Source organism: Myiozetetes cayanensis, unplaced genomic scaffold, assembly GCF_022539395.1.
Source record: "Myiozetetes cayanensis isolate MyiCay16 unplaced genomic scaffold, myiCay2020 scf32, whole genome shotgun sequence".
Taxonomy (NCBI): Eukaryota; Metazoa; Chordata; class Aves; order Passeriformes; family Tyrannidae; genus Myiozetetes; species Myiozetetes cayanensis.
In genome coordinates, this window is record NW_026087544.1 from 4,023,156 (window position 1) to 4,136,070 (window position 112,915).

The 112,915-nt window shown below is 47.9% G+C and overlaps 7 protein-coding genes across 11 annotated transcripts; all 7 read right to left on the reverse strand.

The window, feature by feature from the left end:
- Positions 1-1,873: 1,873 nt before the first annotated feature.
- Positions 1,874-34,553, reverse strand: TRIM33 (tripartite motif containing 33). Its single transcript, XM_050326784.1, has 20 exons — positions 34,127-34,553; positions 24,947-25,065; positions 24,710-24,857; positions 22,488-22,620; positions 21,040-21,156; positions 20,034-20,148; positions 18,775-18,921; positions 17,748-17,865; positions 17,129-17,373; positions 16,731-16,895; positions 15,738-15,938; positions 13,951-14,083; positions 12,781-12,844; positions 12,322-12,481; positions 11,292-11,638; positions 10,706-10,829; positions 9,648-9,722; positions 8,655-8,807; positions 6,925-6,975; positions 1,874-6,842 (listed from the first exon to the last, which is right to left on the reverse strand). Exons 1-20 carry the CDS (start codon positions 34,551-34,553, stop codon positions 6,630-6,632), a joined length of 3,255 nt encoding a protein of 1,084 aa, XP_050182741.1. The 3' UTR covers positions 1,874-6,629.
- Positions 34,554-35,412: 859 nt separating this feature from the next.
- BCAS2 (BCAS2 pre-mRNA processing factor) lies at positions 35,413-37,842 on the reverse strand. The gene is made up of 7 exons (XM_050326778.1): positions 37,714-37,842; positions 37,540-37,632; positions 37,198-37,268; positions 36,936-37,097; positions 36,381-36,431; positions 35,991-36,071; positions 35,413-35,854 (listed from the first exon to the last, which is right to left on the reverse strand). The coding sequence occupies exons 1-7, from the start codon at positions 37,804-37,806 to the stop codon at positions 35,725-35,727; spliced, it is 681 nt and encodes a 226-aa protein (XP_050182735.1). The 5' UTR covers positions 37,807-37,842; the 3' UTR covers positions 35,413-35,724.
- Positions 37,843-38,087: 245 nt separating this feature from the next.
- Positions 38,088-61,367, reverse strand: DENND2C (DENN domain containing 2C). Of its 3 annotated transcripts, XM_050326769.1 has the most exons (19): positions 61,338-61,364; positions 53,765-54,698; positions 52,055-52,203; positions 51,382-51,494; positions 50,856-51,023; positions 48,613-48,709; positions 47,884-47,928; positions 45,594-45,781; positions 44,233-44,342; positions 43,698-43,767; positions 43,273-43,350; positions 42,401-42,541; positions 41,624-41,772; positions 41,047-41,224; positions 40,876-40,917; positions 39,798-39,903; positions 39,221-39,460; positions 38,856-38,942; positions 38,088-38,281 (listed from the first exon to the last, which is right to left on the reverse strand). In XM_050326769.1, the coding sequence occupies exons 2-19, from the start codon at positions 54,550-54,552 to the stop codon at positions 38,250-38,252; spliced, it is 2,781 nt and encodes a 926-aa protein (XP_050182726.1). In that variant the 5' UTR covers positions 54,553-54,698; positions 61,338-61,364; the 3' UTR covers positions 38,088-38,249. The 3 variants fall into 3 exon arrangements, 2 of the variants coding, with proteins under 2 accessions (XP_050182726.1, XP_050182727.1); XM_050326770.1 differs by lacking the exons at positions 38,088-38,281; positions 38,856-38,942 and adding an exon at positions 40,300-40,316 and having other exon boundaries at positions 39,312-39,460; positions 61,338-61,366; XR_007630181.1 differs by lacking the exons at positions 38,088-38,281; positions 38,856-38,942; positions 39,221-39,460 and adding an exon at positions 40,300-40,495 and having other exon boundaries at positions 39,796-39,903; positions 61,338-61,367.
- Positions 61,368-61,798: 431 nt separating this feature from the next.
- Positions 61,799-71,553, reverse strand: AMPD1 (adenosine monophosphate deaminase 1). Of its 3 annotated transcripts, none has more exons than XM_050326772.1 (16): positions 71,532-71,553; positions 70,072-70,083; positions 68,883-69,057; positions 68,236-68,401; positions 66,922-67,051; positions 66,466-66,718; positions 65,984-66,113; positions 65,519-65,713; positions 65,152-65,283; positions 64,908-65,071; positions 64,660-64,786; positions 64,107-64,270; positions 63,644-63,764; positions 62,779-62,952; positions 62,280-62,390; positions 61,799-61,954 (listed from the first exon to the last, which is right to left on the reverse strand). In XM_050326772.1, the coding sequence occupies exons 1-16, from the start codon at positions 71,551-71,553 to the stop codon at positions 61,799-61,801; spliced, it is 2,232 nt and encodes a 743-aa protein (XP_050182729.1). The 3 variants fall into 3 exon arrangements, with proteins under 3 accessions (XP_050182729.1, XP_050182730.1, XP_050182728.1); XM_050326773.1 differs by having other exon boundaries at positions 66,466-66,709; positions 66,916-67,051; XM_050326771.1 differs by lacking the exons at positions 70,072-70,083; positions 71,532-71,553 and having other exon boundaries at positions 66,466-66,709; positions 66,910-67,051; positions 68,236-68,418; positions 68,900-69,055.
- A 5,687-nt stretch (positions 71,554-77,240) lies between these two features.
- On the reverse strand, positions 77,241-82,050 carry NRAS (NRAS proto-oncogene, GTPase). Its single transcript, XM_050326774.1, has 5 exons — positions 81,886-82,050; positions 80,982-81,160; positions 79,887-80,046; positions 79,011-79,134; positions 77,241-78,292 (listed from the first exon to the last, which is right to left on the reverse strand). Exons 1-4 carry the CDS (start codon positions 81,994-81,996, stop codon positions 79,015-79,017), a joined length of 570 nt encoding a protein of 189 aa, XP_050182731.1. The 5' UTR covers positions 81,997-82,050; the 3' UTR covers positions 77,241-78,292; positions 79,011-79,014.
- A 1,744-nt stretch (positions 82,051-83,794) lies between these two features.
- Positions 83,795-103,379, reverse strand: CSDE1 (cold shock domain containing E1). Its single transcript, XM_050326779.1, has 20 exons — positions 103,286-103,379; positions 99,801-100,243; positions 96,446-96,644; positions 95,653-95,762; positions 95,225-95,317; positions 94,611-94,708; positions 94,377-94,458; positions 93,913-94,041; positions 93,634-93,759; positions 92,810-93,022; positions 91,082-91,222; positions 90,835-90,993; positions 90,169-90,276; positions 89,377-89,552; positions 88,921-89,033; positions 88,231-88,350; positions 87,866-88,044; positions 87,045-87,208; positions 85,798-85,930; positions 83,795-85,177 (listed from the first exon to the last, which is right to left on the reverse strand). The coding sequence occupies exons 3-20, from the start codon at positions 96,642-96,644 to the stop codon at positions 85,130-85,132; spliced, it is 2,391 nt and encodes a 796-aa protein (XP_050182736.1). The 5' UTR covers positions 99,801-100,243; positions 103,286-103,379; the 3' UTR covers positions 83,795-85,129.
- A 1,071-nt stretch (positions 103,380-104,450) lies between these two features.
- SIKE1 (suppressor of IKBKE 1) lies at positions 104,451-108,618 on the reverse strand. Its single transcript, XM_050327084.1, has 5 exons — positions 108,336-108,618; positions 108,147-108,255; positions 107,724-107,866; positions 106,226-106,339; positions 104,451-105,851 (listed from the first exon to the last, which is right to left on the reverse strand). The coding sequence occupies exons 1-5, from the start codon at positions 108,495-108,497 to the stop codon at positions 105,762-105,764; spliced, it is 618 nt and encodes a 205-aa protein (XP_050183041.1). The 5' UTR covers positions 108,498-108,618; the 3' UTR covers positions 104,451-105,761.
- Between the last annotated feature and the right edge of the window lie 4,297 nt (positions 108,619-112,915).

Here is a 112,915-nt window from a genome sequence, read left to right on the forward strand (position 1 = left end):
ACACATGTCCACAGAGATATCCACATCCCTGGAAGTGTCCAAGGCCAGGTTGGACAGGGCTTGGAGCAACCTGGGATATCAGAAGGTGTCCCTGCCCATGGCAGGGGGTGGAATGAGATGATCTTTAAGGTCCCTTCCCACCCCAAACCACTCTGGGATTCTACACTAGATGTCAATTCTACAATGGCAGCAAGGGGCTGAACAGTTTAGCAGCAGTTTCTAACCCTTGGTAGAATTTTGGGATGGGAAGAGGAAATTCAGATACGCTCCCCTGGAGGGGAAATAAAAATTGGCAACTGCATTGCAGCACTGAGTGAAGGGGTGAACAGCTCAGTGTCACTGGAGCAGGGCAGGAGAATTAAAGCCAGGAAAGGAAGGGAAAAAAATCCAGGCAAGCCTACGGAGTGAAACCAGGGACTGAGTGGAGTCAAAGTGAGGAGCTGAAAGCAACAGATGCCAGTCCAGCCACAAAGGCCAACACCAACCCACCGAAAGAGCCAGAGCAGATGGGCTGGCAGAGCTGCAGCAGATGGGCTGGCAGAGCTGGGAGTGCTCTGGACACAGCGAGGCAGCAGCTGGCAAAGAGAAACAAAACACCCCTCTGAGAGCTCCCCCACTGCTCCCCCTCTGCCAGCAGAGCCTCTGGGGTTGGGAGGGTGAGCAGAGCATCCCATCAGCCACCCCTTCACGTCCAGCAGAGCCAGCCCCACCTCGTGCTGGCAGCAAAACCCATCTCAAGAGCAAGGGTTTCGTTTCAAACCTCCTGCTCCTTTGCTGGTGGTTGCAGAGGCTGGAGAGGCCGCCCCAGTGCTCGGTGGGAACGTGGGTGTCGTTTGGTTTAGCAGGAACAGATCTGTGCTTTGGTGAAGGCAACTGAACCTCTTCTGGAAGGCAGCTCTGTCATCGTGGAGCTCCTGTGACACTGAGCCACCACAGGCACCTAAAGAATAAACAGATAATGAGAGAAAAACGCAAGTTAGTTGTGAGCTCCAGCCTGGAGGTAAATGCTGACACACAACAAACCTGCTTGGATCAGAGCCTTCACCAGCTGCACAGGTTATGGAAGCACAGACACACTTCCAAGCTGGTTGGCATTCCAGGTTACCAGGCCTGTCACTGACTGCAAAAAAATCTTTCAGAGGTAATTTCAGCTTAGCTGAAGCTCACACTGCTTTCTTCTTGCAGCTCTTGCAGCTGGAGCACAACTGATGCTGGTGCCTGGGGGAGCTGCAGTCATTTCATGGCTCCTTAAACCAGACAGGTTCCTAATTCCAATTGCTGAGCTGCAGATGAACTGGGCCATAGCCCAGGATCTGTGGGCTCAATTCTGCTTTTAGTTCTGCCTTCACCACAGACCCATTTCCAACGGGGAGAACAATGAGCCACATGCAGAGCAGGGTGTGACAGGGAGGGCAGGCGAGGTGTCACCCTCAGGGGTCACACAGCAATCCAGTTCAGCTCCCTCTTCATTCTCCCAGTGTTTACTGGGGCAGGAGCATGGGCAACAACCCCTCAAAACCACCCCCAGCAGCGCTGTCAGCTCTGTTGGGAAGCATCCCATCCCATCCCATCCCATCCCATCCCACCCCCAGAACTGCAGCCCTGGGAGCTGCCCACCTTCAGATGTCCCTTCCAGTTTCAGGATGAAAAGCAGCACTAAAAAAAAAACCAACCTGAGAAACCTTCAAATCCCTTCATTTCACACCAAGGTGCCAAATCATTTTCTGTCTGGAACCCGCAGCCCCAGCTGGGCACATCTGAACTCCTGCAGCCCCATTTTCACCCAATTGCCACACTGCAGGTGTCAGAACAGTCTTCTGCCAGATGTGAGTCTCTATCTAATGATGTGCCAAAACAATAAAGAAGACTCAAATTGAAAGAGTGATTTTCGGATTTAATAGAAATAACCAAACCAAAATAGGTTTCAAACAATGCTTTAAACTGAGCTAATACAACTTCTACAGCACATTCCAGAGCACTTAACAAGAGATATTTACAGGCAGCCAAAGTATTAAATAACCAGGGAAAGAAAAATTTCGGGTTTTTTAATTACACACCAGCAAAAACCACAGGAACAGAACAATTAGAAACGATAACTTTTTTTAAAAAAAAGTTAAACATGATGATTCAGATAATACAATATCACAGAAACAGCACTTGGTTTTTTTGAAGAATCATATCAAAAGATGAGCCAGGTCTACAATGTGCAAAAAAGAACCAGTTCCAATACTGGAAGCATTGAAGAATCCAAGAATGCCATGAATTTCACCCTTCCAGGAGTACGTTTACATGGAAAACAAGCTTTGAACTGCACAGATCTGTATAGGATTATATACATGTGTCATGGTGTTCTGAACCTAAAAATCCCCCCTCCCCTCTGCAGGCCAGCAGAGGTGTCAGGGCAGGTCACTCCAGGCTGAATCCTGCAACAAGTCCAGCTTGCAAAATATTTCAGTACCTCTCTCCTTGTAGAAATTCCATAAATTCTAAAGACAGCAGCCTCAGCTGGGAGATCACCCGGTAGAAAAGGCCAAAACTGCATTTCAGGCATTTTATAGTTCACTTATAACAAAGATTCCCAAATGAACTGCGATTTTGGAAAGATAATTCAATCCTGATACGTTAGAAAGCTTAGAAAGTAGGATCCCCATAAGCAAGCTGGAAGTAGATGGAAGAGTTTCTGTACACACAGCTTGAGAAGATAAAATAAATCACCATACCCAAAGACACAATCTGTATCCCCCATCTGAAATATGTCTCTGCAAACTGTGGCATAAACACATTTATTTTAAAAAAGTACCTCCATTATTTGCTCAAACACCTACTCCTTAAAAAAATATGGAACTTCCCCCAGTTTTTAAAATAAAATGCCACGCTATGTTGTCAATAACTGCTGCACGCTCTGGTTTTAAAAGCTTGGTGATATGCACACAAACTTCCCTATAAAATCACTACCCCAAAGGAAAGGATTCCTGTCATGCTGACAGGCAGCAGACAAAGCACTTTTATTGCTTTTTCCAAGGAAGAGATTAAGAAAAACAATGACAGGCCAAGTGGAAAAGCCAACAACATACGTGGAGCTTCAAAATACTGCTGCCATAACCCAACCTTTCGAGGTCAGACAAGAGACCAGGTGACGACAAAGAAATTTGGGCTCGTTTTAAGGACTTGTGCTCCAGTGATTTGCAGAAATGTTTATAAAACATCTCCCTGTTTATAAAACATTCCACTGATGCAGCACAAAGCGTGTGACAGGCAAGTGTCACAAGGACCAGCAGTGGTGACGTCCCACACAGAGGAACCACCTCTCCACACTGAACTGAGCATTTCTCTTTGCAGAAGTTGGGAGAATATCCTCTTTTTTTTGGATAATAACTCTGCTTTCTTATGCTCCAGGCCACTTAGTTCCAGGGCATATTTAAATAAAACCCCTGAACCCATTCAGCCGGTGGAATCAGCACTAATCACCAGGAATTACCTCTGAGGCAACTGAGAAGCCCACACTGTGCACTTCTCACTCCCGTTTCAAAAGCAAGTTGCATTTTACTTCTTTGGATTAACTTAAACTTCAGGGACATTCACAACAGAAACTGAGCCACGAATTTTTACGAGTGTTTTAAACCAGAGCAGAGTTTAAGCCAAGAGCCAGACTCCTCCTGCCACCCCCTTGGAGCGCTGGGATCACACCAAGGGGCTGGCACTGTCTTTTCCAAGTTTTCCCGATGTTAAATCCCCAGGTAAAATGACTCCCACAGGTTGCACACACAGCACCTGGCACGGAGCAGCCTCTCATTAACGAGAATCAGCGCCTCATTAACACAAACCCCTTAATTTGCTCCTGAACAAGTTCCACATGGTGAGGCACCAAAAACTGCTTTCACTGAGCAAACCTTTCCCAGTTCTGGGATGAACACCCAGCCTGCAGGATCAGGAAATGGATTAGCAGAGCTTATCTACCCTCTCCAGCCTTTTTAAACAGAACTTGGCTAATTCAAAACCACCATTGAATTGTTGCTTTGGGAGTTCCAAAGTGAAGGGGAGGGAGGGAGGGAAAAAAGATTTATAAACAAAAGATACACTTGAGATTTCTTGCATACATTCAAAATTCCACATCAGCTGTGGATCTCCACTCAGGGGGGATGGATGGGAGGAGCAGTTCCAGAGGGCTCAGTGGGGTCTGTGCAGAAGGGCTCAGACTCAGTGAGGCCAAGCTCAGCTTCACTCCTGAAGGGCAGAAATGCTGACCTAGAGCTGGACAAATTTCCTGCCTGTTGTAGGGAGTGAATGATTGGAGAGCCCCAAAAGAGAGGCTGTCCCAAAACAAGGAGCTCTGGGGTCTGGGTGGGAGGCAGAGGGTGCTGTTCCTGCAGCACCTCCTTCCCCACTCTGCTCCCAGGGGATCCCACCGTGCCCATCCCACGCTCTGGCTCAGGCTGGGGGGCTCTGCAGGATTCAATCCATGGCTGGTGCCCAGGGAACAGTTCAAAAGCTGAGGCCTGGAGGTCCAGAAAACCCACAGAGTGTAAGCACTGTAAAAACAGGGACCCCCGATTGAAGAGAATTCACAAAAATCTTATTTTCATGATGATTTTAATAATATTCCTTTTGCAAAATGAAAAGCTGAGAAACTAGAAATGCATAAATAGGCAATACACAGAGCCATGAAATGATCCCTTGTCACTACCAGTGTCCTATTCACACACGTCAGCCTTTCTATGGGCAAAGCTTTTGCTCTTTTGTCAGTTTAAGGTGTTGAAATGGAATTCCTTTTTCCTCTTCTTTTCACATACAAGCTGCTAAAAATTAAATTGGAACCATCACTGTTGTTAATATCTGAGAAATGGAAAAAAAACCCAACCAGAAGTGAGCTGGAAGTCACAAATACCTTCAGTCCCCTCACATTTTTGTGACAGAGGGGGAGTCCCAATGTGCAGACTCGGTTCTTACAAAAAGCAACCAAATCTGCAGTGACCTCAGATCTGATATTGTGCTCAAACATTTCTCTTTACCATTATGGTAAAGTGTGAACAACGTCACAGGAGCTGCTGAGGACACCAAAGCCCCAGGGATTTACCACAGGAATTGTTGTATTCGCACCAAATTACGGCAAATTTAGAGTCTGTCAACTCGAGCTCATCTGATCACATGAGTTCTTCAGCTTACTTCAGCAAGAGCGAGATGAAGGCCAGAAATGACATTCATTATTTCTAGTATTGGCTTCTGTCAGGAAAGAAAACAACCACTCAAACTCAAACTATAAATCCTTGTGCTGACCCTGATTGCACAGGGAGGAAGGCAGTGTCCAAGGGGAAGGCACTGCAGAGGTGCCTCAAGGGGGATTTGGGAGATTGTTCTGTTTTCCCTGCTTGACCAGAAACCCACTCCAAGCCAAATCCTGGTCTGTGCAAGTGCTTTGTTCGGTGGAGGGACAGGTAACCCAAACTCAGACTGATTCCACTCTTTCTGGACATTTCGCTCACAAGCTGCTTCTGAAGAAAGTTCTGAGAAGTAACTCTTAAGAAAAATAAGACAGAACCTCAAAATGAATGCAATGTTAGAAATAGCATATATTACAAATCTTTTCTTGATAGGAACAATCAATAAGAATACATATTAGCTTAAAAACAGTTCAGCAAATGTTGCTGAGCTGCAAGAAATCTCAATTCACTATTTACAAATAAGACAAAGTGAATACAGGAAATTTTACACATTTGGTAGTTAATATGTTATTGTTTGCCGAGTGGTCTATTAGAAACTGATATTTAGGAAGACTGGAAAAACACCCCAACCAGTTATTACCTCTTCAGTCTATATCTTAAGTACAGAAAACTAGAGAATGAATACTGGGAAGAACATTCTGCCTCATCAGGGGGATCAGGGACAGATGACAACGCTGAGGCTTCTGCCACAAACTCCATTAAAATGTTCTGGGCACAGGATTTGTAATAAATACACCTCATCCTACTGAAGGATGTTGTTGCCACCAGCTTAGCTCTTCCCACCTGTCAAAACCTCACATTCCTGCACTTGCCAATTCAGAACAGTTTAATGATATTTTTCTTTTTCCTTTTGCTACACATAAAATGGAGTAAAGAAAGTAAAATGCCAACAATCGATCGACACAGAAGACCAGTTATTCACAATTCTGCTCCAATGAGGTGACCAAAGCAATGACCAGCACACACTTGAGTTCACACAGAGAGGGGATTTCAGGGACTTTGCTCACAGTTTACACTGCAGTGGAATGCAAGACACAGTCATTGTATTGGTCCAGTCCTGCAGAACGTTCTCCTACAAAGTCTCATCTGCACATGGAACACCTCTTATCAAATCTGCTTCTCTTCAACATTTCCTCCACCTCTTATCTGTGAGACCAGGATGAGTGTGTCCCCTCCATCAGGAAAAGAAAGGATCAAGGAAAAAAAAAAAAAATACAAACCACTAAAAATTTACAACGCAGTTTTTTTCCCCTTTTGATGCGAATGTTTTTCTGTACAAGTGTTTTTTTGTAATCTAATACTGTTTAAAAAGCTATCAGCTTCTTCAAGGTGGCCACTGTAGGCATGATAATATTCCAGGAACACTTAAATAACAGTTTTTACAATAAATTTCAGGTCCATATCATTAGATTACTTTATATGCACTGGTCTCTCATCTGATTTTAGGCGTTTTCTACGTGGTTGTATAAAATCTTCATCGGAGTCCTCAGTTATTTCACCATCATCCTCTTCCTGCTCAAATTCAGGCAAAGGCTGGAAGGTCCTGTCTGGGTAGATCTCTGAAAGTTTATCTTCAAAGTATAATGCAACTGCCTTCCCTGCCTGTGCTACTTCTGAATCAGCCTGTGAATGAAAGAAGACAGGAATATTCACCTGTTGGAAATGCACATCCCTTCACCAAGTGTGCATGGTCTGAAAAGCTTACCTTCAAATTAATCTCTTGTGTTTCTGCATAAACTTGAACAACTTTCATCATCTAAAAAGGATACCAGAGTCAAAAAAAATGAAATTATAATCCTTCCTAAAGTTACCAGCTTGCATAGGATTGGATGACTAAAGTCAGCCATAACAAACACCACGTTTAGTTTGTTATGGGCTGAGCTCTTTAGTTCCCAAACTTAGAGGCAGCAGGTTTAAGACAGTCTTAGGTTGGTAAATAAACCTTCAACAAAACACACAACTCTTGCACAAGTAAGGGGCTCTCAGTCATTTTCTGCTCATGACTGCTTTCTTGGTTCTCAATTTTAGTTGCCTGGAGATTTTGGTGGAAAGTCTCTCTCTCTCTGGAGGGAAGTGCTCCAGGAAAACTGCTTTCCAGGGGTCTGAGCCCACTTGGATTTCTGGTTTCTTAAAAGCATTTGGCTTAGAGGCACTAGATATGATGCCACTGTGAGAGGTCAGGGGGACTCAACATCTGCCAGAAGCCAGACAAGCTGAAACACCTTTTTTTGTTTAAAAAAAAAAAAAAGAAAAATAAGAAAAAAATCACCACATCCCTCAGTCCTTCCTCCCTTCTTTTACTCTGGTCCCTGAGAGATGCAGCTTGTTTTACCCTACAGTAGCTGCTTCATTAATTCCCTTGATTGAGAAGTTCACATAATTGCAACTTCTTCCCCAGTGCTCATGAACCTCCATCTAATGCAGAGACATAAAGAAGTCAGGGCTGTCAAAGTCCCAAATGCTTGTGAGCATTTACAGCATCACATCATTAACCATGATTTTCACTAGTGGGATTTTAATTGCAGCTCTGTGCAGTCCCTTCAATTTACTCCTGCACAGAGCCAGAAGTGCAGCCCAAACATTGCAAATTCAGGTTACATTGTGCAGAGAAATATTGGCCTGTTTATGCATTTCTAAGGTCAGAACAAAGCCACTCCCTGTGATGCCTTTGGTCAGAAATTAGGAACTCTCTGAGCTCCCGCTCTGTCTCACCATTTTTTGGTAATATTCACATCATTTCTCCATTGCCCCATTAGCAGTGACACTCAGGTAGTTCATCTCCCCATCACACTTCACATTTAAGGTACAAATATTTCATTCTGAGATGGGATCATTGCAAAGTTAGTAAAAGATACGACTCCATACCCAACATATCCACTGAAAACAGGTTTTTGTGAGAGCCCAACTACCCAGGAGCTAAAGCAGTAAGGTCAATACTGGCAATAACAACCTTAAAGCTTTTCTGTATTCAGCCTCTGTGAGGTACTAGAACCAGAATATTCTTCAGCACTCTTCAGCAGAGGAAGCACCCCAATAGAATTTCCCACATTTCACGAGTGTAAAACAATTATCTGTAGAGCTTGAAACAGCTTTGAGGACTTTGTTTGTCTTTATTCCCACACTTCCTAAGCATTTCACACAGCAACGAGGTCACCCTGCCCCTCAGTCAGAGATTTATACCAGTGAAAGCATTTTAAGAGCTCCCTCTGTGAAAGGCTGAACTAAATTTAACTAAAAATGAGAAGTATTCCTGCAGCTGCCTTGGTTTGGTTTGGTTTTTACGTGTCTTGATTCGGCATCTGCTCCAAAAGCAGAAGTTAAGACTGGAAGCAGAGCCTTTAAACTGGAGGAGCTGCACAACCACGTGGAAATAAATCTAAGTGAAATAAATCTTAATCTGAAAGAGCAGTGTGCTGGGATTGGAAGTTAACATACTTCATTAAACCGTTCACAGTTCTTGAAGATCAACCGGACGTCCGCCACGAAATCCTCGGGAGTCTGGTAGTGCTGGGAATGCTTCTTCTGCAGCTTCTTCTTCACCGTGGATAAATCCATGGGTTTCTTTATAATTTTATAGTAGTTTGGTATCTGTGAAACACAAACATTTATCACTAAAATCACCACAGAGCTCAAGGAAGGAGTTAAGGTATCAACGTCACACACTTTGTGCATGTTCAGCAAATAAAACCAATTTCCTTCCCTCAAACTGTTTAAAAAGTTCTTTATAAAGGTATGGAGGGACAGTACAAGAGGGAATGGCTTCCCAGTGCCAGAGGGCAGGGTTAGATGGGATTATTGGGAAGGAATCCCTCCCTGTGAGGGCTGGGGAGGCCCTGGCACAGGTTGCCCAGAGAAGCTGTGGCTGCCCCATCCCTGGAAGTGTCCAAGGCCAGGTTGGATGGGGCTTGGAGCAACCTGGGACAGTGGAAGGTGTCCCTGCCCATGGCAGGGGGTGGGATGAGATGAGCTTTAAGGTCCCTTCCAACCCAAATTATTCCATTATTCTACATCTATCACAGCACAGAAAGGCTTCCCATCACAATTACTTCTTTTACAGCTGAAAACAGAAGAGTCAAAGCAGTTTCTTTCCTCTTTTTCATTCAAAAGCTTGTCCAGAAAGAAAAAAAGAGCTCTCCCAAAGAAAGCATTTTGAATTTCATGGGTATCCTGAGACATCCTCTTCCAAGTCAATAACTGCTAATTGAAAGTATTTTTAAATATCTGGTTTTGAGACTGGCAGTGAAGCATCTGCATGGGGAAGCTACAGAATCAGCTTCTTTCAGTATCCCAAAACACTGGAGGACTGCCAGAACTTTCAGATTGATCAAGGGAGACGTGCTTCTAGTGCAGTCATCTCCTTCAACTCCAGGCTTTCAGGGATGTTATATATCAGAAATAAATCACAAAGTTGTTTTCCAGGACACTCACCGAGGCTGGGACTGGCTCTTGAAACTCAATGCTCAGCTCGTGGCAATACAGGTAAAGCAGGAGTCGTTCACATTTCTATAAAGAAAGAAACAGCTTCAGATTAATACTCTTGATTTCTCCTTAGCACAGAAATTCACACCTCCCTATTTTAAATAGGTTTGTTACTTCAACAGCTTAGTACTAGAAAATTTAGATGCAACCCCCGAAAGCTTAATGAGGAAAGTTATAATTTTCAGGAGGGCAGAGTTGAGAGGCAGAACACCATTTTAATGTTCACAAACTTCCTCTTTGCTTTCTTCTTCCTAAACAAAAGCCAAAGGCTAAAAATAAACATGGAGAGGGCATGCTAATCTACTGCAAATTAAAAAAAAATCCAACAAACAAAGTACCACCACTTTTACTGCTTTTGTCCAATCACAACCACATGTAACAGGACAGGACTGAGCTACAGACTTCTCTCTTTTCCCCACAAGACAAAATTAAACAATCTGAAACCAAACCCAGAGGTTTCTATAATCTCTCTGCTGAAATATTTTTCTTCCTTTTGCTTGTAATACCTTTGGAGGGATTTGATTTGAGAACACTTTACACACAGGCTGATTGATAAAGCTAAAATTAATTCTGACTGTCAAGGCCATTACACCTTTCCCAAAAATGCACCTGCAGCACCTCTCACAGCATGGTCTTAACACACCAAGCTCCCAGAACTATTTTATGAAGGTTATATCCATGCTAAATGCCAAGAACTTTTTACTCAGAACATGTTAAATGATGCATTTAAATACAGAATATGTGTTTACATAAAATTTTAGCTACTAAGTGATTACAGTCCAAATGTATTAGAACATTCCCACAGTCACCAACACCTGGAGATGTGGCCAGATCTCACAGCAAGAAAAATCCCATTATAATCATTCTGGGTTGGTTTGCAAAAGCCACATCTAGATTTAATTTGCTGCAGCCACAGCAAAATCATCTCCAAACAGTGGGGCAGGGGGGAGCTAATCTGAGAAAGTACTTTTTCCTAGGAAGCAGATTCCTGCAGATTTGAGACCTACCCTTTGGTCCACAGGACTCAGGCCTTGTGCTGTTTTCCCCTTCTTGCTGTGCTGTGAATTGTCACAATCATATTCTACTTCAGGTTTGCTCAGATCTCTGCAGAATGTACATATCCACTCTCCACTAAAGAGAAAAACCACAATTATTACAGATATCCAGGGGCAAATTCTCATCAGTGACTACAAAGATTTTTCACTCTTACAGATTCACACTCTACTGCAGTAAAGACTTGAATTTCCAAAGCTAAGGAATAACCCTTAATGCTCACAGTAATCCATGCCAGTCAAGGCCACTTTTCCTGCCCTCATATTCCTGTCCCAATGATGTTTTAATACTTTACACCACCACTCTTATGTAAAGTTTATTTTAAGGCAAGATGAGAGTGAGAGATCACGTGTTTATAACCTAACATTGCCCAGGTACAAACAATTCAGGCAGGCATTGGAAAAGTTACTACAAGCCTTACTGAGAGTTTTACCACAAGAAATCACCCAGAACCAGCTGGTGCTGGGTGACAAACCAGTCGTGGCACTGAGGACAACCTCCCCCGTGAACGAGCCCGGCCGGCAGCGACCACTCCCGTACCTGGGGAAGCTGAGGAGGGTTGGTACGTGACAGGTGAGGTGAAACACCTTGGGGCACTTCTCACAGCACAGCAGGTCCCCCCCGTTCTGGCAGACAGCACACCAGTCCTCGTTGGGGTCGTCGTCCTTGTTGTTGCCCTCCCCTCCCGCGCGCGCCGAGCGGTGCATGAGGCTGCGCACGGGGGACTTGCCGTTCACCAGCCCGTGCCCAGGCTGCTTGCAGCTCTCGCTCAGGTCCCCTGGCTCCGTCTTCACGTGGTTTTCCAGGCTTCCCAAGGCTTCCAATTCGCTTTCCAGGTGCAAGGTGGTGGAGAGTGGGGGCGTCAAGCTGCTCTCGGGGCTGCTGAGCTGAAATGGGAAGCGGAGAGAGGCGGTTTTAGAAGGGCATCTTCCTTCAGGTGCTGGAATTCAAAAGCCATCCACTGTTTAAAGGGACTACACTCACACCCCAAAATAAGTGGGGAATCATTATGAAGAGCTGAGCTGCTTTTTCACAGGTCCTTCCTATCAAGAACACACTCATTTCCCCCGATATACAACATGATAAGCTTTCAGGCCAAACACACTGATCCTTCATTAAAAACTAAACTTTCATTGTCATGAGGAAAAATCCTCCAATCCACCACCCTGCTCCCAATACACAATCCCATTAAATCAAGCATAGCTGGGAAACACTGAAAAATATTCTCTTGCATGAATATTTTATTCATGCTCTGGCATAAGAACTTGTGACTGATTGGGAGATTTCTGACTGCAATTACACATGGGTGAATATCCAGGAACTACCATTAGCAGGTGACTTACAGCTTTTATTAATTAGGGATTAAAAGCAGCAAACCCACTACACTGTGGGTATTTAATTTTAATAGCTAAAGATAAAATTTACATGACAGACTACCCTGTGCCTGGCAGAGAGAAAGCACCTCTGAGAATGAGGGTTATGAATAAAATTCCCTTTTTTTCTTGATTTCCAAATCCTTAAACATGCTGCTAGGACAACCACAACATATTGTTGCATAACCTAACTTTACCATGCAAGCACTCCTTCTGCCATCCTCTGTTTTTTCCTGTTTTACTGTTCCTGAGAAGCTGCAGATCTCTTCCTCTGTGCCTGGCTCTTGTTTTACTTTCACTTGGTCAGCCTTGAAGTTCACACCAGTTTTCTCAGCAGTTCTGCCCGAGGAGCCACAGCTAGAAAGACACCAGCACATAAATAAGGGGAGAAACCATCAGGGCAAAGAAATTTAGGTAACTGTTTGCCAAATGAAAGGCAGAGCATGTCAGAACATTTACAAAAGTTCGAGTTTACAACAGAGAACCAAAGTGAAGGGAGAAAAAAATAATAAATATAAATCTTCATGTAAGCATTCTTCTGGTTTTGAGCCATAATTATTTCAAAGCCCTATTAATCCACTGCCAATTCTTTTTTTTTTTAATTCTTCACGTCTGAATTTGCAGCCTGGCAGTGTTAATGTGACACATTCACTCACCTTCCTCTGCTGCCTGTGCTGGAGGTGCTGGGTGGCCTCACTGGAGTGTGGGAGTTGGATAAACCTGCAAAGAAGCAGCACAGAAGTTGACTTGGTACAAATTTACATTCTGCAGTACAGTGACTACTGTTGAGTAACACCAGAAATGCTGCTAAAATAGCCTAATTTAATAAGTCACCTAAATCAGCTGTTCTTTGTCATTTGATTGGATCAAATTAAATAAATTAAAAAAAAGACAACACATGGTTGATGAGAGACTCAATAATTATTTCAGCTAATCCAAACAGTGCTAAAGCCTTCAGCCCACCATGCCATCAAATTTTATGCACTGACAGCCACCAATAAAGTCAAAAAAGCAAATTCTGAATGGTTTGCATGCAGGTTTTGAGAAACACAGGAAGTCTCACTGCTGACCCATTCATCCACAGCATCTTGGAGAGAAGACCAAGAGAAACACATATGAAATCCCAGAATGGTTTGGGAACTTAAAAGTCATCCAGTTCCATCCCCTGCCACAGGCAGGGACACCTTCCACTAGCCCAGGGTGCTCCAAGTCCTATCCAACCTGGCCTTGGACACTTCCAGGGATGGGGCAGCCACAGCTTCTCTGGGCAACCTGTGCCAGGGCCTCCCCAACCTCACAAGGAAAAACTTCTTCCTAGTGACTGAAACCATCTTCTTACTAATAAAAATGGACATTTTCAATATTTAAATAACTCAGCCTTAGGTACTGGTGACCTAATTTGTTCACGTCCATACTGAAATCTCTATCATTAGCTGGTTATACTCAGAATGACCCCACTCAAACGATTGGTGGGTGTATTTCTGTGACTAAGCCATTCTATGAACTTACTTCTCATACCTCAGAATGGTCCACTCAGTCATCATTTGGGGACAATAACTGAACTATGTCCTCTGATGCACAAAAAAAAAAAGGATTGTGGTAACACAGGACAAAAATATTCTCTCTACGTGTCTCTGGAATACTTCAGTCGTGGGCTGGCACTTTGTTACTATAAAAACTTTTCTGAAGGAGGGTAAAAATTTAAATTTCCAGAAGAATCTATTTCTGAGCAAAATAAACTTTAAATAAAACATCGTTTTCCTTTTGGTAGAAAATGGTAAGGAATTGTTTTCAACTTCAATGCCACAAATACCAAGCATATTTACCTGATGACCCTGGAGACAGAGCTGAAGGTCCTGGGGAGGGATTCATGGTACTGGTGGGCTGTGGGGGGAGGTGGCTGCCTGTGATGTATCTGCTTAGCAGGTTATCTAAACTATTGGAACCAGCATCTTCAAGCTAAGAAATAAAAACAAAAATCTGAATCAGAGAAGTCTAATTCAAATTCCATAATAGTTGCACATCTTTAAACTGTGATCATAACCTTCACTTGAATTGCTGATTCTCCCTTCAAGGATTCAGGACACTCAGCAAACATTTTTATCAGTTTTATACAGAGATCAGGCTTTCAAACAAGAAATTTAAAGTAAGATTTTTTCAAAGGTTCCTAAATCAGAGTTCTTCCAGTATGGTCCCAGGCTGCTCTTACTCCAGGTCATCCCAAACTTTCTGGTTCCCAGATGCTCAGTGTTAGTCATGAACTACCAGATTACTGATGTTGCAAGAGTTATTCTGCAGTTAAGGGAAGCCATGAACTTGTTTGTCCTTACTGCTGTAACTGCTTAAAGCCATTAACTGCCAGACAGCATAACTGCAAATAAGATGTTTGAAACACACTGTATTCAAGTTTTAATGCTGCAAGCAGCTTGAAGGACTAAACAGCTCCCTATCCACAAAATCCAACTAAAATCCACCACAGCTATTGCATGAACAGCTATAAAAAAAAGAGCATCTTAACAGAATTCTGCATGTTCAGTGCACCTGGAAGCTGCATGGTAATGTTCTGGACTATCCCACTAAGAACTACTTCTAACTTGGTGTCCCACGAACTTCAGACACGGACAGATGAATCAGGCACAGCCACTCACACTTGTGTTTTGTTCTAGTGAGTAAGCAAAGCCTAATGAGCACTACAGATTGCTCAGACTGAGATGTGATCCTTTTTTTCCCTACTATTCTCACACTCTACAGATTAGGAGTTAGAGAGCTGCTGTTGGTATTACAGCAGACCATCTGCTCGGGTGGAATTTAGGTTTTGTTGCCTGTATAACGACCACATCTCCTGTGCTTTATATGGGCATTTCAATGGAAACATCTCGAGATGAAGACTCTTCTCCCTGGCCTCCCAAACACTCCTGCAGAAAACACGGTACTTTTACTTTCTTTGCCTCCACATGTGCATTAAACTGTTCTTTTGACCTCTCCAAATGAGCTCCACTTCAAAATCTACCTCAGCTCATGTCCCCTCTCTGTGGGGCAGTGGGACACCTTCCCTCTGTGCTTCCTGCCTCTGCTACCTTTAGGAGTATCACAGAGAAGCTCCAGGCAATTTTAACCCTGAATAAATCACCATTCAGGGTACTCAAAATATGTAACTATCCAACTATTCTAGTGATATCTTAACTATCCAACTATTCTAGTGATATCTTAACTATCCAACTATTCTAGTGATATCTTAACTATCCAACTATTCTAGTGATATCTTAACTATCCAACTATTCTAGTGATATCTTAACTATCCAACTATTCTAGTGATATCTTCCCACAGGACGGCCTTGTGGAACAAAGGAAAGTAACACAGTACTTGGGATCATTTAAAGTCTCAATTTTACTATCTGACAAACATTAAATACCGATTAATCTACAAGTTAACAGGTGGAGCAGGTCAACCCTATATGGACAAAACAGTCCAAGCGTGAAAGGCTGAAGATTCTGATTTAAATTTTAAATGACAATTTTATCATTCCACAGACAAACTGGTAACCAAATAAACAAAATACATGGAAAGGGAAGCAGATCACCCCAGTGTAAGTGCCTGATGACCCCCACTGACCTGGATGGGGGGGATATCCGGCAGGGAGGGCAGGTTCTCCGGGTTTGTTACGGAGGGGATGAGCTCGATGGCTGTGACGGACGGACTCGTGGGCCCCCTGTTTGCACTGGCCATGGTTGCTGTGGTGGGGCTGGTGGGGTTTATTGTGGTGTTGTGCACAGAAACCACTGGAAAAGGCCCAGCATGCCCAGGGTTCGAGTGCTGCAGGGAGAGAGCAGAGAGCAGGGCTGTGTCACAGGCAGGGCAGGCGCTGCAGGGACACCGCAACACGTGCGCTGCGTGACAGACCTCAACCAAAACCACACCAACTCACATCTACCCACGTCACCTGACAGCACTGAATGCAAAGCAACTGCTATTTCCCTTCACTTGGAAAGAGAAAAACACTTTATGTGGCTAAATATTTAAATGTACAGCACATCTTCCACCAAAATATTTTCACATATATTATTTTTAAAGCAATTACTTCCTCCAAAGACAACTTTAGAGTTCATATATCTCTCTATAAATTTTAAGAAAAAAGTGACTGTTTCGAGTAATATAAACTTTTGATTTTTTTTACTCACATTAACATTCATTATCAATAATTTTTATTCTTAATAAAAGACTACAGAGCTCTGCATCATGCTTCAGGTTCGAATTTAAAAACACTTCAGAATTTGGTTGAACTAAAACCCCTCAACTACATCACTTCGAACTTTGCTATTCCTCAGCATTCTCTAAGGCAACCCAAAAGCTGAACGTCACTGCAAGAGTGCAGAAGGAAATGTTTTGCTTCCCAGAACCAAAACACAACACAAAGATCACGTTTCACTTTTAAGGTTTCATCACCGAATGTCACCGCACAATCTGCAACAGGGCAGAGCATCTACATGTGGGCGGCTGTGAGTTTACAGGGGTGACAGATAAAACACATTTACAGCTGGAGGTACCATCTACTGGCAATGAAAGTCTGGCACAATGGCACAAATGAAGCGTGTACACAGGATATACTTGTCTTTGAAGGTGAGGTTGCATCATGGAGTATTGAGGTCCATTGTGGCGTGGTATTCCTGGTATACGAGCAGCATTCTGAGCCATTCTCATCTGATGTGCTTGGAAAGCCCCACAGTTCATGTTACCCCTCTGCATGGTCTGCATGCTGATCAACCTGGGAGGCTGCAAGGGTTTGTGTTTTTTAAAATTTTTGCTTTCAACACGGAGAAAAGAAGCCAATCTCTTCCCACAGTAGTAGGATTACTACTAACATAACATCAAGCAAAGCCAAGAGCCATCACATTAAAGGATGCCAAATTCCAAAAGATTTTAGTTTATAAAACTGCTTTCTAGGTTTATATTTGACAGAGCAATTTTAAAAGTCTGAGTCAAATAACAACACACAAGATGCTTACCTGCTGCTGGAGGACTTGTGGGCTGCTCTGCCTGGGCACGGAGGCAGATGGCTGTGCCATCCTCATCTGCTGCAGCTGCTGGTGTTTTTGGGCATAAACTTGCTGCTGCATGTGCTGGAGTCGAAGCTGTGCAAGATTGATCTGTCCTGGAGCTTTGTTGATGTGGTTTGTTGCTGGAGGGGTTTGCCCAACCACTACGTTAGGAGTGTAACTAGGGGCTGGTTTATTTTCAATGACAAGGTTACCTAAACAAAACAAACAAACAAACAAAAGTAAACAGTTAAATCTCCATCATCATCCAAAGGTTGATAACTGTAGAATAGTCACATGTTTCTACTGCAGTTTCCTCAGTGGCAGTAAAAAAAGCAATTTAAGCTTGAAATTTCCTTTTTAAGTCTCTGTAACCATATGTGACAGAAACAAAAGGAGAACTCAGATTACAAGAAGAAATTGCAAAATTAAAAAACGTGATTTCTGAGGAAAGAGCGAAAGAACTGGAACTGCACAGTCTTAAAAGCCAAGACAGACGGAGATGACTCTCTTCAATACAGATGTATTGCACCCCCAACTCAGCTGAGTTCCTCAAGTGACACAGAACAAACACCCCCAGTTTTCTCACCTAAATTGACCACATTCTTGGCCCAGAAGGTGGGGTCACAGTGGAAGCGGATTGCTCCGTTGGCAGCCGGGACGGGATCACAACGCGCCTTCAAAATGTGCCGCAGCTGGAAAGTTATCTGATGGGAAGCAAAACCAGACTGTTGGTGACAAAGGAATGCAGGAAGAGAAATAAGGAGGGTGCATTTGCCCAGAGAGTTCAGGCTGGGAAACACCAAGGACTGGTTTGGTTCACAGCCTGGAAAGTTTTCAGTTCACCAGGAAAATCATCCACTGTACAACTCATTTTTTTACTCTGAGGATTACAGAGCAGCACTGTTACATCATAATAGTAATGCAGTGACTCAAATGAAACACTGAGGTGTCTTTACAGAGCTTGACCCCATTCCTTCTACAGTAATAACCCTAAATCCTTAACTTAGAATTGAAAAGTGGTGTTCAAGTTGGGAAATCTATCCCATTGTTACAGAAGGGGGATTTTAGTTTATTAAATGACACACGAATAACTCATTGTCTCTTCCTTGGATATGATCTAGTGAAGCTGCAACAATACTTAGAAATTTTTTTGACTAATCATTCTCTGAACTGTACAGCTCAGTCTGTACAGCCATACAAGGAGTGCCTGAGGTCACTTGGTCTGCTGAGGTCACTCCTCTTCAGCTGGAGAAGAGGAGCCCGAGGTCAGAGCTCATCAGGGTCTGCAGCTTCCTTGTGAGGGACAGCTCCAATCTCTGCTCTCTGTGACTATTGACAAGACTCAAGGGAATGGCTGGAGCTGTGTCAGGGGAGGGTCAGGTTGGATCTCAGGGAAAGGTTCCTCCCCCAGAGGGTGGTTGGCACTGAACAGGCTCCCCAGGGCAGTGGGCACAGCCCCAAGGCTGCCAGAGCTCCAGGAGGGTCGGGACAACGCTCTCAGCAACAGGGTGGGATTTTGGGGTGTCTGTGCAGGGCCAGGGGTGGACTGGATGATCCTGTGATCCCTTCCAGCTCAGCAGAGTCCAGGCTGACAGTCAGAGGGTGCCCCTCACCAGCCGTTTGCTGTAGAGCAGAGCGGTGCTGCTGCCACTCGCGATCGCCCAGTTCGTGAAGTTCATCACGTGCTTCACTTGTCGTGACAGACCAGTGATGTCATTCTGCTGCTGTATTAACTTCATCTGCCTCTCCTTTGTTACATTCTACAAAGAAACAAAAACTTTTATCACAACCGGGTGGTTTCAGGTTCAGGAGGAAAATGCAAACTGCTATCCCAGTTCTTGGAGCAAAAGGAAAATGTGCCAAGCGACGCAGCTTTTACTGATGCTCACTCTCAGGGTGCCAGAACGATCAATCCTTCTCTAATATTCCCTTCCACCATTCCTCTCAGAGGTATCAAAGTGCAGGGATGACTGTGGGCTCAGAGAAGAGCTTTATCCCAGAAAATTATCAGCTTTATCCCAGAAAATTATCAGCAACTAAAACAAGGCCAGTTTCTCCCTCAATTTCTTCCAAGGCCCAGCAGCACAACAAAGAACTGGGGGAGCAATTTTCCAGCTTGTAACAAACACTAGGTAATCAAGAAAAGCCAAAATTCATGTAATTTTAAATTATTTCTTTTACTCATGATCCAATTATTTTTTTCTTCCAGGAATGTTCCATTTCCTTGCCACGTAATTGTTCCTTAACCAGAAAAAATCTATTGTAATTCACTTGATCTTAAATTTTTCAGTCCCATCATGGCAGACTGGCCATATGCAATTAACTACCTTCTTATGATGGATTTCCTCTCAGATAAAGGAAGTAATAATAAGTCACATTTTCATGGATTTTAATAAAAGTCAGGATGTAAATATTATTCAGGATGTGCTATCTGGAAAGGATGCTTGAAGTCTTTGTCTCCTTTACTGCCATCTCTGTAACTTTAAATACCAGCTTTACACCTTTCATGTAAAAATACATAAGACTGCTGTGTCTGTTCTTACATGAACCTTAGAAAAAGCTATTTGAGGAAAAGATTACATTACACACACCTTAGAGCTACATTATTATACAGAAACGTGGCAAACAGAACATGAAAAGGAGATTTTCACACACTCCTTTACAATCAGCCTGATTCTGAATACGAGGCACGGACATTAAAGGAGCCACAGGCTCTTATGAAAGGATAAACAAGAGATTTAACTCCAACACACTACTCAGAGGCAATATTAGCATTACAACACCTGCAGTCACAGCACACAAACTGTTTTCAAACGTGTGGGTTCTTGAGAGGGGACTGGAAACTGAACACTCCTCGTTCCCTGAACTGTACCTCGAGGTGCTGTAAGAGAGATTTTCCCTTTTTATTGATTTCATTGATGAGGGTGAATATTGCCACTTTGATTTCCTGTTCCACTCGTTTGTTAGTTTCATTTACTTCTTTTATCCTAAAAATAAGAAGAGAGAGAGAGAGAGAGAGAGAGAGAGAGCAGTGTGCTGTCAGACAGTGCAAAGACTTCCATGGAAATCAGCACATAAAAATTTTGACTTTCACTGCTTCCACCTTCACACATTTGCCTCTGTCATACGTTCTCCTTCCCTTACAGTTGTTTTTTTAATGTACATGGTACCACAAGGAGTTAAAAATTTGCACCAGAACTTCTCCTCATACCTGTGGTGCACATCCGTACTTTCCACCTCCAGATGATGTGTCATTTTGCAAATGACCTGAAAGTTGCCAAGAGGGCTCATAAAAGCCCCGAGAATCACAGGGGAATTCCCTGAGCTGCAGCACAACCACGTCACCCAAGTGGGTGAAAAGCCAGCAGAGATCACGTGCTCTGTCTCTACACTCAGTACTGAACATGACGTTGAATTTGAGCAAACCCTGGGAATCTAAAGTTCAGCTGCCCTAAAAAAACCCCAAACAAAACCCCACAACCAACCACAATTCCCAGTCAAAGTCAAACCAAGCTTTTGTTGTGCAGTTATCAGAGGCATTCATCTGAAACATAAAAGTATTTCAGTATTTCAACCCTCCTGTCACCTAGAGCTGAATGAAGCAGAAATCATCAGATGGGTTTCCTTGCCTTTTTTATTCTCCCTCCTCCCCAAAGTGCAATAAATGTGTCACATCTTTGCTTCTACTCAACCTTTGATCTTTGATATTTAACAACTTCCAACTGTCTTGTAGAGGATACAAAAACCATTATGAAAATTAAGTCCAATACCACTAAAGGTACAGAATCAACTCAAATGTGTTATTCCAATCCCATCACTCATCTTGCTGTGATTCAGTAAAGAGGCAAAGTAATAGTTAATCCTTTTGGGGAACTTACCTGTTCTGAACTTGGGCAGCTGCAAAATTTACGTAATTCTTCTTCTCAAGAAGTTTGGCCAAAAGATTCTCAATTGCACCCTTCTGGTTCTGAAAAGCTTCTTCCAGGAACTGGTACCTTTTGAACAACAGGCAAGAGAAGACACCAATTACCCAGGGTTCCCAACTCAGGGGTAAAACTGTAACATTTTGAAAAAAATATGACAAAACACGCAGAAAAATCAGACTCTGCATCTGCTGATCAGTGTGAAAAATGTTTGAAGTGTTGATAAAATCCTTTTCTAGCATCCATAAAACTGAACCTCTGTGGGAAACAACAACTCCAACCACACAGGGATGCACTGCATCATTTCCAAGGATAGCAAGCTATGGAATAGCAGCTCAAGGAGATACAGGAACCTCAGATTTTGTTGAGGAAAATGCACTGATCACTTAAATACAAAATAAAGGATCCCATAAAGGATCCTCTTCTCTTTCTGGAAGAGCACAGGTAAGAAGAACAAGATCCATCTGTTAATCCATTAGCAACATGCACAAAACAGATGCAAAGAAACCAACTAGAACAAGTTAGTGAACATATCCCAGAAAATCACACTTTGTGACAAGGGTGTCTTCCAGGATATTTAGGATCAAGCCTGTGAAAGAACAGAGCAGGAATATTTGAGGTTGTTAATATTTTAATAATATTAATTTCAAAACCAAAAGTTCTCCACAGGCTGCTGGAGCAGTCTGGGAATAATCAACTACTCTGGGAAAAACACTAAATTCAATGTTGCACCTTTACAGGGAAGACTCACTTGTAGCCTGACTAGAAAATGCAGTGGTGCTGTGGCTGATAAATAAGTATTTATCTCCAGAGTCTCTATTATAACACCGAAAAACACTTGTTCACACATTCAATTATAGGATAGAGCTCCTAAAGAGCAGGAAGTTTTAATGTATCTTAAGAGATTCCAACTTTTTCGGGCAGCAGGGCCAGACTCAGCATTTCTTTTCATCTGTAATGAGGCAATAACTTTCGACCAACTGAAACCAACCCATTTTCCCCCTCTGTAATAAGGGGGGAATATTCATCTGTGAGGAAAAATTTAGACTTTCCTTTACAAAATTCCCCTGCACTGAAAGACTATTGCACAATAAAATATGCCCTTTCAAAAAAATGACCTCAGCCGTGACTCACTGTATCACTTTTGCTCCTTTTTACAGCACCAGCTGCTCAGGGCTGCAGGAATTTCCATTCAAGTCCTGAGCAGAGTGACAGCACTGGGAAAGTTCACACCTTAACCACACCAAATCTCCTCAGCTCATGTTGTTTTGAATATGATCTTTAAAGAGGCTTGACAAAGCTCAACCAACTGATCACTTCAAGTCACAGTCCACGCGTTTTTCCTTTGTGAGTGATCGTTTCGGTCCAACAAGGAGTAAATTAAGAGATGGGAATATCTGTACCTGTGTTCTTTGTGCTCCAGTAACTGACAGTCTCTGCACGTCAGCCTGTCACAGGTTTCACAGAAAAGCTTTAACTGCTCTTGTTTGTGCACAGGACAGAAAACAGGACGTTGACCAGATGCTCCCACGGCCTCTGTTTTTAAAAATAAACCATTTGTGTGTTTTAAAATAAAAGCTGGACAATCTGAAGGGCAAAACAACTAAATCCCAAGCTGAGTAACAACCACGAACTTACAAAGACAACTCCAGACCTGTCCTCAACCTAAAGGTCCTGTGAATACATTAGGTCAGTGCTTGGACTGGATGACCTTTGAGGTCTTTTGCAACCTTAAGGATTTCCTGATTTACAGTGCCAGCTGTTTCCACTTTATTCAAGGAGCAGAAGGAATTCCTCTCCCAAGCACCCAAAAGGCACTGACACCTGTAAGAATGCAGAACTGCACCCAAACACCAGGTGTGCACGTGGTTAAAGATTTCACTCCATAGGATTTCAGCTCTGGCACAATCAAGGATGGATCCAACCCTCAAACCTTTATACCCATAGGTGTTCTAAGTTATCCCTTCAAAACCTTTACACACCCCATTAAGTCAAACACAACCAAGAGGTAACTGCAGAGCAAACACTCTCTGTCAGGAGTTACTTAAACCCCACCTAAACTGCTTCAATTTTCCACTTGAGCAAATAACAGTGTCCAAAAATAGCTCTGAGTTTACTAAAAGGTGCTGCAGGGTTTTCTAAAGATATTTTGAGCTTAGCAAAGAGGAAAGCAGCCCTGGGAAGATACAGCAGGTAGGGTTTAAAACATGGATGGTCTTCCTCAGTCTCCAGTGTTTCTGAAGCTTGTTATATCATGCAAATTATTGCGAAGAAAGAGAGCTGATGAATCTGCAGTTGGCACTCATTAAGAAAAATTTAAAGTCTCCAGGGCACATCTTTGAGTCCAAGAAGAATAAAAAATAATGACCAGCCCTTCCTCATAACTATGATAAATAAAACTTCTGATGGAAAGTTTATTTTATTGGAAGTCATTTTTCAGCACCTTCCCAGTCAGGTTATCAAAGGGAGAGCTGAGCTATAATATCACCTTAGTCACAATTTAGCACTCCTTGGAAAAACATCAGTAATTCTTTGTCAGGCCCTGTAATTTGATTTAAGGGTTTCTCATCTAGAGATTTAATAAATTAGATGGGTAATATTTCCTTTAAAAAGATATTCATTGAGACATACAGAGAAGCCTCTCCAAAAGTGAAGTTTGTTTGCTAAAGCAAGGGAAAAAAATCCTTGTCTAAAAGAACTAAGCTCAACAGCAAAGTTTTTGACATTAATATGATTTTGACAAGTGCTGGCAGAAAGAAAAGCAGTGTTTGCTCCTTTGAAAGGATACAAAAAATAATCATGAAGATCTTAATTAATTTTAAATGGAGAGAGAGAGCAAAGTCAAGGTCTCTCTTCCTCAATATGATCATTCTTCATATACATCCAGATTGTGGAGAACCTACAGAACTTTTAACCCATTTACAAATCCAATTTTCTAAGCTAAAATCCATATTCCCTGGACCTGTTTTGAGAACATTTTCTATAGGCTACAAATCATATATAACAAAACAACAGTTTAAGAATTAACTTCTAATAAAGTCTGAACAAACCCTACACACACTTCTCACGTTCAATTTTCCCAACTGAGAGATTAAACCTAAAATAAACTCGAATTCCACATTTGCTCAGCAATATCAATACAACAGGATCATAATGAACATGTCTCTAAGCTTATCTGTATATACTTGTCCACTGGGAGAGCTGTAATTGCTCCTTAGAACAAAATACAGCAAAACATGTAATTTAATTTCCTTGCCAATGGATAGGATTATCGATATGTCAGTGCCCTCCAGATTCCAACCCCTTCATTTAGTTACTTGTTCTGCTAAACAGGATTATTAAGAATGGATCTAAATCCTTTCCAGAGGCTGCACTCGGCTTCTACACCTCAAAGCATTTTTTCCACTGGACATGAAACTGTGCAAAGTATGAACTGATAACTCAGCTAATAATTTAGGGTTTAGACCTACTAATTTTGCACTGGTAACTTTTTACTAAACTTTTTCCCAAATCCTTGGGAAAAGCCACACACAGCTGGTTGTTACCTAAACCCTCCTCTCTCTTCCTCTTTTCACATTCAGTGGCGTTAATAGGGGGCAGGGCAAAGCGAAACCCAAACACTCACCTGAAGACACATCCTCTTTTTTCCTGATCATGTGGTCTTTAGTGAACTTGACTCTCTGGTGAGCCTCTATGCAGGTCTTGCACAGCCACTCCCCACACTCCACGCAGAATCCCACGGCGCTGGCGTTGTCCTCGCAGCTCGTGCACACCTGCCAAGGGACACACACTCGCTGTGCTGGGGAAGCACCACCAGGCACAGAAATAAAACGTGAAATCTGAGGCCAGGCCAAGCCCATACCTGCTCGGATTTCTCATCAGAGCTGCTGGGCGTCTCCGAGGTGTCCTTCACAAAGTAGTTGTCCACCAGGTCTATCTGGCGGCACTCCTGGCGGCAGATCGGGCACCGGATCACCCCCACTGCAACACAGGGCGAGCCACAGCGCTCAGAACGGGGGCAGCCACAGGCAAAGGTGACAAGAGCGAACACAAAACCCCTCAGACTGAGCCTTTCACAACAGATTTCACAGCTGACATTACTCTTAACCACCAGGTCATGGTTTCACTCCCAAATAAACACCCCTTAAGGAAACCCACCCCGCTCTCCAGGAAAGGATCCCTCACTCAGAATGAAGCTGTGATGATTTCAACATCATACGCAGTTTTTCCTGTTTATTTCTTCCCCTCCTCCCCCCCCCCAAAAAAAGCATATTTTTAGCCATTTGTTCTCCCCATGCAAATATTTAATTTTGATTGCAAAGCTAACACTTGTTAATTATTTATTATGACAGTCTGTGGTCTGGCCTGTCTCAAGACAAGCATTAAGAGGGGTGTGCCCAGAGATTTGGGGTGACTTAGTGATGTTCCTGGAATTGCCATGGCAGTCCCAGTGTTCTTCCAGAGGAAGATTTCTAATATAACCTATTTCCATGAGGTCAGGGAGGCAGATGCACTAATAAAATTCCACTACCTTGCTCCGTCATCCTCTGTGATCACTAAATTAGTTTTATGTCCTCAGCAGAGCTGCAAAAAAGTTACTACATGAAGCAAACTGATATTTAAAGATGTCTATGAACAACCTACATGAAGGTTTGAAAACCTATCTATCACCAAGGTAATGGTTCATACTTTCTTCAGAGAAGTGTCATTTGATCTTAAATCAAATTCCTGTACAATTTATTGAGAACATAATTCTCAAGGAGAAGCTTTCCAAGCCATTGGAAATATTTTTATACACTGAAACACCCGAAACAACTTTGAGAAGTGTAATTAAGTGATGCTCAACTCCTTTGTGGATATTCAATTAGGACAGCAGGACTTATTTCTGAGAGATTAATTACATTAGGAGTGAAGTAGCATTCATTTTGTCAAGTGCTGAAATTAATGATGGCTTCAGAACACAGGAGATTCACTGCAGAGCAACAATAATGCAACTAAAAATTCCCTGTCTCATCAAACTGAACACATCTCAAGAGCAGGATGTGAAAAATAACCAGTACTGCAGCATCTAAGTGTACAAAAGCTTTCACACACACAGTGAAGCCTTCCCTGTATGAAGAAATTTGAGGTTTTCTTACTACTGAGAGACAAAATCCTTTAGGAATTCCTGGATGAAAGCCATCTAGGAGCTGATGTACATATTCTTACAGAGCAAAAATCTCAGATATTTACCATTAAAACTGCTCCACCTAAACCAGACCACAACTAAACCTTATTTTAGTGCTGCCTGGGGTCAAAGACATGAAATATCGTAAGAAAACAACCAAACAGAACAAGCCCAAGATCTCCAATCTTCACACAGCAACAAGTCCAATTCCACAGGTGCAAAGCCCTTCCTGCAAGGCAAGTTTGGGGTTGGTTTTCAAGCAGACAAATGAAAAGATGGGATAAAATCAAGCCTTTTGATCCAACTGAGAGCCTGTGGGGTGGATTCTGTCTGACCACGGGTAATTCCACCTTGCCCACTGCTTCTGGCAGGGAGGACACAGGGAAGGGGTAGTCCCAGATCCTGCTCTCACTTTCAAACACCCAATTTTGGCACCTCCACATTCACACACAAATCACACACAAGGTGCCCCCACCACATTCTGCAAAACCTCAAGAGATAACAAGGCCTTGCAACTCTCACTGAGCACATTTAACTTCTTTTTCACGTCTCAACACCCGTTATTTCCAACAGGAGCTTGCCAGTAATATATGAGCCACTAAACATCTCATATCCTGGTCTTTTGAATCTAATATAAAACAAATTACTGCAGCACCTTTTATATTAGAAACTGAACTGCAGCACTGAATAGATAGAGATGTGGTTGATTTTGTGAGGGGGGAAGGAAGACTAGAGAAAATCACACTGAAATAATATTTACATCAAAGAAAAAAATCCTTACCTGTCAAAACTTGAGATAATTTACAAGCTAACAAAGGTTATTGTAAAAATTTAATAAGAATGTGTTTTAGGACAAACTAAGAGTCAAATGTTTATATAACCTATGAAAAAAACCAAGGTTTCACTACCAGTTTCAATTAAAAAAAATCCTTATATAAGAAAATAAAGGCAAATATGAAAGTATCACTGTTTTTATATTCCAGAAGAACTCACTACATTGTTTTTCTGCATCAAACAAACCAAACACATTAGTCCTGGTACACACATTTCCACTGTAACTCTGCTTTCCAAAAAGCCAAATAACCCCTTCCAAGGAACACATCAGCACCAAGATCAATATTTTTTTTCGAAATTGCAGCTGAATTAGAACTAGACACATTCATACAAATTATGAAGGTCAGACTAATTTACGACCTCCCCCCAGTCCTACTTATTACCATCAGGATTTCCAACGTCCTCACAGATGTTTTCATATTCCTCTGAAGCCACAAATCGATGCTCCAGAGGTCAGGAGCAGAACTGGAGCGAAGAGCTGAGAAAAGGGAAGTTTCTTTCGGGAAGTTCTGACCACACCACGTGAAACTTTGCACTGGGGGTCTAAAACACTCTGTACAGCAGTTCCTTTCTCACTCACAGTGTCACCAAAATACTGCCCTGAGCATTAACTGCAGGAACACAGTTCTACAGCAGGTGCTGAAAAAAGAAGAATTCATGATGTGGTTCAGAACAAGCTCTGCTTTTTCTCAGACAAATCGCTCCAGAACAGCAAAAATATTTTCAAACATACACATTCCTTGTCTCCCATCTGCTGCTACAACCACAACACGTAGCCTAAACTGAGTTTCCTAAAGCTGCTTTGAGTGAGAAGCAGGAAGAGCTTCTTATCTGGAAATTTGGATTGAGAGCCACCAACCCAGCAGGCAGGAAAACCCCTCCTTGCATTGCCAACCCCCCTCAGAGGGAGAGGGGTTTCACCTTCCCACATCCTGAGCCATTCCCTCCCTACCAGAGCTCTCCCACAGCCTGGAACAAGGGAGAAAAGACTCCCAGATTCCTTGGAACACTCGAATGGAGCCTCCTGACAGGGTCAGACAGAGCCATTCACCTGGGACGCTCTTTTGAGCTGAGAACCAACACAAAGGTGAAGGGTTTTGTCAGAGCAAAGATATGAAAGTACCCAAATTTTCCTACACACGTTGCACTGTTAGTTATACAACTGCTACACTCACATCTCCTTGCACTGCACATCAGATCCTCTTTATTTGTCAAAGCTTTTAAGAACACTAATGAGAGTAGCATCCCTGTAATCCTTTTAACTGCTTATGATTTAGATAAAGCACACTGAACTAGACCACAAGACATCAAAGGATGGCAGAGAGCACGAAACTCGAGTAAATTGAGGATAAAAGGTAGTTTTGTTTTCATGAAAACAGGCAGGCTGCTGAAAAACCCCTGCATCACAATCCAGCAGTAAATCACAACGGAACACTGCAAAGAACTTCAGCTTTCAGATGGAAGATGCTTTTGATCTACCGCTCCCAACTCAAGCTGCAACACAAATACTTTTATTAATTGCAACTCATAACTCTGAGAATATCTTGTCCATATTTATGTTTAAAATTCCTCGAGGCTAACTATGCTCCTCTGAGGGCTATTTGCATGCATCTCCAAACAGGTAGCTTTTTTCAACAGGTTTCATCTTGAACCAGTTTCAGCAGGAAAATTATTCAGAACCTGCTCAGAACTCATTTCTCCAGGCTGACATATTCATCCCAACTACACTAAAATGCTCCCAAATTTTAAGGATGCTTGAGAGCTACAAAGATGGAAGGGGACAGATTGATTCTCTGCACTTTCAATCTCATAGGATCAAACCAGAGGCACCGAACCCAAACACTCGCATTCCTAAATACCTCCACTTACACACTAAAATTCCTATTTTCACAAGATGCACCTCCTTCAACATCAGCTCCACAAAAGCACTGACAGTACAAGCAGGAATAAGGCAATAAATCTTTCCTGTGTTACAGCAGGATGGTCAAACACTGCAGCAGAGGCTCCTCGTGCCGCTGCCACCCCAGCACAGCCCCCACACACCCGGCCAAGGCTCCCTGAGGATCCTCCTCTCACCAGACCTGCTCCGAGAGCAGGAGGTGGAGCTGGACACACCTGGCCCTGCCATCCCACTTGTCCTGAACAAATGGCTTAAAAAATTCCCTTGAAACATATGAGACATCAATTAGCAAACTCTGCCACGTCACCCACTGACCATTAATTGACCCATCTTCCACAATCCCAATTCTGCTGATCAAGGTTATTTTAGACACCTGGTCTCACACACAGGTTTGTTTTGGGTTGCAACGTGCCAGGCTGATTCCACACACAGAGTGTCCATGTGAACAGGGATAATTAAAGTCCTGTCAGATGTTTACATTGTTACAACGATGATAAAACTTCCCAGTTCAGGAAATATTTGCAAACACTCTTGCAATTTAATAACTCCAGTTTCCGTCTTAACTTCAAACTTGGCACGTTATCAGCCCTCTCAGGAATGAATCTCTGCCAGGTGTCATTTATTGGGTGAGAACATCAATAGTAGTTCCTACACGTGCATAATATTTACTTCTCTCAGCACTGCAAGGGTCCAGCAGTTTCTGCACAGCCATACATCAAAGCCCTGCTCTAATTCAGTGATTAGACCTTGAATTAACCCCTCACAGGTCAAGGCAGTGAAAAAATCAGATTGAAACCCGTCAGAGTAAAAATACATTTTAAAAAAATTAACTTCTTTCAAGGCCCACTTCTAACTCAGCACTTTTTTCTGAACAATCCTTGCTCAAATCTCAATGGTACAACACATTATATTTAATAAGAAAACACAATTTATAGCAGTCGCAGACATTAATTCTTACGAAAATAAAACATGCCTAAATGTTCTCAGACAGAAATATTTTAAAATGCACTGAAATTTAAGTTTCTCAACAAGATTTTTAGGAAGCCCAGAATAGGAACTGACCAATTTTCAGGACTCGTGCTGGGCTCCAGCACAGCTTCATGACCCTCACTTATTAACACAGGAGAAAACCAAACAATCAAGAGAGTTCAGGTGATTGTTCCAACCCACTTGGTACAGAGAGGCAAAGTTTGCCTCTCTCCAAAAACGCAGAGAGGAGTTAAGTTTGAAAATTCCTGGCACAAGCGAGGCCAGATGTTGGATCCCAAAATAACAATTCAGCTTTATTTCCCAAAACAAAAAGAGAGGAGGGAAAGAAGGGAAATAGAAAAGGAGGAAAAGCCAAGAGAAATTACCAGAAGCACAGAAAAGGGGTTCCCACCAGGATGGGCTCAGCACTGCCCTTTAAAGGGGGAGCAAACTTGGCCTGCTAGACCTGCCTTGGGAGGGCGAGATCAGCTGAAGCCCTTACCATGTAACAGTTTTTTAAATTAAAACTACTCTTCTTAATGAACCATCTTCTCTTTAACGATTCTTTAATTATTGCAACTCGTCTTTAGCACTTTTCAATTAAAGCAACTTGCCTTTCCCAGCGTTTCAGTTAAAGCTTTTTGCTTCATGTCCGAGGCAATGGCGAAGCACATATTGCTTTTTTACTAGTTCTGTAAGTGATGAGTACTCACATCCACTGGAATTAAGATGCTGCATTTACACAGCTTAAAAGGTCTGTTTGATGCGGGAATTTTCGTTATTCTTCTAGACTGAAAATGCAGGAAGTACCACCAGACTCAGTGTGAGGGATACGTCACATTCTCACACCCATCAGATCATTGATGTCCCCCTTTCACAGTGAATTAAAAACAGATACTGCGTAACTTGAGATGTGATTAATACACGGTTTCTAAATACACCAACACTGGGTTTGGGACTTGAATTCAGCATATCCAACTAATTCATGGTACTACACATCACAGCACGGAGTAGTAAACGTGTTGTTCCTCAGTTTACACACACAAAACTAACTGTGGATGTTTCCCCTTGGCTCTCTGAAAGCATCCTGCAACTCTTGTTTAGTTTTTCAGCCTAATGAAAAGTGACATTCCCAAAGAGCTGGAAGAGCCACACATTCTCTGTACTGAGTTAATCTTCTTAAGAGAGATTGTAAATATCTCAGCCAGGCAGTGAAACCACAAAACAAGGTACCTTCCAGGAGCAGGAGCAGCAGTGGGTGCAGGCAAAGTTGTTTTACAGTATTTGTAAACTCTAACTTAGAAATAAGCATTTTTCAGAATACTGGGACAGAAATACATTTCCTTGTAACCTCTTCAGTCTGAAAGCAAGAGCCCACTTGGGCAGGTGAAACGCCAGGCATTAAGAAATCATCTATTCACCAAAAAAAATTCGCATTCCAATGACCCATTAAGACATTAAACTGAATGTGAGATGCTATTTTTTATGTTGAACAAACAGCACAAAAGAATATATATGTTTAAAATAGACAGGACAGGAAACTTCTATTTTTTTCTCCCAACAAATATGCAAATAGGAGCAAAACCAATGATTTCACCAGTGCAACAGATACGAACCAACCTGCAGCAGTAAAGTGTAACCTGCTTCAGGTAGAGCTCCAGGTACCACTTCTCATTAAGTCTTCCTTCAAGAAAAGCACCTGCTCTTGGTGAGGGAGACCAGAGAAGCAGCAGAAGTGGAAGTAACACTTGGTGACTACCAAAACAGGGAAGGAACCTGCATGACTAAGCACTGTGGTACTTCTCTGTAGGCTGAGAATGCCCATTTTCTATCTGATTTACTGGTAACTGCCTCTTGTGGCACTCAACTGATTCCACTCACAAAGTACAGAGAGAACTGTCCACAAAACTGCGTTTGCTGGTCCATGGCTGGTTCTTTACTGACCTGCTGGCCAATTCCTGTGTTCAGGCAGGAATGGATCACTGCAGATGGATCACACACATCCTTACCAGGACACTCTCCCAGACCCTACACAGAATCCCAGAATAGCTGGGGTTGGGAAGGACCTCTGGAGATCATCCAGTCCATCCCCCTGCCAAGGCAGGGTCACCCACAGCAGGTGACACAGGAACTCGTCCAGGTGGAGTCTGGAATGTCTCCAGAGAGGGAGACTCCACACCTTCCCTGGGCAGCTGTTCCAGTGCTCTGCCACCTCCATGGAAACAAGTTCTTCCTTGTGTTGAGGTGGCACCTGTTTTCTAGTTTATTGTCATTGCTCCCTGTCCTGTCACTGAAAAGAGTCTGGCACCATCCCCTGACACCCCTGGGAGATATTTATGTGCATTAATGAGATCCCCTCTCAGTCTCTCCTCACAACAGAGATGCTCCAGAACCCACATCTTACTCACATCACCTGAAACTTTCTGCTGCAGCAATCCAAAGATGAACTCTTCCTACACCAAAGCACACCAACAAGCACTCCTAAAACATGCACTACAAGAAGTGATATTCCAGTCTATACACAGCTACACCTCGTGTTGTTCCCACACCTGTGTCCCACAGCAGGACTCGGATAATCCTGGAATTGCTAATAAAATGGACCCAGCTTGCCAAGTTCTGTGTGTTCCACCAGCAAATCGCTTCCCTAAGAGGGTGGGCAGGCCCTGGCACAGGTTGCTCAGAGAAATTGTGGTTGCCCCAGCCCTGGAAGTGTCCAAGGCCAGGTTGGATGGGGCTTGGAGCAACCTGGGCTAGTGGAAGGTGTCCCTGCCCGTGCCAGGGGGCGTGGACAAAATGATCTTTAAGGTCCCTTCCAACCCAAATCATTCTGTGATTCCGTGACATAATGCAAAATCTGGAGTTTAAAAAGGTGGACCGCAAGACCATCTCAATGTTTCAGTGAGTGTATTTACAAACCAGACTTAATCATCTCATTAAAACTAATGAATTTTCTAAGAGCACATCCTAGATGAACTTCTGAACAGTTTGGATGAACGAATCACTACCAAGCCAGGTTTTAATTCCTTCACTGTGCCACACAGGAAACACTTGAGTCCAAAGATGTCACCAAACAAGGTCTCTTTGACCAGAGGGTCCAATTTAAGACCTGTAAAACCACTTACCAAGGCCCTAAATTGGTCTGTACACCACAGCACGTGAGTCACCCCATCTACAGCTCCAGAAGCTTTTCAATTCCATCCCTGAACGTATAATAAATAAATAAATAAATAAATAAATAAAACTCGGGCTGTGGTTTTGATAGGAACACCTGGCACAAGTTGGGCAGGGGCAGAGCAACTCAAGGGACAAACAGCTCTGCAAGGTTTTATCTCAGACACAGCAAAGCAGGTGCAGTGGACACACAGTTCCCAGCTGGGGAGGTGACACTGTAACAACAGTGAGTTTGGTGTTAATTAGACATGTTTTACCTCACTGCTGCAGAACTGAGGCTGTCCAGTCCCTGCCTGAGAGCCAAAACAGAATAGTTTGGGTTGGAAGGAGCCTTTAAAATTCATCAGTCCGACCCCCCAGGGACGAGCAGGGATCTTCAACAGGTTGCTCAGAGCCCGGTCCAGTCTGACCCAGGGCTGGGGCATCCACCACCTCTCTGGGCACCCTGTGCCAGTGTTTTAACACCCTCGCTGTAAAAAACTTCTTCCTTAAATCTAATCTAAACAGATCGTCCTTCAGTTTAAAGCCACTGTCCCCTGTGCTGTCACAACAGGCCCTGATAAGAAGTCTGTCTCCACGTTTCTTATTAAAGTACTCGTTCTAGTAGTCTTACAGAGCACCCCTTCAGGTACTGGAGGGTTGCAATAAGGTGTCCCCGGAGCCTTCTCTCCTCCAGGCTGAACAACCCCAACTCTCCAGCCTTTCCCCACAGCACAGCTGCTCCACATCCCTCTGATCATCCCGGTTCCTCCTCTGCGCCCTGTCCAACAGCTCCATTCCTTCCACGCGCGTTGAAAACCCACGGAACGCGATCCACGCTCCGGACCCCAACAACTTCCCAACGTGCGGCGGCCGCTCGCGAACGCGGAGCATCCCCCGGGCAGCACCGGGGCACGGGCAGCTCCTGCCCGCGCCGGGACCGGGACCGGGACCGGGACAGCCCCGCGCTCCCTGCCGGGACGGGGCGCTCCGCGCAGGGAAAGCCCCCGCGGTGCTCTCACCTTGCTGCACGTCGCCGTTGGCCCCGCCGGGCACGGGCACGGTGAGCTGGCGCTCGGGCTCGGGCAGGCAGCGGCGGCAGAAGGAGTGCAGGCAGGGCAGCAGCTTGGGCTCTGCCTCCCGCCGGCTCTGCAGGCTCTGCGCGCACACGGCGCACGTGTCGAGCAGCGAGAAGGGCCCCGGCGCCGCGGGCGTCAGCGGCGGCACCGGGCTGGGGCCGGGCCCCGCCGCCGCGCCGGGCCCCGCCGCCGCCTCCGCCTCGGCCTCGCCGGCGCCGCGCTCGGCCGCGGCCGCGCCGGGGCTGTCGCGCTCCTCGGGCGGCGCGGCGGCGGACGGGGAGGCGCAGGGCGGGTCCGGGCCCCCCCCGCCGCCCGGCGCGGCCTCGGCGGCCGCGTCCCCTCCGCCGCCGCCTCCTTTGTTTTCCGCCATGTTTCCTCCTTTGAACCCGACCCCGCTCCGCGCACGCTCCGCGTCACCGCGCGTCACCGCCGCGCACGCGCACCCCCCTCCCGCGCGCGCTCCCGCGGCCGCGGGGACGCGGATGGGAGGGGGGGAGACGGGAGGTGACGTCACGAGGGGCGGGCACGGGGTGGGGTGGCCTCGCAGCCAATCGGCGATGGGGGCGGGGCCAGCAGAGGGAAAGCCACGCCCACGGGGAACGCCCCCGGGAGAGCGGGAACAGGGATAGGGAATGATGGACCGGGATAGGTAACAGAGCACCGGGATGGGAATGATGGACCGGGATAGGGGATAATGGAGCGGGATAGGTAACAGAGCACCGGGATGGGGAATGATGGACCGGGATAGGGAATGATGAACCAGGGATAGGGGATAATGGAGCAGGATAGGGAACAGAGCACCGGGATGGGGAATGATGGACTGGGATAGGGAATGATGGGCCAGGATAGGGAATGATGAACCAGGGATAGGGGATAATGAACCAGGGATAGGGAACAGAGCACCAGGATGGGGAATGATGGGCCAGGATAGGGAATGATGAACCAGGGATAGAGGATAATGGAGCAGGATAAGGAACAGAGCACCAGGATGGGGAATGATGGACCAGGATAGGGAACAGAGCACCAGTGAATAGGAGATAATGGACCAGGATAGGGAACAGAGCACCACTATAGAGTCCCTGCCTGGCTTGGCCCATTCCCACTGACTCCAAATTCCAGTTCACACCCACCCACCCCCCTTAGGGCGATGTGGGGGTTCCCCTGGCACAGCCCCCTAACTCCGCAGCTCTCGGGCCACCTTGGAACATGGAGCACAAACCACACACAGATAGCAAACCGAGGTTTATTAAAGGCACGGGGAAAACATAGAAACGTGGAAAGCTCCTACTCTGGGCATATAAACACTGAAGCAATTCACAGTGCATTTAACTTTGCCTATAATACATTTGAACAGGACACTGTGAGTCCACCCTACCTCCTCCTAGAATTTAAAACAATGGAAAGAAACAATGAGAACAGAAACTTTGGAGATGCTGTGGTTTTTTGGCAGCTGTGTGAGGTCACACCAAACACAGCATCTCCAAAGTTCCTGTTTTGTGGGTTTTTTTAACCCATGCTGCAGTGAGACGGTCAGGATGAAGTCACTGGAAGTCCTGCTGGATATTCTCCTTGTTTGCTTCCCCGTGCTGCTGTTTGATCTGGGAGATTTCATTTTCCAGCTGCACAATCGTTCGTTCGATCTCGTAATTTTTACTGACAAGAGACACCCACCTGGAAGGGAAAGGAAATAAAAAAGAAGCCTTTAAGTGCTATTTAACAGTCCTCTGGTTTAAAAATCAAAGACAACTAAGAAAGCAGAGAGACAGCACCAGACACAAGGTTTAACAGAAGACTTCTCGACACTCACGTGGATTCCATTTCCCGGAGCTTGGCCCCAGCTGTGAGCTGCATGTTCTTTCTTTGCCAGTTCAGATCTTGGATGTTTTTCCTGGGGAGGGAAAGATCTCTGTAGTTTTTTCCCCTCATTTCTTTAAAATCTGTAGTATCTGTTGCTAATTTCCAAATATACTTAATCCTTAGAGGTACTACCAGAAAACACTCTTGCAGCCATTGACAACATGCAGATGGATAAATCCCAGTTATGAAAGTAACTGCTTGGGGAGGGCAGGGTCACATTTCTTAATTATTGCTATTACTGAGTCTTTTTTTCCTATGACCATGGCAGCAGCCTCTGTAGAGCTTGGGAGAAGAATTTCACTATGAATCCAATTTCAGCATGGAAACATGAACGACTCACCTCAACTTCTGAAGCTCTTTCTGGGCTTGTTCTATCATATGAACCAGGTGCCTGATGGCAGAATGCAAGCAAAGCATCAGAAAAACGCACAATTGCTGAGTTAAAATGTCATTGAACCTGACATTTAACCCTCTAGAATTAATGATACAACAAGCCAGTGCAACCCAAAGACACTGTCCTGGATAACAGGCGCTCTACCTGCTCCCCCTCTCCTGAGCTAAGCAACCCTTTGCCTTCTCTCAGAGCTGAGTTTTGCATTCCTTTTGCCTATTCCTTCATCTAAAGCTCAGCCAACACTTCTCAAAAACAAACATTAACGTTCTCTGCCTGAAACAGCCCCACTGTTTCCTGCAGCAATACCCCCCAGAACATTTTTTTTTGGCTTTTGCAGCAGCTTGATTATGCTGCAGCCTGGGTAAGTTCATCCTTATTTCCACCACTGAATTATTCTTTCTCAGGCTGTCTTTAGTCCCTTTAGTTCTCCTTAGTCTAAAGTCCATTATCACCAAACACACAGCAGTTCAGCTCAGGACTGGGCTCAGCTGGGGGCCTTACTCGTTGTACACCTTCCAGGCGTTGCAGCCGTGCTGGGACATGAGCTCCAGGTTCTCGATGCGCACGGCCTGGTGCTCCAGCTGGGCCATGGAGTTGTTGACACACTCCTGCCACGCCGTGATGTCGTTCTTCTGCCCCGAGGAGGGGGCTGGCAGCTCGTACCTGCAACAGGCACCGCTCACCTGGGGGCCACCACCCACCCACTGAGGGCACGGCTGCTGTGCCAGCCCCGCTCACCTTGGGGCAGCCACCACTCACTCACCTCTTCATGCTGAGCAGCTCCAGGGGCTGCCGGGCCGCCAGGCGCTCGAACTCGTTCCGCATGATCTCCGTCTGGGGGGGAAGGCACAGGGCGGGGGGATCCAGTCGGGGTGTGGGGGAGACACCAGAGGGGTCTGGGGGAAGGCGCCAGAGGGGTCTGGGGGAAGGACGCCAGAGGGGAATGGGGGGATGACATCAGAGGGTAATGGGGAGATGACATAAGAGGGGCCTGAGAGGGACAGGAGGGGTTTAGGGGAAGGACACGAGAAGGGTATAGGAGGGGACCCAAGAGGGGTATGGGGTGAGGGCGACAGGCGGGACATGCGGGGCCGCCCCAGCTCACCTCGAAGGCGCTGTAGTCGTGAGCGGGCAGGTAGCTCAGGTAGTTCTTGGTCGGCCGGTACCGCCGCGTCTCCTCCTCCACCAGCGCCGCGGCCTAACGCACACGGGCCGTCAGACGGGGCCTCCCCGCCCGCCCCAGCCGCGCGTCCCCCCGCCCCAGCCCCGCAGCACGCACCGCCTCCCGCACGCCCGGCGCCTCGTAACCCTGGTCGAAGTAGGGCAGCGCATCCACCACCACGTCCCCCGCCACCAGCCCCGGGCCCGACATCTTGGCCTGGACTGCGAGCGGCTCCTCCAGCAAACCCCGCCCCTCCCGGCCCGGCCACGCCCTCCCCGACTCAGACCACGCCCCCTTCCCCAGTCAGATGCCCGCCCCTCTCGATCTTGGGCGCCAAGCCCCGCCCCCTTCCCGCCCTGTCTGTCTCCAGCCTTGGCCACGCCCCTCCCGGCTCGGCCACGCCCCTCCCGCCCCAGCATTGGCCACGCCCGCCAGGAACGGAGACACGGGAAGGGTTCGGATCCACGAGGTTCTTATTGATCCACGAGCTGGATCCCGATCCGGGAGCTGGATCGCGATCCGTGAGATGATTGTTAACGCAGCGCACACACACACACACACACACACACACACACACACACACACAGCCCTCCCCCGCATCCCGCACAGGGAGCCCGGCCCCGGTCCCGCCGCTGTCCCGCAGCAGCGCCCGGTCACTTCTTCTGGAGAAATTTCATTTTGCTGCCTGCGGGAAAAAAAAAAAACAGCTTTAGGGGATTTATGTGAGGGTGGGGAGGCCCTGACAAAGGTTGCCCAGAGAAGCTGTGGCTGCCCCAGCCCTGGAAGTGTCCAAGTTGGACACTTGGAGTCCAACCTGGGACAGTGGAAGGTGTCCCTGCCATGGCAGGGGGTGGGACTGGGTGAGCTCTAAGGTCCCTCCCAACCCAAACCATTCCATGATTCTGTGAGCTGGAGACACTCCAGGAGTATCTGGCTGAGTCACACATGGCCACACTGCTACAGACACAACTTCTGCCCCCTGAGTGTGTCCTCAGCCAGGATCACAGGTAAAGATGAAGCCTGGACATCTCCCAGAGCAATATCTCCCACAAACTTTGGATAAAGATGCAAAAGCTTAAAAATAAAAGAAACATCTTGCAAAGTATTCAGCATCTCCTGAAGGGGCAAATATAAACAAAGGAACACAAGTGCACAAGGCAAAGAAGGGGACCTGCTCTCCTTTGCATCAAATTAATTATTCAATAGCTAAAATTAATTTAAACATTTAAAACTCAACAAAAATCAAGGGTCTTCCTTACCAAGGCTGCGAAGGATTTTGTTCATTCCAGTTCGTTCCGTCTCTGGAATACTCTCCAAATACTCCAAGGCACGGACCTCAAAAAGGCCTAAAGAGAAAAAAAAATCCCAAAATTAAAAATCACTCACCTAGGTGAGCTACTTCACCTTTTACCATGTGGCATCTTCAATGATTAACAAGGTTATGAAAGCAAATCCTGCATGTAGTGCCTGCAACCTGCAGGATCGAGCCCAGAAAGGAGAGGTGCAAAAACTCTTTCCTTCGTAAGACGAATTTTGTCGAGTAACTGGAAGAGAATGTGGCTACTCCACATGCCAAAATCCCAACAGGAGAACTTCCCAGGACAAGAAAAAAGACCAAACCCACCTTTGACCACGTTCTTGCTCAGCTCCCGGTCCTGGATGAACCCTGCAAACATCTGGGTTTCCATGAAGAACTGCAGGAAGTGGCGCACGTTGCGGGACACGTGGGATTTGCGGAAGGGCTCCCGCTGGAACACCCTCTCCCCCTTCTCCGTGACGTTCATGTGCAGGGAGTAGTGCCCAACAATCTCCACAAAGAACTGCACAAAAGCCTCAGAGACCAGGGAGTTCAGGGTCACGTCACCTGCGAGGAGGACACAGAGGGATTTCCCGTCACTCTGGTCATCCCTCTTCTAAAGGAGGAGCAGCTTTTTTAGTGACCTCGGTTATTTTTTGGGCTGGCTGTCTCAGACTATGAAATCTCAGGTGATTCTTTGATATCAAACAAGTCACAGCTCAAATATTCAATTTCCCATGTCAGCTTTGTGCTGCAGCTGGGACAGGTTCAATTCTAAAGCCTTTCCAGTAGTTAAAACACTCATAACATCATTTTTCCTGCCAAACATCTGGCTCATTTTTATACCTGTAGAGATCTGCTAATAGGAGAACACTTTTCCACAGGAGATTTTCCACAGAAATACCTTGTGTGTCACTCTGCTCATGTGACAGGATTTCACTTCGTTCTTCCAAGACTTGTACAAGTGCAGCCTGGAGTTTATGAGGCAAGATCTCATCTTCATCTGATACCTACGGACAAAAATTGGCCAAGGAAGGATTTTTTGTGTTAGATCCATCAGCAACAGAACCAGGGAACAGATCAGAAATATCCACAACGTGCCTAAAGCAGTTAGAGGGGAGTTACTCTGGGACATGGTAGATCTTGGTGGAGCAGTGTAATTTGTTCTGTAGCCACAGAAATGAAAAACATTTGCTCAGCACCCTCCAAACACGTTCTGTTAGAGCCACACACACAGCTGGCCAACACTGAACACATGCTACAGCCACAACACAGACCCAGGCTTATTTCACCAGTGATAAAACACACAACAACAAAAACAACAGGTCTGTTGAGAAAATATGACAAGTCTCACCCATCCCCCCCAAAAAAATTGGGGTTTTAAAAAAACCCCAATCCTTTAATACCTTTCTCCAGTTGCAGGCTGCAATGCAAAACAGGACAGTGAGGCAAGGGAAAGGAGAAGCAAATATCCTCCTGAACTAGTAATAAATATCCCAGTGTGTTTGTAGGTCCTTGTCTGGTGATGCAGAAGCACTTTAGGTGGAGTTCAGCAGAGAGCCACAAGTGAACTGTGATAATTTGTTCCCTAGATTGTCACTCCTGGGGAAAACAACAACCCAAACCAGCAAACACACCCCAGCTAGATGAGAGAGGAGAAAGTATTTTACAGAACAAGTACAGGGAGAGACAGCCAGAAGGCAGCAGAGAATCTTAGTGGTCCCCTTCACATAATAAACCACATATCTGTTTTTAAATTCAGCTCAGACAAGGAGCATCTTTGGCTTTGCAGAGCTCTCCATATCATGCAAAAGGGATTTTTAAGCCTGTTCCCTTCTCTCTCAGTCCAAAGGGATTCCAAGGTATTTCTTCAGCCACTGGACGCTACATATGAACACCAGCTTTTCCTGAGTGTTTGTTTTTATTTTCTTTCATTGATGCCTTTTCCTTGCATGAGTGACTGGTGCTGTTTTTTCACTCACCTCTTGCAAGAACTTGTCAGCACAAAGATCAACGATGAGAACCTGAGGAAAGACGTACAAAACACACTGACTCGTAACCAGCTATGCTGCTGTACAGAAGAAAAAAAACCCAACATTTTTCTAGATTTGCTTTTTAAATGTCCTGTCACACGTCCCTCACCCCATTCTCACCTCTTCTATGGGCAGGTCCTGGAGCTGTGGTAAGGAGCAGGAGAGAATGCCGATTAGGAACGGGGTCGGAGAGCACACGATATCGATCATAGAGGCTGGCAGGACTGGGATGTAGGTGTGCTGCCAGGTGAAGGGGTAAAGTGTTGCAACAGCAGCGTGGCCACACTTAGACAGAGTGCTGGAAAGGTGAGAGAGGCACAGGGTGGGTTGTCAGTGTTTCCTTCGGGTCTCAGCTACAGCCACAGGTTAGAAACGCTCAGGGCAAGTGTTTTGTGTTGCAGCAGCAGAAGTCCCATGCACCCACTTTTAAAGTCAGTTATGAGGAGCTAAAACAGCATCAACCCAGACTAAAAAGGTAAAGTAAACATATTTCCTCTTGTGTAAACAGCATACTCCAAATTCTAGGCATGCACATGTTGTGTGGCAAGTGCAAAAGGATTTCAAATGCAACTAATTACAAAAAGTGAAAGACGCTTGCACGTGGAACAGGCCCCAAGGCAGAAGAAATATCCAATATTTCCAATATCCAATAACAGCATCCCTCAGACAGAACTACTCACTCACACTCAGTTATTACCTTAAGTTGTCAGCCACAAAGATGACCCTCCTTTCCAGCAGGAGAGAGGCAAAGACCCGAATCGTGTGGGGGACACTGAGACACTGGAAGAGGCACTCGAAGTCAACGTGTTCGAGCCGAGAGTCCAAGGGGCGGCAGAGCTCCATCACCTGAGGGGTGAGAGAGACACAGAGTGCTGGGGGAGCCCAGAGCTGCTGCCCCTCAGCCTGGAGAAGAAGAGCCTGAGGTCAGAGCTCATTGTGGTCTGCAGCTTCCTCGTGAGGGGCAGCTCCAATCTCTGCTCTGTGTGACCAGTGACAGCACCCAGGGAACGGCTGGAGCTGTGCCAGGGGAGGTTTAGGTTGGATCTCAGAGAAGGGTTCTTCCACCAGAGGGTGGTTAGGCACTGAACAGGCTCCCCAGAGCAGTGGTCACGGCCTCAAACCTGCCAAAGTTCAAGAGGTGTTTGGACAACGCTCTCAGGGACAGGGTGGGATTTTGGGGTGTCCCGTACAGGGCCAGGAGTTGGACTGGATCATCCTTGTGGGTCCTTCGAGCTCAAGATATTCTATGATCCTAAGTGGAACCCCGTGGCCCAGGCAGTTGGTGCAGCACTGAGGACTCCCCCAACAGCTCCTCCTTAAAAAAGCAGGGAATCACTTCCAATGTGTAGGGGATTCCACAGAAAGACGGTTTCTGTAACAACCTCCCTTCCGACTTCAGGGCATTCACCCCACACTAATTATTTACAGGTAGCACCACTGCAGGACAGTTTGCAAAGATCCTGATCCCTGTTACCTCATCTCCTGCTCCAGGCAGGAAACTCCTCACGGTGATGGTGCGTCCCGGGGCAGGGAACGGGGCCTCCATCACACTGCGCATGAAGGGGTGCACGAGGGCTGGGGACATCTCTCTCCTCTTCTCCACTTCATCCAAAATCTGCCAGGAAACACATGGGGCACTGGTTTACTGCTGCTGGTGAGCCAGGGGAGGGGAGAGCCCCTCTTAGAGCATTCCAGGCTATAGGAAAGCTCTTCCCCCTCGCTTGGGACTCCTGTGAAAGCCCCTCTCAAATGTCTGAACAACCAAGCAGGAACAGCTTTCTGTGAGCACAACTCTCCATTCTCCAGCCTCTTGATATTGGAAGGAAATGTCTTGTGTGTAGTAATAAATTCTCATTTATTTAGAGGAGTAAGAGGAGCAACATCCCACCCTCCTCCCCAAGAAACCTTCCTGGAACACTGTTCTGGAAACCTGTGCTCCAACAATCAGAATCATCTTTCATTGAAGTTTACCCCTCTATTATTCTGCCCTTTCCCTGCAGCAGTTTTCCCCATTCTTCACCTCTTTATCTCCCCTCCTCATGGTGCTACGAGAAACAAGGTGAGATCTACCCCATTCCCAAACTGATTTTGCCATTTCCAAGTCGTGGAAGAAGAGGATCAAGGGGCACCCTCAACAACACCAGGTATCAGAAGTCACTTCCTGACAGTAACTGCTGAAGGATCTGTGTATTGGCTCACAAGCCTCTGCACTAGTATCGTTTTATTTCCCCCTCAAAGCAAAGGCAGCAAGAAACCCCCACTCTCACTGGATGAGCTGCAATCTCTAAACAATTCTAGGCTTGCCAGAAGCATCCTCCTGGAGCTTGCAGGCTGCCCACAGCTCACCTTGGAGAAGAGGTTGAAGCAGCCCAGGCGGCTCACGATGCAGTAAACCTCGGGCAGGCGCTTCCCTTTCCCTTCTGGCTGAAAGGCAACGGCAACAGTTCTGCTGAGAACAGGGGTGCAATAAACAACCCAGCACCTGCACTGCAGCTGATCTGCAAAATTCCTTCTGCTGCACTTCCCTCTACACTTATGACTTTAAAGATTCCTGAGGAATGCCCAGTTTCATGAGCTGTTTCATGTCCACAGCCCATCTCGCTGTTTCTGGGGATCACCACGACCCTTCCCTCTGCATTTCAAGGGTTGGTACCTCCACAGCAGCACACACTGCATACCCCACATGGAAAACCACCTCTGATTCATGCCCTGCACCTGACTGTGCCTGTGCAATGCATTCTGTACCCTCCAGCCCACACACAGACCCTTACCAGGAGCTTCTTGCAGTACCCAAACCAGCGGCTGCCGTCCTCACCCGTCAGCACGAAGGAGAACGTTTCACTGGGGAGCAAAAGGCAGGGTTAAATCAGGGTTAACTCACCACACAGCTCAGAGAAGACACTGACAAAGCACACAAAACAAAGCCATTCTCCTTCTGGTCATGTTGAAGGTCCCTGGCTGTGGTTAGCAAGGATTTCAGGCTCTGTTCAGGACAAAAGCCTGCAGCTCTCACTGAGCTGCTCCAGCTCTCCTCCTTCCCAGCTGCTCCTCCATTCAGCCAAGGAGCAGTAGAAGCACTTCCAGCCCCAGCAGCTGGTTTTGGACAGATGTCACAAACCTCCTTATAGGAAAGACAGTGCTTGGGCAGCAGCAGAACTCTGAGCCCACATCCCCATCTCATCTTTCCCTACACAGGGGATTCAGCCTTTCCTGTTTTCCCCTGCTCTGGCTGCAGTTCCTCTGGCACACACCAAAGCCTTCAGCAGTGCCTGTTTCAGGCACAAGCATTCAAACCCAAGTCTTTACCTTTTAAGGTCTGATGCAGGAAACCAGTCTTTGGGATCTGGAAAGCAGAATTTGGGAATGACCTTTAGCCTCTCTTCAGTATCCTTTGACTGTCTGAAGGGATGTTCAGGCTGGAGGGGTAACACATGCATTTGAAGTCACTGAAGTTGGTGCACAGCTGCAGCATTTAAAACAACAGAGAAAGCATCTTCCTGACACTTCCAAATGCTGATCCATCAGATAACAGTTGCACAGGTACAGGAGAATATATTCTGACTGTAAGAGATTCCCAGTTCCCTCTTGTATTTTTCCTGCTGACTGGACCTTTGTAAAATGACCCAGTTGGTCTTGGTAAGAACACAGTAAGGATTTACAAACACTCAAGTCTACTGGGGAATTAAGCCAGAACTGACCCCCTAAATGATGGCTGGGTCAGCCTGCCTTGGTTCTATCCCTAGGAAGATTTGAAAACACTTAATAGGAACAGGAATGTGTTCAACCTGTGATGTGCAGGTCAGTCATAATTTGAGTGTGAAAATGGTGTTTCTGAATCACACGTGCCAGCTACACCACCTGTGGGCTCAAATCAAGTCCCTCAAAGAACACAGGACAACTTTCCACGCTCAAAACTGCCCAGAAAGGGCAAAAGGAAGGTGCTCAAATAAGAGGGATCACATTTAAGCAGGAAACACCCCCAAGAAGTGGAAATAAAGGTGGTTTTAGACACTCAGCACATCCAGGTTATTCCAGTGTCCCGAGCTGTGAGAACTCGAAGGAGCGTTAGGAAAACAGAACAGCATTTTCACAGAGTAACAGTTGTACAAAAGCTTTGATGTCCTTGGGCACACAGCCCAAAGAAGAGGGTGACAGCAGATTACTTGGAAGCAAGGCTAATATTAGAAGGGAGGCAAATCTGTAATCAGAACACCTCCATAATTACTTGGCAATCTTTCCTGCAAAATCCCGATATGACAGAGTGTCCCATCATAAGTCACTCATCAAAACACTTTAATCTGAGCAGAAAATAAATAAATACTGAGAAAGCAATTTGTTGTGTCAGTGCACTTATAAAAGCCAGTAAAGAGCCACATGGCAGAGCTGGGTTGTCTGCTGGGGCAGCAGGAGAGGAGCCCTTCCCAAAGCCAGTGGACAGACTGAGAGGCTGCAGCCAAAACTGCCACATTCCTTCCTCTCCCCTAACACCCTAAAGTTTGCACTTTTAGCAAGTATTATTTATGTAGCTTCAGTTTTACCCACTAAATTAACCCTGTGCACTCTTTCTGGCTGCAGTTCCTTATCCATCTTGTGAATCCAAAGCATTTACTTTGGAAGGGAAATGCTGCCGAGTGTGTTTGGTGGGCAGGTTTCCAAGCAGTTCCTACCTTGCTGGGGAACTGTTGGATGATCTGTGGTGTGTAGGTCACCTCAGATGGCTTCTTGTGCAGGGACACCACCACGAAGAGCTCAAAGAGCCGCTGCTCCTGCAGCTCTATGAGATCCCTCTCCAAGGTCTGGTAGTGCGGGTTCCTCTTGGAGGCTGCCTGACCCTGCCGTGGGCACCTGTGGCGACCTGGAGAGAGGAAGAGATCCCAAATCAGCCTGTGGCTGTCACTGCCACACACCTGCAAGTCACACAAGGGCACTCATCATCATCTCTAGAGGGGAAAAGAGATGGGTGGATTTGCCTGACATCCCTCCTTCTCTCCATGGGATACAGGACACCTGAGTCAGCTCCTGGAGCACAGAGCTGCTCTTCTCCCTGGTGACAAGTGACAGGAAAAATGCCATCACAGGAAGGGTTGTAAAGCATTGGCACAGCCTGCCCAGGGCAGTGCTGGGGTCACCATCCCTGGAGGTGTGGCTGTGGCACTTGAGGACATGGGTTAGTGGCGAACGCGGTGCTGGTGCTGGGCTGACAGCTGGACTTGATGACCTCAGAGGTCTTTTCCAACCTGAACAATTCCATGACTCAAACAGGGAGCACAGGCCTTGCAGTAGCTCTGTAAATGCCTCCTGACCAATGTCCAGCATTCCCCTGCTGCCCTGACTGTTCTTGCCACGCACGTGCTGTGGTAACGGTGAGGGAAGCCCCGATCCACCGGGCCAGGAGCTGCCAGGCAGCGACTCTGAAGCAGCACTGGCAATCAGGAGAGGCAGAGCCAGTCTCCTGGCCAAGAAACCTCCAGGCTGGGGTGTCCTGACAGGCAGTACAGACTCACAAGCACAGGCACAGCACTCTGACGTCAGAAATTCCTGTGGCCCAGGCACCGTGACACATTCTAGACACTTTCAAACGACTTTCAAACCAGGCAGTGACTCAATCGCTGGATTTCTGCAGAGATTCTTCACTCTCCATTACTCTCCTTAATACAAAAAAAGTGGAACTTCATTATGTGTTCCAAGTTAAGGCCTTTTGCATGTTTTCCTCCAAGTAAAGGAAACTCCTAAAACAATTCACAGAATCATGGAATGGTTTGGGTTGGAAGGGACCTCAAAGATCATTTTGTCCCACCCTCTGCCATGGTCAGAGACACCTTCCACCAGCCCAGGTTGCTCCAAGCCCCATCCAACCTGGCCTTGGACACTTCCAGGGATGGGGCAGCCACAGCTTCTCTGGGTAACCTGTGCCAGGGCCTTCCCCCATCAGCTAAAACCAAGGAGGTGTTTCAAGTCTGTAGTTTGGGTCTGTGATCAAACTCATAAACACCCAAGTGACTTCTCCCCAGAGAAAAGGGCATTTCACAGCACTGTATAAAACAGAACCAAGGGAAGGAATTAGGGGGGAAATAACCACAAGTGTTGGCAGCAAAGTCGACCAAGGACAATCTCCCAGAAGACATATTTCAGTGAAGTGTGACTCTACCAACCCCAAAATTAATCTGTTTCTTGTGAAGGGCAGATTAATGGCATTAAACCTCCAGCGCTCAGGGGAAGTGGCAGAAATAGAGGTTGGTCTGTGATGCCTTAAAATCTACATTATATAAGGTTTTAGCAGAGCTCATTATTACTTTTAGCTCCCTAAGTACCTTCGTACAAGATTTCTGGAAACGCTGTTTAACATTCCTTGTCAAGAATTTCAAAGAACGGAAGATTTTAGCAAGGTGAAGAGCTACTTATCTGCAGAAATGTACTAAAAAAGAGACATAACAGAGTCCCACCACTTGATATAAGCAGTCAGAGCTACCCAGAGGCCTTGAAGCTGTTCCAGGGAGGACAGAGACAATGAGGAAGACAAAGAGGGAGATGAAGGGGTGGTCATTTTAGGACCACTGACTCAAATTCGGGAGGCGTGTCAAGGATGGGGCGAAGGTGGTGTTGTAGGAGATTTGGGAAGTGGGTGTAACAGATGATGTAATGTCTAGATATTACAGTATAAAAACTGTAGAACCTCTGTATTTCCCCACTTTGGGAATGATTCCTGAGCACCCAGCGTGCTGTAAATAAATGAGTGCTTTTTGCTTTCTAACACTCAGTAAAGTTTCAGAGAGTTGTTTTCTGGCGTTCAGGCATCATTTTGTCACAGCAGCAGCTCCCAGCCTGGGCCATGTGGCCTCTCAGAGGCTCCCTTTCTCTGTCTCATCAGAAATCACCACTAATTGTGCTCATCCCATCAGAGCCTTAGCCAAGGGTGCAGTGCTGTGGGGACAGGACCAGCCCCTGTGATTCACTCACTTTTCGGCTGATTTTCCGTATCGCTTTCATTCCCACTGGTTTCACCTGAAACACACATAGTTTTCACTTATTAGCCATGCAGAAGGAAGATGGGCAACACCCAGTGTTGGGAAAGAGAGAGAACTCGAGACTCATCAGATCAACATCCCTCAGGGCTGCCCACCAATCCTGCCCAAAGCACCAGCAAAGGGCAGCTGGTTGATGGTAAATGTGTTACAACAGTGAATTTCAAAAAGCAGAGTTGATATCAAGTCACTGCTGTCAGTAAATGACCTGCAGGTCAGCTGAACACAGGCAAAGAGCAGAAACCAGGGGGTTATTTGATAATGCTCTAAAACTTTGCAGAGCTGCTGAACAGAATATACTGTAAATAAAGACCACGCCACGGCTACAAAATCAGAACAACACAGGAATATCACTTTAGAGGCACAAAAGCAATGAGTACTCAGAGGTAGTTCTTGTGCCAAGTGGTTTTCTGAGGAATTTTTGGCCTTGCTTCTTTGAGAAAGCACTTCTATCCAGTAGCTCAGCAATTCAGGCTCAGAATCTTTCACTTGAGACAGTGTTAAACTTGGGTTAGGCAAGTGCTGCCAATCCTGGTGATGCTGAAAGCTCAGTTCCAGCCACAAGATGTGGGGTTTGGTACTGCTGTGCCAGGCCAGGGTGTACAGGAATTGTGCCACTCAAGAGGTTTTATAGCACAGAGGGTGGTGTTGGAGACGCCTATACCTTTCACTGGAGGTGCTTCTCTCCCAGCAGGACTGAGCAGCTTCACTTTCTTCTTTCCACGCTTGGAATCAAAGATCTCCTGGATTTTCAGTACCAGCTGAAATGCAAAGCAGAAGCAGAGGTTAATGTGAGGGTCCAGAAAAGGGTCTGGGTGTCAACAGGATGGCAGCCCAACAGCCCTAATCCAGCACCACAACACTTGGGAAAAGCTGCCCAAATCCTGCCAGGAGCCCTGGCACAGGGGCTGGAGCACTTCTAGCCCAGCTCACTGGATGATGGAGGAGCACAGATTTCTGCTGCAGCAGAGGAGTTACTGAGAGCACAACTCAAAGCTGACACCAAACTGTGCAACATTCTGGAAACTGTCACACTTCCTTTACCAAACAGCAGAAGTGACAAACTGTCTGGCATCACATCTCCATTTTCTATTAAAAGCCAACTGCAAAGGCACTTGCAAGAGCATTTTAAAAGCCCTCCACCACAGAGGACTCAGAATTCCATGTGTTCTCCAGCATCCCAACTCTTCCCAAGCCCAGAAAGAGCAGGGCTCTCTCACTGTACCTCAGAGCCTTTTTTTGGGGTTGTTTTTCAAGTTTGCTGCTGTATTTGGATATCAGCTCAAAGAAGATTCCCAAAGCACAAGTCAGGCACAGAACAAGGCTGCTCCAAGCACAGTCCTTGTTCCAGGATAGTTTGTTAAAATGGCAGGATTATGTACTTGGAGCAACCTGGTCTAGTGGAAGGTCCCTGCTCATGGCAGGGGGTGGAATGAGATGAGCTTTTGGATCCTTTCCACCCAAGCCCTTCTGGGATTCTGTGATTTTTGCACAGGTGAAGACAGAGGGTGGGACATAATAATGGGTCTGTGCTGCAGGGACACCACAGACCCGGCCCAGTGGAAAAAAAAGGTTGGAAAAAAGCACAGCCCAACTCAGACTAAGCTACAGCCACTGAAAGAAGGGTCAGCACTTAGACACTTCCAGTTGACTCCATTAATCATCCTCCACTGGTCACAACAGCCCTAAAACCAGAGTCCTGACAATTCTGGTGACCCTGTCACAGGCTGCTCTGGACCTGCCCCTCACCTGCCAGGAATGCAGTGCCACAGGGGCTCCCTGACTCTGAACATCAAAGGCGGCTCTCGCTTGGCGCGAGGAAGGATTTTCACTCAGCGCAGGGAGCAGGTCAAGTTCATTCTTGTCTCAAGTTAAGAATTCATTAAACTGAACGCAGGAGGGTGGGGCCCAGCCATTTGTCACCACAAATGCTACATAAAAAGGAAGGATATTCAAGAGAACCTGTTTTTCAGCTCAAGCCTTCATCCCCAGCTCAGCAAACCAGGCTTAAAAGCTCTTCTTTTCCAATCGATTTCTCCCTGTTTTCTGCCTCAGCCAGCCCTCCCAGCACGAGGAGGCAGCAAGGAACAAACAGCCCAGAGCACAAAGCAGTGCTTCTCCTGCCAAATCTGCCTTCTTTCCCCTTTCATCCAGCCTTACCTAGAGAGTTTCCAATTCTGTTCTGATTTTTGTGCAGCTGAGTCACCAGTACCAGACCCTGGGTGTGTTTAGGGCAACCATATGTTTCTTAAGCAAAAAGTAAGGTTTTTTTCCTTTTTAGACTCTAGTCCTTTTCTCAATCTCTCAAGCAATCTTGGCTCAATTCCTCAGGAGCAAAGAGAATCGAGTGCTCTTCCTGCATGTGAATTGTTACCAGATTTTTGGAATAGGTTTGCTTTTGGAGAGTGTTTTATTTTCCCTCTCCAAATGAAAGATACTCTCCATCACAGCATTTTAATAATCTTGCCATCTCCTTCCTGATTTTCCAGACCTACAGTTCGTTTAAAAGCACAGAGAGGAGTTACTTGATACTCCAAAGCACTCTGAAGGTTTGAAAAGGCTTTTGCAGCTGTCCAACTCTACCTCACAGTCTTGTGCAATCTGAGCAAACACACGTGATTTGCACAAGAAAAAAAAAGATCTGCAGAAGAGAAACGATTTTACCATGGTAAAATCAAGTCCTTGCCACTACCACAGGTGGGATTTGAGTCCCATGCACAAAGTGCCACCACCAGTGGCAGCTGCAGTTCTCCTTCTCCAGCACATGCTGCATTTTATCACCGAGGGACACAAGCTGGTAACCAATCCAAGGCTCTACAAAGATTCCCAAGGCATCAAATGACAATTACAACGCAGTCAGAGTTTGAAGTGCCGTGCCAGAAGTAACATCTCACGCTTAAATCTCACCCAGGGCAAGTTCTTTCTCCTGCTGGCGGCCTCCACTGCTCGGAAGAGCTTCCACTCGGACAGTGTGACAGGCAGAGAGGTGTCCTTCACCATCTTCCCTTGGAAAATCATCTGGGAGGGCTTCAGCTCAAGACTCTTGCGGCTGAGGAAGGGAGGTTTTGGGGGAGGCTGGAAAACAGAGCCAGAAGAGATGGTTGGGCAGGAGATCAAGCTTTGGTCCAAGGTCAGAGTCAAAGGAGTCAGATTACAGAGGGTAAATCTGCTCTACCAAACTCTCCACCCACTGAAGCATCTCATCAACACTCCCTTCTTCCTATTCTTTTGCTCCTTGGCAGCTTCATCAGCTGCCCCTGCTGTGCCTGTTCATTATTTACATTACATATCATTTACATTAATAACAAACAATAAAAAAAGAAGGAAAACCAGTGACCTGCAGTGGGGAATGTGGGGCTGGGGGTGAGCACAAAGTAGGGCCCTCAGGAGGATGAATCTGTAAACATCTGACAGTTTAATCCTCCCACCCTACCTTGGGAGCCCTGCTGATGCTCCGGGGAGGAGGCAGCTTCCAGACAGATGGGACCTTCCACAGGGGTAAGGGCAGTGCTCCAATATCTTCATAAGGGTTCTCTTTTGCAGGACCTGGAAAAAACATTGGATGGGGGATTTATGAAAGGAGATAAAGCCATGTGTTCCTACGAGGAATATCAGCAGGGGGAATGTGCAGTTATGTGCCAAGCTCTAACAGGTCTGAGAGATCTGTTTTAAGGTGGGTTTCCACCACTCAAAGATCCTTCTAACCCACTGCCATCAGCTTGGCAAACTGTGCATGGACTCAGCAGAACAAAACACTTCTAACCCTTGCAGAGAAAGCAGCTCTATTGCAAAGCAGCTAATTTGGCAGTGTTCACACTGATCTCTGGGCAGCACTCGAGCAAAGCATCCAAAGAGCTAATAAAGACATCAGTTTAGCACAGACCAACCCCAGTGACCTTCCAGGCCACCTGAAATCAGGCTCTTCACGTGCAGATAGTTACTAACACCAACAAAGAACCCCAGATGGGGAAGGACTTAAAAAGTCACAGAGCTGGAAAGGGCTGGAAAGGATCCTCATCCTTATCCTCATCCTCACCCCTCCCTCCCCAGCGAAACTGCAACCCTTAAATAAAGTGAGGGCATCCCCCAGAAGCACAGGCACATACAGATGATGTCCTCGTAGATGTTGTCTTCTGACTGTGTGTAGACCAGCCTGGATCCCGGGGTGCCATTTGTCTCTTCCCGAGGTCTGGGGGAGTTGGTGGCCGCCCTCCGGCTGCGGAAGCCCTGGATGTCCTCAAACTCAAAAGATTTCCTAGAGGAAAACCAGTGCAACTTCTTCTAAAGGCACCTGCCTGTACCAGCCAGTTGCTGTCTCCAGTCCACACACAGTGTGGTCCTCCTTGGGGCCACCCTTGGATGCCCCACTCTGGACTCTCGATTTCCAAGCGCTGAGGTTTAACCCCTCAGCCCCACAGAGCCCCTCGCTCCCACCCACGGGATGGGGGAGAGAATCAGAGGGTAAAAGTGAGAAAAAACATGTGCATGGGTTGAGATGAAGACAGTTGAAAAGGTAAAGCAAAAGCTGCACGTGCAAGCAAAGCAAAAGAAGGGATTCCTTCCCTATTTTCCACGGCAGGGAGGTGTTCAGCATCTCCAGGAGAGCAGGGCTCTATCACCCACAACAGTGACATCACTCCAAATGTCTCTCCCTTTCCTCCTTCTTCCCCTGATTTTTATTGCTGAGCACAACATCACAGAGTCTGGAACATCCCTTGGGTCACTTGGGGTCAGCTGTCCCCGCTGTGTCCCCTCCCAGTTCTGGGTAAGCACAGCTCAGCAGTGACTGACACACTGCTGTGTTACCAGTCTTTTCATCACAAACCCAAAACACAGCACCACACAAGCTGCTATGAAGAAAATTAACTCCGTCCCAGCCAAAACCAGCACACCAAGTGAGTCCTACTCCCTTAATCTGGAAGGTTTTTAAGCTAAAATTGAAGCTGGAGGCTCCATGGCCAAGAACACTCCAAGTGAGTCCCATCCTGTCAGAGACAAGAACTCAAATCACGTTTTGCAGACCAGCAGCAAGCACTCAGAATCAGGGCACTGCTTTCTACTGGACCTCCCCTACTCATGCTCAGGCTGTTCCTGCATTTGTGAGCTGCCATTTCAAAATTATGGCACAGAGGTCACAAAGCAGCTGGCAGGGATTCAGCCCATCGTCAGAAAATTTGGGTTGTTGCCACGCACTTTGCCGAGGTGAAAGGTTTCAGGACCTCAAGCCACTTCCCTGACGGTGATGTGAACACTTCTCTAGCACAGCTGCCCCAGTTCTGCAAGCAGAACTAGCACCAAGCCACCTCAGAGGTTTTTTACACACGGGAAAGGGGGAAAACCAGCCAAACTTACTGCAACAGGGGAACCCACACTCTTCAACTTCAAGCAACAAGAGAATCCTTCACTCCCAGGAAAGCCAAATACTCAGCAGCCACAGTGCCCCAGGAGAAAGCTAATCTGCAATCCACAAACTGCAGCTGAGGGCAAGCTCAGGGCAAAGCAGCAGGCAGAGAGCAGGCAGGGAGCAGGCAGGTCTCTCCCTGAGGCCAGCATATTGTCACTCCACTCTGTTCTAAGGTGTGGGGCTGACACCTGTTTGGAGCCTGTAGCCTTCTTTGCAAGATTATCAGCAGCAAAAGCAGTGCACACATAATGCTGGAAAGGGGATACTTTCATCCAGGAATATCCTCTCCCCATCAGCAGAGGCATCAGCAGTAGTAGCACCTCCACAAGGGTATCGTGGCCAGCAAGCTGCTTAAACCCATCGAGAAACTGAGGTAAGGAAACGTTTCAGACACGAGAGATGAATTATGTACCTCTGGGCTCTCCCTCTGATCCTCCTGCTGTCTGTTCTCTTCTCAGGATTGTTGGAGGATGACACCAGGTCCCTTCCACCCTGCTTTTGCAGGGGAACTTCCCTGGTAGCACCGGAATCTCTACAACCACCAGCACCCTTTTCTGCCAGGTAGCGGAAAGTCCTACGGGGTTTGGGTGGTGGGACAGGAGCTGGCTCCTCCTCTTGCCCCTCAACCTCAGAGTAAATGTTTTTCAAGCTCCTCTCTGCCCTGCAGAGAGGGTCCACTCCTTGGGTTTTCAGTTCTCTTTCCGTGGAGCCAGAGCCCCCTCGCTTCCTCGGAAGGTCCGAGGGAACAGGAGGGGCTTTGCCAGGCAGAGGGGGATCTGCTCTCCTCCACAGAGCTTGTGAGGTATAGAAGTTCCCAGGGGGCAGTGTCACACCTGGGTCCAGGAAGCCTGTTTGCCCCTGTCCTTTCCCCTTGGCCTGGGGAGCTGGGCCACCACAGTCACCAGTCTGCAAGCAGCTCCGTGCACCTTCCCTGAAATCCAACCCCAGGCTCTTTGGATCTTTGGACCCCGCCTTCCTGCCCTTCTCTGTGTGCTCTGGCTTCACGTTGGGTGCAGCGTTGCAGCTGGGATCATACTTCACCCCGAAGTCCTTTGGCTGCTGCTTCTCCTTGCTGGGGCAGCCCCGTGTCCTCCCCTCCCACTGGGAGATCTTCTGCTTGATGTTGCGGCAGTGGCTGCGGGACAGGGTCTGCACGGCCGAGCGGGAGAAGGTGCTGTCCACAGAGCCCGTTGGGTGCATGGCAGGTGCCACTGCGCTCACCAGCACCCCATCCCCAGCCTTGGCCAGGTCCTCCTGTGTCCTGCTCGCATCCAGCTGGCACCAGACCCGCAGCACCCGGCGCTTTGGGAGAGCCCCGAGGCGTCAGCGCTGCCTCCTCGCACGACCTGGGGACAGAAAGGAGACAAGAACCATCAGCTGCGCTCCAGCCACGAACTTCAGAGCCTCCAGCCCCCATAAACTTCAGAACTTCCAGCTGCTCCCTGGCAATTGCTGAAGAACATTCCAACCCAAATCACATGCTCAGGACGGGCTTCCAGGGCGCGCTCCCCACAAAGCCTGTTTGTGCAGCGCACATTTGGGAGGGTTAATGAAAGGAAGTTGAGGCCTCACCGGCTAAAAAAAAAGAACAAACAAAACACCACAACAGGAACAGAACACAGTTAGGGATCCCAAGGGTCCAAACCCAAGGAAATTATTTCATGGCAGAGGAACACAGCAGCGTGGATCTGAGCCAGCCCCTCTGCTCGGACCGGCGCAGCCCAGGCAGTTCCTCCTGATGCTCTGCACTGCTCAGAGCACCTCAGGCAGCACAGAGCCAAACTCCTGCAGCACTGTGAGCTGCCCACTCAGCAGACACACAGCAGGACATAAAACACCACCTCTGTAGAAAGGGAAGCACATCTACTCCTCCAGAGAGGCAGCAGCAGCAGGACACTGCAGATTCACACAGGACGAGAACAGCTGTGATGGCTGGAGAAGAGCCCGACTCTGGAGGAGTGCACCCTCCTCCCAGAACTGCTCTCCTGCTGCACAGCACAAGTAAAAACCTGTCTGATGTTCTGTTTGTCAACACCTGACCTAAATCTGCCGTCAGAGAGACGGGAGGGCAGTGGTGCCCAGCCTGTGGTTTGCAGCCAGGGAAGTTTTAACAAGCAGAAGAAACTGGTGAGTTCTCATGCTCAGGAGAAAAATCACCCTGTGTTAAGATCAGCAGAGGAGAAGACACACTAAAGGAACACTCTGGCTTCTTCTACCCAAGCAGAGCCTGCACAAACAGGAGCTGTGATGTTTGAGACTATCCCAGCATATAATCCAGAGGATACAGCAAACATCCTCCAGATATTCCAGCAAGGATGGCAAGTGAAACCACCAGGGAGAACTGGGGTGGCTGTACAGAACCAGCACCTGCAGGTCCAGGATGGCCTCAGCACAGACATTTCACGTGTGGAATCCTCAGCCTCAGAGCCCTTTGGCTCTACCTGTAGCTCACAGGGCATCCCCAATACCCTCAGATGTGCCAGCATGGTTGAAAACTCATCCTGGACAGCAGACAGCAGCCCTAAGGCTCTAACAAGCTCTGTTCCTCCCTTTCTCTGGGCAATTATCCCATCTCAGAAGTTCCAACCCTCCAGGTCTGTTTAACCTTCTCCATCTGTGTTAGGAGACAAGCTCAGCAAAGCTGGGCTCAGGCCAGGGCAGCAAGCCTGGCTTTGGTAACTCTGGCTTTGGTAAGATTCCCCTGGCACCAAGAAGTCTCCCTGCAGAAGAAGCAGCAAGCAGTGCCCATTCCACACATGCACAGAACCAGAGGATCTCTGCAGAAAGCAATCCAGAGTCACTCCAGGTGGGAACAGGGTTAAAGTCACACCCAGCCTGTACTCAGGCTCCACCTGACAGACCCAGCCAGCTCCCACTGCCACACACATGTCCTTCAAAGCTGCTGTTTCAACAGTCAGTCTGCACTGACTCACCAGAGCCTGCAGGAGTGGGCAGAGCCAAGGATGGGCAGCAAACCAGGCTGGGAGACAGAGGAGCTTAAACCTGCCTGACAAGGGTGCCCCACGCACCAGGCTGGGTGTGGAGAGTCCCCACCACGGCACAGACCCGCAGCCTTCCCACAGCTGGCACCACACCTCAGATTCCAGGGCTCCAGTGCTATCCCTGGCACTGCTGACCCGCTTGGCTGAGCCATCCGTGGTGCAACTCAAAGCAAAGCACCAGCCTTGGTACATCTACCTGAGAGATCTCTTTGCTGAAGGACATCCCAGGGCTCCCCAAGCAGTTCAGGGAGGGTTTGGGCACACATGGCACCAAGCCTTGGCTCTCTGCTGCCCTTTCACCCTTCCCCCAAAAGCAGCACTGCCCGCTGTGGGAAGCAGCTCCCACAGTGTGGGTTCCTGCAGCCTGGCATTGCTCACCACACTGCCCCAGACAGCTGCCAGTAACTCTCCCACTCAGCAGCGAGCAGGATAAACTAGGACAATCTGGGTAAGCACAGAACTGGGGATATTTGCTCCATCATCAGCATTCCAGCCTGCCCTCAACGCTTCCATGGTCAGGCCGCTGCGAGACCCCCTTCCTGCAGGGCAGCGAGGGGCCCCTGCCCTCTCCTATAAATAGGCACTGCTGCCAAAACATCCTGAGCCAGAGCAGAGCCATCCTTCCTCCACCCCTGTCTGCACAGCCCTGATTAGCAGGCAGGAAAGCAGCTTTCCCTTTTCCTGTGCCACTGCAATTACTCTGCAGCAGCAGCAGCGCTCCAGGACACCCCCGAGGATCGAAGGCACAGGCAAAGAAGGAAAGGCTCTGTGGGGTCAGCTAGGTGAGGAGAGGGGTGAAACAGCCTCTTGAGGGGTGAAACAGCCTCCTGAGGGATGACACAGCCTCCTGGGCCAGTGCAGCCTCACACCAGGCTCCTTCACTGCCCTCCAGGTCTTCAAACGTGGCATTTATGGATGCACAACTGGCACAGGGAGAGGCCCTGAAGGACCCTACAGTGCAGAGCGACAGGTTTATCCACAGGACTAAGCACTTCCAGACCAGAATTCGTGGAGCACGTGCAGCTCATGCCCACAGCAAGCCCACACACTGCACCTACGGCTCCCTCGCTTCCCAAGGGAATATTGAGAGGGGATTCCTCTCCTCTGGGAGCAGCCTGACAAAACATCTGCACAGAATCACAGAATATGCTGAGTTGCAAGGGACCCATCAGGATCACTGAGTCCAGCTCCTGGCCCTGCACAGACACCCCAAAATCCCACCCTGTGCCTGAGAGTGTCGTCCAGCTCCATCAGCCTTGGGGCCATCACCACTGCCCTGGGGAGCCTGTTCAGTGCCCAACCACCTTCTGGGGGAAGAACCTTTTCCTGAGATCCAGCATCCACAAGGACAAATCACTGCACAGAGCAGGCTGAGCTTTCCAGCTGGGTCCATTCCTGCTGTGCCCAAGCAGGGCAGCTCTGCCAGCCTGCCCCGTGTCCTTCCTGCCATGACTCACCTTGGTGAGGGTGCAACAAAAACTGCCTGTCCTGCAGCTTCCTCAGCCAGACAGGCACATTTCTGCTTCCTCATATCGGCCCAAGTCAGCCCAATGCTCCTGCCCTCTCCCACTGCCCATGTCTGTGCTTCCCAGACCAAGCTCCATCCCACCTGGCCTTGGACATCTGCAGAACAGGATCCACACTGAGCTTATTCCCTCTCCTTCACCAGGACCCTACCACATAATGTTACTTCCCCAGCCCGTGCAGCTCCACACACCAGCTGGGGAAGTAATTACTGGGAAGGTGAAGCAATAAGCTTCACTCACCTGAAAAGCCATAAGGTTTTGAGGGCAAAGCCAAGATCTTTCCAAGGCACATCACTGATCTCAGGACTGCCAGATAGAACCAGACACACGCAGCTCCTGGCTCATCTTAAACACAGACAGTAGAGCACAAGCTCAAAGCTTCTCCCCTGCTCAGTGCTCTGCCAGACACAGCCCTGAACTGCCTTTTCCAAAAGAACCATAATGAGGAGGAGAGGAATTCAGCTCTACACCTGCCCAGGCTTGCAAGGCAGTGGCTGGTATCAAGAACCAGGCATTTAATCTCTTGTGAGCCTGGGCAAGGGTAGAGACTGATCTTTGGAGAAGAAAGAGCACACTGGGGCAGTGGGATCCAAGAAAATCACCCCCAGACACAGCCCAGGACAGGCTAAAACAGCTCAGGGACACAGAACTGGCAGCCAGCACTCGTATCAGGCACTACACACATCACTGCCATCACAAACTAACCAGACTTGTGATGCTTCTCTCCTGAGCTCTCTTCCCAAACTCCTTCAGTGGCTCTCATGTCCTTCCCAGTATTTCCAGAGAAGCCAAATTCATCATCCTTACTGCATTAGGACTTTACAGCAGGTTGGTGTAGTCAAGAATAGTAAATTATTTCGCTGAAAGCAGCAGTTCGGGGGAAAATGATATAATTTCTAAACAAAGTGTCACCCGTTTCTCCCTAACTGCCTCTCTGATCCCAGCTGTGTGAAGACAGCTTCCAAACCTTCATCCAAAGAAGGAGAATGAGGCACGTTCACAGCACATGACAGGTAGCCCTGACTCTTTTTCCAGTTCTGAATGCCAGAGAGCACATCACACATTTTCCACGCGAGGTCTCGGGACAATTCCCCTTCCCGAAACCCCGTTCTCACGGAGAGAAAGCTGCCAGTGCTCCTCAAGAGTAAAATACTGCCTAGTGCTGAGGTCAAGCCCACCCACTGCAGGTGCTGCTGGAACCCCACAGCCCCCCTGACACAGCTCCTTACCTTGTCCTGCTCCACAAACGGCACAGGAACACACAAATCACCCACTCGGCAAGTCCGTGCGGCTCTGAAGCAATTTCCTTTTATGAGAGCTGTGCAGTCCCAAACCACCTGAGAGACCTCCTTGTCACCAAGCCTCCCGTGTCAGTAGCCAAATCAAAGACAGTTTCTGGTCTTCTGCAGTCTAGGGAAGCTGCCAGCTCATTCCTGGAGGGATGAGGGCACTTCCAGCACCGCGGGGACCCCTTCCAGAGCTCCCAGCTGCTCCCATTCTGCTCAGCTCCAGAACAAGCACAAAGCTCCTCTGGGCAACTCTGCCATGCTGATGCCTGACAGGCACGGGCAGTACCAAACCAGCAGATTTTATATCAAAATAAGTAACACTTCAGGAATGCAGCGTGCTTAGTCATTTCCATCTTGATACAAAGCAACTCTAACCACGAGGTATTAACTCGTTCCACGCTGCTGCATCTCACCCTGAGGAGCAGTTGTGCCTCATTAGACCCATGGCCCTGCAGAGCACAGCCCCTGGACACAGAAAGCGTGATGCTAATCCTAATTACAACATAAAAAGATGTTAAGTCTGACCCCTGCCATGGGGTCTAAGTCTTTTGTACTGATGGGAAAGATAAATCTGGATCTTTCAACTTTCAATCTTTTCCTAAAGCGATGAAATTCAACCACTTGAAAGGAAGTTTTTACCCATGCTAAAAGAAAAAAACAAACAAAACAAAACAAAACAGAACCCTTTAAACATGTAAGCCCTGAAGGCTTTTACACCAGAGGACACAGAACCCACACTGTACTATTTTTGCAGTCGTGGGGTTGGAACCTGACTCACAGTATCTGAATGCCCAGGGCAGCAATACTGACAACAGCAGTTGACTCAGCCCCTACACCACGGGCTGGCTCCCAGCCCAGGAATGCTGCAGCTGCACACAAGGACCGAGACCCAAGGTGGGCACAGAGTTAAAAATCAAACACGATTTATCCCGGAGCCATTCCTTAGTGCCACCAATCAGAGGTGAGATTCCAGCTTCCCCCAGGGCTGACATCACCGTAAAGCCACGACCACCTTTGTGGTCCACAAAGCCCCCTGTGGATTTATTTACGTGGGCCACCCCAGACAGGCTGCGTGGGGCCACCACAACCAACCATCCCTTTGGGAAAGTCTCAGCAGCACCAAGGCAGCTGCCCCAGGAGGTTCAGAGGGTGCAGACCAAGGTAACACCATAAAACCTCTCAGGCATCATCTAGATAACGCGTTCCAGGGCTGCAGGGAGTGAGTCACATCCAGACTGGAAGACTGAGATAAGAATTTTGCCAGGCAGCAACGGGCAGGACTAGGACTCAGCTCTCCAGGTCAGAGCAGAAACCACAACCAGCCAAACACACATTTCTAGGGGCTGCTTATCCTGCAACTGCTCTTCTACTTTTCTTCCATCGCTTGCTGATACAAGTCACGTCTGTGAAAGGATTGCTCCCACCACTGCCTGGGCTCTACCACACTCGTGTCAGCCCAGTGCCCTCTCAGACAGGCAGCTGGAACAGAGGGAACAGTGAACTGGGAGAGGCAAGGGGAGACTGGTCCAGCGTGCCAGCCCCACACCCTGTGCCCAAGGACTCTGCAGCCACTCAGGCCTGAGCACCTCGGTGCAACACAGCACAGATAGCCAGTGCCACCTCAAAAAATCACACAGCAGTACACCCTTTGCCCGAAATAAACTCAGTGCAGAATCACAGCGTGGCTGAGGTGGAAGAGACCCAGGCTGGAGCACCTACAGAAGGGTGTCTCCAGGACGGCTTTTGGATACCCCGAAGGACGGGAATACCCTGCAGGACCCCTGGGCAGCCTCACCCTCACAGTGAATATGTGTTTCCCGGGGTTCAGAGGTGTTTCCCGGGGTTCACGCTGAGCCCATCCCCGGACACCACCGGTAGGAGCCTGGATGGATGCCCCCGGCACCCTCCCTGCTCCCCTTCCCAGGCCGAGGGGGTGGCTCTCCCCCAGGTCAGCCGGTGGCCGGATCTGTCACCTGCTGCCGCCCGCCCGTTCGCCCGCTGCCCAGGGAGGAGATGCTGCACCGGTCGCTCGCCGCCTGCCCCGGGCCGGGACACGGGGACCCCTCTGGGCCGGCAGCCCCGAGCCCGGCAGTGACTGCGGGAAGCCCCGAACCCCCCAGGGCCCGCAGCCCCCGCCCGTTCCCTCCCGCGCCCCCCGCCCGTCTCACCGCGGCCTCGGCCCGCTCCGCCGCCGCTCCCGCACGGCGCGCCCGCCGCGCACGGAGCCGCCGCCCATTGGCTGGGGCACCCGTCACTCATGTGATAACCCCGCCCAGGGGTGCACGGAGACGTCGCCCATTGGCTAGCGTGGCCGTCACTCACAGCATGACCCCGCCCCATCTCACAGAGACCGCGCCCTCTCTCCCGGTCTCTCTCCCGCAGGACGCGCACGGGACTCCGCCCATTGGCTGGAGTAGCTGTCACTCAGCTGAGACCCCGCCCTCACCCCGCCTCCAGGCTTACTAGAGCCTTCGCTCATTGGCTGGTGCGGCCGTCACTCAGACGCTGGCCCCGCCCTCCCTCTCCCCTCAGGGCGCTCCGAGCCGCTTCTCAGACCGGGTTTTACTGCGCGGCCGCCCCGCCGCCCTCAGCGTCCCGCACAGCCCCGGTCCCGTCCTCCCACCCCCGCCTATTCGTTCTTCATCCCCTCGGCGATGAGGTTGAGCTCGTAGCACCAGGTCTCGTAGCGATAGGCCACGCGGATCTGGGCCACGTTCGTCTTCCGGATGTCGTTGCCATGAGGCCCGTCTTCCCGGTAGTTTTCGCCCAGGAATTTGACTTTCTCCTGCCCGGGGAAAAGACAGCGGTGCCGAGCTCAGAATTCCTTGTTCGGAAAGGCTGGGGGAGAACCCCTGAGCCCACGGACGGGGCTGGTCCCCGGGACCACCGTGGTCAGGGACACCCCAGCAGTGAGTCATTAGCCAATAGAAGCTAATTAATAATGTAACTATGTAACTTGTAACCCATGAACACCAATTCCTTCGTCTGCCAAAATGTATGAAACAGCTGGTGTGCTGGGTTTGTGGAATCTCACCCAGCAGCCAGGGTTGTGCAGCTCTGAAACAAATAACGAGTAATAACAAATCCCAGTTCTTGTGGGCAGCACCCACCTCGTGGGACAGGCCACACTGCAGGACGCTGTTCCTGGCGATCTCACACATGTCACAGGTGCTGAGCTTGAAGACCTGGGCGGCGATGGCGTACTCCTCCATCAGGGGCTCCTGCAGCACAGGCGGGATTAGGGGCCAGCAGCTCTGCAGGGGCTGTCCCAGAGCTCACAGAAACCCTGAATCACTGGGCTTGGAGAAGATCTCCACGATCAAGTCCAACCTTGGACCAACAACCCCACTGAATATCACAAAGTGCCACATCTACTTGTTGTTTGAACACTTCCAGGGATGGTGGCCCCACCACTGCCCCAGGCAGCCCATTCCAATGTTTAATCACTCTTTCAGTGAGGAAATTTTTCCTGATATTCAACCTGAACCACCCCTCATAGAGGGGCAGATGGCCCAGCAAATGACAGACCCCCTGCAGGTGCCACTCATTTCCCCAAAAAATTGAGACTCCCACGCTCCCAGCCCCAGAGTCCCAGCGCTCCCACGGTACCTTGGTGTAGTGGAACTGCATGGGGTCATCTGTGGAAAGGGACACCATGAGCCCTTTCTGGTGGAAGTCAAGCAATGGATTCTTGGCATACTCCAGGAAGAGGCTGTTGTTGCTGAGTGGGGACATGGCAATGGGGATTTGGGCGAGGAAGTACAGATACTGCAGCACCGGGCTCTGCAAAGATGAGCAGAGGTACCAGGTTAGGGATAGAGTTACTGCACCTTGCACCTCTTTGGGGTCACTCCTCACATCAGGCCAGGCCCCAGGCAGGGAATACAGTGCAGAGAATGACAGAATCATGGAATCAACCAGGTGGGAAAAGACCTCTGAGATCATCAAGCCCAACCCTTGATCCAACACCACAGTGGTTACCAGACCATGGCACTGATGCCACACCCAGTCTTAAAAACCTCCAGGGACGGTGACTCCACCATCCCTGGGCAGCCCATTTCAATGTCTGATCACTCTCCCTGTAAAAAATTTCCTCCTAATATCCAACCTAAACCTCCCCTGGCACAGCTTAAGATCGAGAGCTCACGTGTGCAGGGAAAGAGATGGGCAAACCAGCAATCAATCCTTCACAGCCCACATGAGCATGAGAGGCCAAGGAGCTCAAACCTGTTTGATGCCAGAATGCAGCTGTTGTATCCTACAACAGGTCTGTGAGGCTGAACGCTCCAAATGTAATAAATTTCTCAGCCATATCCCCAAACATGCCCGGAGAGCCCCAGAGAAGTAACACGTGCCTGAAGCCAGGCTGTGGCAGCGTCAAGCAGAGGCACTGTCAGCCTCGTGGAGGCAGCTGGGAACACGTTCTGCTGCCCTGCCACGCCTGGGCTGCTCGTGGCAGACTAACTCCACTCACCTTCTTGAGGTTGAGGCCGTGGGAGATGTTATCTGCTGTCATGAAGGCTGCAAGCAGGTGTGTGATGGCCCCGGCCTCGCCGCAGTGCGGGCGGAACAGGAACGTGTTCATCCCACGCTGCCTGAGCTCAGAGAAGGAGGGCAGGCAGCAGGGTTAGAGGGCTGGATCTGACTTCAGGCCTAGCCCTGCCCCTACCCATGAATCCAGCTTGGCCCAGGAGCACATCACTCATTCTCATTTCTCCTCTGCACACACAATAGATGCACCTCCGCAATCCCTAATTTTCACCCAGTCTGTCACACTTCCTATTGAGGCGTTTCGGGATAGCTCTGGGATATGAAGCTCCAAACTGCACTGGGGGCAGAGCAAAGTGGGCCCCATTTCTCCCACATCAACAAAGAGCTGAGATAACTCAGCAGGCATCACCTTGTGCCTCCCCACGGTGGCAGATCCCGGGCCTCACCTGCGCAGGTTGTTCAGCACCAGGATGTTGGCGTACATGTAGTAGATGTAGTAGGTGTAGGATGGGTTCTTTGCAGAAGTCCACTGCTCTGGCTTTGGGCTTTTGGTGCTGAACATGTGTCCACTGTGCTTGGATTCATCATCCACGCTGTCGAAGCCGGTGATCTGCTCGGCAAGGTAACAAGAAAGGTGCATCTCAAGGCTCCCCACCTCGCTCTGCCCCCCTGCAGCTCACCAGAACCCACACCCCTGTCCCCCTCAAGAGAAGAAGCTGCAGGCCTTGCTCCTGACAACCCTCCAAGCACTGTCAGTAAGCAGGAATAAAGCTGACAGCTTCCCCAGGAGGTGAGGATTTCCCACAGCCCCACAGCCACCAGCTCAGGGAGTCTGAGCCCTCCCTACACTTCTGGCCACACACCCCCTTCCAAGAACGTGGCAGAAGGGCCACGAGCCCCCTGATGACATCTTCCATGTCAGCCAATACCCCATTTCTTGTGCACAAACAGGACTGTGAGTTCTCACCCCACCTGACAACATCATCAGGTGACACTCACGTGGCGTAGAAAGACACTCAGCTCTTTGTGGGCTTGAGGATTGACAGTTGCCTCAAACACAGGAACAAAGATATTTTCCAGCATTTTCCCAAAGCTGGGCAGGAAATTCTTAGACCTGAACACATCACTGTGGACAGAGACAGGGATTAGCTGCTACCAGTGGGACAACACAGCCCACTGTCCCCACAAGCCCCCCTGGCATGAGGGATCTGTAAGGCACAGCGACCCCACAGAACCACAGCACATACTAAATCCTGGGCACTTGGATCATCCACTTCATGTTGGGGGAGTAGACCCGGTGGGTGTTGAACCACCTGGCCAGCTTGGCCCACTCCTCCTCTGACCGCCCGTAGATGGAGAGCCGAGGCTCCGTGTGCTGGTACTTGGCTTCCTCCAGGTCGGAGCCAACCTCCTGCAAACCAGAGCAGACCGTGGCACAGGGAGCCACAGCAGCACCAGAGCTTCACTTCTTCCCCTCCCCTCTCTCCTCACCTTGATGATGGTGGCAAAGTACTCGCCGTTGATGGCGTTCTCTGTCTTCAGGTAGAGATCCCTCAGCTCGCTGGCCCCCACGGGGTTGTACTTGTCGTTGAACTTGTCGAAGCGCTGGAACGTCTGTCGGCCCTGGAAGAGGCGGGATCAGGGTCAAATCCTGCACTCACACACTGAGCCCCGGTGTGGCAGTGAGCAGGGACTGATCCAAGCCACCCAAAATGGGAAAAGCAGGAGCTGAGACACCCTGCCACAAATATTAACATGTACAACATGTCGTGGGTGCACAGGGAAGGGAAAAACAGTGCCTATGGAGGAGATGAGAGCGACCCAAGTGTGATTTTACACTAAATGCCCTACCACTTACAGCATGGACATCCAGGGAATCCACTGTCAGGTCGTAGGGGTGCAGATCGAGCTGCTGGAAGAGCTGTTTCAGGGTGAGCTGTTTGCCCTTGGCGTTGTAGACCACGCGGTCGGCGTCCACGCGGTAGGATTTCTTGATGAAACGCAGCAGATGCTTCTGGTTCATGCAGGCTGCAGCGTGGATGTGAGTGTCCACCTGAGAAGCCAGAGGGGCAGATCTCCAGCTTTCGAGCTGGGGTGCTCAGGTGCCATCCCAGGGATGCCAACAAACCCCTCGGGGCAGCGCGTTGTGTGGGGAGCAGGGCTCAGTGGTGTGAACACGAGACAAGAGCAGCCCAGCCAGCACATTCCCAGTTGTGGGAACGATGCCAGAGGACCTGGACTGTAATATCCAGTTCCCAGGGAGGGGAAGGCACCAAAACAGCTCCTCCTCAGGGTCACCAGGGCTGTAAGCCTTGCCCTTTACCTTGCGGCAGTTGTAGAAGTCCCGGTGCGGGTTGTTCTTCAGCTCCTTCATCTCCTCCATCTCATTGAGCATTTCATGCACTTGGAACTTGGACAAGAGGAACTTGAGGCGCCGGTGAGTGTAGGTCTTACTGGTGAAAGCAAAGGGCAGAACAGTGGTTGGGTTTCTCACCCCTCAGCACAGGGCTGCAGCTTTCACCCGAGGTGCTGGCCAGCCCTGCTTCCCTCAGGTGCTTCTCCTGGCTCTCTTGCAGAGCTTCAAAGGAAGGCTGGGCAGGTGGGAGTGTACCTGCAGGCCCTGTCTCCAATCCCTGAATGCTGGCTTTGCTCAAGACCCCAGTCAAGAGGGCTGACAAGGGCCAAGCACAGCTGGGCAGCCAGGTATGTCATCAGCGGGTTCCTCCCTCCTCCCAGGAAGAGGAGGGGGCTGCCCTGACCTCCCTCTGCCCACTGAGGCAGGACCTGTTTGTGCCGTGCACTTACACAGGCCCCTTTGCAATCAGGACCAAGAGGAAGTTCATGTCATCCACAAAGTCCTCGAGGCTGGGGTAGGGCAGGTCCTTTGGCTCGTTTCTCTCAGCTGCTGCCTTGTCAGCATAGACATAAACCACCCCATCCTTCATCTGCACGTGGTATCCCAGGTCCTCAGGGAGACTCCCAGTTTCAAAGGGATCCTGTCCTTCCTTCACTGGTGGGCTGAACACTGGACCAAAAGGAGAATTCCAGAATGCACAGGCTGCCAGCCAACAACCCCCAAACCTGCCATGCTCCCCCAGCCCAGGCAGTGAGCAGAGACACCCATGAGGAGACCTGGGCAAGCGGCTCCTCTGTGGAGCACTCTCACAATCCTCCCCTGCCTCATCCTGAGGCCATAGAGGAAACCCTTCCAGGATCCTGGGTGTACCTGGGCCAGCGTCACTCGGCTCTCCAGGCCTCCGCCCTCGATGGCACACAGGTACTGGGATGGGGTCTTGGGGAACCTCTGCAGGGAGCGCTGCATGTTCTTCTCCCGGATGCACAGGGCACGGTACAAACCTCTGCAGACCACCTCGAAATCTTCCACTGTCACCTGCAAGGGGGTTGTTGCTGAAGGCAAACACACAGCTGGAACTCAGATGTCCAAGAGACACCCTGGTGAACCCAGGTGTGCTGGTTTAAAAGTGAACCTGTGGGAGAAACGAACCCAGCTCAAGAGAGATTACAAGTCAGAGGTACAATTTACTAAAAAAGGTTACAATAAATGCAATGATACGGAGAAAAAAAAATGGTATTAACCCACATGTCCTGTCACTACATGCTCTTGTAAAAGGTTCCTCTCCAGTTTTCTTGTCATATCATATCATATCATATCTCATATCTCATATCATATCGTATCAATCATCCCCTCCCTCCCACTGCTCTGCCAGGACAGGGCAAGGAAGGGATGGTAGGCAGAGTCCCAGGTATGGCAAAGAGAAGATTCTGGTGCCAGAACCAGTGAATTCCAATGCCACCCCTTCTTACATTCCTCACTGTAATCTGTAGGTGGCCCTGAAATGGAAGCCAGGCTGGAGCAAAACACTAAATGCTATTTTTGGAGGCCCAGCTGAAACTGAAGCAGGAACAACATCATACACCGACCACAGTGACTAGGACAGTTTTTGATTTACTGCTCTGACAAGTGTTTTTGGCAGTCAGGAGTGGGCCAAAGGAGTGCAGCAGGGTGGGAAAACACCACTAGGACAGTCATGGCAGGGGGAATGTGCCTGAACAAGGAGGGATTTTCAGGTTCCCCTAACTGCTCTTCTGCTGTGCAGCTCCAAGCTGAGCTTGGATCCACCAGCACGGTCCCGGGGGCAGCACAGATGTAATAGGAGGCTGAGGAGGAGGAAGAGGAGGAGGAGAAGAAGGGATTAGCATAGGAGGTGATAACAGTCCTGGTCAAGTGGCTCTGGGTGACCCTGATCTCCCTCAGCCATTCTGGGATTGTGGGATATGCACAGATCCTGGACAGACACAGCTGCATGCAAGCAGAGAGGTTGTGACAGAATGAGCCCTGCCATATCCTCCCTGGAGAATCCCATGGGAACCATGGAGCAACCCACAGACCCCTGCAAAGGAATTCAGCTGTGGATCCCCCAGGAATGCAGCAGGGCACCACCAGAGGCTTGTGAGGCACAGACTGATCTGGGAGACCCTGGGCACTGCTGAGGGACAGGCAGGGACCAGAGGTGGTGGCCAGCACAGGAGGGGAACAACCATGGAAGTACCTACCCCAGAGGCATAATCCCCACTGATCTGGACCCTCTGGAAGTCAGGCACAGCCTGGTACTCAGGGGAGGTGGAGATGACCTCATCAATGCCAGACAGGCTGCTTACAGACTTCTTAAGCAGTGGCAGGGCCAACGCAACTGTCTTCAGGCGGAGCTGGTGCTTCTTCCTGCCAGGGAGGAAAACCTCAGGCAAACAGCCCCATTCCACGGTCCCACGCAGGGGCAGGGGCAGGGGCACTTCGCACAGCCGTGTCCTAACTGTGCACAACACAAATCAGCTCCCTGGTGCTCTCTGAGCACCTGAAACAGCCACTGCCAAGAGCAGAGTGGATCACAAAGTAGCCACACAGACTTGGGAATTCTCATCTTTCCAGAGAGAGGTCTCCAATTGTCCCTCTCCACCAGCTCTGAGGCCACTGCCGTGCTGACACCCAGGGAGCAGGGTGTCTTTCTGTCCAACAGTGGGCACACTTGGAGAGGAAACCCTGGCTACCTGACAGATGCCTTGGGATTAGCAGGGATTTATCCCACAGGTGCGACGAGCTGTTCCCATTCCCATGGGCTTTGATTTACATCCCCCTTGCTCCGGCCGAGGGCGTGCAGACCGTGTTCCTCTCCTCCCCCAGGGGATCCCTGGCCGTTGCTCACCTCTTCTCCACGGTGACATTGCTCTCCTGCAGCATCATGTGCACTGTCATTTCTTTCCGGGAGATGGGGCAGATCTCCTCCATATCGAAGGGAGATGTTTCTCCCTTGACCTCCTCGTCTTTCACCTCGGAGGCGAAGATCTTCTCCGCGAAGGAGCGCATGGACTCGTCCATCTCTGCAGGGAGGAGGAGGAGGAGGAGCAGAGCTCAGGCTCCCACAGGCAGCAGGTTCCCAGCCAGTGGAACAGGCAGATGGCCCTTGCAGGCAGCTCAGGGCTCAGCTGCCGCTTCCTTGTGGCCCCCACACTCCCTGAAAGACTCGGAGCGACCTCCCAAATTTGCCACGAGGCTGGGACGCACCTGGTGGGCTGGAGACATACCTTGATACCCCCAGCACAGCAGGAATGGATTCAAGAGTGGTGCAAGAAGAAGCAAATCCTTGGGAAGGGCAGTTTATGGGAGCATGCACTGGTGGGGAGAGGGGAGGATTGGCAGAGCCCTCACAGCTCTGGGAAGTCCAAGACCCACTTGCTCCTCAAGGCATCCAGTCAGGAGGAAGAGAGAGGTGTGGATGGAGGGGGCAGAGCCAGCAGCCCAAGCACTCAGCTCCAACCATCCCAGTGCAGCTGGAGAGCCCCAGCTGGGGCTGGGCCCCCCTCACCCACCACGTGCACTGCCAAGGTCACCACTCACACAGGGCCGGCTGGGGCCTTAAGAAGGAGGAGAAGGGTGCTTAAAAGCCCTTCCACTGCCAACAAAACACCATGAAATGTCTGCCAGAAGCCCAGGTTTGCACGGCAGCACAGGAAGAGTAACACAGCAGGCTTTGCCAGCAGTTGGCAGCTCAGCACAAAGCTTGGCAAAGGATCGATGCTGAAGGATGGACCTCGCCATCGACAGGCCACACAGGGCGTGGCCAGCACGTGAGGACCAAAGCAGAACAGCCAGAGGGTTCTCACCAGCACTCAGGGGTGCCAGGACAACATTTAACAAGTTGCAGTTTCCTGTATCAAAGGGCCAAAAAGCTGGGACCATTCCGTGTAACACCGAGGGGCACAGCTGGCACTGCCAGGAAACAGCGTTTCTGCAGCTGCTGAAAGATCACCATGATCATGTAACAGCTCTTGGGTTCCAGTGATCATGGCCAGGCAGTAACACAGCAGAGCATAGAGAAACCCAGCAATACTCACGTTTGTCTTCCGCTGTTTGAGATAAAACAGAGACAGAATAAAAGCTGTTGTGATCAGCCCTTCAAAAGATGAGCCCTTTTGCCTTATCATCCCATCAGTCATTAAAAAGGGATTAGCAAAGTACAAGTTTAGCGAAATCCTTCCACTTAAAAAAGAATTATAGAAACATAGAATGGTTTGGGTTGGAAGGGACCTCAAAGCTCCTCTCGTTCCACCCCCTGCCATGGGCAGGGAATATCCCAGGCTGCTCCAAGCCCTGTCCAGCCTGGCCTTGGACACTTCCAGGGATGGGGCAGCCACAGTTTCTCTGGGCAACCTGTGCCAGGGCCTCCAAGATGAAACATTTGCCAGACCCCAGATCACCTCAGCCAACACTGCAAGAGGCTAACAGGTACCCAGTGACGTGGGAAGATGGGGCTGTCCTGGGAGGTCTCTCCCTATACCCGTGTCCAGGTGCAGGGATGCAGCAGGACCAGAAGGAGGGCAGGACAACCTTCTCCTGCTGGCCAAGCAAGCAGATACTTCAGTGACTCAGAGCAACCAGGCTTGGCTATTTTTTGCCCATGACTCGCCCTCCTTTGTGGAGATCAGGGTGGGCGGTCATTTCAGAGCTGCCGAGTTCCATCCCCCTGCGGTCACATCTCCACTTATCCCCTAACAGGAGCAGACAGCTGAGGCACTGCACTTCCACAGATCCTCACTCCTGGTCATACAGGGTGGCAGCAACATTTTGAGGGTGCAGCTCCTGCCCTTTCCATCTGAGCCAGCAGTTCAGGCTGCAGCTCCAACGTCACTCACTCGGGAGCACACACTCCTCACCTTCTAATTCCATGTATTCATTTGCAAATGAAGCACCCTAGAAATACCTCCACTGACCTTTCATCCCTTTAGTGGATGAAAATTACACCCAGGAAGGTTTACAGCCTCCCACTGGTGGCGCAGGGCCAGGTTTTAGCAGCAGGCTCACACCCTGGGACGCTGTCTGTCACACCACAGCCCTGCCGTTCCAAACTGGCTCTTATCAGAGCAGCTTGGTGCTGACACCGCTCTGCAGCCACATGTCACATGTCCCTCTGCACTGCTCTGCAGAGCCTGGCTGGCCCCACTCCTGCTGCCCAGCTTGTGCTCCCCATGCCCTCAGGAATCCAGCTTCCCACATCTGAGCTTTGACAAGTTGACCAGGGACTCCTGAAATCCCTCTGATCACACTTCCACAGGGAATTCAGTGTTGTCATTACAGGACACATCACACTGCACGACAGGCAATGTTTTTCTTCAGTACAAGCAGAGCAAGATTTAAACTATTCCTTTAAACTATTAAAAATATCCCTACAAATGTCTCCAAGCAGGAAGCAAGATGCCCCAAGGCCCCAGTGAGGTCCCGTGGACCCTCCAAATCTCCAAGGCTGTGGGCTAAGAGCCTGCCCCGAGGCTCCTTGGCTCGCTGCTTTCAGACCTACCTGGAATTCTCCCCCGGGACATCGTGGCAGCAAAGTCTGCAGAGCCTCAGTGACGCCCCACTGTCCCTGAGCACACGGGGCCAAGTGAGTGCACAACAGCCCAACACTAATTTTACAGCTTTCCCTTCCCTGTAATCAGACCCTCCCACTCTAAAAGGAGAGTAGAGATCAACTGGGGACCTATTTAAAGTGCAGCCACAAGCCCTTTCACTGAAGCAGGTGAAAGCAAGGCTCAGATTTAATGATTTTTCTTCTCTAAGTCAGGCTTCATTCTTACATTTCATGGAATTGCCTGGTCAGATTCCTGCTTCCCAGAGCAGCTGCACCTCTCAAATGTGGGAGTCAGTCTTTTAAGAGAGACTAAACCTGACGCCTCCTGTGCTGAACCAAAGGTTTAAAGGAAATTCCCAAGGCAGAGGTTTGGTGTTTCCATCAGAACAGGGGCTGTGGGGAGATGCAAAGGGTGTGCTCTCACCTGTGCTGCTCAGAGAGGAGGGATCTCCTTGAAAGCCTGGATTTTAGCAGCAGGGGCTGCACAGATGTCCTCACATCTTCCCAGCTGAATCCAACAAACAAAAGGAAGGTGGGTCAAGGAACTCCTGCCTTAAAGCTGCACACGTGGCTTGGGTCTGGCAGAGCAGGCAGCAGGTTGGGAAGCACCTCTTGCCTTGATTTCAGCAGATTGTTCCCAGCACGTTGGCACTGAGGGCTGTACCCTCCTTCAAGGTGTCCTCAAAGCCACTTCAGATCTCACCTGAAGCTGGGAAACAGCTCCTGGTCCGAAGAAAAAGGCCAGAATTTTGCCATGCCCTTCACGTTGCCAGAGTAACTCTGAGCTTCTGACCCAAGCTCCTGCTGGGAAATGGTGAACCAGAACAGGTCAGAAGGGTGAAAGAGTTCTGATGTAAAACAGGGTCTTCTCCTGTTTGTTCACACTTCAGTCCTTGATGGTGCTGAAAAACTGCCCTGGAACAGGAGAAATCAAGCAAAGCATCTGGGCTGCAGCAGCACAGCCTGGCTCTGATTTAATAAAGGTCACAGCTTTGAAGGGAACAGGAAAAACACCTGGAAAAGCCAACATTGCTTGGAATTTTATGTGCAGGTAAGGGCTTCCCGTGCTATACTTTGCAGGAAGAGCTATGGAAAGGCCTTGTCCCAGGAGCAGGCTGGGAAAAGTGGCAATTACTTGCACGAGATACAGAGCTGGAAACAACAAGCCCTGGGTTTGGTTTGTGGGTGCACGGGAATCTCGTGGCACAAGTGGTCAGTGAAGTCGGGTGAGCTGAGACCTGGCACAGCATCTGCAGCTGAGACAGTTCCCAAGGCATCCAGAAACTCTCTGGCAGAGAAGTGCCCACTGTTTGACGGGCACAACTTTGAAACACTCTGGGTGAGGATCAAGAAATCCTCCAGATTTCAGGGAATTGTGTCCCCACTTGCCAGTTATTCCCCAGGAATATGAATTGATTTCCCTCCCTCCAACCTGCAGAGGGGCAGCAACAGGGCAGAGCTGGGATGCTGTTACACTTTAGCCTCCTCTCAGTTTTCAGTTCCTGAATTCTTCTTGTTCTTACCCATCCCTGAGTTTGAGGGTCCCCAACACCACCTTAATTGTTTAACCGTTTCATTCATGCTCCATAAAAAGTGGCTCCTGCTTGTTTTGCTCTCCCACAAGGATTACACCCACCCTTAACCTTCCTGGATGCAGCAGGATCTTGGGATTCACATCTGACACCAGAAATAACCTTTGGGGTACAGAGGTCACCTCCCTCTTGATCCCTCAGCTTTTTTAATCCCAGGGTCAATTTGGGTGGGCTCATGGTGGAAATCTGAGTAAAGCCTGGGTATGCTGTGCTAAAATTAGATCCATGGCCTCTGCAAACTCAAGGGCTGGCATAAACAACCCATCTTCCCGCTCTTTTTCAGCTGGAAAGTGAGGGATTCACACCCAGGGGCTTCAGAGTGGCTCTAACCCCACACACACACTTTTAGCTCTTACTTGTCTTCACTCCACCAAGGTCTAAGCCAAAGGCAGATGGCTGGACATGCCAGAAATTTGGCATTTTAGGGTGTTCTTCCAGAAGGATCTTCCTCTAGCTCACCCAGCAGAGCATCCATAGCACAGGGGCAGCTGTCCAAACAGAAGCCACGAGGCAGGCTTTGCCAGGAAATTGGTTTTAATTCCTGAAGAAGAAGAGTGTGAACAGAGAGGGGCTAACGTGGATCTCACCAGGGCCCTCCTGGCTGTGCTGGCCCTTTGATCAACTCACCCAGCACTGAGAAAAACCTCAGCAAGTTCTTCCCTCCCCTGCACGGATTCCTCCAGGGCTGGAGGAATCCTCCTGTGTTCCAGGGAGCAACCAAAGTCATTCCTCCTGCAGGTGGGTAACTGTTTGTAGGATCAGACTGTTCCAGAGAACAACCCCACTGCAAGAAAACTTTCCTCATAATCCAAGAAACCTCTGGATTTAAGCACCCACCTGTGCTCATGTTGTGAGTCCTTTAGGGACAGGCAGTGACTGCTGAGGATAAACAGTGCCAGGAGTGTGTGGCCCTGGCACTGGGAGTCTGTTCCTTCACTCCTGGCACAAAAAACCAGGTTGGACTCCAGGTTCCAGAGTCCTGACTGAGGAGAAACACACTGAAAGCACATTTACCGACGTGTGGTGTGACACAACCTGCCTCACTGCAGGAGGAAAGCCAAGAGGGAGGGATTTTAGAAAGCAGAATTAAAGCAAGTTAAAAGCCTGACAAGAGAGCACCGAGTTGGACACAGCAATAACTTCCTGGCTGATTTCACTCCTGAAACATCAAGTGAAAAAGTTTCCCTCTCAAGGCCACTCTCACTGCTAATTGATGCTCTAGGGCACATCTATGACACAGCTGCCCATGCCCCACCACAGAAGTGACAACTGGAGTAAATCCCATCCCCCAGGGAAAGCAGAGCACTGTTGACAAACTTCCCATAATCCCCTCGTGGGTCCCGTGCCCGGCTCACAAAAGACACAAGCAAAGAATTCCAAGTTTATTCTTTAAAAAAAAAGTTATTTAAGAAGCAAAATAATTTACTTCAATTCAAACCGAAAGAGATGCATTACTGAAAGCAAATAATTAAACAAAGTAACAACAAATTAGCCCTTGGGTTAAAAGTCCAGGCCCCAACAGTTCCCAACCATCCTGGAGGTTAATCAGAGGCAGACACTCAAGGTTTGGGGTGTAAAGGAGAACATACAGGTCAGAATGGGATTCATCTTCCACTGCTCTCCTTCCCCCACAGGCCTGAGGTTGCTTGAAATCCAATTCTAAGTCACTGAGCTGTGCTAAAAATTATGACACCTTAAACATCCTGGTTAATACCCAAAGTTCTACCAAGGACAAGAACTAAATCTGAGCAGTTGTTTGAACACGACCACGGAGTGGGGACACAAAGAGGAACAACCACAGAGTTACACTGGTTCCTGTTCTCAGCCACAGCAACAGAAACATTTACTACAGTTATTGGCACTTGTAATTTTTGAACAAGAGCTTTAAACCCTTTTTTAATATTTTACCTCAAAGTTGTTTTTCTTCCAGGTCAGGACAGCTTGGCACTAACATGGGGTTGTGCTGTTAGTTGTAAATAACATTTAGACTAAATCTACAAAACCACCTTTTCTGGAGACTGTCTTGTGCAAAACCTCCTGTGCTTATCTTCTAAATAATTCCCCCAAAAGTTCCTGGGGTTTTGTCCTTCCACAGTTCTCATCTGCCACCAAACCCTGGGTTCTCTATAGAGAGCTGGAAATGGAGAACAACCATTGACTTCACACTCCTGACTAGTGCAACACCCTGATTTTGCAGTATCTGCTGGATTTGGAACTAAACCACCTGTGATGCAGCTCTGCAGCATCCCAAAAACTGATACACCCCCAGGTGAAGGTTCCAGAGGTGACATAAATGCAGACCAATCCTCACCAGGGCTTCCTCCCTTTCACAGAGCCCAGGAGAAAGGGAACAGCAAAGAGAAAGCAGATTCATTTGCCAGTCAATTCCCACACATTTCTGAGAATTCCCAGCCTTTTGGAGTTACAGCTGGTACATTTTAATGACAACCAGAAGAGGCTGTGCAATGTGGAGCATTGTTATGATGAACCTCCATCCAAAAGGAATCATTTTCCATACCTGACCACACAGACCTCAAACACCAAAGGCTCCCTGCCAAAGGCTTCCCACAGGCAGCCCTGCTCTGAACAATCCTGCTTGCCAGGGGACAAATTCCTGCATTTCCCAAACAATCAAAACCCACGCAGGGCCTGGATGGGGTGGGATCTCACCCTTCAAACTTCGTGCAAACTCCTCATTGCTCCTTCCCAAGCTCTGCCTCCACGTGTCCAGATGTGTGTCCCAAAAAATGATCACCTTCCAGGGGTAATTTTATTAACTGGACAGCAGTGTGCCACGCATCTCTTTGGAAGCAGGCAGTCAGCTCCTGCCACAGGGAATGCTTTCATAAAAAAGCTTTTCTAGACAAAATTTTCTCGGCCCTGAGAGCCTGCGCTGATGGCAGTGCTGTCACATTTAACCTGCAGCATGAGACCAGCCATGGAATGGGTTGGAAAGGACCCTAAAGCTCATCCAGTTCCACCCCTTGCCATGGGCAGGGACACCTTCCACTAGCCCAGGTTGCTCCAACTTGGATTTGAAAACTTCCAGGGATGGGGCAGCCACAGCTTCCCTGGGAAACACCTTCAACCAAACTGAACTCGAGCCACAGCCAATGGTACCCACAATTCTCCCACCACATTGCTGGAAAATAATGTTTTCTGTAAAAATACTGTGGGTTTAATTCTTATCAGTGTCACATCAGTCAAAGGTGAAATAAATTGCAAACAGTACTTATAAGGATTATCAGAGATAAAGAAAACGTGATGCAGATTCATCCTCTTCATTCCAAGAAGAGAAATAGGAATGTAAGCAGTGAAGGAAGGAATATTAAGAGGACAAAATTCTTCTCTCTCTGTTTACTATTTTATAATTTCCACTTGAAACTGAGAACTCCAAATTAAGATGTTTGACTGACACCAACAAACTGAAATTAAGCCTCTTGCAATTCCCCCGCCGGTCCGGCACTGACCCAACGCTCCCTCTGTTGGCTGAAGGCTCCTTCCTCCTCCACCAGACTGACTGGGAATGCAGCTTTGCTGGGGGGATACCCTGCCTGACCCCATGGAACAGAATCCAGCAGCAGCAGCACAAGAAGTAGGGAAGGACACGGCACTCCAAGGAACTCTGGCGGGTTTGGCAGCAGTGACCGCCCTCGCATGCCCCGTTAGGGGGAAGGACTCGCAGCTCTTCCCTCGAGCTCGGGGGCTGTGAGTTAGAGCAGGCCCAGAATTCCCGTCAGTCTGTCCCACACCTTCTGTGAAGTCATCACTGAACTCATTTCCTTCCTCATTTTGCAGGGATGCTGCAATCAGAAGCTGGCTCGGGTCTCTGTGGCAGCTCACTGCCCTCTCCCCTCCGTCACACAATCCCAGGACGGTTTGGGTGGGAAGGGACCTTAAAGATCATCTCATTCCACCCCTGCCACGGGCAGGGACACCTCCCACCAGACCAGGTTGCTCCAAGCCCCGCCCAACCTGGCCTTGGACACTCCCAGGGATGGAGCAGCCACGGTCTGTGACAGTCAACCCAAAACCCCCTGACAAGGAAACCCTCCAACTGCATTTCACAGTCTAGAGACATTTTGCAGAGACTCTTTACAGTCTGGTGGTAAGAAAATAATTCAAAACAAAACAATTTGCAAGTTACACAGAGAGCTGAGGAACAGCTGTCCAAACTAACCTCCAGTTACCAGATTAACTCGTGAGAAGCTGCCCAGAAGTGTTGGCAGTTCGTGTTAAAAACGAGCAGCCGACTGATTTGGTCCAGCTTGGAAGAGATCTGAATGCTGCAGGAAAACAACACAGAGCATAAACTGTTCCACCCACAAAGAAAGTAAAACACAGGTGCAGTGTGTCCCCTGCCTTGTTCAAGAGTCTCACAAGTGCCTGCTGGACCTCCCAGCCTACAAATCCCTGCTGCAGTGTCCTGTCAGGCACAGATCACCCACACCACACTTGCCTGCTTAAGACAACGAGCTCCCAAGAAATTCCAGTCCTTGGGGTTTTCCTCAACCCAAGGGCCAACTTCAAATCTTCTCAGCAAACAGGCACTTAATTAGGAAAGGTTTTCCTCTTTATTACAGAAATGGAGGATCAGGCAGGTGGCACTCCTGGCACAGTGGAGATGTTGCACTTTGCTGCACAGGTGCCCAGAGAGCAGACACCCGTCTGACAGGGGACAGGGGCATCCCTGGTGACAAAACCACGGGTGACATCGCTCTGTGCCACTCCTCTGACAGCACTGCACGAGATCCAACAGACAGGGGACACACAGCACTTCTAGCTTTTACTCTAGAGGTAAAGTGTCATCTTTTTCACAGCATTTAGTCTCTATAGTTCACTTTTGTGACCGGTTTTCTTCTTGGACAAACCCAGGTAACACAGTGAGGAAAAGAATCCCAGTACATCCAGAGATGCTGCTGCTCCAGGAGCTGAGCAGGGAGGTAGATGCCATGGATGTTCTCTTCAGATGGAGCACGGAAAAGGACCTTGTGCTAATTAACTGGTGCCCAGAGTCTGCCACTGGCACCAAAACACTGCAGGGCATCAGCATGAGATGCAGCCCAGGAGCATCCAGACTCGTCCAGCAGCTGCACCTGAACCACGTTTTCTTGGCATCTGGAACAGAAAGGCACCTCCAATTAGCACCTAATTAGCTGCTGGGCAACTCTGGGATGGACTGCAGTGCCACACTGGTCTGTCTGTGTTCACAGTGATGAGCAACAGCTTTTAGGGAACTGCTGAAAGGAATTTCACTCAGCTGGGAGTTCAAATTGCAGTTACTCGAACCATTTTATTTGGTTAATCCTGGAACTGGGCACATCCCAGAGGAACTCAGCTCAGGGTGAGCTGTGCAGAGCCAATCAACCAGCAGCACGTGGGGCCTGCACAACTGGGCACACTCCTTTCTAGTTCAGGTGTGCACACAGAAACCACACATCCTCCAGACACACCAAATGGTTTCCCAAAGGAAGGAGACGCCGACAGGGACGACACAGAAAATCACACCATCGAAATCGGTGGAAATCACAGACTCATGGGATGGTTTGAGTTGGAAGGGGCCTCAGAGATCATCTTGTTCCACCCACCCACACAACACCCAAAAAATGCTGTAGATTAAATTTCCTTTTCTTAAGCTTTGTCATCAACTTAGGGGGGAACTTATTTTTTTCTTTTTTTCCTGAGAAATAATTAATTGTGGGCTCCAAATCTCTGGGAATCAACAGTTTGTACAGCGGGGGGGGGAAAAAACCCACCTATGGCAACCAGCATTTCTAAGCCACACTGGAAGGCAAAAAGAACAAGAAGCCAGTGGAAAACTGAGATGCCAGCTCACCTTTTCACATCACAACACAGGACAGTCCCATGCAGCCTTGGTTCCCATCCTCGCTGCTGTTGAGCTTCTTCATCCGGTACTGCCGGATCTCTCTCACCAGTGTGTAAAAAGCATCTTCCACGCCCTGAATGCAAAGGGAAGGTCAAGCATTTGCTCTCCTGGAGCTTCTGAAATCACTGATCTTTCCATCCCAGGAGCCCTTAATGCATGTGAGAGACACACTTTTCCAGGAGGAGCAGCACCCAGCTCATCCCAGGGCTCGTAAGTGGATGAAACTTTGATGTCCCAAACTCTCCCCTCACACTCCTGATTCTCCCTAGGGCAGCAGCCCCTAAAAGAAACATAGAAAACTGGAAGTGTAGGGATGTTCCATGCAGGAAACAACCTACTTCTTGCCTAATCACCTCCTAGAGTTTAATTCCTTAGAATTTTCTGGCTACTTTCTTAATAACTGCACCTTTTCTGGTTCATCCTCCCCCTGCTGCAGACTGGGCAGAGCCAACATGTTCAGGGCAGCTCTGGAGGAGCCCATCAGTCCAGTCTGGGGAATTCTGTCTGAAAACATAATCTTGTAATTGGCTTTCATTAAGAAGCCAAGAAAACTGAACAGGTGTGGGATGATCAACTGCAACAAGAGCAGGAGAAGCTCTGCTCTTCTTCTTGCAGCCATGAAACACTGAACAGGGAGTCAGCACGAGTCTGAGGTGATTCATGTGATAAACACAAAACTCTCTCAAGCTGAGAGTGGGGAAATTAAAGCTAAAAACTGTAAAAAAAAAAAAAAAGGCTTCTCCTGCAGATAAGGCCAAAGCACGAGGGGAAAGTGTCAGAGCAGCCAGCATTTCACAGCAGGGAGGTGCCAGTGGAGCATCTCACCTGTCTCGTTTTTGCAGAGGTCTCTATGAAGGGGATTCCGTAGCTTTTTGCTAATTCTTGAGCCTGTTTTGTGTCCACTGTTCTCGTGGGCAGGTCACACTTGTTCCCAACCAGCACCATGGGCACGTCATCCGAATCTTTCACTCTCTTGATCTGTTCTCTTCAGGGAGACAAATTGAAAAGAAAAGTTAGGAACTATTTTCTAAATACAAAAACTGGGTTTAGTTGGGTATTCAAACCACCTTGTGCTCCAGAAATATAAATTAAAGCTGGGCAGGACCTCAGGGGTTCAACCTACAGCAGGATGGCCAATAACTGTGTACACTTCATTTTCTGGTCCATGTGTAACTCTGTTTTTCTCACTCAGTTTCTTACAGATGATGTTCTGTACTCTGTAAACATCATCTGATTCACCACAGAGTCACTGGGGTTGGAAGGGACCTCTAGAGATCACCCAGCCCAACCTCCCTGCCAAGGCAGGAACTGTCCAGGTGGGTTTGGGATGTCTCCAGGCAGGGATCTCCACACCCCTCCTGCGCAGCTGTTCCAGTGCTCTGCCACCCTCAGTGCAAAGAAGCCCTTCCTCAGGCTGAGGTGCAACTTCCTGTGTTTTAGTTCATGGTCATTGCTCCTCGTCCTGTCACTGGGCACCACTGGGAAAAGTCTGGCACATCCTCTGACACCCTGTGGAGACATCTGTAATGATTGAGGCTCTGATTGATGATTAACACAACCACACCCATAACTGTGCCATTCTTAACTGACTGAAGATAGTGGGCAGGCCCTGGCACAGGTTGCCCAGAGAAGCTGTGGCTGCCCCATCCCTGGAAGTGTCCCAAGGCCAGGTTGGACGGGACTTGGAGCAACCTGGGACAGTGGAAGGTGTCCCTGCCCATGGCAGGGGGTGGGATGAGATGAGCTTTAAGGCCCCATCCAACCCAAACCTGTCTGTGATTCCATGTATTGGCACAAAACACTTGAAAAACTTCCTGACAGAAGTGGAAGACTTTCTTGGCTGTTATTTAGTCTTCACTGAGTCACCTCCCCGCTTCACTTCAACCAATGGACCTGGTGCCTTGCCCAGTGTTCCCGCACCTGTAAAGGTTGATGTCAGCGAAGGATTTGCTGTTGTTGATGGCAAAGACACAGAGGAATCCCTCCCCAGTCCTCATGTACTGGTCCCTCATGGCACTGTACTCCTCCTGCCCCGCCGTGTCCAGGATGTCCAGCAGGCACGTCTCGCCGTCGATCACCACCTGCTTACGGTACGAGTCCTGCAGGACAAACACGGGCATTTCCCATCAAAAACACGGCACTGCCGCTTCCCACCTCGGGCATCACGGGTGAAAAATGGAAATAATAATAAAAAGATGGGTATGAGGGAGAGAGGAGCTTTTCCAGCTCCTCCAGAGGAGGTTGTGGCTTCCCCGTCCCTGGAAGTGTCCAAGGCCAGGTTGGACGGGGCTTGGAGCAACCTGGGATAGGGAAAGGTGTCCCTGCCCACGGCAGGGGGGTGGGAAAAAAAAAGAGCTTTAAGGTCCCTCCCAACCCGAACCATTCTGGGATTCTTGCCTCTCTCTAATAAAAACCTACCAATATCTCAAACTACCCCATGTTAAACATTACTCAAACCACCCCATTTTAAATGTTACTCTGAGCCCCCCAACCTTTGTTACAAAACAGCCCTCTTGTTTGAAATAAATCCCTCAATTCATAAGACAGGGGGGGAAAAAAAGGGGCATTATAAACACCATCCCCGTGCCAGGGATCTCCACCCTACAGAACCAGCCGTGGCTTTTTTTTTTGGTTGCCTTTGGCTGCTTCAGGAAGCCCGAGGCAGAATCGCCCCCAGAACCCCGGGCCGGGCTGGGCTGGGCTGAAGGGACCCCACAGCCCACCCGGGCACGGGCAGGGACCTCGGGAAGAGTTTTCCCAGCATTTCCCACCCCCCGCTCCGGCCCCGCCGCGGGTCCCGCAGCCCGGCCCGGCCCCGCCGCACCTCGATGGTGGGGTCGTACTCGTCCACGAAGTGGTTCTGGATGAGCTGGATGGTCAGCGCGCTCTTGCCCACGCCGCCCGCGCCCACCACGACCAGCTTGTACTCGGTCATGGCCCCGCGGCCCGGCCCGGCCCCGCCGCGATCGCCCCGCGCCGCTTCCGCCTCCCGCCCGCGCGTCACCGCCCGCGCCGCTTCCGCACACGCGGCAGCCGAGCGACACCCGGGACACGGGGAGAGACACCCGGGACACGGGGAGCGACACCCGGGACACGGGGAGAGACACCCGGGACACGGGGAGACACCCGGGACAGGGAGAGACACCCGGGACACGGGGAGCGACACCCGGGACACGGGGACAGGGAGAGACACCCGGGACACGGGGAGACACCCGGGACACGGGGAGAGACACCCGGGACACGGGGAGCGACACCCGCAACGGGGACACGGGAGAGACACCCGGGACACGGGGAGCGACACCCGGGACACGGGGAGACACCCGGGACAACGGGGAGAGACACCCGGGACACGGGGAGCGACACCCGGGACACGGGGAGAGACACCCGGGACACGGGGGACACGGGGAGAGACACCCGCAACAAGGGGACACGGGGGGACAGGGAGAGACACCCGGGACACGGGGAGAGACACCCGCGACAAGGGGACAGGGAGAGACACCCGGGACACGGGGAAACAGGGAGAGACACCCGGGGACACGGGGAGAGACACCCGGGACACGGGGGGACAGGGAGAGACACCCGGGACACGGGGGAGGGACAGGGAGAGACACAGGAGGACAAGAGGACACGGGGGAACAGGGAAGGGACGGGGGGACACGGGGGGAACACGGCGGGACATGGGGAGGAGAGGGGAGAACACGGGGGGAAAGTGAGAGGCACGGGGGAACTGGGGGACATGGGGGACACGGGGAGACGCGGGAGGGCTGGACCCCACCCAGGGGGAATGACACCCACCTGCATCCCATACAGCGGAATGAGACCGACTGGAGTCCCAGAGCCTTAAAGAAGGGGAACGACATCGAGCCCAGTATCCCGACATTTTAAAGGAGGGAATTGTAGTTTTAAAGGGGGAATGACATCGATCCTGCATGCCCTAAAGGGGGAATGGAACCGACCCCACATCCCAGCGCTTTAAAAAAGGGGAATGACACTGAGGCCTGGGCCCTGGAGTTTTAAAGGGGCAATAACACCGACCCCACAACCCCTATAGGGGGGAATGACACCGACCCCACCTCCCGTAGTTTTAAAGGTTTCAAAGTGGGAAATGAACCCGAGCTCCTCGTCCCGGAGCTTTAAAGGGGTAATGACACCAATCCTTAAAGGAGGGCGTTAAAGGAGGGAATGACACAGAGCCCCAGGGTCCTAAAGGGAGGAACGAGCCCCTCAAGATTTGAACAGGGGTTTGAGTCAAACTTAACACCCTAAAGTGCAATCAGGAGCTGGCCAGTTCTGATTGAGTGCACTGTGAGCATCACATGTGTGGCTGATCTTCTTTCTAAAGGGTAAGAGAAGACAATCCCAAGCTGGAAGGGCTGTCTGGATGAGAGACACCAGGAATGAGGTGAGCAGGGCTGAGCAGTAACTGGGGGACAGTAATTAGCACTAGAAATGAGAGTTATAACTTGCAAACAGGGCATTGAGTACTAAGTAATAGAAGAGCTGTGTAATTTGTAACCAGTGAATGCTTCTGTGTTTGTTAAAATGTGCAAATAGTGTAAAGTTGTGATGGTCAGGGAGCCTTTTGTGGGAACCACCAGCTTTGTGCAAAGCAGAATAAAACACTAAAATCCCTCACCTTGGTGTGTGAATTGGAGATGCCACTGGGAATGAGCCCATGGTTGGGATGACACGGATTTAACACATCCCCCACCATGGAAAGGAAGAGGCAGAGCACAGTGAGGGTTTTTTCAAAATCAGTAAAACTTTATTCTATTTCCATTCTTTGCCATTAACAGAAAAAAAATTGGAGAAAGCAATGTTTTGTTTTACAAAGATAATGCATCTCCCAGAGAAGAAAACCCTAAATTGAGAATAGAGGTAACATGAAAAAACAAAACAAAACAAACAAAAAAAAAACCACAGTACTGCCCTCTATTCCAAAAAGTAACTCCTGATCTTTTTGGTTAAAGTAATACTTAGACCAATCATTCAGTTTTCTTGCTTGATAAAGTGTGACTGGGGAAATGGAGGGAGGGGGCAAGGGGAGGGGAGGGAAAAAAACCCAAAAAAAGAAAAGAAAAAAAAAAAACAAACCAAAAACAAAAAAATAAACCAAAACAAAAAAAAAACAAAAAAAAAAAAAAAAAAAGCACACAGACATCAACTATTCACCTTGATGAAAGTCTCAATACAGCTATGGAAAGCCTAAGTATTTATTCTCTTACAGTACACTGGGTGCCGGCTGCAAAAAGAACAAAAAAAATGTATTCACTTCAGGCACAACTTCTTTCTTTTTAAATTTAAATCAGTAAAAGAAACTGGGTTTAGAAGCTGCAGTGTTCTAAGCAGCAGCAGATTTGTGCATTGTTTTAAATATATTTAAATTACCACACTGATGGCACACCTCAGCCTTATGAAATTCTGCACTGTCTGTTCCAGAACACCACAAAATCCACCGACCCCGGGAGAGACTTGCACTGAGCTCTAACGACTGGCTAAAGGAGTCAAGTTAAATGAACTAGGAAAACACTATAACATTTGGCCATCAACTCAAGGTATCTGAATGTTCATCGAGATCTGATATAAACTGAACTTATTCCATCCTCACATGGTCCTCAGAATTTGAGCAGAGTGAGCTGAAGTGAGCCTTCCCCTCCACTCGGGAGGGGATATAATGCAACTGAGCACTAAGGCATAAGAAACCTTGGCCAAAAAACAAGGATAAAGCATAATAACTGTAGTGCAGAATTCCACAAGGTCTGCCCGAGCAGAGCTGTCTATGTTTACTCACAGAGGCAATGGAGATTGCAGTTACCAGTTGCGTTAAATGCACCATTCAAAACAAGCTTCTAAAATGTGATACTATAAGGCGCCACCTTAAAGTTCTCCAGAATGCAACTGTGCAGAAATTTAAAATGGTTTCGTAAATTTAATTTTAAACATAACATGAGAAGGTGTTAAAACCGGTGGAATAGCTTCTGAGAATTTGGAGGAAGGGATGAACAGGGAGATATTCAGTACCCTTCGCCAGCCCCACCGCGCGGCCCAACGTCGGCGTGGGGTTGGGATCAGTCTATAACACCAGCCTGGCGGATCTTTCTCTCTGCACCAAATCCCTGCAAGGAAAACAAAGCCAACTTTTTAGCTCCAGCATCGTGGAACAGTGAAATCATTTTGACTGGAAAACATCATTAGGATCATCAAGTCCAACCAGGATCGTGGCACCACCCCCGGGGCTTTGAGGCCAAGCTGATCCTTCCCACCCAAGTACAGCATTAGCACGTTCCTAATTAGTCATATTTGTCTTCAGAAATAGGTTCTGGGGGCTGTTCTTTCCAGTCCTAGATACTGCACAGATTCCAGACAATTTGCTCTTCAGATTCCAGACCCTTCACTCCTGTTTATCACATGGTGGCAAACCTTCAGTGAAAGCCAAGTTTGGGTAAAGGGATTTCACTTACTGGCTCTGAGAAAGGAGCAGGCTTATAACCGAGACAACCATTATGGGCTAGAAAACAAGCAGCAGTTGGTTGCTTCTCTGAAACCCCAGCACACCCCACTGACACAGGGCACAGCATCCTGTGTGCTAATAAAACCCAAGCTCACCCAGCAGGTGAGCAGTTCAGCACCAGATGGGAGCAGACACCGGGTATCCGACAGTTCACGCTCTGACAGAGGAAGCACTGCTGTGTCCCCAAAGCAAGGCCCACCCTGCAGTTACCCTGGCAGGCTGTACCTTTGAGTTATCGGGCCCCCGGGGCTGGCGGAGCACTGTGAGACGCGGGGCGTTGGCATCATCCAGGTTGATGCTCTTTAAACGGTTCACGAGTCTATCGGGACGCGGAGCAGCAACGGCCTTGGCGCCTTCGCTGTAACAGAGGCACACACAGGGCACTGGTGACTCCCCACAGCTGCTGCCAGTGACCTCGTTCATTTACAGCCCTTTACTACAGTACTTTACAGCAGTGTAGATTGTCCCCAGGAAGCACTAGTGCAATCTACCCCGTGTGACAGCACACCTGGCTGACACTGGGACTCTGCCCCACAGCTTTACCTTCCACACAGGACTCTGAAATAGCAGCAGCTCAGTGTTCTCTAAAAGCTGTTCTTTAGTGACTTGAGCTGTTGCATTTACTCTCACACTTACATGAATAGCATTTCCTACATTTCTGTTTCCCAGAGAAGCTGCAGCTGCCCCATCCCTGGAAGTGTCCAAGGCCAGGTTGGACTGGTCTTGGAGTACCCTGTTCCAGTGGAAGGTGTCCCTGCCCGTGGCCGGGGGTGGAATGAGATGGCTTTTAAGGTCTCTTCCAACCCAAACAATTCTGGAATTCTGTAATTGAACTGCAATAAATAAAAGCTTATGAGCTGCCAGTGTATCATGGCAGGGCATTAATATCTCTGAAGATGATGGGAACAGAGGATTCTGAGAAAAATTACACATTAGCTTTGTGTCACTGCACAAGCTTAAGCAAAATCCAAACAGTGCAGTTTTCTACAATTGTCTAAGTAGCTCAAAAGCAAAAAAATACCCATAAGCCTTAAGAAATGCCGTACCAAAAAGAAGAGCCCCTAACAACATGGGTTTTCTACTTCAAAAAACCAAAAGTTGCTCTTCAGAAAACAGGTGGCAGCACTATGGAACGTGTTGGCCAGAGGCCAGCATCCACACAGCAACACTATCAGTTTTCTTCTACTTCCAAGGCTGCACTCAAATTCCTGCTACAGGGGGAGTTTAAGAATAGATTAAGAAGGGAACAAGCTCTCTATAATTAGGAAGAGCTGGGAGTCCTCTTGCTGCCCTGCACTGCATCCCTCTCTAAGTGCTGGCAGCTCTCAGGTGAGGGCTTCTCTCCCTGAAGGCAGCTGGAATCCAGAGCTCCTGTTCCAGGAGCAGCCAGCTCAGGCTGGAGCAGCCTGCAAGGGCACTGCTGTGATGCAGACACTGTGCCAGGTTCAATCCCTTTCATTCCAGAGCCTCACCAGACACGCCACACGTTACAGGCACTGCATTTTCCTGTGCGCTGGTTCAGGATTACGGAGAACTCCACTTCATCCCCAGCCTGGAGCTCCACACCGTCCTGGACTTCTTTGACATGGAAGAAGAGCTTTTTGCTGTCACCAACTTCGTAGTTAATGAAACCAAACTGAAAAGCAACAGATCACAAGGTTACTGATTCCCTCTTGACCCAAAGAGAGGCAATAACTTACTCATCACTGCATTCAAACCCTCCAAAACTCTGTGGTGCCCAAGAGAAGTGGAAATGCAACTTCTACATTGAATAGAACATTCTGTCTGGAAACAACACTTCTGGGAATCCAGGCACTCTTCTTGGATTTGTAACTCACACCTAAATTCCAAAGTCTACAGAACAAGTTCTGAAAACTGCCCAAATCCTGGCAGCTGTATTAAACTAAGACAAGCACTGCTGCAAGCTCTAGGACTCCCTGAAAGGTTTTTTTTTTGGTCTGTCACTGGGATAAGCAGCCAGTTAGCTCCACTTTCCATTCTATTCACATATTAACCAGCAAAACTCATTCAGCCTCTCCATAAATGACTAGAGATTAGTGCTGCACGATAACTATAAACCCAGAAAACATTCACAGCACTGAACTTGCTAACCATTCTGAAATGCAGCTAACGAGGGCCATAATCAGCCTTTGCATTTCAGGTGGCCTGTCACCACTCACTGCCTAACGCTGTGAAGAAGCTCCTCCCAGAGGCAGAGCATGTGCAGTTCTCTTCTTCTGAAGACTTGTTTATCCTACCAACGTGCACCTTGGTGTCCCCAGCAGCGACTCACCTGGTCCTTGACACACTCCACGGTGGCCCTGCGGAACGGGGTGATGTTCACAGCCATCGTCTGCCCGTTCTGCCCGAGAACACAGAGCTGGAACTTCACCGTCTCCCCCTTCTGCAGACAGTCACCTTTGTTTGCCATTCCAACAATTCCAAATGGATAGACCTCTCCTTTCATCTCACCTGGAGGGGAGGGGGGGAAAGCACAAGGCAGAACTGAGAGGCCTTTCCCACCTGAGTTCAGACTTCCAATATTAAAAATGAGACTTTTCCTGCCAGCTTAGCAGTGTCAATATAATCCTCATCACCTCTATTTACAGTGCAATTTGTGCACTTGTGAAAGGAACACTTAAAAGTAACAAATCTTACCATCTTCCATGACTTCAATCATGCCCTGGTACTCAGTCTGTGTGGGATCTACACTCCTCAAAGGACGAATTACTTTACCAGAGTAAACAGTTGGATCAGCTTCTTCAGTGATACCATTCACTGAAAAGAGACAGACAGTGGAGGAATAGGATGTTTTAACCATAGTTTATTTTAAAATTAATTTAATTAAGTGATTCAGATTGACCAGGAGCCAACAGTTTGCAACTGCCTGACACCTGATCAAAACCACAGTGACATTTCATATGTGGAAGTAGAGAAATCTTGGTTTCTCAGGAAACTTGAGGCCATGGAGATTGAAAAGCAAATCAAAGTATTTCACTTCTCTTCCAGTGCATTCCCTGCTCACTTTAATCATCAAATATAAGTGGGCATTTCCCCCCATCCCAAGTACTTAAAACCCTCCTATGCCCCTCTCCTACAACCTCTGTGAGGTACAGCACAACCAGTGCAGTTACTAATCTGGCCAGTTCTGCCACTCTGTCTCTCCTTATAATCCCCCAATTGAAAGGTTCAGAGGACACTAAAGGTCCAAAGAATGGCTACTGTCTCCAGAACTGCTGCTCTGTGCTTGTCTATTCTCTGGAAACACAGGCAGCAGCTTTTAGGAAACCAATGACCACCCCACCTGCCAAGAGCCCTGTCAGCAGAAAACACCAGGTACAGCCTCACCTGCATGTGTTTTGTTCACCTTCTCTGCACTAACTTTGTTTCCTTTGCCTTTTGACAAGCTGTATTCCACAGTGTCTCCAAGTTCCAGGCTATCAATATCTCCACAGTATTCACTGCAGGAACACAATGAGGTACAGTTTTCCTTTAGTTACATGACAACAGTGATGCTCATCCAACATCCACATCGGTTGATCAGAAACTCTTTAAATTGCTCAACGCTTCACATTTTGAAGAAATCTTTATTAAGGAAAGTGAAGCATTTCTAATGTACAAACACAGGTGGATTTGGGATTCAGAGGCACAGAACACCAGGACTGCTGACTAATAGAAAGGCCTGAACCAGTCCAGTGAGAAAATAAATGGAACTGCAGATATCTAAGCATATATGTGCATGTGTGAAGTGAAACCACCCCCACAACAGACACGCAGTCAAACAGTATTAAAATTGTCACTCACCTGTAGTGGAAGAAGATCTCCTTATCATGATTGGCTGTTTCAATAAATCCAAAGTTATCCTTCAGGGCTGCCACATATCCCAAAAGCCTCTTAGAGCTGTAATTGCGTCCCAGCATCCTGACAGAAACAGCTGTTTGCAGACCAGTTCTCTTCACTTCACACACACAGAACTCGACCTGTTGAAGAGGTGTTAATCAATACTGGACAGAAAAACCCAAATAAACCATGACCACCAACAAAAAACACCCAAATCAACCAATTTCAAAGCTGTGTAGCTCTGAATCAGTTCCTAGGGTTTCCAGGGAGGTGGTTTTCCAGGCACTGCTTTCCCATAAACATTTCAGTCATGGACATCTCCTACATTCCAGAGAGCAGCAGTCACAGCTGGGATACCTGCAAGGCAGGCCAGCCTCCAGCACTCAGCTCTTTACCCCTTAAAAAAGAGAAACCCTCTGTTTATGTGGAGAGAAACTCTCCTTTTCCTACACCAGTGACCCACAGTAAGAGGTACCTTGCATCACTTCCTTCAGATTTTATAAAAATTCCTCTTTTAAAAAGCATCATTTACAAATAAGACACCGTTTTCTCTTAAGTATCACCAGGCTGGAGGATATTTTTTAGTTACACAGAAGATTGAGCCATTCAAAACCAGTATCCCAGCTAATATCACACAGGTGCCTTGTCCTTTGTTCGTTCCAAGAGGGAGAACAAATCCAGAAATAAGGCAAAGAGGAGCTCACACCTCACAACACACAGAACAATATTTCCCAATAGCACACTCAGTTATATCACCTTATCTCCTATCTGGGGATTAGTAGATCCTTCCACATCCTTGGCCTGGTAAGGAATGGTCAGTTTTACTCCACAGTCATCATACACAATTATTCCATCCTCAGCTTCCTGAAAAACAAGAGGTCAGAATTCAGCAATCAGCATCTCATTTGTGAGCAAAGTTTCCTAATTGTTGCTAAAGTTTCCTAATAATTGCTCAAAGCCACAACCAAACTGAGTAAGAAGCTTTAAATGATGACAGACAATATGTTTAAAGGAAATAAAAGTATTAGCACCAGTTCCAGGAAGTATTTACTGGAACTTTAAATATTCTGGGGTTGTTTAAAAAGCAGGACAATAACAACAAGAGGTTCCCCTCAAGCTCCAGAAACTTAAATTTTAAACAATTCTATCCAGTATCATATGAAGTGGGAGATAGAAACTTCCCATCAGGTTCCTGGAATTTATGCTCAACAACGTGATAACAGAGGTATTATTTATGATCTTGTTCACACAAGTAATTTTCTCTGACCGCTGTCATCAGCTATTCAGTGTCATCCACGTTCATACAGGATAAATGGTGCTTCAAAACCAGTGGGATTACAGATTTTAAGGAAGCAGGGAAGCAGCCCCAGTCTCCAATGCCAGGCATGTAGAACAGATATTCCAGGAGAGCAGCATTATTACCTTCTCTTTGCCTTTATTTGGGCTAGTGGCTTTGGCTGGAGTGGCTTCTTTGTCTATAGTGCCCACAAAACGATGTTCTGATTGAGTGTGGAAAGAAACTGTGCCCTTGGGAAGCTTTTTAATCCTTATGGCATGGTTCCTTTGGGCAGACAACATATCCTGAAAGACAAGGCCCATCAGATGTTACACAGACTGCACAGAATTTCTACAAACACTCAGATCTTATAGAAGTATTAATCTCACTTACAGGAACGACAGTGAACTCTACTTCATCAGAAATATGGAGCTGATTCCCATCCATGATTTCACTGAAGTGGAAGAACATCCGAGCATCCCTGTCCACACACTTAATGAAGCCAAAGCCATCTCTCATCGCTGCAATCACACCCTGAGAACAGGAAAATCAGCAATTACAGTGTTGTTACTGCTGTGTGACACCTGTCTGCAGGTGCTCCACCTGTCTGGGGTTTGCAATAGAGCCTGAATCCTGAGAAAACACCTAATTTTTGCAATGTGCTTCTGGGCAACCCAAAATTCAAGCAAGTCCTACTCACCCAGTTCCTCTACTTAATTTTTTATAAACAGAGGAGAAGATTAATTTAAGCCACTAACAAAAAGGATTATGGTTAAAATTCTGCCAGTGCTACTACACAAAGAACACAATCTTGAAAGGGGCAACTCTACATCAACTACAGGAGTATAGAAAATATGCATAGACACAAACAAAATACAGAAGAACCAACATAAAAAGGAAATAAAATTAGAGGGAAGTTTAAGAGAAAAAACATCTCATTTCCAGACACAAATGAAGGAATCATGAAGAAGTTGTTAAACAAGACTACCCTATCCATGGGTGTATGTTATGGTAAGCATGTTCCATAATATTTTAGTGGCCTTCCTGATAACCACTAGAAATGGAATGCTGAATGGTAAACAGAAAATACTGTTAACAAAACAAACCCTAGTGTACCAGATCACACCAGAACTGAGAAAGAATTTATTAACTTATTTAATTTAACCCAGTTACTACAGAGCCTTTAGCAGGTCTCAGAGGATCTGAACAATGCAAAGGTACTTCCCACCTTTAGGAACATTCTCCTCTTAAACAAACTCCAGCAAACCAGCCAACCTTTCTAGAAGCTGCCAACACTTGTCACCTCAATGACAGCTCAGTTCAGGCAGGCAGATGTATCAAGCCAGAGTGGAAATCTAAGAAGTCTATAGGATAGAATCCCAAAAAACTCAGAGGCTGAAGTCAAAGTTCAGGGTTTTTTTAAAGCAAAGGGTCATAATTCACAGCACACTGATGTGACAACACTGTAATTGGACTCCAGTTGAAAATGAAGGCAGTTACAGTCTGGTTGGAACACAACCAACATTCCAAGTTACAGGAATGAAAGATATTCTATAATACTCATTAGCACATCCATCTTAGTCCCTGTAATCCACAAAGAGGTTTTGTATGTGAGAGAACTCCCTGCTCTTTACCATCCTTCCTGCTTGAGCCTCAGACAGAGATTGGCCAAAACCCACAAAATCCAAAAGCTGCACACAGTTCCTCCTCCAATTATCAAGATTTTCACTACCTGAACAACAGTAGGCCCAGGTTCTTCCAGTTCCCCTAAGGAACATGAGTAAATTACTCTAGTATATGAATTTTTTAAACTAACAGGTCAAGACTACATTACTATAACCATCAATCCCCTCCAAGAGGGTCAAACTAAGGTCTCATTTCCTAATACAGTTTCACTTAAATGTTTATAAAAAGTGAATTTTTTATTATTTTAAAGCAAAGAGGCAAAGGATTAATTCTGAATTTTCTACTTGGTTTGGACTGCACACCTGAGGACTGGATCTCAGAGAAGGCAATGCCAGACACCAGCGATTTTTACATTTTCATTTACAACTCCCTCCGTGTTTTACTTCCATTTTCCCCCCTCAAAAATGAACAATTTTTTTCAAGACAGGTACTTGCCATTTCTCTGGTTTCATTGGTAAACTGGAAAGTGTTGGGGAGAACCTCAATGTTGGTGGCACGTTCCAGTTTGTCCCGTCTGTCCGTGGAAATGTTGAACCGCACGTGGTCGCTTTCCAGCAAGGTCACCTTGGATTTGGTGTCTTTGTCTCCAAAGGGAAGTTCTTTAGGAATCACAAAGTCCACTTTGATGCGGCCGGGTAAAGGATCGCTCTGCAGACACAAAAAGCCAACAGGAGAGGGGGGAGTTTACCCACAAGACTCAGCTTAACTGCAGACAACACAAGTATTTCTGATAGAGAAATTAAGTGTGTTTCAGGAATTACATTTATGAGCATACTTCTACCACTTCTGAGAGTTCTTATTCAAAAATTTCTTATTCAAAACACCCCAAACCTTCCCACAACAACAGAGACCCACCTAAAACCTTAAAGGAAGTGGTTATGAACACTCTCACCCCCTAACTCAAACATTACAGATTAAAAGCCTCATTAAGTGTTAATGCTCACAGGAATCCATAGATCTGGCTTATCCCAGCAAATACTTTTCCCCTTTTCCCTACTCTTTTGCCTTAAAGATATGTCCTAACCCCACAAAATTCAAGGGTTAGTATTTGAAACATTAAAGAAAACACACACTCCCCAATGTCCCACTACCATTACTGTTGCTCTTTGGATATAAAATTTAAAAAAGAATAAATCCTATCCTATGACATGGTGCTTATGCAGACAGGTACAGGGAAAGGGGAACACTTGAACAGTTTGGCTGGAATTCATTATAATCAAAACACCATTTCACAAACTGAAGTAACCACTGAAATTCACCTGGTTTTTGCTGGGTACTTTTGGAATTACTTTGGTTACAGTTCCTTCAAAATGCTCAATGCTGATATCTTCAAAAATGACAGTTCCTTGAGGCAGCAGTCTAACATCTGTTGCAACTTCTTTACCCTAAGAACACAAAATCAGTCAAATACCCAAAAAAGAAGAGAGACAGCAACAGACATTTCCCAGTGAACCTCCTCCCCCCTTTTCAAAGCTGAAGCAAACAGGGCAGTTCATGCCCTAAGACCTTGTCTCCCGTTTTACTGGATTTCGTCTTACATTTCTGTCTTTGATTGTAAACTCCACATCATCACCAGGCTGTAAGGCTTCTAGGTCACCTTTAAATTCACTATAGTGAAAGAATATCTCCTTCACGACATCACCTCTCTCAATAAATCCAAAGGCTTCCTATGAACAGAAAAAAAAAAGTGTTTAATAAATCGCCCATTATCATAATATACCAAGAAAGAATTTCACAGGTTCTATCAAACACAATAATAGACTGTGAATCCCAGCAGAGCACTTAGGAGTGCACACAGCTAAGAGGCTACCACAAAAATACATAGAAACAGAAGTAAATGAGACTTTCTTCTTTAAGAAGAGCAGCATTAGTATCAAAGATGAGCTGCTTAAGCCGTTTCACACAATTTACACCCACAGCTCTCACTCACTTCAATATATTACTTTTAACCCAGTTTTTCAAAATAGCATTTTATTTCCAAGTGAAACTTAAAATCACTCACTTTCATGGCACAGACTACTCCTTGACAGCGGGCTTGTTTCTTTTTTAATAGCATAATGTTACGAGCACTTACAGCACCAGTACTAGAGGGGAAAAAAAACAGAGCAAAACTTAACTCAAAACTCAAACAAAAATGAAGATTTTTATTTCATGCAATTTAATCTCTCAGAACAGGTATGAATTCTGCCTTGACCACTAAAACCAGTACGAAGCCAGAAAAGCAAGACCAACTTACTGTTTATTTGTATCAATTATAAAGTTTATTTTATCTCCTGTTTCCAGCTGTATGTTTCCTTCAACATCCTCTGGGGTGTAAGTCAGGTAAAATACTTCCTGTAAATTAACATTAACTAAAGTTACTCCATTTGCAGCACAGCTGTTTCAAAGAAAGATTTAACACAATTTTGTTTAAAAACAGTATCTGCTTAATTTAGTGAGAAAATGGACAGTGATCAAACATGCCATGCAAAACATTCTTTTTTTGCACCGTGCTGTTTTGATGAGTCTGTGACGAGCAATTTGACAGGTTTGTACGTGGCCATCTTTAAAATTCACAGTCTAAACTTTAGAAGTTCAAGACAAGGATACATGAACTTCAGGAAGTTTTAAAGGAGAACAACTATTCGGCTCTATAGAAAGTTCTCCACAGATATAAGCAAGCAAACTGTCAAAAATAACATTACTGTTTGTAGTAATTACCAAAGCATGCTTTTTTTTTTTTTTTTCTTTTGGCCAAGGACTGCACAGTTCAGTGCAATTTAATGTCTGCATTAAATTGAATCTTTCATTTTGCTCATAGACCACAGTGATGCATCAGTGAAGAGTTTAAGTAAAATGCACAAGCTTTACCCCATTACGTTCGTAGCAAACACTCCCTGTTGGACTTTGACCCGGGGCAGCTGGAGATTTACTCTCTAAATTGTGAGGAACAGCACACACAACCTACCAGTCAAAAAAAAAAAAAAAAAATCCATTGCTAGTCATTTCAGGAGTGGCATTTTTGTTGAACACAAAATGAATCTCAGTACCCTCTACTACACACTCAACAGGGAATGCCACGCTGCAAAGTTTCAATCTCCCAGGACCTCTCGGCTCCAAGAAGTGTTTGGAGCCAAGTAAAGAGCTCAAACTGAACCTTTGAATTTTTACCAGAACACACTGAAATGTGTTTCAGTGGAACTACACTGTATGTAGTTAATATGCATGCTAAATGAACCCAACCTTCTGTAGTGGAGTAAGGGGTGGAAATTATGCAGGGATAGAAAAGAGACACTCACTTGTCCATTTATTCGTTCTTCAGGTAATATTTCTGGTTTTATCTTCACCAATTTAATAGCAATGGGTTTTCCAGTTCGGCGATCAGAAGACACTTCAAACTCAACGTCATCTACGAGACAACCAAAGGGGACAGTGAGAGAGTTCTGGTTGGGTCTGTTTGTTTGTACTTTTTTTATAAGAATCACTAAATGGCTGTGTTTGACAATTCACTGCTTGTAGCCAAACACAACAAAGTAGAACTCAGGTGCTTTTGTTGCCAAGGAAGGACAAACTATTTGCATATATTTCTCTGGTTATTCTGTTCATTCTCTCCTGTTGCTAATGAATATTCTGCTGTAATTCCGTAGTGATTTCCTCCCCCTGCCCGGCTCACTACACAGCAGACTCCACATGGAAGTTCAGACAACACAGCACAGGCCATTAATCAGTTTACAAACTTCACTGCCATGCTAATCATCAGCACAAAGTCGCAGCCTCCCCCTGCTGAAAAACAACTGACTCAAAACAACTAATCCTAAAAAAAGAAACAGGGAGTATGAGAGGTAAATTCTCCCACAGTCTGAGTACTTGGCTGCTTCTCAGCCAGACAAGTTTGACCTAACACTGCACCTTTTCAAGTGTGTGTACCACAAGCTGCACAAAGTGCTGGGAAGGGCTCCCACCAGGAGCTGTGGGTCGTTAATTTTCTCCTTAAACCGCCAGAAGTTGCCAACAACTGTCGGTGCCGCAGGATAAAAGGGTATTTTGTGGCAAGTGAAAGAGACTGGTGTGCACTCAGAGCTGCTGCCTCACCTCCTACTTTGAGCTCCTGCAGGTTGCCGTTGTACTGTGAGCAGTGGAAGAAGAGCCTGGCCTGCCGTTCCGAGCACTGGATGAATCCGTACGAGGTCAGCAGCTTCTCTATAACCCCAGTCTCGCGCAGCGCCGCCGAAGTACCGTTGGGGTACCCGTTGTGTCCATTGTTGTGGAGCAGGTTTGGATCAAAGCTCATCTGTTTGGAAGAAAGCACAAGGAAAAAACCCCAAATCAACAGCTGAAATTGGTTTCTCCACGTCCCCGTAAGGTAATAACTGGCAGAGAGCTTGTGGAAGTTACTGACACAAGTAAATGCTAATAATGTCTAAATTAGGGTAAACCCACAAAAACAGTGATGTTTTTGTAACGCAGGAAGCCTTAAAATTTAAACAGGCAAGGTATTTATAAAATAATCCAGAACCTACTACCCAAATAAAGCTTGCTTAGAGCAAACCAAACTTCTGACATTTTTAGAGTAAGTATTCCACCTCACGTTCCCACACTCCCACGTTCACTGTTTCACACGAAAGCCTCAAAATATCTAAAATATCTGCTCTTTCTAATCACCTGTTTAGTTTGGAAAATGCAAACTAAACCAACGCAGTTAGGTTCACATCCCTGCACAGTTTGTCCCTAGTTTGGGTTCAGTCTTTCATACTAAAAAAAACCTGGTATTAATGAAACAGTTTTGTAGTTACGGAATTAAAACCCAGAATTAAAACCTGAATTGACATTCCTGGGGCACAGAGGCTCAAGTGCTAGAAAGACTGAGAAAATCTGAAAATAGCATGAAACTAAAGTTAAATCTGTACTGAACTGTGGAATTAACTTACATCCATTAAAACTTTTTTTTTAAACGGGGTATGTTTTTCCTTTTTAACCACAGATTCAACCTTGAAATATTTCCCATCCCTTTACTAACCCCACTGGCTTTTTGATGTACAAGTCTCATTTTTAAAAGCAAGCCACTTGGACTTACAGGTTAGCAATTAAATCAGATGAAATGTATTACACCTCACTAAACACTGTAATTCAAGAGAGACAACCAAAGGAACCCTTCCTCCCTCCAAACAGCCAATATGCATCTTCAAATACAGAATTACTCGTTAGTTTCCAGAATATTTAATATGGAAACGGAATGAGACTGTATCTGTTCTCTGCTTTCTTGATGCAACAAGCAGAAGAGGTCAAAAATTAGTCAGCAATGTGTTTAGTGGAGATAAAAGACACCTGAGCAACTCCTAAAACAGTCACACTTCTTACTGTAACCCAGCCATCGAGTTACTCAATGTATCAGAAGGAACAGATACAGCTTGTCTTCTTATGCTGTTTGGAAATCAATTTAGAAGTGATCAGAGAGCACCAAAAAACATCTGCTGTGAAGTTCTTGGGCAGAAATCTTTGGTCTTTGATATTAAAAAAAAATAAGTGGGAACAACCACACAAAGTAAGGATTGACAGAGTTTTGGGTTCCAAGAGGGGGAGGTGTTCTCCTCCCTTCTGGTTCAGACTCATGTGGGGTAGAAGTCGATGAAGCAAAATACAAATAACAGAAGGTGGGGGAGTGATATGAGGGGGAAAAGGATCCCGTGACACTGTGTAATGGTGTCCATCCCACAGAGCTGGGACAGCACAGTGCAGAGCTGGGGGACCACAGCCCTGCTCAGCACTTACAAAGGGCAGTGTTATCACCCCAAACTCTTTAAACTTCAGTGAACCAGTGAATCTGCTATAACTCTCTAATATCCACTGCTTGTTTTCTTGTTCTACATCTCATTTTCCTTTCCTTTAAAAATTAGTAGGAATCTCTCTGAATTTTAATCAGTGCTGCCCACTTATTCTTACCCTACCAACCTGCAGTAACTGGCACCAATCAACACCCTTAACATGTTCAAGTCATGAAACACTGAAAGCACTTCACAAAGCTGCTGAGATTTACTGACTAGCATCACTCCAAGATAAGAATCCTCATCTTTTGAGGAAGGCAATCCCAGGACATTCCACACACAAGAAGATGCCCTTGTGGGAAGGCGACAGCTGAAGTGTTTCAAGCCATCCTAGGGTTTGAAATACTTGTCAAAAATAAACTGGTCCTGCAAGTAGGGTGGCTGGGGGAAGGGTAAATGATATGTTATTATACCTTCTCCCAGGAGAATTACAGGCCAGACCATTAACCCATTCTGGAAGCTGAACTGAGCGTGCCAAAGGCTTCTGTGAGTCACCAAATGGCCACTTCATCTCTGATACCACAAACACAGACACCCTGCCTGAGACATCAACTGACAGACTAAAGGTAGTGCTACTGAAGGTACATCAGAGAGAGAAAGTGACAAAAATCTACCTAAAAATCAGGTTCAGAATAGCCTTTCTTAGGGTTAGGAAGCCACAGTGCTGTAACCCCTTGCTCAGGCACCCTTTGAACACTTTCAGTTTAAAGGAGCACAGCACAAAACTCCCCATCCATCCTCTAAAGCCTGACAACTTGAGCTCAAAGATTCCTCAGGTGGCAGGAAAACTTGCTGTACAGAGAAAGATACTTTATATCATCATCAGCCTTTCCAGATAATTGTCAAATTCCTAGACCTGTTCAAACAATGTTAGAACAGAGCATAACCAATATCAAATAACAGCTATTTATATGTATCACCAGGGGTCTTGGCATAAAACTGCTCCTTAAGAAACTTCTAGCAACAGGCTACAACCTATTAATGTACAAACAAGACTTTCCTGGGCCTGAAATACAAGTTACATACTTGACCAAGATGAATTCCTGGCTCTGCTGTCCACTGCCAACAGCTTAGTTTACAGCAATATGAACTATGAACCCACCAATACAAATTCTCAGAGGAAGAAAAACAAAAAAAAAAAAACCCTGTGCAGGAAGATTAAAAGACTAAACACAGGGTATTTGAAAACAGGGATTGGAACCATGAACCTACTGTTACTAGAAGAGAGAAGCATCAATAATCAGCTCTCCAGGGTTATAGGTATTGTTCAATAGAACCATACTGCAGGTGCTATTAATTCATCATACCACTAATAAATCAATATAACTGCAAAAAAACACACAGTGGTTTGGGTTGGAAGGGGCTTTTAGGATCATCCAGTTCCACCCCCTGCCACGGGCAGGGACATCTTCCACTATCCCAGGTTGCTCCAAGCCCCGTCCAACCTGGCCTTGGGCACTCCCAGGGACGGGGCAGCCACAGCTTCTCTGTGCCAGGGCCTCACTATTAAAAGAATTTTTATTAAGAACTACTAACAAGAACTAAAAGACCCCACACCATTCTGTTAATAAACAGGTTCTTAATAAGTTTAAAACCCCATCTGTAACTCTTTACACAGCACCAACCTCGCAGTGATATTCAAATATTGCACTTTCAGTAGTATTTGCCGATTCTTCTGTTTCAGCACAAGTTTCTAAGGATGAAGACTGCTATTATTTAAAAAAAAGGAACAAAAGGAGGAGAGACAAAAAGAGAAAAGAAAAAAAAGAAAAGATAGCAAAAGAAGGTGATCTATCAAGCTATAGAGAACACAAGTGCTGCTGCCCAGGGCAGTTTCACTACAGCACTGGAGAAAACAAAGACTATTTAGCAGCGTCGGGACGTGCTCTTTTGAAGCTGTTGAGTAGGCACAAACTTCTTGTTTCAGATCAAGCCTTGTATCTTCTTCAGTGTTCAGTTGCCTCTTCTTTGGTCTTGAGTTGTTGTTACGATGTGGTTTTATTCTTTTCCTGATCTGAACTTGAAGCAGCAGTTTCAGGTGGTAAATTCTGTTCTGTTCCACTTCATACTGGAGGAAGGGAAAAGACACACACTAAATATCACTTGGAAGGAAATTCTCCTAAAATCACAGAATGGATGAAGGGACTTTAAAGACCATCTAGTTCTAACCTGTATAAATCAATCCTAAGTGTTCCCACAAACAGGTGCATTTCCTCTACCTTAAATCTAGGAAGTTTGGGAAAGGTTGTTTTACAGACATATTTGGCATTCCCATCTCCACTTCTCAAAGAGCTACCTCCAAGCAGTGAGAATTTCCAGTTTTAAACCCTTCAGACACAGTTAGGCATTTCAGGAACACTCCAGGTTGTTGCACTTAAAATGGCAACTTATCATTAGTATTTAACTCATTAGTCCTCCTATCAATAATTTTATATGTGTGCTTACTAATTAAATTATTAAATAATTTAGCAAGTGATTGCACAGGTCCTCAGAGAGCAACAGGGTGTATTGTGTGCATGGGAATTAGAATTTCCTGATCATTTCTGTTCCAAGAGGTAAATTAAGGATTAGCAATACCTGAAGCACACTTAGAATTGTATAAAAATTAACAAATTTCTCAATTATATGTACAGATGCTGCATGTAAAATAACTGCAGAGCCATTCTCTGGGCTTGTGGAAGTTTTTGCAAAATGTTGATTGCACACAGATGATATTTGGGTAGATACCAGCAGAGAAATCTTTCTGCAACAATAACTAGTTAGTAATTAATCCCCTCCTGAAGTTCTCCAGTCCCACTGTGTTTTTGTGAGAAAAGCAGTTTCAGCAAACTGCCACCTACCACCCAACCCAAAACCTTATGGAAACAGAAGCTTTTCTTGAGAAGAAAGCAAATCAAGTTTTGAGTTTGTGGCTTACTCAGTAGGTAGATTAAAAAAAAAAAAAGAAAGGAGGATCTTTTAGTGGACAAAAGCTGCCAAGAGGCAACACAGCTCTGACTCCAGGGATCCACTGGCACGTTGTGCAGTAATCCAAAGGGATGAAGCATCAACACAACTCTTCCCCAAGTTGTTCCACAAGTCCCACACCAGAAGAGAAAAAATGTGGACAAAGCATGAAAGAGAATAAAGGAACTGGGTGAGGGCTGTGCAAACCAGCACCTGGTGGGGAAGGTCTGCAGGGAAAGTCAATTATCAAACACTATCAACAGGAAGACACGAAGTTCTTGCAGTAATAACAGTATCACCAGGCTTTGCCCACACCAGAGCATTACATCCAGCAACTGTTGCCACAGCCTCCTGCAGGACAGTGTTATTTTTTGGGCAGCATTTTCAGCTCTCAAATGAGCATCCTCTCAGCCAAGCTCAGAAGAAATGAAGCAGGCACACACTGCACCCCAGGAACTGAACACTGGGAATCTTCTTACTCGTGTACTTCTCTCTCATTTAATAGCCTTAATGTGATCAGAGCTCTCCTAGAGCTGTAACTTGTATCACGTTACATTTATCATTTTTCTGGGCTTAAAATACATCATATTGTCACATAATAATCAAAACTCCTCTTCTGATCAAATATGAGTAGAGAGCATTTTATCAGTAATCAAGTAAGGCATAAACCTTTCCATTAAAGCCAACTGAATTTGATAACAAGATGGGTTTAGTACACTCAAAGTTCTTTAAAAAAAGAGGTTACCAAGGAGCATAACTCAAGCAAAAAGAAAAAAATATCTCACTGTGCTCGTCTGCCTCAAATTCTTTACTTTTTAATTCAGCTACTATAAATACTCCTCCAAATGGTAAACACCCTGAGCAGCTGCCCAGCCCCCAAGTCTCGCTGCCTCCTGCATTTGTGTATTTACAGCTGAAAGGTTTAATGCAAAGACAGGGAAGAGCTGAGCCCTGTTCTTAAGGGCCTTTCATGTGCAGACTCTGCTAAATGACAGTGAAGTCACATGAAGCTGTTCAGCCAGAAAGCACCTACAGAGCCCCACATGGAACCTGCCCGATGACAGCATTGTTCTGCTTCCCATTTTCTTCACAAAAACAGGCAGCTGCAAGAACCCGCATTCCATGGATCGGGACATGTGCTTCTGGAAACAGCCTTCCCATACGAGACTAAGATACAATTTAATGAAGGCAAAACTTTGTATTCTCGGAGCGCACGCACAACTCAGCTATCGGATACTCGGAGATCAGGCCACTCCACATCTTTCCAGGCCGATAACTGGAAGGCAGCGCTGAACGCTGGCACCCCAACCAGCACGTGACAGCTGCGAGCCCAGCCGCCAGCAGGGCAGCCGAGCCCGAAAAATACACGTATGGGGGAGAAAAAAAGAGTTAAACAACCGCCAAGGACATCCGTAATTACAAAAAACCCCGAAGCGGTTAAAACAAAAATCGGGTTTTTTTTTTTTTTTAAGAGGGTGTGCGCTGCTCGGGGGGCAGAGCCCCGCGCTGGGCGCCGATGCGGGCGGCGGAGAAGCGGCCGCGGAGCTCCGGAGCCGGCCGGGCCCGACGCCGGTGTCCGGCGGGGCCGCGCTCGCTGCGCTGCACCAAGATGGAGGCGGCGGAGCGAGGGGCGGCCGCGCCGAGGGGCGGCGCCGGGGCCGCGGCCAGCGGGGCCCGCGGTGCGCGGGCGGGCCGGGCCGGTGACAGCGGCAGCGGCGGGGCCGTGCGGGCCGCGCCGGGCCGGGCCGGGGGGCGATGCGCACAAAGGGGGGCGATGGCGGCCGCTCCCCGCACACAAAGGGCCGCGGCCGCGCCGCGCCGGGCGGGGCCGCGCGCGGCACGCCGGGAGCCGCCGCCGCCCCTCCGCCCGCACGGCCTCGCCGCGGCCCGGAGCCCCCTGCGAGCCGCCCCCGCCCGCTAAAGGCCCCGGCGAGCCCCGGCGCGGCGAGCCCCGGCGCGGCCGCCGCCGCCGCCCCGCACCGCCGGCCTAGCAGGCCGCACCCCCACCCCCCACCAACCACCACCACCACACACACACACACCCGCTCGGGGCGCGCTGCCCCCGGTGCGGCGGGAGGTGCGCGGGTGGCGCGGCGAGCGGAGCGCCCCCACATCTCCCCGGTGCCGTGAGGGGGTCGCGGAGCGGCCCCGGGCCCGCACTCACCCCAACAGCTCAGCGCCCCCGCTCCAGCGCCGCCATGAGCAGCACGGCCCGGCACGTAGGACTGAGAGCGCGCCGCTCTCGCGAGAGCCGCCCGGGAGGAGGGGAGCGGGGCGAGGGGCAGGGCCGCTGAAGGAGCTTGGGGGGCGGCGATAGCGCCCCCTGGCGGCCCCGGGGAGGGAGAGGGGCTGGAAAGAGGGAAAAGCTGTTAAAAGTTTTATCTCTTTTAAAAATTAACGGCGTCCGAAATGCCCGTGAGGCGTTTTGATCTCCGCCATCCCAGTGCGGGTTAACGGCCCTCCGATTGGGCGGTTGGTGTGCAGCCGGAAAAAAAAAAAAACAAACCAGAAACTAAATAGGAGTTGGTTTGATTGAGGGGAGAGAGAAAAGGCCGGCTGAGGGGAGGAGAGCACCGGCTGAGGGGAGAAAACGATTATTTAACTCAGAGGAAGAGAGACGGAGACGGAGCCTAGGCTGAAGGGAGAGAGAAAATCCTGGCTGAAGGGAGAAGGAGAACCTGTTACAGTGACTGAGAACGTTGTATTTTGTCTCTTTTAAATTAATGTCGCCTGAAATGCCTGTGAGGCGTTTTTATATTCACTGTGCCAGTGCAGGTGAACATTCCCCCAAACCGAGTCATCTGTGCAGCCAGAAAGAGCCCAGAAACTAAATACCAGAAACTAAATAGCAGTTGGTTTGATTTGAGGGGTGAGAGAAAACCCCGGCTGAGGGAGAAGGAGCTCGGCTTGGGGTCAGGACAGGTTCTGTGCCCTCAGGCATTTACAGCCACAAACTCTGCATTTACAGGTCCAGACAGCAGTGAATGGCACATGCAGCTGTGTCACAGAAGGGTTATTAGGATGGATATCAGGGAAAGGTTCCAGTTCAGGAAGTTCCATGATTCTATGATCATATTTAAACTTCCCTTGCCAATTCTGGCCCACTACTATTCAACAGTAAATTCAATCGAAGCAACTGCTATTTATTTTTCGTTTTTTCTGCCTACACAGCAACAACCCAATGGGAGGGACGTTAAAAGAGATAAAATGCAACATTTTGGTTATTGGAATATTTCACTCAGGCAAGGTAAAAATTAGAGGGAGTGAAAAGGGCTTGAGAATATACACAATACACAGAATTCCCCCCAGGACTCAAAAACAGAACACACTTGAGAAAGTTACTTCCCACTGGGGTTTTTTTATTCCCTCCTAAACAATTCCTAATAGAAAAGGATTGTATGCAAGAACACTCCTGTACAGAAATCCTTTATATCTACCAATCTTGCTCGATATTGCAGATGTTCACAAGGAAATGTCTCTTTATAAGCACAGGAACAAGTCACCTTCTGCATCTATCAAAAGTCTCGCTTGGGAAAAAGTGACATAAAAATTTAAACTCGTATTGGAAATGAGGCGTTTATTGTTCTTGGGGGATTTTTCTTTGATCACGGGTCAGACAGAAATCTTTTATATAAAAGTGTCGATAAAAATATCACCATGTCGATAAATTCCTACAACACTGCAACTCTAATTTCACTCAATGCAGTAACTGTGGAACACCTGGCACTACACTCACCTGTGAAGTGACATTAAAAATCTCTGTGGGTTGGTTTGGTTATTTTTGAGGCAGTCCTGAGCTCCCTCTTCCTGAGTCCAAAGTGGTGGGAGGCCAAAGAGCTTTGATCTGAAGGTGCTGAGCTCTGGGCAGGGGCTGAGCACCCTGACAGGTCAGGGCTGGCCAGCACCCACCCCCTGGGAGCACTGCTAAGGCTGAGCACAGGTCTATCCACTGGAAAAAAGAATAGTCAAATATGCAGAGTCCTTCAAAAACGCCCAGGTTTGTGTCAGGAAGGGTTGTCCACTGATTTTCACCCCTGCAACAAGGTAAAGCTTGCTCTGAATAGGAGTGGCTGCTTCAAGTGCCCTGCTGGCATCTGCTGTTCTCTCACCTGCTCCTGAGTGTCCAGGTAACAAAGTCAACCCAGGTAATAAAGTTAGTCCAAGACAACAAAGTCAACCCACCCAAACCCTGAGGGGTCACTCTGCAAAGCAAAACTGCCCCGTGCAGCCAGAGCAAACCACGACCCTGCCATTTACAGTGTGGGGTTTGAATAATCTCTTATTCCCTCTCTCAAGCACAATAATCACAACCTGCATTGTGTTCTCGAGCTACAGACAAGGTGGGTTTAAAAGCCAACTGCACAGCTGGAATTAAATTACCTAAAGCTCATAAAAAAAAATGACAGAGGGAGAGCAAATGAACCATCACAAGGGAGGACACATCAAATGCTTCAGTGTTGAGCATCCTAAGACAGAGCCACGAGCCTCTGCCACCGACATTTCAGGAAACGCAGAGCAAACAGCCCAAACACTTGAAAGATAAAACAAATATACAAGGAAACAACCTGAAAGAACAAATAAATCCTTGCCAGGCAGTTTCATAATAGTCTCTGGAGGTTTGGAGATGAGGTTCTTGTGGCCTAAGCTTCACAGTCGGGCAGATCTTCTCTCTCCACCTCGAAAGATTCTTTGCTGATTGACAACAGTTCACGCAGCTCTTTGTTTTCAAGCTGCAAAAATCAATATTTTTGCTGAAATTGCAACGGGCTAATTCACAATTAAAGGATGACAAGCTTTCAGCAGCCCCACTCCTTCACAGACAGATAAAACACATAATTTGTAATACAAGCATTAATAGAGTGTTGCCACAAGGGGAACCACGTCATTTATAGTGGATCTTTTGCTTCTGGCTTCACATACATAAATCTACATATATAAAAACATAAGACCATCAAGACTTGAAAACAAACAGATCATATTCTGTTTCCTGACCCCACCTCCAAATTTTTGATTATTATAAATCCTTGACACAAACAGAAAATCCAGAGTAAGTGTCTAGATCCCCAAAGCTCCATCTATCCTCAGCCACTGGATCTCTTCTTACCTCCAGCTGAGCCAGTTTCTCCTGCACTTTAAAGAACTGATCATCATCCACTTGAACAGCTTTTCTCATCACCTCTCCCATCTCACATATTCTGTCTATTTGACTTTCAATTTCCTGAAAGACACAAAAGTAATACATTCAACATGTTCAGGCAAAAGCAACAGCCATAACTTATCCCCTCTAAACCACTTACTTCCATTGTCCTAATTTTGGATTCTTTTCGTGTTTTGAATTTTAATCCTTTCCTCCCAAGCACTTGCAACCCTTTCCATCTTGTACACTCAGAACATGTGCCTTATTGTCCTTTATCATGAGTCATCAGTGAAAACAGTGAGCAGAATCACAGCAGGCAGCAAGATAAGGCACCCTGACTTGCTAAGAGGGAAATAACTTCAAGTGTGACAAGGATTGAAGACAACAGATTCAGGGTCACGTGAATCCAATGACCAGGTAGTAAATTTTATATGGTTTTATTAGACAAGCCTGGCTGTGACTTTACAAAGACGTCAAACACAAAAGCAAAGAAGATTTCAAGTGACAGTGTGCAGTAAACAGGCAGTGAAACCAAAGCAAATAAGACCAGAGCCTCCTGAGGCAGATTTTACAGGATCTGTCTGAGACAGCTCTAATCCTTCTGAAGAAGCTTTTTGTTGAATCTCAGAAATGCACATAGAACAAACACTGAAAAATTCCAACATGGAATGGAGCAGCTCCTGTTTGAAGAGCAATGTATCAGATAATGTGACAGGGTGGGGTTTCATTTCTCTAAGTGCCCACAGTCCTTCCACTGGCTCTGGAAGATAAATGTACCACAGAGAAGAGAACTCAGTTTTGAATTCCATTATTCACAAAGTATGTAAACAAATCAGAGCATCCAGAAGAGAGCTGGAGGAACGAGAAAGACTTCTGGGAAAAAAAAAGATTATTATTTTTCTAAACAGTATGATTTTTGTGAACAGGAAGATGGTTATAATTAAAAAATATCTCTTTAAAAGATATTTTTTCTTAGATACCTAAATATGAAACAGGCCACAGTTCTCAGCAGTCACATCCCACCAGCTCTGAAGTCACTGAGTCCATGGATAAAGGGACACTTTTAGGCCACTGCAGAGAGTATCTGGATTTACAAACACTTGGGAGTAAAGATCTCTTAAGAATTAAACATATACAGGTCACAGAGATTTAGGAGGTCCTTTTCCCTGTGCTACAGTTACTAAACAGGAATGATAACAACTCAGGTATCTTTGATTTTACTGTAGAGGATCAGAAGCATTAATTCTTAACCAGGGAATTCACCACCTGGTCGAAAGAACAAGACTCCACCTGGGCTGTGAAGGGTTGTATTCTGAAAGGAATAGAGGGGAAAATACCAGCAGAGACAAGAGTTGGAGAACATGTATTTTGCAGTAGAGACATTGCAGGAATGGAAACAAAGGTTGTTTGACAGCGAGCAAGTGACAGGGGGCTTGGGCTCTCCCCTGTCCCCATCCCACCTTACCACAGAATTAGCTTGATGGACTTTCAAGACCGGTTCTGCATCTTCACCTTTTCTCCCTTCCAAAAGCTGCAACATCTGCTTCCTGTACTTGCTCATGATGAGCTCCAGCGCATCTTGGTGCTCCTCCAGCGAGACCCACAGCTCTGCGGAACGCAGCCCGTCAGTGCCACGAAGGGAAGAGCGGGAGAACTCCCACGGCAGCGGCAGCAGGGGCCGGAGGGGCCGGGTACCACCTGACGGTGGGGTTCGCGCTGCCCACCACAGCTCAGGCTGGCACTGCCGCGGGACTGCGCGGAGCCCCCTCGGCCGAGGAGCCAAGCGGGGCACCCAGCGATTCTCCCACAGGCAACGCGGATGCACCACCGCTCCCACCGAGCCCCTCTGACATCACCCAGCAGGACCCACCCCCCGGGCCCCGCTCACCCCTGTTCTCCTGCTGCAGGTCGCGGATCTGCGTGTTCTCCTGCGCCAGCACCACGTGCGGCCGCAGCCGGGACGGGTCGGGCCGCTCCGCCGCGACGCCGGCGGGGCCCTGCCGAGACACGGCGGGGGTCGGTCAGTCGGGCGGCCCCTCCCGACCTCCGCGGGCCGCTCCGCCCGCCCCGCGCTCACCTGGGGGTCGGCGCAGCCCGCGCCCGCCTCCCGCATGGCGGCCACGCGGCGGTGCAGCACGGCCGACTGGTCGATGAGCGACTCGGCCGCCGTGTCGTGCTCCTTCAGCCGCTCCAGCAGCGTGCGCGCGTCCGTCAGGATCTTGTCGATGGTGCAGCTCATGGCGGGCGGCTCGGCGCGGCTCGGCTCGGCTCACCGCCGCGGCGGGGCCATGCCCGGCCCGGCCCCCCTCAGCCCCTCACGGCCCCGCCGGGCGCGGGCGGACGCGAACCCGCGAACCCACGAACCCGCGGGGCCCGTGGGCGCCGCTTCCGCCCGCGGCCACAGCGCCCCAGCGCGCAGGCGCGGAGCCACCACCTCCCACAAGGGGCCGCCGGGCGGCGCCAGAGCGCCACGGGCAGGGAGAGGGGCGTGGCCAACGGGGGGCGTGGCCAACGGGCCGGGCAGGGTCAGCGGGAGGGAACGGGGTCAGCGTGGGGGCGTGGCCATAGCGAGGGGCGTGTCCGGTTTGGGCGTGGTCAATGTGAGGGGCGTGGCCAGGGGCGGGGCGAGGCCCCTCCGGAGCGTTCCCGAGGGGGAGCTCGAAGCTCTGGAGCTCGCTTTGGTTTTGGGGCGTTTTAGGAGGGTTTTTAGGGGGTTTTGGGGCAAGGGGGCACTGCCCCCTCCGGCACACGGCGTTACCAAGCCGCCTGCCCCTTGAATGCCTCCCCCTCGCACGTTCATTACCACGCCGCTGTCCCTCGTGCCCGAGCCCCCCGCACCGAGCCCCCCGCTCCCATCGGCGGCAGAAGGTGCCGGAGGAGCCGGGACGGGCCCTGGCTGCGGGAGGGCTCCGCTCGGCACAGCCTGTTTGCGCAGGGCCGGTCCTTGACCCCGGCTCCCGTTATCTCCGGGGCTGCTCCTCGCACAGCGCGATCAATCCCGCGGGGATCTGTGGGGCTGCCGTCTTATCTGATCCTCCTGTTTGTCCCTCCCCACAGTAAACATCCGCCACTCAAAATAACGAGCTCTGCAGTGCTGACTTGCTGCTTTGATTCTTATTTGCTTATTGAAGCTACTGTTGGTGATCCGGGGTGTCCTTGAGGCTTTGCCCGACTCCGTGCCACAAATTTGTTCAGTGTCGCTGACTTCACTACAACGTTTTCAATGATAATATTTTAACAGGACTCCCTCTGGCTTGAATCATCTTTCAAGCTTAAATCCCCATTCACACAGACACATGAGAAAACTCCGGGGTGCTTTATCAGATGAAGGATCCCTTGTGACCCCAGAGATAATCAAGAAGTGCTGAATGGGGTCATTTTATATAAGCAACAATCTCTAAACATGCACTGGATGCAGCAGAGAATGGAGTAAGCAGCTCCATTTGGAATATTTCATCAGAATCAGATTAATTAGTGAAGTATGAGAGCTATTCTGCAAATGTGGGAACTGTGGAGCTAAAGGTCCAGCCTGTGCTTTATGGCACGTTGCACCTTGTGGTCCTTCCCTACTTTTCGTCTTATTAGAGAATATTAAAAAGCTAAGACAACTTGTTATCAGAATTCCTTTTTCCTAATGGGCAATTCTTGAACATTGGGAAAACTGACAAATATTGCTGTGTTTGTCGTTCTGGTTATGGGATGAGTTGGTCAAAGATTGCCCTGCCCAAGATGGACACGACACCCCCAAGTTTTACCCAGGGCTTTTTTCCCTGTCCCACTTTTACATCCCCACATGACCCCACGTGTGCAGTTCAGCAGCTCCTGTCACTTCCCTCTGCTCATATTCCCAGCTCCATGTGTGCCTTCCAAGCCTCTCCCAGTACATCCATTTTCCTCTGTGGCTCCTGGAGCAGGCCTGACACAGCTCCATGGAATGATCTGTGTGTTCCAGAGCCACCTTCCTGTTTGTCACTTCGTTCAACACAGGGAGTTTCAAAGTGAAATCAAACCTGCAGCCCCTGAGGTTCCACTTCACTCAGGCACTCAAGGAGCCTTTTGGAAATGCAGCACTGGGAATTCCAGTTCACATCCACCAGCTGGAGGAAGGATCATTTCACCTGTGCAGGAGCTGCACTGGGATGTGTCTGAACCTCTGCCCTGTTCTGTTCCCTGGGTTTACACTCCTGATTTAACCCTCACCTCTCCTTGGTGGCAGAGATGCCACCCTGCCCTTCCATGCTAACAGGGCCAGCACTGCTGTACCAGAGTATAAATTCCAGGACCGGTTCATTCCCTCTGTGGCTGCTTGGAATAAAATTCCAGAATGAGGGAGATGGGAGCCTATGACACCACCCCCACCCACCAAGGGATGGTGCTCAGCCCCTCTCCAGCAGATCTTTTGACATGGAATCATTTCTTCAACTTCCAAAGGGCAGCAGAGTAACTCAGCGTGGCGCCAGCACACGGAGTGGATCCCAGTAGGACAAAGCTCCTTGATTTAAATGCTGGGAATGCTTGTCACCAAAACTTGGAGTGTGGAGCAACAGAGCTTAAACAAATCAGCGGATGAGCATTTTCTGAGTAGTGGTGCTTTCTAATTCCCTTGGCTTTATCACATCAATTCTGTGTAAACCAAAGGGAATGTATAAATTTGGCCTCTCAAACTTTTTAGTGTTTAACTTCAATTCGATTAAACACTTATGTGTGTGTACAAAGTGAAAAATGAGGTTACAAGAGGTTAATGCTTTAATGCTTTTAATAACTCTTAACCACATGGCTGCATTTTGTCAAACAGAACATGGGTTTGTTGTAGCAGGAGAAAGGGAACGCTGGATAGAGGCAAACTGAGATACTCTGAGACAGCAACGCTGTGCTGCAGAGCCCAAACTGTTTCCAGGCCACCTTTGAAAAGTCAGAAACAGTATTTCTGTGATGGGGTAAATATGTAACATTGCTGAGTAACAGCTCAGGAGGTTCTTCATCACAGCAGGAAAATCACAAAGAAAAGAAATCCAAACAGACCCAAAGCACAGAAAAAGTTATCAGAGAGGTTGGTAACAGGCCCTGGCACAGGGTGCCCAGAGAAGCTGTGGCTGCCTCATCCCTGGAAGTGTCCAAGGCCAGGTTGGACGGGGCTTGGAGCAACCTGGGCTGGTGGAAGGTGTCCCTGCCCATGGCAGGGAGTGGGACTGGATGAGCTTTAATGTCCCTTCCAACCCAAACCATCAGCTCCTCTCACAGTTTCACTGGCACTGCCCTCAACAAAACTGCAGCACAGAGTTTCAGACCAGGGGGCCAAGTGAATCTTCCTCTTGCACTTCCCATACTTCAAGGTGGATTAACGTGGCATAAACCAGAGTTGTCCTGTGACAAAAGTTATTGCCAAGAAACTCACTCTTATTGTTCATCCTAATTACCCTGCTTTGATAAATCTTGAGGAGTCACCCATTGCGCCACAGCACTCACATTTATGAGTCTAATATTCTTTTTCCTACTAAAACAAATGTCCTCAAGATGGAATCCAGGCTGGAAAAAAGGAAAAGCATTATCATTGATAAATGGATGTATCCAGTTAGTTCAGTCCCTCAGCAGCAAGACTCCACTGCTGATAAAGTGCTGAGCAAGGGATTCCACCATAATTGTTTTGTAATGCTTAATACAGAGTGTCAAGATCTTCTGCTTTATGGAAATCAGGTCCAGGACTTGGCTTCCCTTTGCTGTACCTACCAAGTACAGTCACTTCAGTGCTTAAAGTTACAAGTATTCCCTATGAATTACCAGCTCTGAGATCCCTGCAGGAGATTGTAATCAAGCTTAATTAAGATCTTTATCTTCTTTCACATCGTGCCTGGCTGAATATCAATGTACTGGAGTATTTTATTGACAAATATTGGTCTTGCAGCCAAGGGGAAACAGATTTGGCACAAGACACTTAAAGGAGGAGATGTCAGGGTACCCATGCACATTGTGAGTGTAGAATGGATGAGCTTCTTGTACCTCCTCTGCCTTCAGGAACAGGAACATTTTGTAGGCTGTCTTGAGATTTTCAGGTAAGTTTAAAGCAGTTTGGCTCTTGCATTAAAATTCAATGTATTTCAACTGTTTAGCTCTTCATGATTTGCATTACAAGCCTGTTAGAAAATGCATGGTGACACTACCCAACGACTTCATGATTAAGGAAAAAATCTGTCTTAAAAATATCAAAATTGGTTTTCCTCTCTGGTCTGATATTTCAATATTTCCTCCCATGAAAGTATTTAGGAACTTAACAAGAACTTGCCATCTTCTCCAGAGTTATTTCTCTTCTGATCTGATCCTGATGCATTTGATGCAAACCAGAAGAGTTTATAATCTACATTATCTCCCACTAACTCGCCTGGATGACCTCGTGCTCCACAACGCTAAATGGGAGCTGTTCACTGGGCAAGGTCACACCAACACCCAAAATTGCTGCTCCTGAGGCTTTGTGCTGTTTCTCACCCAGGACTGAGGTCCATCCATGACCACACACAAAATCCCAACAGAGCCACAACTGCTGCACCTTTGGAAGATGAATAAATAATCCAGGAGAGAAAAGGAACAGAAAACTTGCAGTTTTTTCATGAGTTCCTTAACAAATTATAAATGCAAGCTCTCAGAACAGCAAATTTTTAGCAA

Bases quoted from the DNA above. Each gene is read 5' to 3' on its own strand.
- SIKE1 (XM_050327084.1), bottom strand. From the start codon at position 108,497: ATGAGCTGCACCATCGACAAGATCCTGACGGACGCGCGCACGCTGCTG. The intron at 108,256-108,335 runs GTGAGCGCGGGG...GTGTCTCGGCAG, and splicing joins CGGGCTGCGCCGACCCCCAG to GGCCCCGCCGGCGTCGCGGC. The intron at 105,852-106,225 runs GTAAGAAGAGAT...TGATTTTTGCAG, and splicing joins AGAAACTGGCTCAGCTGGAG to CTTGAAAACAAAGAGCTGCG.
- AMPD1 (XM_050326772.1), bottom strand. From the start codon at position 71,553: ATGTCCCGGGGGAGAATTCCAG. The intron at 67,052-68,235 runs GTAGGTACTTCC...ACCCCCTTGCAG, and splicing joins GTGGGGATTATGCCTCTGGG to GTGACAGTGGAAGATTTCGA. The intron at 62,391-62,778 runs GTACCGTGGGAG...CCTGTGCTGCAG, and splicing joins TGCAGTTCCACTACACCAAG to GAGCCCCTGATGGAGGAGTA.
- NRAS (XM_050326774.1), bottom strand. From the start codon at position 81,996: ATGACCGAGTACAAGCTGGTCGTGGTGGGCGCGGGCGGCGTGGGCAAG. The intron at 81,161-81,885 runs GTGCGGCGGGGC...TTTGTCCTGCAG, and splicing joins AGTACGACCCCACCATCGAG to GACTCGTACCGTAAGCAGGT. The intron at 79,135-79,886 runs GTGAGATGCTCC...CTTTGCATTCAG, and splicing joins CCTCTGCAAAAACGAGACAG to GGCGTGGAAGATGCTTTTTA.
- BCAS2 (XM_050326778.1), bottom strand. From the start codon at position 37,806: ATGTCGGGCCCGGGGCTGGTGGCGGGGGACGTGGTGGTGGATGCGCTG. The intron at 36,432-36,935 runs GTAAGGCCCCCA...TTCTGCCATCAG, and splicing joins GCCTGGAAGGTGTACAACGA to GCACCTGGTTCATATGATAG. The intron at 36,072-36,380 runs GTGAGTCGTTCA...TTCCCTCCCCAG, and splicing joins AAAGAGCTTCAGAAGTTGAG to GAAAAACATCCAAGATCTGA.
- CSDE1 (XM_050326779.1), bottom strand. From the start codon at position 96,644: ATGAGCTTTGATCCAAACCTGCTCCACAACAATGGACACAACGGGTAC. The intron at 93,760-93,912 runs GTAAGACGAAAT...TTGTGTTCTTAG, and splicing joins TTACAATCAAAGACAGAAAT to GGTAAAGAAGTTGCAACAGA. The intron at 87,209-87,865 runs GTGAGTCGCTGC...GTTGCTTTTCAG, and splicing joins TGGAGTGTGTCAAGGACCAG to TTTGGTTTCATTAACTACGA.
- DENND2C (XM_050326769.1), bottom strand. From the start codon at position 54,552: ATGCACCCAACGGGCTCTGTGGACAGCACCTTCTCCCGCTCGGCCGTG. The intron at 43,768-44,232 runs GTAAAGACTTGG...TTTGCTCCCCAG, and splicing joins CCTGCATCAGACCTTAAAAG to TGAAACGTTCTCCTTCGTGC. The intron at 43,351-43,697 runs GTAAGGGTCTGT...GTTGCCTTTCAG, and splicing joins GGTACTGCAAGAAGCTCCTG to CCAGAAGGGAAAGGGAAGCG.
- TRIM33 (XM_050326784.1), bottom strand. From the start codon at position 34,553: ATGGCGGAAAACAAAGGAGGCGGCGGCGGAGGGGACGCGGCCGCCGAG. The intron at 9,723-10,705 runs GTAGGTCTCAAA...CTTTCTTTATAG, and splicing joins TGAGTCCTGTGGACCAAAGG to AAATGTGAACGACTCCTGCT. The intron at 6,843-6,924 runs GTAAGCTTTTCA...TTTCATTCACAG, and splicing joins CACAAGAGATTAATTTGAAG to GCTGATTCAGAAGTAGCACA.